The 107,664-nt window shown below is 43.4% G+C and overlaps 5 protein-coding genes across 10 annotated transcripts; 3 read left to right on the top strand and 2 right to left on the bottom strand.

Annotated features, from left to right (window-relative positions):
• Window positions 1-2,440: 2,440 nt before the first annotated feature.
• LOC311131755 (histone-lysine N-methyltransferase EHMT2-like) lies at window positions 2,441-22,070 on the top strand. Of its 5 annotated transcripts, none has more exons than XM_084164886.1 (27): window positions 2,441-2,522; window positions 3,141-3,207; window positions 3,352-3,539; window positions 3,704-3,930; window positions 4,131-4,209; window positions 4,509-4,588; window positions 4,721-4,861; window positions 5,934-6,005; window positions 6,162-6,282; window positions 6,398-6,505; window positions 6,760-6,896; window positions 7,742-7,885; window positions 8,143-8,453; window positions 8,710-8,934; window positions 9,255-9,337; window positions 9,549-9,655; window positions 9,885-10,007; window positions 10,399-10,500; window positions 11,113-11,217; window positions 13,136-13,290; window positions 13,513-13,825; window positions 13,928-14,005; window positions 16,650-16,765; window positions 20,043-20,129; window positions 20,734-20,812; window positions 21,021-21,196; window positions 21,469-22,070. In XM_084164886.1, the coding sequence occupies exons 3-27, from the start codon at window positions 3,404-3,406 to the stop codon at window positions 21,647-21,649; spliced, it is 3,486 nt and encodes a 1,161-aa protein (XP_084021012.1). In that variant the 5' UTR covers window positions 2,441-2,522; window positions 3,141-3,207; window positions 3,352-3,403; the 3' UTR covers window positions 21,650-22,070. The 5 variants fall into 5 exon arrangements, with proteins under 5 accessions (XP_084021012.1, XP_084021009.1, XP_084021008.1 ...); XM_084164883.1 differs by having other exon boundaries at window positions 2,447-2,522; window positions 3,372-3,539; window positions 4,506-4,588; window positions 6,401-6,505; window positions 10,399-10,560; XM_084164882.1 differs by having other exon boundaries at window positions 2,447-2,522; window positions 3,372-3,539; window positions 4,506-4,588; window positions 10,399-10,560.
• Window positions 22,071-24,862: 2,792 nt separating this feature from the next.
• On the top strand, window positions 24,863-53,269 carry LOC311132674 (choline transporter-like protein 4). The gene is made up of 22 exons (XM_084165941.1): window positions 24,863-25,117; window positions 34,725-34,773; window positions 35,003-35,076; window positions 36,250-36,328; window positions 36,643-36,742; window positions 37,061-37,192; window positions 37,393-37,453; window positions 37,555-37,675; window positions 38,520-38,603; window positions 38,963-39,075; window positions 39,241-39,363; window positions 39,515-39,614; window positions 39,736-39,828; window positions 39,987-40,089; window positions 40,292-40,554; window positions 47,809-47,903; window positions 49,055-49,158; window positions 49,301-49,374; window positions 49,537-49,607; window positions 49,766-49,860; window positions 51,537-51,621; window positions 51,774-53,269. The coding sequence occupies exons 1-22, from the start codon at window positions 25,063-25,065 to the stop codon at window positions 51,881-51,883; spliced, it is 2,184 nt and encodes a 727-aa protein (XP_084022067.1). The 5' UTR covers window positions 24,863-25,062; the 3' UTR covers window positions 51,884-53,269.
• A 1,479-nt stretch (window positions 53,270-54,748) lies between these two features.
• LOC311132713 (E3 ubiquitin-protein ligase RNF5-like) lies at window positions 54,749-63,119 on the bottom strand. Its single transcript, XM_084165990.1, has 6 exons — window positions 62,824-63,119; window positions 58,484-58,502; window positions 57,668-57,780; window positions 57,522-57,576; window positions 57,285-57,396; window positions 54,749-57,180 (listed from the first exon to the last, which is right to left on the bottom strand). Exons 1-6 carry the CDS (start codon window positions 63,030-63,032, stop codon window positions 57,065-57,067), a joined length of 624 nt encoding a protein of 207 aa, XP_084022116.1. The 5' UTR covers window positions 63,033-63,119; the 3' UTR covers window positions 54,749-57,064.
• A 10,127-nt stretch (window positions 63,120-73,246) lies between these two features.
• On the top strand, window positions 73,247-75,698 carry LOC311132650 (rRNA-processing protein UTP23 homolog). The gene is made up of 3 exons (XM_084165913.1): window positions 73,247-73,718; window positions 73,805-73,976; window positions 74,474-75,698. Exons 1-3 carry the CDS (start codon window positions 73,531-73,533, stop codon window positions 74,867-74,869), a joined length of 756 nt encoding a protein of 251 aa, XP_084022039.1. The 5' UTR covers window positions 73,247-73,530; the 3' UTR covers window positions 74,870-75,698.
• On the bottom strand, window positions 75,624-101,651 carry LOC311132646 (double-strand-break repair protein rad21 homolog A-like). Of its 2 annotated transcripts, none has more exons than XM_084165908.1 (14): window positions 101,135-101,651; window positions 99,924-100,118; window positions 99,483-99,612; window positions 99,078-99,177; window positions 94,938-95,044; window positions 92,787-92,999; window positions 90,889-91,008; window positions 87,568-87,696; window positions 85,459-85,682; window positions 84,992-85,139; window positions 84,510-84,655; window positions 84,117-84,284; window positions 78,718-78,801; window positions 75,624-78,579 (listed from the first exon to the last, which is right to left on the bottom strand). In XM_084165908.1, the coding sequence occupies exons 2-14, from the start codon at window positions 100,065-100,067 to the stop codon at window positions 78,385-78,387; spliced, it is 1,908 nt and encodes a 635-aa protein (XP_084022034.1). In that variant the 5' UTR covers window positions 100,068-100,118; window positions 101,135-101,651; the 3' UTR covers window positions 75,624-78,384. The 2 variants fall into 2 exon arrangements, with proteins under 2 accessions (XP_084022034.1, XP_084022035.1); XM_084165909.1 differs by having other exon boundaries at window positions 99,924-100,080.
• Between the last annotated feature and the right edge of the window lie 6,013 nt (window positions 101,652-107,664).

Genomic DNA, 107,664 nt, shown 5'->3' with positions numbered 1-107,664 from the left:
GAGCCTAATGTTACATGTCAGATTATGTTAATAAATTCCGAGCGTTTCGGCTCTCGCAGCGTAAACTGGACGCTCTGGCCGAGGAGTAAGGTTGATCCAAGCGTTCTGACCAAACAACGGCAGTCAAGCACCCAAGCCAACTTGTAAAAGTTGGCTAGCTTACTAGTTACTTCCAGACACATGAGAGAACACCTCACTCTGACCATGTTACTCGCCCAGCAGAACTGGTTAGGTCGTTTTCATGTTATCTAGAGCGTTAGTGACCAACTGTGCTGCTGGCAACAATTAAATTACTTTTTTTTGCCGACGTTTACTGACACCAGTCATATTCAGCGGGTGTTGCGGGAGTGCTCTCAAATCGGAGTAAATTGCCTGGATTTTTTTTTTTAAATATCTACATCTCCTACGTCTGCAAAGCTAGCTAACTAAATATTATATCAACAAAAAAAAAGAGCTTGCCTAAGAGCTTGCTAAGACTATTTATATAACGTATATACAATCTAACAAATGTTATGTCAAAACAACCATAATGCTTCATCTATAATATAGCTAACGTTACCTAGTAAGAAGCTGATCTCTGCTGGATGCTTTCATGTTTAGCTCGTCTGGGTTTGTTGCTTTTAACTAGCACATGGACAAGCCGTAGCCTACTGCAGTAGACAGACATGACACGAGTACCAACATAGTTGGATCCTTCATTTATTTTACACTAACATTACACAAATGTTTAAGAACAGTCGGCCCTCGAATGCTAACTAGCTAACGTTAACTTGCGAAATCAGTTGAAACAAGCTAGCTAAAGTTACCTACTAGCAAGGATTGAAAGCTAACTAGTTAGCATATCAAACCTGTCGTCTGGTTAGGTTGTAGCCAATGCCAGGGCAAGGTTAGGAATCAAGCTAGTTAGCTTTCGAAAAGCCTTCTTCGATGAGGTTTAACTGCGGTTGGCATCCAATATGTTGCATTACCGCCATCTACTAGACTGGAGTACAACTCCCTTATATTTTGCTCGAAAATTAAAAAATACCCCACCATCTAACAGTACTCACAAAAAATAAAATTAAAATAAATACATTATATATATACACAATGAACACCACCCTACTCCACTATTTAAATATATGTATTCCTACCTCATGCCCTCAACCTGAAAGGATGGGACATCACCACTTAACACACCCTGTAACTCCTCTGATGTCAAGTCTCGCACACACAAATACCTATCTGCAGCTGCCACCACAACCTCAATTTTCTTCGACTTACGTTCCATCCCTGCAGTACAATTAATAACCATTGCTATAAATCCAATCGTTCTGAAACATATCACTTGTTGGCCCATCCCTCTGTACTGTTACATATCTACTACTCTCACCACTCCTCCCCCTTGACCCATATTCCTCTACTTTCTTCACTGCCTCAGCATATGACAACTACTCTTACCCTGGAAACCTCAACCTGCCTCTCTCGCACGGGACATTTCTGATCCCCAGCCCCATGACATGGGCACCCCTACAATTAACACATACCACTCATTTCCCCAATGCTACACATTCCTTTGTCTCATGCCCTTCTGCCAAACGACGAGCATGACAAACACTGGGAATCTTCCCCTTCAGTTGTTCAACTTTTACATTTACTGCTATCCCAGTAATCACTCCTTTCAATGGCGCCCTTATCTTGAGAGTAAAACAATTCACATTTCTTGCCCCCATTTGTTTAACTCCGAGCGCCTTCTCCCTCTGACTAGCAGAAACACAAATTATCACTAGACCAATTCTGGTTATCCTCACCGATTCCACTATACCCAATTTTTTTTTTTACCCACCCTGAAACCACAAATGGATCAGCCAAAAGGCAAGGGACCACTTTTTCCAAAAACTTCACTCCTACTGTCAGACTCATCTTTATCCTGACCGTCGGGCTCCGAATACTTCACCACACCTGCTTACATTTTCTACCATTCTTCTTTAACAAACCTTCTCCCTTTTCCCGCCATTTTTACCGACTCAAGTTCACAATCTTGCTCCCTCTCTCAGACCTCACCTGCCTCTATTTTTCCCTCCATTCCTCCTCCGTATTCCAAGTATACGTCTCCTTATGATAATACTGCACTTCTCCTGACATACATCTTGTTCTTGCTTTCTCAAGGGACGCCATTTACGAGGCTCTCCAACCGAATCTTTGTCTAAAGTTACTTCCACCGTACTCCTGGTTCGCACTAGGGGACTAGCATTGCTGCCTATCTCTCAATTTTCTTATCTTGTTCTTGGCTAACCCGTCCGAAAAGTTCAGCGCTCTCTCGCTTCGCCACCACGAACGTACAGTACACACTCCGTCTTTTCGAATCCCCCACCGGCTCTTGCGGAAAAACCTATCCGCCTTAGACCGGATATTGAATTGCCCAACCCGGAAACGAGAGAATGGCCAACGAACAAAGGGGCGGAGAATGCACGTTTACGCGCACCACGTCAAATATGTCTAATTTCATTGGAAACATGTCGGCATCTGAGAAAATAACCAAGGTAAAGAAATGGTAGCTTTATTTTTCTAGCTAGCTAATTTACAACGGCTATGTTCATTGCAAATTAGCCAGTTATTCAATACATCGAAGATCCATACCCGAAATGCAATATTTACAAGCAAGTTGTTTTGCTTGCAAAGTCTTGTTTCTGGCATTCTGCTAGCATGAAGGCAGCCCCCATGAACAATTAGCTAACTAGCTAGCCAGACACAGGTAGAAAATGGCTCTGGAAGATTTAGGTAAAGGTTCACAATGAAACATTTAAAGCAAATATTCCTACGTTCTGCAATGCATTTTGTGGAGATTGAGTGTCTGACATTTTCCAACTTCAACTTCAGTAGCTAGCTATCTAGTTGGGTCGTGCATACAATAGGAAAAGTTCAATTTCTACACGTGCGTGTATTTCAGTGTCACTCATTACAATTGCAACATTACCTCTGGAGTTTGTGCAGCAGATGGATAACACTTCTAGCTATTATGGATGTTAAAATCTCTCTTGTTACGGTTGTATTCATTAATTCAGTATATGATTTGGAATGTGATCTGCATCTGTTGCACATCAAATAAGTTCCAATGAGTGCTACTTCATATGCTGCTCTGGTATTTTCCCAATGTTTAGGAGTTGTCTGAGAGTGATGCATTGGAAACTGATCCTAAAGTGAGACTCTCAAGCCAGTCGGATGAAGGTATGGATGTAAATTGAGAATGTATGGATGTAAATTGAGAATGTATATATTTAGACAAATATTTGTATACTGTAGATTCTCAAATATATATATACACAGCTTTTATTGAAACCCATTTGGGTTGTGCTGTGCATGTTGATGCAGAGGCGTTGAATGTTTCCTAGGTGATACAAGTACTGCCACAGCAGTTATTACCATGGAGACCGAGCCCATGGGTGGAATGCTGTCACAGTCACTGTTCCAGGAGATTCAGGGGGATGGTTCGAAAAACGGGGAGGAGAGCGAACAACTATCAACAACATCCTCTTCCGTGTCAGGCAGAAACCTCGCAGGTAAAAGATTGATCTATATAGTATCCATGGTTACAAGACTGCATTAACATTGATTTAATGTTTACATCTTTCTTATTGTCAGTTCTCTCTGTTTTCTCTCTCTCTTCCTTAGTTTTCATAATCTGTTTTAATCGATGATTCCTTCGTTTATTGCCCCCTCACAGGACATGCAGCAAAGACCCTTCCATCCACGTCCTCTTCACTCTCCTCCACTTCCTCTCCTTCTGGCAGAGCAAAGATGAGTGTTTTTGGTCCTGGAAGTAAAGCACTCCCGCCCCACCCCTCATCCTCCTCTCCCCATCCCTCATCCTCCTCTCCCCCTCCTGTCACTGGCCAGACAGCAAAGATACACCGTGCTCGCAAGACCATGAACAGACCTCCCCCAACACAGGTGAGTCTCCTAAGACGATGGCTGGTAGTAGCACTATATTCTTTAGTATAGCCATTTTATACTGTGATATCAATCAAAAAGGCCATATCTTATGTTCGAGTTAGTATGTTGACAAATTAGTATTTTACCACTGAAGTTTTCTATTCCTGTCACATTAACCACTTCCTGACCATCTGATCCATTGAGTCTTTGCCTTTCAGGTGAGGTGTATTGAGTCGCCAATCGTGCCAGTCAACCCCACAGACCCCACGACTAGCTTCACGACAGAGAGTGATACTGGTCAGTGTTGAAATATTGCATACATTTTGAATGTTATATCGTATTTGTGCATCTCTGAGTGATGTTCTATCGATTCCCAGGGTCATTTCATGTCTATCTGAGCCATTCTCCATTCAAGCAGGCTGAAATATAGCCGGAACGATGTGTTTTTCTCCGGGAACCCTATAGAACGTCGCTCATAGATGCACAAATACAATATAAAATTCAAAATGGGTAAATCTTTCCTTTTAATGTTTGTGTGTAAGATTACTTACTGTTTAGTTTGCATTCTGTCAAGTTAATTGTCTTTTACTCAGCAGCAGCAAAAAGGAGAAGGTTGGGCCAAGGTTATGATGGTACACCTGAGAAGGCAGAGAGCTCAATAGGCACAGAGCAGAAGGTAAGGACGGGGCAGGGGTGTGTCAGTGCTTTATTATAGCATGGAGATAATAGTTGCTTATAATAGGTCTCATGTTGAGATATTAAGTAGTGACCCTGACCTAACGTTTTGTTTTTGTTACTTGAATTTCAGGCAGATCGTGTACTCCGCGAGGCGGCGAGACGGCGTGACAGTTGGCTGGAGGACTTGGAGGAGGATGCAGATGAGGACGAGTTTCTTCTCTATAACCCCTATGCAAGAGACGACACGGACGCAGCCTACTCCGACAGCAAGGTCAGAGGCTAATATCAATGTGACTGACACGCTCTCCACAGAATAAATATGATTATTGTGGCCACAACCCATTTGTATTAACCCTTTAACAGACAGCTCATATGAATTTTGACAACAATTAAACATGAATTTTGTTTGGCATATTTGATCATCTCGATCAATGCCATTTAGTAAAATGGTAATGTCGTTTTCATTATCAGACTCCCATCTTTTTTGAAACGAGCATTCAAAGATGGTTGAAAACCAGGAAGTGAACATGAGCAAAATTGAACCGCATTTATCACACATTTTTCTTTACTAATTGTGTATAAATAGAAAATTACAACATTGTAAAATGTTGTTGACATCTAAAACATGATTGAATTACTGTTGTTTTACAATTGTAGGAACTCTTGAAAAATATGCTCTACCAGGTGGTTGAATTGCCCATTTAAAGGAATGCTATGAAGTCAAAGCTAGTGATAATGGAGAAATATTGTTATGGGATTTTTTTTGTCTGTGCGAATACAACAATTATTTCAAATCCATATCATTATTCACGGTCTGCCTGTTATCTTCGGTATGTTTCACAATATCATTCAGTACATGCCATGTTACTGATATTTGAAGCATTTGAACTGTAAATGCATTAATTTACATTCATTCTAATGTTCATATTTTGACACACAAATGTATGGTATTTATTAATATTTGATATCAGTCCTCATTTCACTGGGCCTATCTTCCATTAAAAGTAAAAGAGGCAGACATAATGTAAATTCATGTATCATTTTTGACATTATTTAAAAAGTCTTTGCACATTCCTATACAAAATTAGTTTACGCTAATTGGGCAACTCAACCGGTTTGCGACGCGTTATCTATCAAAGTGTAAGTTGTGCAAACACATTTTTTTCATTTATTAGCCTATACTGAGGCTAAATACATATTTTGTAGGGAAAAAAATGTCCTGATATTTTTTCCTTGTGTAGCAGTTGAAGGGTTAATGCTGAATTGCCACGATTTTGAATTGATACAAGGAAACTATTGCTGCTCTCTTTCGATATGTATACCTTCCATTTATCCTTTTGCAGTCTGAAGATGGTGGAATAGAGGGAAGGCTACATGAAAGAGATGCAGAGGAGTCTGGTAACATGTCAGATCATGTGAGTAGTTTAACCCGTCCTGTGTTGGTAGCTACAATCATTTACCGGGCAGTTTTATGCTACATGTGTTTCGTAAGATTCCCTTGCTGGAACATAATATCTATTTGGGCAAAGCAATGTTTCTCTGCCGGTCAACCAAACCCTCTTTGTCCACAGAGCTCTGAGTCGGGCCCACAGAGGCTGGGCCAGAGGAACAAAGTGAGCAGCGATTCGCCATGGACTCGCCCAGGGCGGGGAAAAGGGAGAGAGAGAGCCGAAGGAGTAGAGGCAGGAAGAGGTGAGTGACGGGGAGATCTTTATTAGTTTGTATAAATAGTCTTATCACCGGCACTATCATTATCACCACAGTGCCCTATTGCTGGTCAATTATTATTTTCTGTTGTAACTCCCAGCAGTGTCGGCAGCATCTGCTCTAGGTGGGTCCTGCGAGTACACAGAGGTTGCCTTGGGCTCCCTGGACATCGCGGCAGCAGACAGCCTAACACTCTCACCTCACCACGGTAGGTCGATTGTGTTCACACACAATACACAATCTGCATGTCTTTATCTGTGGTCTCTCAGGGTCAAATCCTAGCTTGACGTATGCTTCCTGAAACTTTGACACAAATCTCCCATTGATGTCTTGTGAACACATGATTTGCGTACATAACTAAAGCCACGATATGGTTCTCAGTGAATAGCACTGATTATATGCTACAGTGAATAGTACTATTTAACACCGATGTGGGAATGTCTTATCTGCATGTCTGTGTAGAAGGCAGTGATGCTGGAGAGACGGAGCGTCTGGAGGAGCTGCCTCTGTGTAGCTGCAGGATGGAGGCACCACGCGTAGACAGCGCCAGCAGACGGCCCAACAGACTCTGCATGGCCACAGAGAGCGTCAATGGAGAGGTGTGTGTGGCTGTGCACATGTAGCCTAGGATTCTTTTCAACAGCGGTGGCAAAGTTAGTGTCGGGTGGCTTGGTTGTGGGCGTGGCCAATGGTGCAGTCTCTGACTGAACATTTTAGAGGCCCTCTTGGCCACACGGACAAAAATAGCAGTTTTAAAACAAATAGCCTGCAATTCTACACATTTTGCCATGGGGCGGAGAGAATTTGCAGATTTAGAGCAAATTTCTAACAATTCTGCACATTTTACCATGGCTTATGCCGTGTTCTTATGCTATCGAAGTATGAAAATGTATGCACTCACTAACTGTAAGTCGCTCTGGATAAGAGCGTCTGCTAAATGACTAAAATGTAAATGTAAGTGACTCAAACATTATAACAAAATCAATAGGGGTCCCATGCCATTACATTTTTGGAATTTTAGATTCTCCCGGTTGGTCTAGTTTTTATTCTGGTGGTTGTTAGTTCTCAAAGATGATCTTATTAAAAAATATGTAGCTCCATTATCTTTTCTACTTATTTTGTATATATTTTTTACATCATATTTTAGGGAGCGGTGGCCATTTTTGGGAGTCGCTGCTAAATGGAAATAGGCAATTCCATCTCACAAATCTAATTTAGAATTTTTATTTATTTATTTATTTGTCATTTAGCAGACGCTCTTATCCAGAGCGACTTACAGGAGCAATTAGGGTTAAGTGCCTTGCTCAAGGGCACATCGACAGATTTTTCACCTAGTCGGCTCGGGGGTTAGAACCAGCGACCTTTCGGTTACTGGCACAACGCTCTTAACCACTAAGCTACCTGCCGCCCCAGCAATTTTTCACTTTCCCTCTGTCTTTCGCAGCTGGTGGGCTGTACCAATATCATTCTGAAGGGGGAGACCATGCGGCCGTCCAGTCGGGTTTCCCTCATGGTGTTGTGCGAGAGCCATCGGTCACATATGGTCAAACATCACTGCTGCCCTGGATGTGGATACTTCTGTATCGCGGTAAGGTTTTGTGCCACCCCCACAATCACACATACTATCTGATGTCAAAGAACTGGATAGGTGAAAGCAAATTCCAAGTAGACATCCTCCATATTGCTTTCACCTTAGACCTAGCTTGTGTTTTCAGATCTGTAAAGATGGAGAGGAGACACAGAGAGGCCACTGCAGACACTTGAAATGCATTATAAGTCTGCATGTACAGCATATGTTTGACCTGGTCTTAACCCTCACACCCCTCCCTATCTCTGATCTCCCAGGGCACCTTCCTAGAGTGCTGTCCGGACCAGCGCATCGCCCACCGCTTCCACCGGGGTTGTGTGACAGTGCTCGGGGCTGGGAGGGGCAGGGGCATGGGCACAGGCATGCTCTTCTGCCCCCACTGTGGTGAGGATGCCTCGGAGGCCCAAGAGGTCACCATCCCCCCCACAGCATCTGCGGTCACAGTGGTCACCACCTCAGCCTCCTCCACCACCACACCGTCCCTCCCACACCCCATCCCCTCGGCCCTCTCCCTGGCGGCCTCCACAGGGGCGCTGAAGAACGGGAAGAGGCCGGAGGGCCCTATCAGGTGAGGATGGAGGGAAATGAAGATGTGTGAAATGACTACGTGTAGGATGCCGTATGATATTTTCTACACTGCACTTCAATCTGCAATCATTGGATGCTTTTGCTCTGCTTGTTGTGTATTTCTGGATAATTGATTTGAGCTTGTGTCTGTGTCATTATTATTTGATAACTATTCATGTGGAAATTATGGATATTCGCACCACCCTAATTGTCCCAGCCTTTTTTTACTCACTCTCTTTCTCCTCTCTATTTGTCAGTGCGAGGATGCGTGGGGTGATAAAGAAGGACCCGGAGCAGCAGCCCCCCCAAGCCGCTGTGGCAGCAGGGCCTGTCAACGCAGCCCCCCCAGGGGAGGGGGGAGTGGACAGTGTGGGACCCTCCCTCTGTCTGCCCAATGGGAAGCCAGTCTGTCCCAGTGCACTTCCCGCAGGGCCCAGTAGGGCGGCACTGCAGAATGCCATTCTCACCCAGGACACTGAGAAGTGAGACAAAATAATAAAATAGACTAATAATGGTCTGTCTTATAGAATATCATTATTTATTGCAAATCAATGATTGATGGGAATTGTTTACAGCTAGATTTGGGCCCTGTTTAGATGCTTTGAAAATACATCCATCTTTCCTCCCTTTGTTGAAATTCAAAATTTTCTGAACTGATTGAATTGGGGAAATGTATTTAATGGTGTTGGATCAGTGGTTAGTCCAAGGAAAAGATGTGGGAGCGATGCATTTTACACAGAGTCCTGACAACCATAACATAGGAGCTGTTCTCACGTGATGATTATTGGTTGTGATTGGTCAGGAGGAAGAAGCTGAGGTTTCACCCCCGCCAGCTCTATCCAGCCGCCAAGCAGGGCGAGGTGCAGCGAGTTCTGCTCATGCTCAGTAAGTGTCATAAGGAGTCTGTTTTGTATTTTACTGTTAGATAAAATACATTCCTGATCTGATTGCATGTTTTGTCCTCTCTTTCATCAGCTCTGGAAACTCGTGTTACCACTGTTCTTTCACATAAGTGCAAGTGAATGAATGAGTTGATATTGACTCCTACTGCTGCTAATAACCCATCCACTCCACTTACTCTCTCTGTTTGGTTCAGTGGAGGGCATAGACCCAGCCTACCAGGCTGACTCCCAGAACAGACGCTGTGCTCTCCACGTTGCCGCCCAGAGAGGCCTGCTGGAGGTCTGCTACATGCTGGTGCAGGTGAACAACCTTTTCATTTCAATTACAACTGGGTGATATTCATTAGGCAGTTTTCTGTTGCAAATGTTTTACTACGGTGTCCCCAAATGAATACGACCCTGCTCTTTATCGTTATGGTCAATGATAAAAGTGACTCCTTTACACTTATTCACCCAAATATGGATCAGAGTGTCACTCAGACAGTTATTATTCACCAGAGTGCTCAAATAAATGTATTGTCTATTTACAGGCAGGTGCTAAACTAGACGTCCAAGACAAATCCATGAGGACCCCTCTCCTGGAGGCAATCGTCAACAACCATGTAGAGGTGACCAGGTACCTGGTCCAGAGTGGAGCCTGCGTCTATCACACTGTGAGTGTCTGGTAAACAGCCCCTATACCAAAGCCAACCCGCTAACACTAGTAGAGGCTCTAATAACATGAGCCGTAAAGGATTTAAACCTGAAAGAATTTGATAATCACCTTGAGTCACCCCAGAAGTCAACAGGATAATATATTATAGACTAACTGTAGCTAGGACCTGTAGGTGGTATGTTAATACAATCTTGATTGCGATCAAATTATCCACTTCTGACAATATTAAAATATGAGATTTTTTCTGTCCACCTCTCCTATTGTCTTTTCTCCTTCTCCTCTTCCCCTCAACTATTCTATTTTTTTCCATTCTCTTTCCATCTCCCTTTTCCCTTATTTTCCTCTCTTCTCCCCTCCTCCCTCTCTTCTCCCCCTCCTCTGCTCTCCAGGAAGAAGATGGCTACACTGGTCTCCACCACGCAGCCAAACTGGGCAGTCTGGACATTGTCACCCTTTTGTTGGAGACGGGACAGGTGGACATCAACGCACAGGTGGGGAAGAGCGAGAGAGGAACACTCTTGGGCTCTAGACAGGGTGGCAACAACCAACAAGTCAGTGTGTGTGTGTTTTATCAGTCTGTCACTCTTTGTCGACTGTGTACTTTGCACTGCATCATGTCCAATGACCACGTTGTCTGGGTTCTGAGAATAATTGTTTATAATTTATCTTGATTCAGACTATGCATGCACAGTTGAAGATAATGATTCTCTTTATTTGATGTAAAGTTGTAATTTTTTTTTTTTACTTCGGCTAACCAGAGTTTGTCTAATTTCAAACTGAATCCCTCTGTATGTTATGTTTGTCTATGCAGTGTAATACTCCTTTACTTAGCGTAGCACTAACACCTTCCTTTGTAGGGATAGTAATCATTCAATGTACTCAATAACAGATACTGTATCATGTGTCACTTGGTAGTGTTAGTTACCTGTAGTTCTTAATTAGTCAATAGACTGAGTTAACTATTACCACCAGAATAAACCTGTATGTTTAATCTATCTACCAGTTCCATGTAATGTACTTGTGTTTGGCTGTATTGGCTTGAGTACCATTGTATAGTCCAGTCCCCTTATCCTCTGAGTCAATGTGCTGTATCCCGCTTTCAGGATAGTGGAGGCTGGACTCCTATCATCTGGGCTGCAGAGCACAAGCACATCAAGGTCATCAGAGCACTTCTTAACAGGGGGGCTGATGTCACCCTCAAGGACAAGGTTAGTCTTTGTCCTGGTATAACAACATATGGGAATACAATGGCCAAACTGATTTTGAAGGAAGATGTGTAGGATTTATAGGCACAAATCCTTGAAACGACAGCATTTGCTTCTTTATACTTCATTTATTGAAGGTCAGTGTCATTTTGGTTGTAGGACTCCAATTCTTTATAAATATATATATATACAGTAGTCAGCCACCAATTGTGCAAGTTCTCCCACTTAAAAAGATGAGAGGCCTGTAATTTTCATCATAGGTACACGTCAACTATGACAGACAAATTGAGAAAAAAAAATCCAGAAAATCACATTGTAGGATTTTTAATGAATTTATTTGCATATTATGGTGGAAAATAAGTATTTGGTCAATAACAAAAGTTTCTCAATACTTTGTTATATACCCTTTGTTGGCAATGACACAGGTCAAACGTTTTCTGTAAGTCTTCACAAGGTTTTCACACACTGTTGCTGGTATTTTGGCCCATTCCTCCATGCAGATCTCCTCTAGAGCAGTGATGTTTTGGGGCTGTCGCTGGGCAACACGGACTTTCAACTCCCTCCAAAGATTTTCTATGGGGTTGAGATCTGGAGACTGGCTAGGCCACTCCAGGACCTTGAAATGCTTCTCTCGAAGCCACTCCTTCGTTGCCCGGGCGGTGTGTTTGGGATCATTGTCATGCTGAAAGACCCAGCCACGTTTCATCTTCAATGCCCTTGCTGATGGAAGGAGGTTTTCACTCAAAATCTCACGATACATGGCCCCATTCATTCTTTCCTTTACACGGATCAGTCGTCCTGGTCCCTTTGCAGAAAAACAGCCCCAAAGCATGATGTTTCCACCCCCATGCTTCACAGTAGGTATGGTGTTCTTTGGATGCAACTCAGCATTCTTTGTTCTCCAAACACGACGAGTTGAGTTTTTACCAAAAAGTTATATTTTGGTTTCATCTGACCATATGACATTCTCCCAATCCTCTTCTGGATCATCCAAATGCACTCTAGCAAACTTCAGACGGGCCTGGACATGTACTGGCTTAAGCAGGGGGACACGTCTGACACTGCAGGATTTGAGTCCCTGGCGGCGTAGTGTGTTACTGATGGTAGGCTTTGTTACTTTGGTCCCAGCTCTCTGCAGGTCATTCACTAGGTCCCCCCGTGTGGTTCTGGGATTTTTGCTCACTGTTCTTGTGATCATTTTGACCCCACGGGATGAGATCTTGCGTGGAGCCCCAGATCGAGGGAGATTATCAGTGGTCTTGTATGTCTTCCATTTCCTAATAATTGCTCCCACAGTTGATTTCTTCAAACCAAGCTGCTTACCTATTGCAGATTCAGTCTTCCCAGCCTGGTGCAGGTCTACAATTTTGTTTCTGGTGTCCTTTGACAGCTCTTTGGTCTTGGCCATAGTGGAGTTTGGAGTGTGACTGTTTGAGGTTGTGGACAGGTGTCTTTTATACTGATAACAAGTTCAAACAGGTGCCATTAATACAGGTAACGAGTGGAGGACAGAGGAGCCTCTTAAAGAAGAAGTTACAGGTCTGTGAGAGCCAGAAATCATGCTTGTTTGTAGGTGACCAAATACTTATTTTCCACCATAATTTGCAAATAAATTCATTAAAAATCCTACAATGTGGTTTTCTGGATTTTTTTTCTTCTAAATTTGTCTGTCATAGTTGACGTGTACCTATGATGAAAATTACAGGCCTCTCTCATCTTTTTAAGTGGGAGAACTTGCACAATTGGTGGATGACTAAATACTTTTTTTCCCCCACTGTGTATATATATATATATATATATATATATATATATATATATATATATATATATATATATATATATATATATTTACATTAATTGATTGTGATCAAAGTCCCTCTGGGATGATACAAATCTCTCCTCCTCTCTCTCTCTCTATTAGGAGATGAATGTGTGTCTCCACTGGGCATCCTTCGCAGGCTGTGTGGAGATAGCAGAGATGGTCCTGAACGCCGGCTGCCAGCTGTCCTCTGTCAACATGCACGGGGACACTCCCCTACACATCGCTTCCAGGGAGGGCTTCCTCGAGTGTGTCACGTGAGTAGCCCAATACCCTGTCAATCGCATCCAGCGGTTACTCTTGTAGTCTATTAGTTTGGAATAGAAGGAATTTGTCCGTAGATACTTATCTGAAGTCATTTGAGCATTTTACGCCCCTAATGGTTGCGGTTATCATATGGGGTGGGTAATCTGATCCTAGATCTGTGCCTAAGGGCAACTTTAGCACCTTGTTTGATTGCTTATCTCCTCTCTCTACAGGCTTTTCCTCTCTAGGGGGGCAGACATTGACATCATGAACAGGGAAGGGGACACACCTCTTTCTCTGGCGCGTTCCGATTCGCCCGTCTGGGTGTCACTCCAGATAAACAGAAAGCTGCGCAGGGGGATAGCCAATCGCATGCTTCGTACAGAGAAGATCATCAGCAGTGACGTAGCCCAGGGGTATGAGAATGTGCCTATCCCCTGTGTGAACGCAGTGGATGATGAGGGATGTCCCTCAGACTACAAGTACGTCTCTGAGAACTGTGAGACTTCAGCCATGAACATTGACCGCAACATCACGCACTTACAGGTACATACATACGGTAACAACACACACTTATAGATGATACATACATATGATACTTGTTATCATTGATCATGCATGCATCCTGTGTCTGTATCTGTCCCTCAGCACTGCAGCTGCACAGATGACTGCTCCTCCAGCAACTGTCTGTGTGGACAGCTCAGTATCCGCTGCTGGTACGACAAGGTTAGTGACACATGATTTATTTTACAGCCCACTTTATTTGGATATAAAAGTATGTAAATGTTGGGGTTGTAGTTTATATTTGATTAAGGAAATTGACAAACTGGAACCTTGTAAATATCCTGGGTTTTCAGAGATCTTGCTCTCATTCTTCAAATTGTACATATTATATCTTATTAAACTGTGGATAGTTTGTTGAACACATTATTTGTGATGGACTTTCCAAATAAAGTGTAACAAACTGTATTTCCATTTTTTGTCCCCCATTATGAAATTGGGGAGGGGACTGTGGATCTGTCTCCGTCCATCCGGTTGTACGTTCGTACGTTAGTCACACACGATATCTCAGACAGCACTGGCCCTATTTTGACAAAACTTGGGTGAATGATGTGTCTTGCCATATAGATCCAGCATTTACAAAATTACACTGATTGGCCAGATGGTGGCGCAATAACAATAAATTGAAAATTCAAACTTTGAAAGGGTCACGCCCTCACCCAGTTTTAACTAAAGTCATGAAATTCGGTACATATGTCCCTCTCCTCACAAGGAAAAAATGTGTCTCTGGATCCATAAGGTCCGTCATGATGGATTTCCCTCCGAAAAACACTTACTCTTCTGGCACCGACTGACTGATCTGCACAAAACTTGATATGTGGCCTCTATGGACAAAGGTCTCTCAGTGCAATATTTTCCAGACTAGTACCTAAAACAACATGGCCGATATTGACCAATAAACATTCACGTGGATATTCATATTGTAACAATTTGGTACACGTGTTGCAAACACTGTCAATACTCAACATATGCAAGAACATTAATATCGACCACATAGGGGCGCTATAACGGGCACATGTTTATCTCATGATCTGTTTGAATCAGAGTGCTGAAATTTGCCACACATGCTCAGGGATATGAGTCTAGCTAACCCACGTGATACCTCAGACTTCACTGGCCCAATTTTTATGAAATTTGGGTGAATGATGCGTCTGAAAAGATGTAGCATAAAGCTTACTTAATTATTAGATACAAAAAAAAAGGATTTTCACTGCATCCGGGATAACGTATACAGATGATTCGGCTTTACAACCTCTCCCCCTAAAAATAGGTTTACCAGTAAGCCAACTTCATAGACTGCGTCGCATCTGCGACACAGGAAGAATATGATAGACAATTAAATGATCTCCTTGAGTGTTTTCGCTTTAGAGGATACCTTGATACCTGGCTTGATAAAGCTTAAAAACAAGTTAAAAGCTTGAACAGAAGCCAGTTACTTAATAAATCCCAACAAAAACAGAATAAACAGTTTTCTGTAAACTATATACTTACTTTCAATGATAGCCATAATGACATCAAGTCTATTGTCAATAAACATTGGCATAGATTATCATCAGACTCCTCTTGAAATTCTGACTTCCAGAATCCACCTTTATTCACCTATAAACGATCAAGAAATCTATCAAACATATTGGTTAAATCAGATGTAGTCGGAGAGAGAAGAGGCATTCATGAAAGGATGCTTCCCCTGTAGATCATGTACCTCTTGTAGCACCATAAGGAAACAAAGTCATGTATAACTTGCACTACTAAAGGAGTTATTTATTTGTTAGTGTTCTTGCAATAAGATTTATATTGGAAAAACATCCCGTTTTGGAGAACATAAATCCACTATTAGACGTCAAGATATCACCTCGCCAGTTGCGAGATACTTTATAGAACAAAATCATTCTAATAATGAATTGCGTTGCATCGGGATCGAAAAAGTTCATCCACCACGTAGAGGTGATTACGACAACAAATTACTCCAAAGAGAAACCATGTGGATATATAAATGAAATTCTGTATCTCCACACTGTTTAAACAAATCATTAGATTTCACCTCCTTCCTATAAGCTACATTTAGACAAATGGACAGTGTTCTTTTATATCAGATTTTACGTATCGTTTATGAGTTGGCCCCACATATTTATGAACGGCTGTGCCTGATGTCCTTTGTGTTGGGCTGTCTCATGAATTTATATGATGTATTCAGGTGAGCGGACACCTGGGGCGGTTGATTCGTGAGTTGCACTTCGTGCCCGCTCCTATACCCATTGTGACTAATTTGTATACAGGTAGAAAAGCCACATCTCTGATTGGCAGATGAGTGGCAATCCTGATTAGAAGCACCTGCTGCCCATCGGTTGTTCTTTACAAATACTGTTTTGAATTGAAACCTACACACTGAAGAAGGCTGTAAAGCCGAAACGTTTGTGAACGCTTTCCCTGATGCAGTGAAAATAATGTAAAAAAAATGGAATAAGGAAGTAAGCTTTATGCTACATTTAAGTGCGAACACCATTTTGTTTGTCTGAATTTGCGGGTTTTACGTGATGTTCTCTTTTGATGAATGATGCGTCTGGCCATAAGAGATCCGGCATTTACAAAATTGCACTGATTGACCACTGTGCTCTTGGAAACTGTCAAGACTCTAGAAATTGTTTTATACCCGTCCACAGATATATGCCTCATCACAATTATATCTCAAAGATCTACGGACAGTTCCTTGGACTTCGTAGTATAGTTTCTGCTCTGACATGCACTGTCAATTGTGGAACCTTTTATATCTAATTTGTGGGGGACTACATGTGTTTTCTGTGTTTACCAGGACCACCGGTTACTCCAGGAGTTCAATAAGATCGAACCACCTCTCATATTCGAATGTAACCTGGCGTGCTCCTGCTACCGCACCTGCAAGAACAGAGTGGTGCAGGCGGGCATCAAGTAAGAGCTGTGTTACCACACCACTGTACACATTTAAATCGAATTAGAACACTATTGTATACAGTGCCTTCAGAAAGTATTCATACCCCATGACTTATTCCACATTTTGTTGTTACAGCCTGAATTCGAAATGGATTAAATATTAATTTTTTTTCTAGAAAGTTTTGCACATTTATTAAAAATGAAATACAGAAATCTCATTTACTTAAGTATTCACACCCCTGAGTCAACACTTTGTAAAAGCACCTTTGGCGGTGATTACAGTTTTAAGTCGTCTTGGATATGTCTGTATCAGCATTACACATCTGGATTTGGGGATTTTCTCCCATTCTTCCTTGCAGATTGTCTCAAGCTCTGTTAAGATAGATGGGGAGTGGTGGTGAAGACCAATCTTCAAGTCTTTCCACTGATTTTTAATGGGATTCAAGTCTGGTCTTTGGCTGGGCCACTCAAGGACTTTCACATTCTTGTTCTGAAGCCATTCCAGCGTTGCTTTGGCTGTATGCTTGGGGTCATTGTCCTATTGTAACGTAAATCCTCATCCCAGTCTAAGGTCGTTTGCACTCTGAAGCAGATTCTCAATAAGGATTTGCCTGTATTTGGCTCCATTCATTGTTCCCTCCATCCTTACCAGTCTCCCATTCCCTGCTGCTGAAAAGCATTCCCATAGCATGATGCTGCCACCACCATGCTTCACGGTAGGGATGGTGTTAGACAGGTGATGAGCTGTGCCTTGTTTTCTCCACACATAACGCTTTGCATTCAGGCCAAATAGTTAATTTGTCTCATCAGACCACAGACTCCTTTGCCTAATGATCTCAGTCTTTCACGTGCCTTTTTTCAAACTCCAGGTGTGATGTCATGTGCCTTTTTTCTCAGAAGTGGCTTCCGTCTGGCCACTCTCCCATAAAGGCCAGATTGGTGAAGTGCTGTAGAGACCGTTGTCCTTCTGGCAGGTTCTCCCATCTCAGCCAAGGAACTATGTAGTTCTGTCAGAGTGGTCATTGGGATCTTGGTCACCTCCCTAACCAAGGTCATTCTTGCCTGGTTGCTCAGTTTGGTCAGACGGCCATCTCTAGGCAGAGTCTGTGTTGTTCCGTATTTTTTCAATTTCCCAATGATGGAGACCACTGTGCTCTTGGAAACTATCAAGACTCTAGAAATTGTTTTATACCCTTCCGCAGATACAGTTGAAGTTGGAAGTTTACATACACTTAGGTTTGAGTAATTAAAACTCGTTTTTCAACCACTCCATAAATGTATTGTTAACAAACTATAGTTTTGGCAAGTCGGTTAGGACATCTACGTTGTGCATGACACAAGTAATTTTTCCAACAATTGTTTACAGACAGATTATTTCACTTATTATTCACTATATCACAATTCCAGTGGGTCAGAAGTTTACATACACCAAGTTGACTGTGCCTTTAAACAGCTTGGAAAATTCCAGAAAATGATGTCAAAACTTCTGATAGGCTAATTGACATCATTTGAGTCAATTTGAGGTGTACCTGTGGATTTATTTCAAGGCCTACCTTCAAACTCAGTGCCTCTTTGCTTGACATCATGGGAAAATCAAAAGAAATCAGCCAAGACCTCAGACCTCCACAAGTCTGGTTCATCCTTGGGAGCAATTTCCAAACGGCTGAAGGTACCACGTTCATCTGTACAAACAATAGTACACAAGGATAAACACCACGGGACCACGCAGGACCTTGTGAAGATGCTGGAGGAAACAGGTAGAAAAGTATCTATATCCACAGTAAAACGAGTCCTATATCGACATAACCTGAAAGGCCGCTCAGCAAGGAAGAAGCCAATGCTCCAAAACTACCATAAAAAAGCCAGACTACGATTTGCAACTGCACATGGGGACAAAGATCGTACTTTTTGGAGAAATGTCCTCTGGTCTGATGAAACAACAATACAACGGTTTGGCCATAATGACCATTGTTATGTTTGGAGGAAAAAGGGGGTAGCTTGCAAGCCGAAGAACACCATCCCAACTGTGAAGCATGGGGGTGGCAGCATCATGCTGTGGGGGTGCTTTGCTGCAGGAGGGACTGGTGCGCTTCACAAAATAGATGGCATCATGAGGAAGAAAAATTATGTGGATATATTAAAGAAACATCTCAAGACATCAATCTTGCTTGGTCGCAAATGGGTCTTCCAAATGGACAATGACCCCAAGCATACTTCCAAAGTTGTGGCAAAATGGCTTAAGGACAACAAAGTCAAGGTATTGGAGTGGCCATCACAAAACCCTAACCTCAATCCTATAGAAAATGTGTGGGCAGAACTGAAACAGTGTGTGCGAGCAAGGAGGCCTACAAACCTGACTCAGTTACACCAGCTCTGTCAGGAGGAATGGGCCAACATTCACCCAACTTATTGTGGGAAGCTTGTGGAAGGCTACCCAAAACGTTTGACCCAAGTGAAACAATATAAAGGCAATGCTACCAAATACTAATTGAGTGTATGTAAACTTCTGACCCACTGGGAATGTGATGAAAGAAATAAAAGCTGAAATAAATCATTCTCTCTACTATAATTCTGACATTTCACATTCTTAAAATAAAGTGGTGATCCTAACTGACCTAAGACAGGGAATTTTTACTAGGATTAAATGTCAGGAATTTTGAAAACTGAGTTTAGAAGTATTTGGCTACGTTGTATGTAAACTTCCGACTTCATCTGTATATGCCCCATCACAATTCTATCTCAAAGATCTACGGACAGTTCCTTGGACTGTCAATTGTAGAACATTTATATAGACAGGTGTGTTTCTTTCTAAATCATGTCCAAACAATTGAATTGGCCACAAGTGGGCTCCAATCAAGTTGTATTGACATCTCAACAACGTTCAAAGGAAATTGGATAAACCTGATCTCAATTTGGATTGTCATAGCAAAGGGGTGTGAATACTTATTTAAATGAGATATTTCTGTATTTCATTTTCAATGAATTTGCTACAATTTCTAAAAACATGTTTTCACTTTGTCATTATAGGGTATTGTGTGTAGATGGGTGAGAAATCAATTGAATCCATTTTGAATTCAGGCTGTAAGACAACAAAATGTGGAATAAGTCATGGAGTATGAATACTTTCTGAAGGCACTATCTGTCCCACTGGGGACCAGTACAAAAAATGTATGCACTCTCTACTGTAAGTCACTCTGGATAAGAGCGTCTGCTAAATGACTAAAATGCTAATCTTACTGTCTGGTCTGTGTCCTGGTACAATCTCACTGGTATACTTTCTCTCTCTCTCTCTTAGGGTACGTCTCCAGTTGTACCGGACAGAGAAGATGGGATGGGGAGTTCGGGCTCTACAGGACATTCCCCAAGGCAGCTTCATCTGCGAGTAAGTGTGTGTGTGCGTGCGTATGGTTATTTTAAAGGAAATTAGTGTGTATAAAGGCAATTCGTAACCCAATTCCAAACATGCCTTGAGGCCACAGGTATGCTCCGATAGTGTAAAAACAAGCATACATTTATTTTCCAAACAAAGGTAATTTCATAGGCTATATTCCATCGATGATCAGACTTAAACGGCAAACAAAAAGTATAGACTAATAGCAGCTTTCTTAGTTCCAAGTATTAGCTTAGTGGTAAAAAAAAAAAAAACTGTGCGGTACCGCCATACCTGAGGCCTAGTTGACCCATACTGCCAAAAACCTAAATAGAAAAGGGAAGGAGAACATGGGCGGGCGGGCGGGGGCGGGGGGGGGGGGGTTCCCAGGAAAGGCTCCATAATGCTTTTAAATACCGATGATCACCATAATGGAAAACCAAAAATCAACCATACTCAATAATTCATAATGCAATATGTATACTTATATTCAATATAGCACACAAAAAAAAGAAGGGAATTTGGCTCCAACAGTAGCCAATCTAATGTTTTGCCAGTTCTATCAAATAGTTAATTGGCTTGTTGATGAATGTAAGTAACATTTCTCTCCACACAGATATGTAGGAGAACTGATCTCTGACGCAGAGGCAGATGTGAGAGAAGATGACTCTTACCTCTTTGACCTGGACAACAAGGTACCTCATCTGTTTTTCCTCTCATAGGGATTACACATAAAAACGATAAAATACATCAAATCAAATTTGATTTGTCACATGCGCCAAATACAACTGGTGTAGACTTTACCGTCATTTAGACACAGAGATACGTTTTTAAAAACATACCGCTGATATACCAATGCACCTTAGTACATCTCTCTCTCTCTCGCTCTCCTTCCCTCTAAAGGACGGGGAGGTGTACTGCATTGATGCCCGTTACTACGGTAACATCAGCCGCTTCATCAACCACCTGTGTGACCCCAACATCATCCCTGTGCGGGTGTTCATGCTGCACCAGGACCTGCGCTTCCCCCGCATCGCCTTCTTCAGTTCCAGAGATATCCTCACAGGACAGGAGCTAGGGTGAGAGGCTGCACCGCACGCACACTGTGGATCTGAGCGCCAGACACAAAATGGAAGCCCAGTGGAGTGGCTTTGATACTGCCTTAGGAAAGTTGAAACATGATTTGGCACCACTTTTTCAGTAAGAGTAGCATCTATTCCATATATCGCTTCTCTTGCACCAGAAATAAAATGGCCTGAGAGTATATTGTTTATTCCACTATGAATATGATATTAACGTACATTGTAATTCCAGGCTGATACAATTCTCAATGTTCTTTCTGTGTGCACAGGTTTGATTATGGAGACCGTTTCTGGGACATCAAGAGTAAATACTTCACCTGCCAGTGTGGATCAGAGAAATGCAAACACTCAGCGGAGGCCATCGCCTTGGAGCAGAGCAGGCTCGCTCGACTGGAAGCCTGTCCAGAATCGGAGACTGACCCTGGGCTTGCCATGCTAGGAAACTCCTAGGCTTCCCCTGGGGCCTGTTGTGTGTATTTCTCCGTTTTTACACTGTCACTGTTAATTTCGTATGAATTTGTGCAGTTATTGTTTCAGTGTGGTAGACAAACTTTAACCTTTTCCATGTATGGGGTATAAATGACTGACAAAAAAGGTGTCTTCTGTGTAAGACCCTTTCATACAGTACAGTATTGCCATGAGAGATCAGTGGCACTACAGCATGCTATGAAATGCCAGTTATGCTCACCACTTGCTGTGCCAAATACATACTGAACAATTAATTTCACAGTACTCTACCATGAAACAGTCTACTGCTGTGAAGTAATTGAAGAAGTTACCAACAGCTGACTTGTGTAGTAATGAAGTCATATTGCATATGTCTGTTTTTGTTTTATGTTTTGTCATTTTAATAAATGTGATTAAAAATTGACTAATGGATCCACATTTGTTTCAGCAGTGTTGCATTTCATACAACTCACTGAATATCAAGCAGCCCAGACAATCCAGAGAATTGGTGGTTCTAATTTCTACATAGTTTGCTAAAAAGTTGAGAATGTAACATTCCATTTGTATCTTATTTTTTAAAGTTTAACCTTTGCTCTGAACAGCACCTTAATCTGGTCTTGGACAGAGTTGAATAGGTGCCACTATCTGCGAGTCAACTGAACCATGCTTTCCTTCCCCTGCCCCAGTTCATGGTTATTGCAAAGTCTACTACAACTCATGATGGGAAAGGGAATATGAACTCTTTGCTTTTACAACTTTTCCAGTAATATTGACAGCAAAGTCCATTTGACAGCCTTGTTCATGTTAAATCACTGAAGAACATGTGGAGACAGACTTAAACATTTCCAAAGCAATAAGGAAGGGCTTTTAATGTGATGGGTAGTAAAAGTCACTCCCTCAAACATCCTAAATACACTGAACAAAAATATAAAAGCAACATGTAAAGTGTTTGTCCCATGTTTCATGAGCTGAAATAAAAGATCCCAGAAATGTTCCATATGCACAAAAAGCTTATTTCTCTCATAATTGGTGCACAAATTTGTTTACATCCCTGTTAGTGAGCAATGCCAAGATAATCCATCCACCTGACAGGTGTGGCATATCAAGAAGCTGATTAAACAGCATGATCGTTACACAGGTGCACCTTGTGCTGGGGACAATAAAAGGCGACTCTAAAATGTCCAGTTTGGTCACACAACACAATGACACAGATGTATTAAGTTTTGAGGCAGCGTGCAATTGGCATGCTGACTGTAAGAATGTCCACCAGAGCTGTTGCCAGAGAATTGAATGTTAATTTCTCTACCATAAGCTGTTTTAGAGAATTTGGCTGTACATCCAACCGGGCTCACAACCGCAGACCATGTGTAACCACGCCAGCCCAGGACCTCCACATCAAGCTTCTTCAGCTGCGGGATCGTCTGAGACCAGCCACCTGGACAGCTGATGAAACTGTGGGTTTGCACAACCAAAGAATTTCTATAAAAACGGTCAAAAAACGTTTCAGGGAAGCTCATCTGCGTGCTCGTCGTCCTCACCAGGGTCTTGACCTGACTGCAGTTCAGTGTTGTAACCAACTTCACTGGGCAAATGCTCACCTTCGATGGCCACTGGCACGCTGGAGAAGTGTGCCCTTCACGGATTCATCCTGGTTTTAACTGTACAGGGCAGATGACAGACAGTGTGTATAGTGTCGTGTGGGCGAGCGGTGTGAACAGAGTGCCCCATGGTGGCAGCGGTATGGGCAGGCATAAGCTACTGACAACGAACACAATTGCATTTTGTCAATGGCAATTTGAATGCACAGATATACTGTGACGAGATCCTGAGGCCGATTGTCGTGCCATTCATCCGCCACCATCACCTCATGTTTCAGCATGATAATGCATGGCCACATGTAGCAAGGATCTTCTGTACACAAGTCCTGGAAGCTGAAAATGTCCCAGTTCTTCCATGGCCTGCATACTCACCAGACATGTCACCCATTGAGCATGTTTGGGATGCTCTGGAATGACGTGTACTACAGAGTGTTCCAGTTCCCACCCATATCCAGCAACTTCGCACAGCCATTGAAGAGGAGTGGGACAACATTCCACAGGCCACAATCAACAGCCTGATCAACTCTATGCGAAGGAGATGTGTCACACTGCGTGAAGCAAATGGTGGTCACACCAAATACTGACTGGTTTTCTGATGCACGCCCATAACTCTATTCCCAGTCATGTGAAATCCATAGATTAGGGCCTAATGAATTTATTTCAATTGACTGATTTCAATATATGAACTGTGTACAGATTTTGTTTTTTCCATTTATGTTTTGAGGTTGGACTTTTAGCACGTATAGCACGCTAGCACGTAGGGTGCACCGATTGGTGTCACTTCGTTAATCAGTATGTGTTACACCTGTGCAGGCTTGTCCATCTCATTGGTCAGAAGGCGTTTCCCCTGTGTTGGCCAAGGTAATATTTAAGTGGCTGGCCCAGTGCTCTAGTTGTTTTGAGAGATGTGGCGGGTCTACAAAAAAAAACATGTTTTGTAACTGCAGTCGACTGTGGTATTTTGGACGCAGTTATTGCAGAATAACTGCAGTTATACTGCACTCTGACTGCAATCTGTTTTCGTAAGGGATGGACTTTAAGTTGGAAGCATTTGTGGAAAACCCTACATGGGAGATGCTAGATAAATGTATGAAAACGAATTTTCTGGTCATTACAAAGCATTATGACATCAAAGTTGCACATGCCTATTCAAAAGCAGTAGTCACATAGTTAAAGGCACCTCATGGTCAATCCGACATCTGTATTGGCTGTGCATCATTTACGGTGATATGGCCTCTGCAGAAGTCAGGGCATTCATACTTCTTGCGCTTCGCCGAGCAGCGCTGTTGTCAAGGAAGTGAGTTTGTGTTTATACAGGACCTCCCGCCCTCACCTACCATCAACCAATCATGTCAATGCGGAGTTATACGGAGCCCTCCACATTGTTAGCTACAAAATTTGAGTCATACAGCGATGCGGTACAGAGCTCAAATTGGCCTCTGCGTGCTTCCAAAGGCGCCGCTATTGCGTCACACCATCCATACGGGGCCTCCGACCACATTTTCGGATCAAGCATAAATTGGCTCTTACTCTTTACTGCTTTGTTGGAGAAGTGAAATCCTTCCTGACATTATGTGGTTTTCTTGCTGAGTGCGCATCCCACAGGTGCGTTCGTGATGTCACAACCCTAGTTACTGGAGCGCGAGGGAGTAAGATTTTATTCAAAGCAAGTTTGTTTTTTATTGTGCACACAGGTGTAGTAACACCTTTAAAACGTAGTTTTATACTTTTTGATTATTTAACTTCGACTTGATTTACCTGGCAATTGGAACGTTTTAGACCAATATAAACTAGTAGAGGTGGAGGAAAGGATAGGAAATGGGTAAAAAAGTGAAGGAAGAGAGCTTGGATTCCGTAGATTCGTCGGAATATGGTGAGTTCATTTCACATCGCAGGTTACGTTACCTGGGCTAGTATTTGTCGAACTTCACATAATAGTGTCATATTTTCTGTCATATTTCTACAATGAAAATGTTTATTTTTATTTATTTGTCTCTAGTCTAGCCTGTTTGCCTTTTTTCAGTGATGAAAACACAGACCCTATTAGGCTACTTCTTTACTAGATGTGTCACATTTGGGCCTATAGCCGATGACAGCATATTTGAGTAGCCGATTAACAATTTGTGACATTGTCAATTGCTTATTATTCAAGATGTACATACAATGTAGTTATAGGCAAAGTTGATATTAATTGTTTTCATGATGCAAATACAATATTGATGATGTATTTGACCAAAATACTACATCAATAATATATTTGGTTATTGCATCTTTCAAACTGTAAAGATATTATTGATATATAAATGCAATCTGTGATATAAAATCAATATTCAATAAACATTACAGTTGGCTACATAACATCAACTTTCTAACTCCGCTGAATAAAACGGAAGTGCGCCTGTAGCTGATATTCTATGGCAGGGATGGGCAACTTTGATTGGGGTGGGGGCCACAAAAAATCTGAACTCATCATGAGGGGCCGCAGTTGCTCGCGGGTCTATGTACCCACATCCATATGATATCTGAGTGAGACTGACTAACAAAATCAATGGGGGCCCCCTGGCCGGTAATTCAACCATGATGACAAGTTTAGATAGCTGGCTGCTAAACTAGTTTAGCAATCTAATTGTTAGCTGATATGGGCTAATTGACTGACTATCCGTGACTGACATAACATGAGAAAAACTGGTGATGCACAACCAAATTTCGAGATTGCACCTTATGTGTTCTACTATTCTAACTCTCAACAGTAAATTGAGACCCCAAGTCCCCCAAGCCCCCCAAGCCCCCCCCCCCCTAAGGCATTCATTCTCTGTCAGTCTTCTGTGAGTTGTGGTGGTGTTCTTATGGAGCCATGTTTTGCATATGTCCATCTCTGAGTGTGCCTATGTGTGTGTATAAAGGCTCACTGCCTTAGTGGTCCTCTGTAGCTCAGCTGGTAGAGCATGGCGCTTGTAACGCCAAGGTAGTGGGTTCGATCCCCGGGACCACCCATACACAAAAATAAAATGTATGCAGGCATGACTGTAAGTCGCTTTGGATAAAAGCGTCTGCTAAATGGCATATTATTATATTACTTGTCCACCTTACTCAAGGGCTGTGTCCCAAATTGCACCCTATTCCCTACAGTGAGGGGAAAAAAGTATTTGATCCCCTGCTGATTTTGTACGTTTGCCCACTGACAAATAAATGATCCGTCTATAATTTTAATGGTAGGTTTATTTGAAGAGTGAGAGACAGAATAAACAACAACAAAATCCAGAAAAACACATTTCAAAAATTTTATAAATTGATTTGCATTTTAATGAGGGAAATAAGTATTTGACCCCCTCTCAATCAGAAAGATTTCTGGCTCCCAGGTGTCTTTTATACAGGTAATGAGCTGAGATTAGGAGCACACTCTTAAAGGGAGTCTCAGCTTGTTACCTGTATAAAAGACACCTGTCCACAGAAGCAATCAATCAATCAGATTCCAAACTCTCCACCATGGCCAAGACCAAAGAGCTCTCCAAGGATGTCAGGGACAAGATTGTAGACCTACACAAGGCTGGAATGGGCTACAAGACCATCACCAAGCAGCTTGGTGAGAAGGTGACAACAATTGGTGCGATTATTCGCAAATGGAAGAAACACAAAATAACTGTCAATCTCCCTCGGCCTGGGGCTCCATGCAAGATCTCACCACGTGGAGTTGCAATGATCATGAGAACGGTGAGGAATCAGCCCAGAACTACACAAGAGGATCTTGTCAATGATCTCAAGGCAGCTGGGACCATAGTCACCAAGAAACAATTGGTAACACACTACACTGTGAAAGACTGAAATCTTGCAGCACCCGCTAGGTCCCCCTACTCAAGAAAGCACATATACAGGGCCGTCTGAAGTTTGCCAATGAACATTTGAATGATTCAGAGGAGAACTGGGTGAAAGTGTTGTGGTCAGATGAGACCAAAATCGAGCTCTTTGGCATCAACTCAACTCGCCGTGTTTGGAGGAGGAGGAATGCTGCCTATGACCCCAAGAACACCATCCCCACCGTCAAACATGGAGGTGGAAACATGCTTTGGGGGTGTTTTTCTGCTAAGGGGACAGGACAACTTCACCGCATCAAAGGGACGATGGACAGGGCCATGTACCGTCAAATCTTGGGTGAGAACCTCCTTCCCTCAGCCAGGGCATTGAAAATGGGTCGTGGATGGGTATTCCAGCATGACAATGACCCAAAACACACGGCCAAGGCAATAAAGGAGTGGCTCAAGAAGAAGCATATTAAGGTCCTGGAGTGGCCTAGCCAGTCTCCAGACCTTAATCCCATAGAAAATCTGTGGCGGGAGCTGAAGGTTCGAGTTGCCAAACGTCAGCCTCAAAACCTTAATGACTTGGAGAAGATCTGCAAAGAGGAGTGGAACAAAATCCCTCCTGAGATGTGTGCAAACCTGGTGGCCAACTACAAGAAACGTCTGACCTCTGTGATTGCCAACAAGGGTTTTGCCACCAAGTACTAAATCATGTTTTGCAGAGGGGTCAAATACTTATTTTCCTCATTAAAATGCAAATCAATTTATAACATTTTTGACATGTGTTTTTCTGGATTTTTGTTGTTGTTATTCTGTCTCTCACTGTTCAAATAAACCTACCATTAAAATTATAGACTGATCATGTCTTTGTCAGTAGGCAAATGTACAAAATCAGCAGGGGATCAAATACTTTTTCCCTCACTGTATATAGTGCACTACTTTTGAACAGGGCCCATAGGGCTCTCAAAAGTAGTGCACTATGTCGGGAATAGGGTGCCATTTGGGCCACAAGCCCAGTTGTTTGCATGAGATGAATAGTCTATTGACATTCTGGCGCTGCCATTCCATGTAAATTCAGCTGCCTCTTGGATAGGTAAAGGTGTCCATCCTGTTTCCTAAGAAGGAAGTGGATTCACAGGGGTTCTCCCTACCACTTAGACTAGGCAACTTTGTTCCTTTGCAATCTTATGAGGAGTTATTCCAGCCTCTGCTTCCTTAATTATGCTGCTTTTGGGGGGAAAGTTGCATTTGATTGAGAGGTCAAACTTTAAGTGTTTTTTCATCCTGGTCAAAAGCAGCGGTGTTTTGTGTTCTGATGTCAAGTTTACTATTTAGAAATAATTTTGGTGTGGTAAATACTGAAAAGTCTACAGTAATGGCCTGCTAATCATTGACCAGTTGTTTGTGTGAGGTGAGCTAGGCAAGCACCATAGAACATTGGAAAACCACGTTTGAAAGCCAATGATTAAACTAGACAGACACCAGACTAATTTTTCACCTCAGCTGCTTCTACTAATATTGATACAAATTTTGTCACTAATAATTGGTGCTTGTCCTGGCCTGGCTTATGTTAATTTGAGATGCTGTTAGAACAAAAAATGTCTTCTAGGTCACCTGCGCTCTCTCTGTTCTCTAGAGGCACCATAAGGTTATATATTAGCAAGCTCCACAAAATAGTGAACTTAGGCTGACTGAGGGAATGGGTGATTAGGCAAGCTAGTAGCTAAATCCTTTCCTTAAGCACTCCCTTTCTGCGTAAGAAGAGGGTGGGGTGTGTGTACCCATAGTCGCACAGTCAAAAGTTTATCACTTAATTAGTTGACTTATGCTGGCCTTGACAGGGGAGGACGACTGGCCCCTCTCATTGAAGCCACGGAAGTTGTACTGCAGGCATTGTTAGCGGAAAACAGGATATCCCCATTATAGTGAATGGAAAATTGCAATCTTCGTGGTCGATCTTTGTGTAAATAATTTTTAGTTGTTGAGGAAAATCATGGTACCAATAATTGCTTCTAATACACCAGATGTAGGTCCTTGAACCTATTTCTGTCTGTAATAAAGCCCTTTTGTGGGGAAAAACTCATTCTGATTGGCTGGGTCTGGCTCCCCAGTGGGTGGGCTTATGCCCTCCCAGGCCCAACCATGCCTGCTCCCCTGCCCAGTCATGTGAAATCCATAGATTAGGGCCTAATTAATTTATTTCAATTGACTGATTTCCTTATATGAACTGTAACTCAGTAAAATCTTTGAAATTGATTAAATGGTTTCCCCCCCCCCCCTCACCAATGTACACACAATACCCCATAATGACTAAGCAAAAACTGACAAAAATAATGGAATATGACATTTACATAAGTATTCAGACCCTTTACTCAGTACTTTGTTGAAGCACCTTTGGCAGCAATTACAGCCTTGAGTCTTCTTGGGTATGACGCTACAAGCTTGGCACACCTGTATTTGGGAAGTTTCTCCCATTCTTCTCTGCAGATCCTCTCAAGCGCTGTCAGGTTGGATGGGGTGAGTCGCTGCACAGCTATTTTCAGGTCTCTCCAGAGATGTTAGATCGGGTTCAAGTCCGGGCTCTGGCTGGGCCACTCAAGGACATTCAAGGACTTGTCCCGAAACCAATCCTGCATTGTCTTGGCTGTGTGCTTAGGGTCGTTGTCCTGTTGGAAGGTGAACCTTCGCCCCAGTCTAAGGTCCTGAGCAGGTTTTCATCAAGGATCTTTCTGTACTTTGCTCCGTTCATCTTTCCCTCGATCCTGACTAGTCTCCCAGTCCCTGCCACTGAAAAACATCCCACAGCATGATGCTGCCACCACCATGCTTCACCGTAGGGATGGTGCCAGGTTTCCTCCAGACGTGAAGCTTGGCATTCAAGCCAAATTGTTCAATCTTGTTTCTCATGGTTAGAGTCCATTAGGTGCCTTTTGGCAAACTCCAAGCGGGCTGTCATGTGTATTTTATTGAGGAGTGGCATCCGTCTGGCCACTCTACCATAAAGGTCTGATTGCTGGATTGCTGCAGAGATGGTTGCCCTTCTGGAAGGTTCTCCCATCTCCACAGAGGAACTCTGGCGCTCTGTCAGAGTGACCATTGGGTTCTTGGTCACCTCCCTTACCAAGGCCCTTCTCCTCCGATTGCTCAGTTTGGCTGGGTGGTCAGCTCTAGGAAGAGTATTGGTGGTTCCAAACGTCTTCCATTTAAGAATGATGGAGGCCACTGTTCTTGGGGACCATCAATGCTGCAGACATTTTTTGGTACCCTTCCCGAGATCTGTGCCTCGACACAATCCTGTCTCGGAGCTCTACGGACAATTCCTTTGACCTCATGGCTTGGTTTTTGCTCTGACATGCACTGTCAACTGTGGGACCTTTTATATAGACAGGTGTATGCCTTTCCAAATGGAGTGTTTATGGACATATTCAATCTCTCCCTATCCCAGTCTGCTGTCCCCACTTGCTTCAAGAAACTGTCTGCTGTCCCCACTGTACCCAAGAAAGCAAAGGTAACTGAACTAAATGACTATCGCCCCGCCCCGTAGCACTCACTTCTGTCATCATGAAGTGCTTTGATAGGCTAGTTAAGGATCATATCACCTCTACCTTACCTGACACCCTAGACCCACTTACATTTGTTTACCGCCCCAATAGATCCACAGACGATGCAATCGCCATCGCACTGCACACTGCCCTATCCCATTTGGACAAGAGGAATACCTATGTAAGAATGCTGTTCATTGACTATAGCTCAGCATTCAACACCATAGTATCCTCCAAGCTTATCATTAAGGTCGGGGCCCTGGGTCTGAACCCCGCCCTGTGCAACTGGGTCCTGGACTTCCTGACGGGCAGCCCCCAGGTGGTGAAGGTAGGCATCAACACCTCCACTTCACTGATCCTCAACACAGGGGCCCCACAAGGGTGCGTGCTCAGCCCCCTCCTGTACTCCCTGTTCACCCATGACTGCATGGCCATGCACGCCTCCAGTTTACAGACGACACAACAGTAGTAGGCCTGATTACCAACAATGACGAGACAGCCTACAGGGAGGAGGTGAGCGCCCTGGGAGTGTGGTGCCAGAAAAATAATCTCTCACTCAACGTCAACAAAACAAAGGAGCTGATCGTGGATTTCAGGAAACAGCAGAGGGAGCACGCCCCTATCAACATCGACGTGTCCGCAGTGGAGAAGGTGGAAAGCTTCAAGTTCCTCGGCGTACACATCACTGACGATCTGAAATGGTCCACCCACACAGACAGTGTGGTGAAGAAGGTGCAACAGCACCTCTTCAACCTCAGGAGGCTGAAGAAATTTGGCTTGGCACCTAAAACACTCACAAACTTTTACAGATGCACAATTGAGAGCATTCTGTCGGGCTGTATCACCGCCTGGTATGGCAACTGCACCGCCCGCAACCGCAGGGATCTCCAGAGGGTGGTGCGGTCTGCATAAACGCATCACGGGGGCAAGCTACCTGTCACAGGAAGGTCAAAAAGATCATCAAGGACAACAACCACCCGAGCCACTGCCTGTTCACCCCACTATCACCCAGAAGGCGAGGTCAGTACAGGTGCATCAAAGCCGGGACCGAGAGACTGAAAAACAGCTTCTATCACAAGGCCATCAGAATGTTGAATAGCCATCACTAGGCAGCTTCCACCCGGTTATGTAACCCTGCACCTTAGAGGCTGAAATCACTGGCCACTTTAATAATGGAACACTAGTCACTTGAATAATGTTTACATATTCTTGCTTTACTCATCTCATATGTATATACTGTATTCTATTCTACTGTATTTTAGTCTATGCCACTCCGACATTGCTCATCCTAATATTTATATATTTCTTTAACTTTTAGATTGTGTGTATTGTTGAATTGTTAGATATTACTGCACTGTTGGAGATAGAAATGCAAGCATTTCGCTACACCCGCAATAACATCTGCTAAACATGTGTATGTGACCAATCAAATTTGATTTGATTTGAAACCATGTCCAATCAATTGAATTTACCACAGGTGGACTCCAATCAAGTTGTAGAAACATCTCAAGGATGATCAATGCAAACAGGATGCACCTGAGCTCAATTTTGAGTCTCATAGCAAAGGGTTTATAAATTTGCTAAACAAAATTAAAAACCATGTTTTGACTTTGTCATTATGGGGTATTGTGTGTTGATTGATGAGGAAAAAAATGTCTTTAACCCATTTTAACGTAACAAAATGTGGGGAAAAGGAAGAGTCTGAATACTTTCTGAATGCAGTGCAGTTGCTAATGGCAGCCGGCAGTACCCCTGTCGGCCTTCAACTTGAGTTACTCGATGAGAGGGGGCAGCACTGAATTAGCCTGCAATGCCACTTCCTGGAGTAGCTCAAACTGTGCAGGTTATGTCTCCCAAGAGACACCATCTTAACCGACTCCATTTGGCTTCAATGCACTATTGCGTCTTCACATACGAATTAAGGGTGTCACGTGATCGATGGCTTTGTCCATTCATATATACAGTCATAGAGCCTACCTCACTGTGTGCACAATAATTAACATACCCTCCCAAAAAGTAATCACAGCACCACATCATAACCCATACAGCAATACCTCCACGTGTATACCTCTAATTGAACAAAAAATGGTTGATCCTTTTACGTCACCACTCTATCCAAGGTCAAGCCAAATGACTTGAACTCACATACAGAGATATTCATTGTTTGGGGCAAAATACTGTAGTAAAAATGTCCTGACGTCTGTGGTCCAAGTTTTGTAGAATCCAAAATGCTTTATGCCATATTATTTAGTGGAGCAGACAGTGGTAAAAACCAGGGAGAATAAACACTACATCAGGAAAGGGTCACTGCCAGTCAGTTTCCAGGTAGGGATTTGCCCCAAAAAGACAGCTTTGTATTCTGCTGTAATCTGATATTCATTTACAGCCGGCAATGAAAGCAGAGGAACAGGTTTCTTTGTTCAGGATATCCACATTCCTTCTCCCTGACTTTCACTAAGGTTATGTGTATTCTGTCAGTTGGAAGCCAACAGCGTGCCTCATTTTAAATCTTTCATACAGTAGGCTTTGTAGTTAGTAGTCGCAAAACAAACAGTATGATTGTCAACATCCTATACATTTATTGTGTACTCACTACAAAGCTATTTAGAGCTTCTTAAAGTATAACTCTGAGTGAGACATTGTAGGCCATGGACCTAATGAACAGGCCTACATTGTAAATGTAAATTCACTAACTCAAAGCCATAGTTGCTGACTTCATTGTAGACATGAGGGCTTTGCGTGCTTACAATCAGTGATTGGTGTAATGGCTAGACTTGAAAATGAACAAAGTAAATCTCATGCTCAACTGCAAATTCCTCGGACAGAAGTGCAATGTTCAACAGGTGCTGTATCTTTAATTTGTCATTTTATAAAGGCATTTTATTCTGGGATTTCGATTGGTTTATTGTGAGGAGATAAGGAACCAATACCAACCTCTCTTAGAAATGTTTGGCTTGCCAAGCAGGATATAGACCAAACTAAGGTAATTGCTTATTGTGATAAGGGGAATGAGAGTGAGTAGGGCTGTGACGTAACAGTATCGCAATATCTTTTCCATGGCAAAAATGAAAACACGAAGCAAACCAAACTCTGTGGTCCATTAACCTGCTGTATGTAATATATTGTGTGCTATAGCTTGGAAAATAAAATAAATGTGATCTTTGTTTCCAACATTAGGGCTGTTTTCCTAAATAAGTTAAATCCGCTTTGTGTTTTGGTTCCTTGCCATGATACTAACGAGTAACGTGATGCTGGTATCATCCCGGCCCTAGTTGTGAGTGACTATGACACGCAGGTTTTCAGTGGAAAATGTCGGATGGAATATTTTATTTATGCATCTAAGCATCCCTTTTAAAAATTCACTGCTCTGCTTTGAGCATGCTTCCTCCATCTTTGAATTCAAATTCAATTAAAATCTCCCCCATCACATACTGCCCCTTCTCTTTCGTTTTAGGCTACCTTTTCTTTTAAGGGTGCATAAACCATCAAATCTGTCATAAATACATTGACTTATGCAATGTAGAGATAAGAAGGGAGAGATGATGAAAAATATATCTTAATAGATCTCTTTCACCATCTCTTGCTCTCTGTTTGTCTTCATTGGCCAACTGTTAAGAGTTGCTCTAGTGTTCCAGGAAGTGACTCTAAGCAATGTAATTCCCGTAACCCAGTCATCATCATAACCCCGTCGTCACCACCACAACTCTCCAGTGTACTGTACAGATTGTACCACTTGCTAATTTATATAAAGGAGTGTCAAGGTCTTATTCTTTTTGCTCCATTTCCTCCTCCTCAAGCTGTCACTCATTAACGCAATGAGGTGCATACTAACAAAGGCCACTCTCGTTGCTTAGCAACAATAAACCCTCAAACTCACAGGCATGCAATTCTCTCCGTAGAATCTCACACACAGTGGAGCTCTTTTGAATATCAATGCAAAATGCCATTACCGAGAGATGTTTTCCCTATGTGTTCTATCTAATCTGACTCCTATCAGCATTTTGATAAAGGTTTTTGTGTGTTCATGTGCAGTCACTGAATGTGCATAAATAGCTTGACATTTATTTTGAAGAAAATACCTTCAGAAAAGACAGTTAAATTCTGTTATTGACCCATTATCTCTCTGCGTTTTTCTTTTCAGGGCAACCTGCTCAGTATGACCCCACCTTCAATGGACCCATTCGGAAAAGGTAGCCTCTTCCACTAAGTATCTCTCACTCATTTTGTCTCTTGCTCTCTACAAAGACTACAGAGCCTAGCCCTAACTACCAATCTATCTCTGTATGAAAATTGTCCATTGTATGTCTAAAGTGCCTTTGGTAGGCATACTTTCTGTCACATATTTCTGCCTTGGGGCATCTATGCCACAGTAATGCTCAAAATCACTTTGTGTATTATTGTCTCTCCATTCTCCCTCAGAGGCTGCACTGATATCATCTGCTGTGTTCTCTTCATGGTCGTGATCCTTGGCTACATGGTGGTGGGGATTTTGGGTAAGATGGGCCCTCTATGCACCTCCCACCTCTCTCAGACCCTCTCTCTCTTTCTCTCACACACACTCATACACACATACTTATTCTGTATGATAATTATTTTCTTTCTTTCTTTCTTTCTCTCTCTCTCTCTCGCCATTACATGACATCTGATTCCTGGCGTTATCTCTCTCTGGCTGTCAACCTCTCTTTATCACTCTTATGTCCCTTTTGAAACTCTCTCCATAATGCCCTATGTAAATGTAGTATTAGCAGGCTGAACGCACAGTCCGGCCATACTCGCTAAACAAAACAACAGTGACATAATAATAAATAATAATAATATGCCATTTAGCAGACGCTTTTATCCAAAGCGACTTACAGTCATGCGTGCATACATTTTTGTGTATGGGTGGTCCCGGGGATCGAACCCACTACCTCCCGGGGATCGAACCCACTACCTTGGCGTTACAAGCGCCGTGCTCTACCAGCTGAGCTACAGCGGACCACCACCTTGGTCCCTTACTCAATTCCAACAGCTCGTCAAAACGCCAATCACAAGTGAGAACATCAACTCCATTATTGAGAGTGCACTGAAAACATAAGCTTGTCATTGATTCTATGATTTCCTGACTTTTCCCCTCTTCAAAGTCTATACCCTCACCCTTATCTAGTATTATAAGGTATCTCTATGGCCTTGATATTCTCCTCCTTTTTCTGTCTTTCGGTCGAAAGGCCTCCCTCTCCCCTGACTCCCACCCATAGTGGTTCCAAAGACCCGTTCCAAAGCAGAGCTCACCCTCACCCACGACATCCATGACCTGTCATCAAACACATTCCAGTAGCCACACACTCTGCCTTATCTAGAATCAATAGAGAGGCCTGATAGGAAAGGAGGTCATATGAATATATGGCCAATATAAATAGCTTAGTATGTGATTAATGTGATAGGATATTGTGCATTGACCGGATATACAGTTGGCCTTTTATTGAAAAGAGGTGGGTGGGGGTTTAGTATATAAAACGACCAAAGCCAAGTAGTTGATGTAAATGAGGTTTGAATGTTCATTTGGTTGCCTTTATGACACATTTATGAGTAATTGGCTCATGTGTTCTTTGACTGTGGTAAATGTATTGGTGTCCCCACCTCTCTATTAGATGTTGATGTGTTTTTTGTTTTTATATTTCTACCAGCCTGGCTTTATGGTGATCCCCGGCACGTCCTCTACCCACGGAACTCTACCGGAATGTTCTGTGGCATCGGTCTCAATGAGTAAGGACCTCTCTGGTGTTTGATGTGTTTGAACTTGAAATCCTTTATGAACCATCAAGTATTATTTTATTCAGAAGTTCAAAACACTTGAGGTTATGTAATGTGAATTTACTAATCATGCATTTTTGCCATAAATGCAACAGATAAAAGCAGAATATTTGGCCAATCAAGTCAGACATTTAATCTGGGTTAATAATTCAATTTTGGCATGCCTCACTACATACTGAACTGTCATATTATATATTTCATTCAGAATGCATAGTTTGCATTGTACTCACAGACTCCTTCCTCACTGGTAACTTTTCCTTTCGCAGAGCTAAACCCAGTGTGTTCTACTTTGACATACTGAAATGTGCCACATCACTCAACATCATGGCCGCCGTCCTTAATGGGTTACAGTGCCCCACCACACAGGTACAGTAACATCACACTATAATATCCTAGTTTCTCTAAAGGCTGATGTCAGGTGTAATAAGGAACTCTGTGCACATCTCCAATTTCCCATTGTGTGTTTATACACTAGTAAGTACCTGGGTCAAATGGTATGTATATGTAATGTCTTCACCAAGCAGCTGGGCACATCATACAAGTGGTCTTCTATTTCATTTTCATTTGTGTGAGGTCTTTCTTTCCTGGTCTCTACGTCCCAAAATGTCATGTGTATCTGCATATCTGGGACAGGCATCACGTTTACGTCACAAAGTGAAGAAATCTTCTTTCCTCACCCTGCAGGTGTGTGTGGAAAAGTGCCCAGATGTGTTCTGGGCTCTGAATCCTGTTGCCTACTCAACGGATGCGAAGCCACAAGAATACTTCAACCAATCACTCTGCGTGCCATCCTTTGACCTAGCAACAACTACACTGGTAAGTCCCATCCTATTCTTACGGAGGTTTGTAAATTCACATCTTTAGATAGGCTTTCATTGATCATTGTTTTTCACTGACTTCCTCAAAGCCTTTGGACTATCTTCTGGAAATAGATTTAACAGGAGGGTTTTCCTAGTTGTTTTTTACTCAGTGTAGCTAAAGATGCTAGGTTATCCTTTTTTTTCTTTGCCTCTCAGAAAGTAAAAGAAATTGTGGATCAAGAGCTGTGCCCGTTCTTCTACACTCCTACAATCTCTGGTGAGTGTGCCTTTCTTTTTTAATATTTACTTTCATCATTACAGATCTAGATGCTTTTAAGTCGTTAAATGTAAACATTTCAAATGTTTTCCTCTGTCTAGTGCTGGGAAGATGCATACCTGATGTTGGCGCACTGAAAAATATTCCTAATGACTTTGCCAATACGCCAGGCTTGCCATCAAGCATCAATGATACAGTCAATGGCATCAGGAACGCCACAGGGTAGGGGGTGTTACAAACACACACACACACACACACACACACTGTAAATACCCATTAATAACCCATTATCTCTCTCTCACTGCCAGTGAAAGGTCCCTGATTGAGTGAGTTATATTGATCTCACATCAATATAGTAGACTAGTTCCTGTGTGTAGACGTAGACCTGTGTTAGCATGTTTGTGAGTCGGTGTCTTGCTTTATGATAGTGGTAGCCCTTAGCCATACCCTCCTAGTCATTTAGCTCCAGTAGTACCCTTGCACATAGCTAGAACATTGCTTTTAGTACTAGCTTTTAGTACAGAATCAACCCACATAAACCCTTGGGTTGATTCTGAGGATAATATGAACACTGAGTCTGACCATGATGTCCAGACCTGAGTGGTCATTTTAAAATGTGATAAACTAAAAATAAGACTAAATATAAGTAGGCTATTAGACTTGTAAAACACATGAGCAGGTGTAATAGTGGGTGCTTGTTAGTATTTGATACAGAAACAACCCAAGGAACTGTCAGTGGGCTGTAGTTGTACAACCTCCCAAATTACCCCTCAATGTGCTGTAGTAATCAATACACTGACTGGTACTGAATACCAGCAGTCAAAGAAAGCTTTTAATGTTACCCTCTCTTTGTATTGAGCTCTATAAATGCCATCAATGCATGAATGTACTATTACAAAGAAACCTCTTCATACTTATTTCTTTGTTCCTCTCATCTCCTCCTGTACTTATAAATCTTCTCTGCTTTTATCTTTATTTATCGTGTAATACTCTGCATCATGCTGTTTTGTGTCAGAGACATTGTCAGTAATTACTAGCATTAACATGTCTTTTCCCTGTCTTGTAGTGACATAGTAAACGGCTTCAATGCCAAGGAGGTCGGAGTGAGAATCTTTGAGGACTTTGCATCATCATGGCAGTGGATCATCGCGTGAGTCTCTCTCTTGGGCTCATTTTCAACTCCCATCAAACTACACCCTACTGCCAGTTACTTGTCAATTTACCATTTCCATTGTGCTGTACTGTTGTATTAGAACAGCAGAAACCGGAAAAGTTTGCATTGTCGCTCATCTTCTCGGCCAATCTTTCACTTTACACAAATTCAACTCATTAAATATTAGACTGCTTCAAAAGAACCTAACATTTATTAGAGATGGCATGCTTACCAATGATACCAATGACCTGAAATGTATCTCCTTTCTCTTTATTTCTCTTATTTTTTTACCCTCTCTCCGCTCTTCCAATCCTCTCTCTTACTCTGCTGTGTACATCTCTCCTCTCCTTCCTCAGTGCTCTAGTCATAGCCATGGTGGTCAGTTTTCTGTTCCTCCTTCTGTTGCGGTTCATCGCCCCTGTTATGGTCTGGGTCCTTATATTTGGAGTGTTGGCAGTAGGTGCCTATGGTAAGTCATTGATAATATCAGTGTGGTAATAATATGTCTACTAACATGTTTGTAGTGTACTCTCTCTAGTAGGTCTATATGTAGGTCACAGTGGTTTAAGAACATGGACTTTTCAGGGTGGTTAAAGCATCTTATTTCTCTGTCTGTCTGTCTGTCTGTCTGTAGGTATATATCACTGCTGGTGGGAATACGACAACTACAGCAAGTCGACCGTCTCCATCACTGACATAGGCTTCACCACCGACTTCAAGGTCTACCTTCAGGTCAAGGAGACCTGGCTGGCCTTCTGTGAGTCTGATATTACACGTGTTCTTTTTATGTCTCTGTTTTCCTCTGTACACAGACTGACAGACATGCCTTTCTGTTGACAACATTGTACCGTTTTGTTGACCTATCTACTTACTCCTTCTCTCTCTCTTATTATTTCTCTCTCTCTCAGTGATAATCCTGTCTGTGGTAGAGGGCATTCTTCTCCTGACCTTGATCTTTCTGCGGACCAGAATCCTCATCGCCATCGCTCTCATTCAGGAGTCCAGCAAGTGAGTCAAGTTAGATATATGAGCCAGGATTACACGTACTGGCCCTGTGACAAATATTCGACCAATATTGCGTTACAACCTAACTTTTCAGCACACGTACTGTAACTGTAATGTTTCACAGGGCTGTCAGTCACATGATGTCTACGCTGTTCTACCCTCTCGTCACCTTTGTTCTCCTGGTGGTGTGTGTGACCTACTGGGGCATCACTGCTCTGTATCCTCTCACAGTCGTGTAAATACTTTTGGGTATTTTACAATGCCTATTATAATTTTATGACAAATAATCATAAGGTCTGTTTTGTATCTGTGTTCCACTGAGCACTGTCTACAAACTCCACGGTATCGTTAACCCACTTAACAGAAGATGTTTAGGTATCTGGCCACTTCAGGCATTCCAGTGTACAAAGTCGTGGCTCTCAACTCTACTCAGGATAACTGTGGCCAAATCAGCGGCAATGTGACCTGTGACCCACAGGTAAGTGTCCCTGACTAACTTTGACCCTATAGAGATAGATGCAGAAAAGCCCAACTCAGAAATCAGAAACGCACACAAAATGTGTATACTTGCTTCAGCCGTCTACGTATTTTAAAAAATATCTGTTTGACCCCTCTCCGTCTCTCCATTCATATCTCATCCCTTCCTCTTTCATCTCTCCCACCTCCTGTCTTTCCCTCAGACATTCTACAACTCTACAGACTACTCATGGTGCCCGTCGGCGCGCTGCATCTTCATCAAGTACAACAACGAGGGCCTGCTGCAGAGAAACCTGTTCAACCTGCAGATCTACAACGTGGTGGCCTTCCTGTGGTGCATCAACTTTGTCATCGCCCTCGGCCAGTGCACCCTGGCCGGGGCCTTCGCCTCCTACTACTGGGCCTTCAGCAAGCCCTCGGACATCCCCACCTTCCCCCTGTCCCAGGCCTTCATCCGCACGCTACGGTAAGGGAGTAGACACATGTATCAGCAGTAGGGCTGTGGTGGTGCCTTTCCTTGCCTGAGGGTCCACAGACCATATACAGTTGAAGTCGGAAGTTTACATACACTTCGGTTGGAGTCATTAAAATTCGTTTTTCAACCACTCCACAAATTTCTTGTTAACAAACTATAGTTTTGGCAAGTCGGTTAGGACATCTACTTTGTGCATGACACAAGTCATTTTTCAAACAATTGTTTACAGACAGATTATTTCACTGTATCACAATTCCAGTGGGTCAGAAGTTCACATACACTAAGTTGACCGCTCAGCCTAGTCAAAGCTATTTGCTGCTCTGGCACCCCAATGGTGGTACAAGCTCCCCCACGACGCCAGGACAGCGGAGTCACTGACCACCTTCCGGAGACACTTGAAACCCTACCTCTTTAAGGAATACCTGGAATAGTCTAACAGTAATCCTTCTACACCCCCCCCCCCCCCCCACCCCCCCCTCCAGTGGTGGTTGTCCCACTGGCTATCCTAAGTTGAATGCACCAATTTGTAAGTCGCTCTGGATAAGAGCGTCTGCTAAATGACTTAAATGTAAATGTAAATGTTGACTGTGCCTTTAAACAGCTTGGAAAATTCCTGTCACGGTTTCGGCCGAGGCGGCTCCTCCTCCTTGTTCGGGCAGGTTTCGCCGGTCGTCGTCTCCGGAGTTCTAGCTGCCACCGCTCGATGTTTCGTGTTTGTTTGGTTTTGTCTGTTAGTCACACCTGTTTTGTGTTAGGTCTCATTTAGCACCCTATTTAGTTTCCTTGTTGTTAGGTTTGTGTTGTGTGTGATTGTTCGTGTCGTGGTTGCGCTACCCGTGTCGGTACGCTATTTTCCTGAGCTTCCTCCTTGTGTTGTGAGGAGAGATTTACGCACCTGTGTGTGCGCTAGTATTTACGCCTGTGTGCGTCTTTTGCCTCCGGGCTGTTTTGGATTACTTTTCGTGCACAGTAAAGTCTTGTTGGACTTACCCTCTGCTGCCTGCGCCTGATTCCACACCACACCCATACACAGCACCGTGACAGAATCACACACCACCAGATGGAATCAGCAGGAGCACCCGTCGACCCCATGGAGGAGCGTCTCCTTGGACACGAGCACCGGATCAACCGTATCGGGCACGCCTTGGAGGGCGTCATGGACACCCTTCGTCGATGGGAGACCAGCGGGGTTCCCATAGCCCCACCTATCGCACCATCACCTTCACCACCGGACAACCAGCCCGTCCATCGACCGGAACCCAGTGGGATTCGGCTCTCGCTCCCGAGGGCGTACGACGGCACCGCTGCCGGGTGTCAGGGGTTCCTCCTACAAGTGGAGCTCTACATTGCCACCATACACCCGGCGCCCTCGGGATACGAGAGCGTTTCCGCCCTCATCTCCTGTCTCACCGGCAAGGCGTTGGAGTGGGCCAACGCCGAGTGGAGGGGAATAGACGCCGCCACCGTCACCTATGCGGAGTTCTCCCGTCGCTTCCGTGCGGTCTTCGACCATCCACCAGAGGGGAGAGCGGCGGGGGAACGTCTATTCCACCTCCGACAGGGGATGAGGAGCGCTCAGGCGTTCGCGCTGGAGTTCCGGACTCTAGCGGCTGATGCGGGGTGGAATGAGAGGGCCCTCATAGACCACTTCCGATGTAGCCTTCGGGAGGACGTCCGCAGGGAGTTAGCCTGCAGGGACAGTACACTAACATTTGACCAGCTGGTGGACATGGCCATCCGACTGGACAACCTGCTGGCGACCCGCGGACGTCCCAGGTGGGGGTCCCCCATTCCACCCTCCAGCGCCTCCGAGCAGTGTCCGATGGAGCTTGGAGGTGCTGGCGCTAGAGGGAGAGGAGGTAGGAGCCCGAGGGGGGCAGTCTCCTGCACCAAGTGTGGGCGCGGAGGGCACACCGCGGCTAGGTGCTGGGGAGGGTCCCCTGGTGAGGGAGAGAGCAGGTCGTACAGTGGGGAGTCCACCCAGGTGAGTAGGCGCCCTACTTACCCAGAGCTTTCTGTCGTTCACATTACCTTACCTGTTTGTTTCCCACAGGTTGCACCTCGGTCCCAGCATAAGGCGCTAGTCGATTCAGGCGCAGCTGGGAATTTTGTAGACCGGAGATTCTGTGTTAAGTTAGGGATTCCCCTCCTTCCAGTCGACAAACCCTTTCCTGTACATGCCCTAGATAGTCGTCCGTTAGGATCTGGGTTGATTGGGGAGGTCACAGCGCCACTTCGGATGATGACGCAGGGGGGTCATGAGGAGACGATTCAACTCTATCTTATCGACTCTCCTGCGTATCCGGTGGTACTGGGGCTTCCCTGGTTGATGACCCATGATCCTACTATTTCGTGGCGAGAGAAAGCTCTTAAAGGGTGGTCTGCTCAGTGTGAGGGGTTATGTCTGGGTGTTTCCGTAGGGGCGACCTCGGTGGAGAGTCCGAACCAGATGCCAGCACTGCCCATTCCTCCTGAGTATGAGGATTTGGCGCTCGTGTTCAGTAAGACCAGAGCGGCACAGTTGCCACCTCATAGACAAGGGGATTGTGCGATAGACCTCCAGACAGGAGCAGCGCTTCCGCGGAGCCATGTGTATCCTTTGTCACAGGAGGAGAAAAGGGCAATGGAGACTTACATTGCCGAGTCTCTGAGACAGGGATACATACGGGCCTCCACTTCTCCCGCGTCCTCGAGCTTCTTTTTTGTGAAGAAGAAGGATGGAGGTTTGCGTCCGTGTATTGATTACCGCGGTCTCAATCAGGTGACGGTGAAGTACAGCTATCTACTTCCTCTGATTGGGACCATGACGGAGTCCTTACACGGGGCAAGGTTCTTCACAAAATTGGATCTCAGGAGCGCATATAACTTGGTGCGCATTAGGGAGGGCGATGAGTGGAAGACAGCATTTAGTACTACATCCGGCCATTACGAGTATCTCGTCATGCCATATGGGTTAATGAATGCTCCATCAGTCTTCCAATCGTTTGTAGACGAACTTTTCCGGGACATGCAGGCGCAGGGAGTAGTGGTGTACATAGATGATATTCTTGTGTACAGTGCTACTCGGGCCGAGCATGTAGCCCTGGTGCGCAGGGTATTGAGGAGACTGTTGGAGCATGACCTGTATGTCAAAGCTGAGAAATGTCTGTTCTTCCAGGAGTCAGTTTCCTTTTTGGGTTACCAGTTGTCTGCGTCAGGGGTGAGAATGGAGGTGGACCGAGTGTCCGCCGTGCGTAATTGGCAAACCCCAACTACGGTTAAAGAGGTGCAGCGGTTCTTGGGTTTTGCGAATTACTACCGGAGGTTTATCCGGGGTTTTGGACAGGTGGCAGCTCCCATAACGTCTCTTCTGAAGGGGGGTCCGGTGCGCTTGCAGTGGTCAGCTGAGGCGGACAGGGCCTTTGGGAGACTGAAGGACCTGTTTACCTCGGCCCCGGTGTTGGCGCACCCGGATCCCACTTTACCCTTCCAAGTTGAGGTGGACGCGTCTGAGGCCGGTATCGGGGCAGTTCTTTCTCAACGATCCGGTACACCATCTAAGCTCCGCCCCTGTGCTTTTTATTCTAAGAAGCTCAGTCCGGCGGAGCGGAATTATGACGTAGGGGACAGGGAGCTGTTAGCCGTAGTACAGGCCCTAAAGGTGTGGAGGCATTGGCTTGAGGGGGCTCAGCACCCTTTCCTCATTCTGACCGACCATCGTAACCTGGAGTACATTCGGGCAGCTAGGAGACTGAATCCTCGCCAGGCTCGATGGACTATGTTTCTCGCCCGGTTTGTGTTCAAGATCACTTACATCCCTGGGTCCCAGAACGGGAAGGCAGATGCTCTGTCCCGTCGGTATGACACGGAGGAGAGGTGCGTGGAGTCCATTCCCATACTACCGGAGTCTTGTCTGGTGGCACCGGTGGTGTGGGAGGTCGATGCGGAGATCGAGCGGGCGTTACGCACCGAGCCTAGTCCTCCACAGTGTCCGGTGGGTCGGGTGTACGTCCCGCTCGAGGTCCGGGATCGGCTGATTTATTGGGCTCACACGTCCCCCTCCTCTGGACATCCGGGTATTGGCCGGACGGTGCACTGCCTTAGTACGAAGTACTGGTGGCCAACGTTAGCCAGGGATGTGAGGGTTTATGTCTCCTCCTGCTCAGTATGTGCCCAGTGTAAGGCGCCCAGACACTTGCCCAGGGGTAAATTACAGCCCCTGCCCGTTCCACAACGACCCTGGTCTCACCTCTCGGTGGATTTTGTTACCGATCTTCCCTCCTCCCAGGGGAATACCACCATCCTGGTCGTTGTGGATCGGTTCTCGAAGGCCTGTCGTCTCCTTCCTATGCCGGGTCTTCCTACGGCCCTACAGACCGCTGAGGCTCTATTTACTCACGTCTTCCGGCATTACGGGGTGCCCGAGGATATAGTGTCCGATCGAGGCCCCCAGTTTACCTCCAGAGTCTGGAGAGCATTTATGGAACGTTTGGGGGTCTCGGTGAGCCTTACCTCGGGTTACCACCCGGAGAGTAATGGGCAGGTTGAACGAGTCAACCAGGATGTGGGTAGGTTTCTGAGGTCATATTGTCAGGGCCGGCCGGAGGAGTGGGCGAGATATGTGCCCTGGGCCGAGATGGCACAGAACTCTCTCCGCCACTCCTCCACCCAACTAACCCCTTTTCAGTGTGTATTAGGGTACCAGCCGGTTCTGGCACCATGGCATGAGAGCCAGATCGAGGCCCCCGCTGTGGATGAGTGGGTGCGGCGCTCGGAGGAGACGTGGGACGCTGCACACGTCCATCTGCAGCGTGCCATACGTCGACAGAAGACGAGCGCCGACCTACACCGCAGTGAGGGGCCAGTGTACGCACCTGGAGATCGAGTCTGGCTCTCAACCAGAAACCTGCCCCTCCGCCTGCCCTGCCGGAAGCTGGGTCGGCGGTTTGTGGGGCCTTTTAAAGTCCTGAGGAGATTGAACGAGGTGAGTTACAGGTTAGAACTACCTATTGATTACAAGAATATTAACCCCTCGTTCCATGTGTCTCTCCTCAGGCCGGTGGTAGCTGGTCCACTCCAGGAATTTGAGATTGAGGAGACTCCTCCGCCCGTTGGACATCGAGGGGGCTCCGGCGTACACGGTTCGGACCATCCTGGATTCGAGACGCCGGATGGGGGGTCTCCAATATCTCGTGGAGTGGGAGGGGTACGGTCCGGAGGAGCGGTGCTGGGTGCCAAGGAGGGACATTCTGGATCCGTCCCTGATGACCGAATTCCATCGTGGTCATCCTACGCGCCCTGCTCCGCGTCCCCCTGGTCGTCCCCGAGGCCGGAGGCGGCGTGCGGCTGGAGCCGCGCGTCAAGGGGGGGGTACTGTCACGGTTTCGGCCGAGGCGGCTCCTCCTCCTTGTTCGGGCAGGTTTCGCCGGTCGTCGTCTCCGGAGTTCTAGCTGCCACCACTCGATGTTTCGTGTTTGTTTGGTTTTGTCTGTTAGTCACACCTGTTTTGTGTTAGGTCTCATTTAGCACCCTATTTAGTTTCCTTGTTGTTAGGTTTGTGTTGTGTGTGATTGTTCGTGTCGTGGTTGCGCTACCCGTGTCGGTACGCTATTTTCCTGAGCTTCCTCCTTGTGTTGTGAGGAGAGATTTACGCACCTGTGTGTGCGCTAGTATTTACGCCTGTGTGCGTCTTTTGCCTCCGGGCTGTTTTGGATTACTTTTCGTGCACAGTAAAGTCTTGTTGGACTTACCCTCTGCTGCCTGCGCCTGATTCCACACCACACCCATACACAGCACCGTGACAATTCCAGAAAATTATGTCATGGCTTTAGAAGCTTCTGATAGGCTAATTGACATAATTTGAGTCAGTTGAAGGTGTACCTGTGGATGTATTTCAAGGCCTACCTTCAAACTCAGTGCCTCTTTGCTTGACATCATGGGAAAATCAAAAGAAATCAGCCAAGACCTCAGAAAAACAATTGTAGACCTCCACAAGTCTGGTTCATCCTTGGGAGCAATTTCCAAACGCCTGAAGGTACCGCGCTCATCTGTACAAACAATAGTACGCAAGTATAACCACCATGGGACCACGCAGCCGTCATACCGCTCAGGAAGGAGACGCGTTCTGTCTCCTAGAGATGAACGTACTTTGGTGCGGAAAGTGCAAATCAATCCCAGAACAACAGCAAAGGACCTTGTGAATATGCTGGAGGAAACAGGTACAAAATTATCTATATCCACAGTAAACGAGTCCTATATCGACATAACCTGAAAGGCCACTCAGCAAGGAAGAAGCCACTGCTCCAAAACCGCCATAAAAAAGCCAGACTACGGTTTGCAACTGCACATGGGCACAAAGATCGTACTTTTTGGAGAAATGTCCTCTGGTCTGATGAAACAAAAATATAACTGTTTGGCCATAATGACCTTTGTTATATTTGGAGGAAAAAGGGGGTGCTTGCAAGCCGAAGAACACCATCCTAACCGTGAAGCACAGGGGTGGCAGCATCATGCTATGGGGGTGCTTTGCTACAGGAGGGACTGGTGCACTTCACAAAATAGATGGCATCATGAGGAAGGGAAATTATGTGGATATATTGAAGCAACATCTCAAGACATCAGTCAGGAAGTTAAAGCTTGGTCGCAAATGGGTCTTCCAAATGGACAATGACCCCAAGAGTACTTCCAAAGTTGTGGCAAAATGGCTTAAGGACAACAAAGTCAAGGTATTGGAGTGGCCATCACAAAGACCTGACCTCAATCCTATAGAAAATGTGTGGGCAGAACAGAAAAAGCGTGTGCGAGCAAGGAGGCCTACAAACCTGACTCAGTTACACCAGCTCTGTCAGGAGGAATGGGCCAAAATTTACCCAACTTATTGTGGGAAGCTTGTGGAAGGCTACCCGAAACGTTAAACAATTTTTAAAGGCAATGCTACCAAATACTAATTGATTGTATGTAAACTTCTGACCCACTGGGAATGTGATGAAATAAATAAATAATTCTCTCTACTATTATTCTGACATTTCACATTCTTAAAATAAAGTGGTGATCCTAACTGACCTAAGACAGGGCATTTGTACTAGGATTAAATGTCAGTAATTGTGAAAAACTGAGTTTAAATGTATTTGGCTAAGGTGTATGTAAACTTCCGACTTCAACTGTACTTGTACAGTTACATTTTGAGCCAGAATCCAATTTGTATTTTGTTAGCTATCCATTCAACTAACTCCCTCTCTCCCCCTATGTCTATGTTTCTTCTCTTAGATACCACGTTGGCTCCCTGGCGTTTGGTGCTCTGATCCTCACCCTCATCCAGATAGTTCGGATCATCCTGGAGTACCTGGACCACAAGACCAGAGGTGAGGCTATTGTTATCCGATTAACCCCTTAGAGTCTATGTCCGCGCCCCTGCGGAAATCTAATAATTAAAAAAATCCCCATCAATGTGTCTGTTTAAGCTAGAGATATATCTGTTTTATAAAATAATTGAAATTATCATTCTTATATCTCTCAGATATAGGACAGACACTTTAAAACAAACTTCCTTTTGATACAAAAATTGACTGTTTTTCCATGTATGAATCTAATAGCAAATTCAATGTTTCATCAAATATTACATATATTTATACCTAAAGGGGTCCTAAAATTCCAAATCAAATAGCTAAATGATCCTTGGTATGACCATCTTAGTAGACCCCCCCCACTAGTCAAATGTGCCAAGCTCTCGCATAATGCATGTAGTAATGTAAGGATAATGGAGCTACACAGCTTGTAGTCCTAAAACCCGGAAATGAGTTACCTCTGGTTTGTTCAGCCATCCTTATGGGAAACATGAATGGGGAAAGAATAGGGTTTTTGAATAAACACTGAGGTTAACATAGGCTTAGGACATCTTATACTTTTTTCTATGAGATAATAGAAGCCTTTATGTGGGTTTTTTTATTTACATTTCATTCATTTAGCAGACGCTCTTATCCAGAGCGACTTACAGTTAGTGAGTGCATACATTATTTGTTTATACTGGCCCCCTGTGGGAATCGAACCCACAACCCTGGCGTTGCAAACGCCATGCTCTACCAACTGAGCTACATCCCTGCCGGCCATTCCCTCCCCTACCCTGGACGACTTGTGCGCCGCCCCATGGGTCTCCCGGTCGCGGCCGGCTACGACAGAGCCGGGATTTGAACCAGGGTCTCTAGTGGCACAGCTGCACTGTAATGCAGCTAGCACTGTAATGCAGTGCCTTAGACCACTGCGCCACTCGGGAGACATAACATAAATTATTCTAAATTCACAAAAAGTGACGTTAGCTGATGCCGATTATCACATAGAACAAAACTTATGAGATCTCCTAAGCCTGTGTATACCACAGACCTTTTTTTTGGCGTTTATCCAAAAACCCTACAAAAAACGGCATTCATTTCCCCATAGGCTTTTCCAACGAACCATGGCGGAGTTAGTGCCTACAAAAAGACGCCGTTACTATTTCTCTCTGTCTCTTTCTCTCTAGCGGCTCAAAACCCCTGTGCTCGGTTCCTCATGTGCTGTCTGAAGTGTTGCTTCTGGTGTTTGGAGAAGTTCATCAAGTTCCTCAATAGAAACGCCTACATCATGGTCAGTCTCCACTACATCATCACATGTACCTGTTAACTACAACTACCTGTCTGTCAATCTCTCTCCCTCAGTTCCCCCAGTGTAGAGTATTTCTGGTAGGCTAAGGCTATGTATCTAATACACATTCCTCTTTTTCCCACAGATTGCCGTATATGGAAAAAACTTCTGTGTCTCCGCGAAAAACGCATTCATGCTTCTAATGAGGAACATTGTCAGGTGTGTGTTCTAGTAATGGTTGGTATGCCGGTGGGAATGTGTAGACTTGTTTTTTCCCTCTTACATAAGAACATTTGCATGGATTTGATTGACTGCTGTGAAACCATAGCTGAGTGCTGGTGACGTGTTTCCCTGACGCACTGACTATGCCTCTCTCCTCAGGGTGGTGGTGCTAGATAAAGTGACAGACCTGCTGCTGTTCTTTGGGAAGCTGCTAGTGGTGGGAGGAGTAGGTAAGATGACATAAATGGCAACATAATTATTATGGCGTTATCATTGGTCGTAGTTCTGAATAGGAGCTCCTTTGGTGCATTTTACAGACCAGAAGTGTGATTGGATAACCTGTCTAAATTAATCAAATCTTGAACCAATCCTCCTCTTCTCTTCTCAGGTGTCCTGGCTTTCTTTTTCTTCTCTGGCAGAATAAGAGTACCAGGCAGCAATTTCCGTACTGAAATGCTCAACTATTACTGGATGCCCATTATTGTAAGTGACAGTAATACAGTGCATTCGAAAGTATTCAGATCCCTTCACTTTTTCCACATTTTGTTACGAACCAGCCTTATTCTAAAATGGGTTCAATTAAAAGTGTTCCTCATCAATCTACACACAATACCCCATAATGACAAACAGGTTTTTATAAATTCTTGCAAATTTACTAAAAATAAAAAACAGAAATACCTTTATTTACATAAGTATTCAGACCCTTTGCTATGAGACTCGAAATTGAGCTCAGGTGCATCCTGTTTCCATTGATCATCCTTGAGATGTTTCTACAACTTGATTGGAGTCCACCTGTGGTAAATTCAATTGATTGGACATGATTTGGAAAGGCACACGCCTGTCTATATAAGGTCCCACAGTTGACAGTGCATGTCAGAGCAAAAACCAAGCCATGAGGTCAAAGGAATTGTCTGTAGAGCTCCGAGACAGGATTGTGTCAAGGCACAGATCTGGGGAAGGGTACCAAAAAATGTCTGCAGCATTGAAGGTACCCAAGAACACAGTGGCCTCCATCATTCTTAAATGGAAGAAGTTTGGAACCACCAAGACTCTTCCTAGAGCTGGCCGCCCGGCCAAACTGAGCAATCGGGGAAGAAGGGCCTTGGTCAGGGATGTGACCAAGAACCCGATGGTCACTCTGACAGAGCTCTAGAGTTTATCTGTGGAGATGGGAGAACCTTCCAAAAGGACAACCATCTCTGCAGTACTCCACCAATCAGACCTTTATGGTAGAGTGGCCAGACGGAAGCCACTCCTCAGTAAAAGGCACATGACAGCCCACTTGGACTTTGCCAAAAGGCACCTAAATACTCTCAGACCATGAGAAACAAGATTCTCTGGTCTGACGAAACAAAGATTGAACTTGGCCTGAATGCCAAGCTTCATGTCTGGAGGAAACCTGGCACCATCCCTACGTTGAAGCATGGTGGTGGCAGCATCATGCTGTGGGGATGTTTTTCAGTGGCAGGGACTGGGAGACTAGTCAGGATCGAGGGAAAGATGAACGGAGCAAAGTACAGAGAGATCCTTGATGAAAACCTGATCTAGAGCACTCAGGACCTTAGACTGGGGCGAAGGTTCACCTTCCAATAGGACAACGACCCTAAGCACACAGCCAAGAGAATGCAGGAGTGGTTTCGGGACAAGTCTCTGAATTTCCTTGAGTGGCCCAGCCAGAGCCCGGACTTGAACCCGATCTAACATCTCTGGAGAGACCTGAAAATAGCTGTGCAGCGACACTCCCCATCCAACCTGACAGAGCTTGAGAGGATCTGCAGAGAAGAATGGGAGAAACTCCCCAAATACAGGTGTGCAAAGCTTGTAGCGTGATACCCAAGAAGACTTGAGGCTGTAATCGCTGCCAAAGGTGCTTCAACAAAGTTCTGAGTAAAGGGTATGAATACTTATGTAAATGAGATATTTCCGTTTTTGCTTAGTCATTATGGGGTATTGTGTGTAGATTGATGAGGGGAGAAAAAAAACGATTTAATCAATTTTAGAATAAGGCTGTAATGTAACAAAATGTGGAAAAAGTAAAGGGGTCTGAATACTTTCCGAAGGCACTCCATAGTGGAAGTGAACGAGAAGCAGTTAACAATCAATTAAATGTGTGTTAGAGAAAGTAATTGACAGTGGTGTGTATGTCTTTGTGGTAACAGGTGGTTGTCGTGGGAGCGTACCTCATTGCTCATGGATTCTTCAGTGTGTACAACATGTGTGTGGACACACTCTTCCTCTGCTTCTGTGAGTAGAGCACCTCCAGCAACACATCACTGTATCATATACTGAGCAGTCACACATTACATTGCTACATTTCTTGCTTCATTGCACAAAAAAACCTTTCAACATGCCTGTCTATTGATTTTCTCTCTTCTTTCTTGCTCCCTTTCTCACAGTGGAGGACTTGGAGCGACATGACGGAACGATGCAGAAGCCATACTACATGTCCAAGAACCTGATGAAAATCCTCAATAAAAAGAACAAGGGACCTAAAAAGGGCAAATGAAAGGATTGATGAAATAGTGCCTTGAGATTAATCACTGTATAGCACAGTCACTTTCAACAACCAAGAAATATCCTAGAAACATCACATCCTAGAAATATAATTTTTGTTTTTTAAATATTTCAGCCTTATAACACCTTCAGTTTACACAAAGTTGATCACTTTTCTGCACTTTCAATTTGAGATTACGTGTGTGTCCACACGAGTGTGATAGATATGAGAGATATTTTCTTACATTCCAGCTATTCCTTCTAACAATTTGAAGTGACCAAAGCTAGAGCTGTTTATTAGTCTCTGACCAAAACCAAATGTTTATTCTCTTGCAGTGCTTATTCTTTTTCAGAAAAGAGACCGTTTTCTCAAGTCAACTAATTATTTATCAGATAGAACAAAAACCTTTGAGACAGAGATAATCGCCATAACTGTTTTAAATACTTTTTTATGATCCTCAGTACTCTGTATATGATTTCAGTTTAAGGTCTCAGTTTTTTATTTGTTAAAGTAACACTAACAATTTTATTATGATTCAATTTTTTTGATTGAATATAATATTGTAGATATTTATTAATCATTTTGACAATTTATTAAAGATTTTTATAACGGTATTACAATTTTTTGATCCATGCTGACATCACATGTATATTGCCTTGCGTAATGATGGATTCCTCTATAGGAAAATAGCTCTGGTTTAATTCACACATCTGCTTGAAGCAGTGGTGCATGTGATCTTCTGAAATGCTCTGTTGAGAATCATGACACTTGCAGGCTGCAGGCGCTTGTACATGGGTGCTGAAGACAAAGCTCTCTTTAGCAGAACTTATCGCAAGTCAGAGGTATGAGGTGTCTGGACTGGGCCCATATGTCTATTCTTATTAAGTACTGGACCCTGAAACAAATCAAATTCTGTCTAGAGTGAGCGTGTCCATCCATTTGGCTGCACTAAACACAACAAATTTCAGTTGTCAAGGATCAATGTTAATTTACCTCACATACTACTACACAATATCTCATGTCAAAATCTCACTACATTCCTCAACCTCTTGTCTCCTGAGACCCAGAGAGAAAATGCACGTGGGAGTCTGCAGTCATGTATTGTATCATGTGATCTACTTCAGGAGAGACTCATCACGTGATCGGTCAATGTTCCAGTACATGAGAGCGTGTGCCTTTACTGTTAAACCATTTGTAATAATTAGGCCCTGTGTTTTGGTTGATCATGTCACATGACCTGGATTTTAAGCTTTATTTTTAAAACTTCTTCATTAAACTTTCCCCTTTTTCTTTTTATGTCAGATGGTCCAGCACCATCCTCAGACAATTGCTTACATTTTTGTTGTAATTCTATTTTCTGGAAAATGATTAAAATAAAGGTTAATATCCAGGTCAACCAAAACAAAGGGCCCAACTGATAGTATTACATTGCAATATGCGGGTATACAATAACCTGTGCAACCGGTCGTGAGTTTCTGACTTTTGTTCTCTTAGTCATATGATCAGCTCAACTATAATCATATTACAAGCATAGCAATAGATGGCATACACCTGATCCAGCTATTTTAGTTTACTGTGAAGCTGAGCATAAGCTGCTTGAACATACACTGAACAAAAATAGAAACGCAACATGTAAAGTGTTGGTCCCATGTTTCATGAGCTGAAATAAAAGATCTCTGAATTTTTCCATACACACAAAAAGCTTATTTCTCTAAAATGTTGCACACATTTGTTTACATCCCTGTTAGTGAGTATTTATCCTTTGCCAAAAGAATCCATCCACCTGACAGGTGTGGCATATCAAGAAGCTGATTATTACACAGGTCTACCTTGTGCTGGCGACAATAAAAGGCCACTCTAAAATGTGCAGTTTTATCACAATGCCACAGATGTCTCAAGTTTTGAGGGAGCGTGCAATTGGCATGCTGACTGCAGGAATGTCCACCAGAGCTGTTGCCAGAGAATTGAATGTTCATTTCTCTACCATAAGCCGCCTCCAATGTCGTTTTAAGGAATTTGGCAGTATGTCCAACCGGCCTCACAATCGCAGACCTGATGTCAACGTTGTGAACAGAGTGCCCCATGGTGGCGGTGGGGTTATGGTATGGGCAGGCATAAACTATAGACAACGAACACAATTGCATTTTATCGATGGCAATTTTAATGCACAGAGATACCGTGACGAGATCCTGAGGCCCATTGTCGAGCCATTCATCTGCCGCCATCACCTCATGTTTCAGCATGATAATGCATGGCCCCATGTCGCAAGGATCTGTACACAATTCCTGGAAGCTGAAAATGTCTCAGTTCTTCCATGGCCTGCATACTCACCAAACATGTCACCCATTGAACATGTTTAGGATGCTCTGGATCGACAGCGTGTTCCAGTTCCCGACAATATCCAGCAACTACGCACAGCCATTGAAGAGGAGTGGGACAACATCTACATGCCACAATCAACAGCCTGATCAAGTCTATGTGAAGGAGATGTCGCGCTGCATGAGGGAAATGGTGGTCACACCAGATACTGACTGGTTTACCCTTTTTTAAAGGTATCTGTGACCAACAGATTCATATCTGTATTCCCAGTCATGTGAAATCCATAGATTAGGGCCTAATGAATTTATTTCAATTGACTGATTTCCTTATATGAACTGTAACTCAGTAAAATCTTAGAAATTGTTGCATGTTGCATTTCAATTTTTGTTCAGTATAATTATTTTATGCTTGACATGGATCTAGTGTGTTCTTTGTGGTTGAATTAATCCCATCAATGCCTCGCCGATTTGCCTTTCACAATTCAGCATATTTGGACAGTTAATACACATTTCAACTTCATAATAGTGTGCACAAAGAACTTAGACAACACAGGCTACATTAAATGTATTAAACAACTATTTATTCAGAGTGCAGGAAAACATTTCCACAGCTCCGTGACCATTTGGTTTTGCACAATGTGTCACTGTTTCGTCTAGCAAAAGACTTGCAATACAAATGTCATTTCCATCATTTGTTTAGTGTCACAAAATATTCAGAATACAAATGCCTAGCTTGATCAGACAGTGATATGCAAGAAATGACTTCACCTGTACATCACAAAAAAGACCTCCCTCCTCCATCACTTCGTGCCCCCCACAGCCCTTCCTTTTCTCAACCTCTTGCATGGATGTTATTGGGCTGGTGTTGTTTAGTAAGGTGCTACAGAGTTCCTGGACACTCTTGATCTTCAACCCATTTCATTTACTTCACAGGAGTTGTATCAAAATGAAATGGGTAGGGTGAAATGGGAGTTACTGTTTCCTTTTCATACACTGCTCACTCGCCTCTGGTTGGCTCATATGTGCATCATATATTGGTCAGATAGGTTAGAGTGCATTGTACGAGTACAGAAGTGTAACTTGTCTTTCACTGAGTGGAAGAGGGGGACTCCGCTACATCATGACATATGCTTTCCAGGTTGCCTGGTTAAACTCGAGCCATCTCACATCTTGTCTCATTCCCATGGCTGGTCATTCGGAAATACGTAAAAACAGCATTTACAATATTCATATATACAAATGTATATACAGACCCACAGACAGACACACAAACACTTACAATCAGGAGAAACACATTGCAATAGAAATCATACAATTATAATAGTCCATGTCATCACATTGGGCACAGTTCATGTTGCTCATCGCATGTTATTTTCTTAGCTGCAGATAATGACATCAAATACTCATTCTGACTTAAGTCAAAAAGGATCTGCCAAACACTGCATTGACTTCTGCACCTGGGTCGTGTTCAGTAGGCACAAAACGGAAGAAAACTGTGAAACAGAGGTACAATCTCAATTTGTCCAATAAACACTTGTTTTATTTTTCTGTTGCAAAAGTTTTGCTATGTTGTGCCTTAATGAACGTGACTCTGCTGTCATATTTTCCTTTGTAGCACTGTGCCCAGCTACAAGCCCCCAGGGACAGGTTTTCAGAACATTTAATACAGATCAAAAGGATCCTGTGTTGTGTTCCAGATCATTTTGAGTTGTAGATTTAAATAACTGTCCCCAGAGAATACTGTGACGTCATACAGTATTTACTCATATGTGGCGAATTCTCCAGAGCACAACTGTACACAATACTGCCCACTCCAGCCTTCCCATACACTATCCCCATAGCTCTTTACAATACAGCGTTTGTCATATAGATTAACAGACTAAGAACTCTTAAATCGTGTGGTTATATCCACTATAGCTCCAATCCACATTATTAGGTCTGTCTTCTCTATATGACTTCACAGTGCAATGGCAGTTTGTAAAGAGAATATGCAACGTTGTTATTGTACCTGTCTGTACACCATCCTACAGAATATTCATTAATTATGCTCGTAAATCTACAGACTAAAATGATTTCATCAGTTAAATTGTAAACAGGAGTATTCAAATACATTTTCCCAAAATCGTACTTGACAGTGATACATTACTCTTTGGCCTGGGAAAAGTGTCTGTATCAGATTATAATCCCATTGTCATCCTCCCTTAAAACTCAAACAAGTTCTAATATATTTGGGGAATAGCCTAAACCTGAAATTGCTTCACAGGGCAATTTTTTGATTCCATTTTGTAGCTCTATGTTAACCACATATTACATAGGTCTTGCGGTACAGTAAAGTTACTTAAAGTGATCATTGTCAAACTCCCCTCATTTACAATTAACTCAATCCAATCATTTCATATTGGCTATTATCTCTCAACACTGATTCCAGTCTATATACCAGTCCCATCCCTAAAAGCCAGCCCCCACCCCTCAACCCAGGTATCCACTGTGTGTGTGTGTGAGTATTTATGTACAAATGCACAGAGAAAGATCAATAGATTGACTTCTCTTTCCTCACCCTCACGTTTGGGTATCATCCACCACCACAGAGTGGTGTCTCAGTGTACTCTCTCTATCCGAATGAATCTCGTAAATCATTTGGGGGGATACACAAATCTTTTTCACTTGTTTGTGTTTGCTGCATTAGATATCACTTTCTAAGAGTGAACTGCCAGTCATCCCACCAACACCCATCTATAGTCTAAAGTCTCCCAGTCAGTTGGTCGTTCCTGGTGTTTTGATATGTGTGTGTGTGTGTGTATGCGTGTGTATATGCTTATGAGCTTTTTTTATATCCCTACAGTTCTCCTTTTCCACCTTCCATCCATCTTCTCCCTCACACAGTCAGCAGCCAGAAGAAGAAGAAGATGGCCACGAACAGGAAGAGAGAGTCCTGCCAGTTGTTGCCGTTGTTAGGGTTGACGTTGCCTTGGTGATCAGCTGCGTATGGGTCTGGGGGAACAGTGATAACATTGCAATGATCAGCCAATAGCTATCGCGTCAAGGAATAAATGATGGTTGTGTGGGTGTCTGTATGTGTTTCTATGTGCGTGTACCTGCTCTGTGGAAGGGGTCATTGGTGTTGAAGACTGTGGTGAAGAAGCCGAAAGGGAAGGCACCGATCCCAAAGGACATGTGGAAGCCAGTGTCCCCAAACCCCTGGAAGGGCTGCAAGAGGAGGAAAGAAAGAAATAGTGGTTCACTCAAATAGAGCGAACACACAAATAACCATGTAATAAATGTCATATTAAACTAATTAAAATGTAAGCGATGAAGAGGAGAGAAAGCCTCACCCCTCTGCTCTCTGGCTCCGTTCTCTGTCCCTGAGGTCGAGGCGGGGCTTTCAACCTGGAGGACGAAACACCAGTTAACCAATGCAGTTTCTCAGTGTCATATGTGTACAACTATGCACGCTCACACTCACACACACACAGTGTACCTGGGGTCCTCTTGGCTGGAGCTCCCTCTGCCATAGAGGGGGATGACTTTCTCTCTGCTAATGCCTGCTTTACACACAGGACACTGCTGTTGGCTGGGCCGTGTCTCCAACCACTGACAGACAGAGAAGGGGAGAGAAAGAGAGATCATATGACTGAGACGGAAGCCACTTTACTGTCTGTTCAATACTGTCAGTCTATTGGCATGCACTGACTTACTACAATGTGCAACACACAGGGTAGATCTATGTGATGTAGTGTGTTATGTAAAAGGATGAATCAATACACTGTAGTAGAATGATTTATTCAAAGAAGAAAAAAGGGGCAAAATAATTCCTAATTATACCATGCACTTTGTGTGTCAGCAATATAAGAGAGTTTTGTGTAATAGAGCACAAAACAGTGTCAAATACGAACAGATGGGTACACAAGGCACTGAAGACAGTAGTGTTGACATTATTCTATCAACAGAGTTAGCTCAGTAACTAATGAAAGAAAAACATTGACTTATTCTCAGACAATAAATGAGAAGGATATGCAATACTAATCATGTTGCAATGTATGTACAGCTAGTGCTATAATCTAAAGCCCCTTGAGGACAAAAGGGGGTTCACAGTAAACACTAGTGTAATGAATGGGACCTTAAGAAAATTATCAACTTTAAGCTGCACTAAGTAAACTGACTGACCAAGGTTGGTCTCAGGTCATGTCATGGGACAAGGACTGAGGGCTGGTTTCAACCAGTAGGAAAAGTGTAGCCTAATATTTACCAGTACTGTGAAACTAAAGATAACAACACCTTTAAATTGCATACTTACTTGATGAAGGCAGGGCCAGCTGTGAAAGAGAGAAGGAGAAAGAGATTAATGTGGGTATTATGAATGGTGTCACTAAGAAACATTGTGACATTTGGAGTCTGAATTGACACAGGGGGATTCTCAATTGCATACTCCTCGCTTCCTCTCTCCTCGTCTTCTTTTCAAAACCCAATGGATGAGAAAGCCAGAGGTCCCTCCCATCTGACCTTCTCCTCCAATTGGCTTTGAGGAGGAGAGAAGAGGGGACACGAGGAGTATGCAATTGAGATTCTCCCATAGGCCTAGTTAGTGGGCTAGATTTTGGAATCCATATTCGCTTTGTTTTCCAGTAGGCCCCCACTTACAGGGCGCATCTGGTTCCTCTGTTCTGATCTTAACGATCCGAGTGACTAAAATCATCCCGGCTCCCCATCGTTAGTTTTAATTAGCTCCATCTGTCATCACTCGTTAGCACCATCGCGCCTCGCTGCTGCAGATTGCTGCACTGTGGGACAGCAGGGTGATACATGTAACGTAGCACGGCATTGGTGGTTCCAAAAACCATGGTTACAAAGAGGACTATCGGGAATGTGACAACCATAGAAATAGAAGGACAAGAACATTCAAAGCCCCTAAGACAATGGTGAAATGGGGCTGCCCGTTCTAGTTTTCTACGGTGACAACACATGGGCTGCTAGCCTGCCATAGATTTGCATTCTGTAACCTGTTTGTGGCCTTGATGGAGCATAAACAGCATTTGTAGAGCTGGGCAGTTGACCATGGTTCTGGGAGGGCTTTAAGAGTTTTGCCAGGTGAAGAGCTTACATTTAGGCAACAGTGGAAAGAAAGCAGAAGTAGTGACAGCACATTAGACTGTGGGAGACAGGTGAATTGTGTACTCTAGTCTAGCTACCTGTGCTAAGTAGGCTAAATTAGATGGAAATGAGACATTCGTCAGGGAAATCTAGCCTAATGCAGTCTCAGATACAAACTGATGTTTTCCATTAAATGATTAGCCACCGACAGTCCACTGCAATATTTTAGTGCATGGAGAAGACTGGAGGGTTGACAATGAAATGAGCCCTCCTCTATTGAGTAGTGTCAGACATCAAGAAAGCCCATATCTTATCACTTCACTTAGGCTATCTTATCCTTAAGTAATGTTATGTTGCAGTATTTTATCTGATGCCCTTCAGAAAATAGGCTAACCAAAGTCAATTACACAAGTTACATTACTTTGGAGGACAACAAAACATAAAATGAGACCAAATTTAGAGCAATGAGTCACCCCTACATTAATTACCTAGGTGTTATAGGCTAACTTATACCACTCAAATCAAAATGTTGAATTCAGCTATAGTAGTTTTTCCAAGTGTGACCTTGCCTATTTTTAGATGAGAAAACATTTATATGACCTAGACTTCAACTTAAAGGAGAATCCTTAATGTTAACTAACAGGAATTGATTGAGGTCAAGTTGAGGAGACGGTTTTCAGTTCTTGAAATGGTAAAGCATTCCATGCGCTGCAAAGTTTTTAATATAAAAGCAAATGGTAGCCTACATATTGTGAGGATCAATAGATATGCATTACACTGTAACAAAAGAATGGTAAGCCTCTCTACAGCTCAGTTGGTAGAGCATGGCGTTTGCAACGCCAGGGTTGTGGGATCATTTCCCACGGGGAGCCAGTATGAAAATGTATGCACTCACTAACTGTAAGTCGCTCTGGATAAGAGCATCTGCTAAATGACTAAAAATTTAAAAAATGTAAATGTATCAGTATATAGATTACACTACAAAAACATGTTTTGGGTGGTTGGCAACATTCCTCCCACTGTATCAGGGTCTGACCTCATAACCACCCTATGGAAAGAAGAAGGCATGAAACGCTGTCCAGGTCAAAGTCTGAATATTGACCCAGAGTCTATGGGAGCTTAGTATTAACCAACAGACAATGTTTCCATCAGGAAGAGAGGACATGCCTTCCCATAATAAGGGCCAATACAGAAGAAATCTCAAGATTAGTGGTATTCCCATCTCCTACCTTTCATTTGAAATTAGGTGGATATGGTCAGTGAAAAACGAATTTCTTTAAGCATCCACCATACATGCTTATTTCCAACTAGAATGGGTTTTCAGGCCAACGCCTATGAAGAGGAAAGGAGCCTCTTCAGACTACTGAGACGCTCCTGTAGTCAAATTAGTGTCTGCTCTGCAGAAAATGTGACCACTCTTACTCTCCACAGGTCTCTCCAGCTATGTTGTTACATTCAAATATAGGCTGTGGCTCTGGCGAAGGAGACTTCCTCCTGCTGCCTCCCTATCTCCCTCGTAGACTATCAATATCAGCTACTGGAAGCTTAGGCCTACATCCTCAACAGGGATAGGGGTACTCAAGTGGACTTACTCTAGTATAAGTGAGACACGCATCTCCAAATAATTTCTCACTAGCTGATACCATTTTCTAAAGGAAATCGAGATTAACACTATTCCTCTTTGCATGAATAATGTACATAAAATATCTAGTTCTATTTTTTTATTCAAAAATATCTAGTTCTATTTTTCATTTTCATTGAGAACAGTTTAGGAATGTGTGTTCCATCAAGTCTCATTGCTCATCAACTGTACTGGAGAGTATTTGCTGTCGTGGACACTGTGGGTCTATTCTTACTCCTTCATAGTGATAGTACCTCTGACCCCAATCCCACTCTTGCCCCTAATCTGACATTAACCCCATAGACGTGACTGAACTCGACATGAATGAGTCAGTGAGACAAACTACATGCATGTTTACAATACAAACAATGCAACTGGCGCCAACAACTTTGCAGAAACTTGAAGGTCAATGCCTGCTGTGTGTAATACATGATTTAGGTGTCAATATTGGCTAGTATCTAAACTGGTGACAATATGTGCTTGGTAGAATCAATGATTGTTTAGTGAATGAGTGAGGGTCACCAAAGTTATCCATTGCCTATAGCAGAGTGTGTCATAGTTATTAACACACCCAATGCAGAGACTCAACCTCAACCACTGACTGAGCTCCAAGCAGCAAGCAGGTGTGTGCAAGTGAGGCATTCACTGTCACATTGCAAACGTCAGATCGATACATTGTTGCTGTAGCTTGCACACAGGTGCAGCTGAAAAGGGACATGAATCAAGTTCCAAAATAATGATTTTGGCAAGATGCTGATAGCTAGCCAACTAGGTTACGTCCATAATAGCCAAATAATGGACTAAAAGAGTCTAACATTACTCCTTAGTCCAAGGACCTTACATGTTCTGTTTAAAGGCGAATTGGTAGCCTGGGTCCCAGTCTCTTTAGCTAATCCACTCCCTGTACTCCATATCATGTGCCAATGACAAGGAGTGGCACGTTTGCTAAATATATTGGTATTCAGACTAGCGAATTGGCTCTGGAAGCCTTAACAGCCAAATACTCTATCGATTCTCACAATCGATTCTAAATTGCGGTATGGTTCTAGAAACATAAATCCCTTTACTTTCATGACATCAAAATAATGTCACAAATGCAAAATACACAGTTGCAGCTGACAGTATTTTCAGTAACAACATGTTTGTAGCTTCCATCTTTCGCTAACACGGTGTTCGGAGACGCAGATCGCTAATTAGCACAGATAGTCCACTCCGTCTTCCGTCTGTTTTCAATAAACAAGCGATGTAACATGGTAATATGGTCGTGTGGGAACCCTATAAATTGTGTATCAATTTAACCTTTTTATTATTTGTCGCTTCCAAAACCGTAAGGAAAGCGATTCGTGTTAATGTTCAGACCGAGCGTCTGGGCTCTTAGCGAAACTCCCCCATACATAAGAAGCCTTCGTCCAATGACTTATGTGTAATGGAACTCAGAGTAATGATCAAGGGCTACGACCAACTAAAGCCAGGTAGCGATATTGTACAACCATCTAATTTACCTAGCTAAATTGAATAAAATGTTAATAAAATGTGAGAATCAAGTTATGAGGTGAGGAGCATATATCAGTCAAATACACTTTATTTCGATGGGTTGGGTTAGCTAATGTTTGAAACTCAGCCAACCAACAACACTCATTCATGATTAATGTTATCTACTAGCTAGAGTGACTTCAAGTTAGACATCTTGCTTGCTAGCCAGCTAGTTAATATTTAACTACATAAAAATAAACCTTGTCATCGACGTATGGGTGTGATCCGACAAACAACCCGCTTGTTATTGAACAGAAGCTAGCAAACTGACATTTGTTAGAAAAGGTAAACATGGCAATGCCCGCTGGCTATGTATGTAAGTAAGTAAGCTGTTAGCAGGCTAAAACATTCCTAGTACTCGCGATTGACCTAAAGTATCCCCCGGCTCGTACCAGAACAAGTGCCCGCACAAGCTGATGACAGCGTCCCTTGCTGTGTCCAAACAAATGTTGCATTCGAATGTGGCCCGATCTGGCTCGCGTTCTCCTTCTCCGCCGCTTCCTCCCGGGCCATCGCGCTCGTTGCTGCTCTCACCAGCCGGGAACTCTCCTCTGTTTGCGGGCCCGCCGTCACTCAAGGACCGGGGATCCGCGGCCGCCATAATTATTTACTGAAAAAGTAATAACTCGGGCAGACGAGAGCTAGCTTCGAGATTTCACTTTACATGTGCACCACCCCTTCCGTTTCCGTAAAAAAAATGGGAGGAGTTTGAAGCACAGCGTTTCTAAACAGCGAGACTTCCGGGAACGCTTGCGAAACAGACTAAGCAGACCAGTCCCGGGTTTGAGAAGTCAATGAGAGAAGTCAAAAATTATTCGTTAGTTGTTAATTTTCTCGAAATCTAAAGGCATAGCCTAGATTCGAGCCAATATCTTAAGAAGTGTAACTATTATTACTCAGGTAGGAAGCTCAAGCTCTATACTAATATTCTACAAGATGAACAGGAAATCAAGCAGTAGAAATGTGAGGTGCTGGTACTCAGCTCCGGTGAGCTCCTGCCCAAGTCAAACACTGGTCCAAGGAATGAATATCCTGATGATCAATAAAATATATCTATAAAGCCCTTTTTACATCAGCAGTTGTCACAAAGTGCTTACAGGCCTACAGAAACCCAGCCTAAACCCCCAATGGAAATTACCCTTACAAAAATGTACCATGGTACAACTTTGGTACTTTAATTCATACTTCATGGTACTTTCACTTATACCATGGTATAGTCTGAATCATGGAAATGTACCATGGTTTTAGCCTTGAGGTATGATGGTACTACCATGGTGCTGCCATTGTACCAAAATATTACCATGGTATTGCATCATTTATACCATGGCATAGATATGAATCATGGAAATGTACCATGGTTTTAGCTTTGAAGTATGATTGTACTGCCATGCACCTAAATAATACAATGGTATTGCCTCATTTTTACCTTTGGTTTTAACCTGCATTATACATTCTACCACGGTAACGCACAATTATGCTAAATGGTACCAAAAATGATTATATGGTACCATCTTTATTAATTGTGCGTTACCCTAGTACAATGGCAGTATAATGCATTAAATAAGGTCAAAAAAGGTTGGTTGGTATTATATTGATGAATTTATATACCAGTATGGGCAAGTTTCTGATAAAGTCATAGGCAGGCTACTATTGTTTCTTCTAGTTTGTCTGTAACAGCAAAGAAAAAGGGAAATAGTTGCTGTGAAAAAGGGGTAATACTTTCTGTATTAATAGTACCGTTTTTTGCTCATGTTTGGGTTCCCTGTGTTGCCAACCTGAAATGTGGGAGAATGTGAGATACAGTGCATTCGGAAAGTATTCAGACCCCTTCACTTTTTCCACATTTTGTTATTTTACAGACTAATTCTAAAATTGATTACATTGTTTTTTTCCCTCATCAATCTACACACAATACCCCATAATGACCAACAAAAACAGGTTTTTATACATTTTTGCAAATGTATAAAAAGTGAAATATCACATATACATAAGTATTCAGACCCTTTACTCAGTACTTTGTTGAAGCACCTTTGGCAGCAATTACAGCCTTGAGTCTTCTTGGGTATGACGCTACAAGCTTTACAAGCTTGGCACACCTGTATTTGGGGAGTTTCTCCCATTCTTCTCTGCAGATTCTCTCAACCTCTGTCAGGTTGGATGGGGAGCGTCGCTGCACAGCTATTTTCAGGTCTCTCCAGAGATGTTCGATTGGGTTCAAGTCCGGGCTCTGGCTGGGCCACTCAAGGACATTAGAGACTTGTCCCGAAGCCACTCGTGCGTTGTCTTGGCTGTGTGCTTAGGGTCGTTGTCCTGTTGGAAAGTGGAAGGGAAAGGGAAAGGGGGATACCTAGTCAGTTGTACAACTGAATGCATTCAACTGAAATGTGTCTTCCGCATTTAACCCAACCCCTCTGAATCAGAGAGGTGCGGGGGCTGCCTTAAATCGACATCCACGTCATCGGCACCCGGAGAACAGTGGGTTAACTGCCTTGCTCAGGGGCAGAACGACAGATTTTGACCTTGTCAGCTCGGGGAACCTTCACCCCAGGTCCTGAGCGCTCTGGAGCAGGTTTTTAAATCAAGGATCTCTCTGTACTTTGCTCCATTCATCTTTCCCTCGATCCTGACTAGTCTCCCAGTCCCTGCCGCTGAAAAACATGCCCACAGCATGATGCTGCCACCACCATGCTTCACCGTAGGGATAGTATTGGCCAGGTGATGAGTGGTGCCAAAGAGTTCAATCTTGGTTTCATCACACCAGAGAATCTTGTTTCTCATGGTCTGAGAGTCCTTTAGATGCCTTTTGGCAAACTCCAAGCGGGCTGTCATGTGCCTTTTACTGAGGAGTGGCTTCCGTCTGGCCACTATACCATAAAGGCCTGACTGGTGGAGTGCTGCAGAGATGGTTGTCCTTCTGGAAGGTTCTCCCATCTCCACAGAGGAACTCTGGAGCTCTGTCAGAGTGACCATCGGTTTCTTGGGCACCTCCCTGACCAAGGCCCTTCTCCCCCGATTGCTCAGTTTGGCTGGGCGGCCAGCTCTAGGAAGAGTCTTGGTGGTTCCAAACTTCTTCCATTTAAGAATGATGGAGGCCAATGTGTTCTTCGGGACCTTCAATGCTGCAGACACTTTTTGGTACCCTTCCCCAGATCTGTGCTCTACGGACAATTCCTTCGACCTCATGGCTTGGTTTTTGCTCTGACATGCACTGTCAACTGTGGGACCTTATATAGACAGGTGTGTGCCTTTCCAAATCATGTCCAATCAATTGTATTTACCACAGGTGGACTCCAATCAAGTTGTAGAAACATCTTAAGGATGATCAATGGAAACAGGATGCACCTGAGCTCAATTTCAAGTCTCATTGCAAAGGGTCTGAATACTTATGTAAATAAGGCATTTCTGCTTTTTATTTCGAATACATTTCCAAAATATTCTAAAGAACCTGTTTTCGCTTTGTCATTATGGGTTATTGTGTGTAGATTGATGAGGATTTGTATTTATTTAATCAATTTTAGAATAATGCTGTAACGTAACAAAATGTGGAAAAAGTGAAGGGGTCTGAATACTTTCCTAATGCACTCTAAATAAATTATACTGTAGATAAAATGTTTTTTGTTTTGTTTTATTGATCATGGATGCCAACCTCATATGCTTCAGAGTAGATTGGATTTATCTGAGGGCCAACCTCTATGCATGGATAGATTGATGAGGTAAATTATGACTGGATTCTTGTATCTGATATTTGTTTTTGCATGTGCTTTTGCTCTCTTTTGTCAGGATACGAGGATGGAAGATATGTTGGCAACTCAACTCAATAAAGGTAAGCTGTCACCCAGCATATACAAGTGTCACCCAGCAAATACAAGTGAGAACACTGCATTGCAAAAAGGAACATGACACATGCAATGTTAATTTCTTCCTTTGAGAACAGACAAAGTGCTTAACGGATTCAATCTATTTTCATACTGGACATACAATAAAGCTGGGGTCCTATCTGGTGTCAAACATTAAGCCCTCATGGACGATAGGGATTTCTGCTTCAGGTGAGCTATTCATTATTAAAGTCCAAGAAAATAGCAGTGTTAACAAGACAGAGCTGCTCTTCCTCCTGGGGAAGGCCTGCCCGCTCCAAGACCTCTGCAGCACGTTTGACAACTCCAAGGTGTTCCCCTCCCAGATTTCAAAGAACCTTGTCGCTCTCTGCAAACATCAAAGCAGTGACTCACTCTTGCATGTTCATGCTCTGTCTACAGCATTTGGAGAGTACGACCCTACCTCACACAGGAAGCGGCGCAGGTCCTAATCCAGGCACTTGTCATCTCCCGTCTGGACTACTGCAACTCGCTGTTGGCTCGGTTCCTCGCTTGTGCCATCAAACCCCTGAAACTTATCCAGAATGCTGCAGCCTGCCTCGTGTTCAACCTTCCAAAGTTTTCCCATGTCACCCCGCTCCTCCGCACACTCCACTGGCGCACACTCCACTGGCTTCCAGTCGAAGCTCACATCCACTACAAGACCATGGTACTTGCCTACGGAGCAGCAAGAGGAACTGCACCTTCGTAGCACCTTCAGGCTATGCTCAAACCCTACAGCCCAACCCGAGCACTCCGTTCTGCCACCCCTGGTCTCTTGGCCCTTCCCCACCCTACCGGAGGGCAGCTCCTGCTCAGCCCAGTCCAAGCTCTTTGTCCTGGCACCCGAATGGTGGAACCAGCTTCCCCCTGAAGCTAGGACAGCAGAGTCCCTGCCCATCTTCCAAAAACATCTGAAACCCTACTTCTTCAAAGAATACCTTAAATAATTTCCCCTTTACTAGCTCTGACTTTGCTGATAGCTACTTTGAGGAAAAATGTACTTACTATGACTGATATGTGCTTATCCCACCTGTTATCTATGTTAGAAATGTCGATCAAATGTAGGCCTATGTAATTAGATTGTAAGGATAAAGATGTATTTAGGCTCTAAATAGTCATACACCCAAAACAGTACACATAATAACCAATGATAGGTGGCGACATCAACCATTTTATGAGCATGTAGTGCCTTTTGCTTCCAAAAATACAGGAGGTTGTCTCTCCCACAAGCTTCGGTTCAGGCTTCAAGTTGCAGTTGGTGAGCAATGTTCAGTCGACTGCAGTCGAAGTTCATGACCTTTGATTTGTTGTAAAGGTCATGCATATTTTGGTCAGGCAAATGTTATACCCATAATGCAACACACTTTGAAATGCAACTTCTTGACAAAAGTGATCCGCTGGAATGCACCCACTGTGTCCCGGTGTTGTTGCAATTCATGCTTGTATCAAGGTGACATCTAGTTGGTTATCAGAAGCTAGGTTTCCATCCAATTGGCGACAGATTTCATGCGAATATTCTAAAATCTGCATAAAGAAAATATGCGAATTTTCCCACCAGTGGTGTGTTTCCACCAAACTGACTTGATGCTGATAAAAGTCAGTGCGTGATGACACAGTGCACAGAATGTACTTTTCAGTTTTCATGTACCTAATAAAAATCGAAAGTTCAATGTGTTTCCATCGCATTTTCCACTTTACCGATAGTTTTGTGAGCTCTAGCCAACAGTTTCCAGATACAGTGTGGGTAGGCTATTGTACTGATGAGATTATAACGGCAGTCAAGCATCGATCATCATGTCACCAGAATAAATGTATACAGTGGCTTGCGAAAGTATTCACCCCCCTTGGCATTTTTCCTATTTTGTTGCCTTACAACCTGGAATTAAAATGGATTTTTTGGGGTTTGTATCATTTGATTTACACAACATGCCTACCACTTTGAAGATGCAAAATAATTTGTATTGTGTTACAATAAGACAAAAACAGAAACCTTGAGCGTGCATAACTATTCACCCCCACATAGTCAATACTTTGTAGAGCCACCTTTTGCTGTAATTACAGCTGCAAGTCTCTTGGGGTATGTCTCATCTAGCCACTGGTATTTTTGCCCATTCTTCAAGGCAAAACTGCTCCAGCTCCTTCAAGTTGGATGGGTTCCGCTGGTGTACAGCAATTTTTAAGTCATACCACAGATTCTCAATTGGATTGAGGTCTGGGCTTTGACTAGGCCATTCCAAGACATTTAAATGTTTCCCCTTAAACCACTCGAGTGCTGCTTTAGCAGTATGCTTAGGGTCATTGTCCTGCTGGAAGGTGAACCTCCGTCCCAGTCTCAAATCTCAAACAGGTTTCCCTCAAGAATTTCCCTGTATTTAGCGCCATCTATCATTCCTTCAATTCTGACCAGTTTCCCAGTCCCTGCCGATGAAAAACATTGTGTTCTCGGGGTGATGAGAGGTGTTGGGTTTGCGCCAGACATAGCATTTTACAGGTTGTAATGCAACAAAATAGGAAAATGCCAAGGGGGATGAATACTTTTGCAAGGCACTGTATGCATAAAAGGAATGGATGTATGGAGCCATATCCAGCTCTGACGAAGTCACTGATAGCCCACTCCCACATGACTGCCAGGCTGCCATCCACCTTTGCACATAACTTTCTGACACAAGGGTTGAATGGTTAGACATTATTAGGATGATTACAAAGGGCTGAAGTATTTTTATACAGCATTTTTTATTATTTTTTATTTACAAAGTTGGATGAAGGGACATTTCACAGCCATGCAGCACAGTGAGGTAAACTGTATTCATTGTGTAAAATATGTGACTCTTCACATGATTCGATTTTTTTAAAAGTCAAGTTTCACAAAATAATGTTTTTCATCTTTGGTATTATGGCGGTCCACAAACAAAATGTTGTCATAGGTGCACCTACTGTATTGGCTGTGTATCAGCCTACTATTCTGTAGTTTGAATTCATTACACTTTGTGAAAAGATTGCCCTACCAACTAACCCTGCACCGATTAAAACCTCACCACTATTCCACTACTTTGGCCCTATCTGATCCTACTCGAGGCCAGCAGCCTGGGAGAACGGGACACTGTCATTCAAAACATCTTGTAACTCTTCTGCAGTATAATCTTGTACACCCAAGTATTCCTCTGCAGCTGCCACCACAACATCTATCCTCTGTGATTTACGTTCCATTCCTGCGTTCCAATTGACAACCATGGCCATGAACGCCACAAACACAACCTTAGTGAAGCACGTTATTCCTATCACTCTCTAATGGCCTCGGCCTACTCACAGGGATCGTCTTAGGATCCCTCACCCTGGACCCATCTTCCTCTACTACTCTCTTCACTGCCTCAGCATACGACACCTTCTGCACTGCCTCTGAAGCTAAGCAGGGTTGGTCCTGGTCGGTCCCTGGATGGGAGACCAGATGATGCTGGAAGTGGTGTTGGAAAGCCAGTAGGGGTCATGTTTCATGCTGGTCTAAGGAGATCCCAATGCCCCAGGGTGCTTGTAACGCCAAGGTAGTGGGTTCGATCCCCGGGACCACCCATACACAAAAATGTATGCACGCATGACTGTAAGTCGCTTTGGATAAAAGCGTCTGCTAAATGGCATATTATTATTATTATTATTATATTATTAGGGTGCAGTCTTTCGGATGGGATGTTAAAAGGGTGTCCTGACTGCCTGTGGTCATTAAAGATCCCATAGCACTAATTGTAAGAGTAGGGGTGTTAACCCCGGTGTCCTGGTTAAATGTCCAGTATGGCCCTCATGCCACCTAATCATCCCCAGCATCCAATTGGCTCATTCATCCCTGTCCTAACTACTCCCCAAGTTGTTGCTGTAAATGAGAATGTGTTCTCAGTCCACTTACCTAGTAAAATAAGGGTTACATTATTTATTTTTTTACTCAACATGCCTTTCTCTCACTGGACACCTATGATCTCCAGCACCATGGGTACCCCTACAGTTTACACACACAACTTTTTCCACTGATACTACACATTATTTTGTCTCATGTCCTCCAGCACACTTCTGCTGCCACATGACCATAAGCTTGACACCTAAAACACTGTAATGGATTCGGGACAAAAGCTCTCACGGGATAACTGACACATCCTAACTTGACTTTATCTGGTAAAGACTGCATCAAAACTCAATAGTACAGACAGTGTCTTCTCTGTTCCACCACACTCTCCATCGGGTCTGTGTTGCACCAAACGGCGGGCATCACAGACACCGGAAATCTTCAGCTTCAGTTGATCCTCCACAACACTTAACGGCACTCCAATTATCACTCCTTTCAACGGTGCCTTGCTCCCTAGAGGAAAGCAAGTCAAAGTTCTTGTCCCCAGACACGTGGTGTGGAGCGCACGCTCCCTCTGGACGGCAGAAACGCAAAAAATCTACACGATTCCACTTCGAGTAACTTTCACCGACCCAACATTCTCCAACCTCTTCTCCACCCTACCTTACACCACATATGGATCTGCCAGAAAGCAAGGATCAATTCTATCCAAATATCTCACTTCCACTGGGCCGGAATAATCTTTGTCATCATCAGGACGAGGCTCAAACTCAGCGGTCTTCACCGCACCTGCCACCACAGTTAATTCATCCTCACTCTCGTCATCTTCAATTTCCTTCTGTAGCTCTTCCAAAGGTTTTGTGTGATCCACACATATTCACTCAAAACATGTTCCACTTTTCTCCTTTCTTTCCTGTCTGCCATCTTCTCTTTCATCAAATCTTTGAGAAGGCTTGTGCATTCCCCCATTCTATATTTACTTATAACAAATAACATTGTATTTGTCACATGCACCGAATACAACAGGTGTAGATCTTACTTACAAGCCCTTAACCAACAATGCAGTTCAAGAAATAGAGTTAAGAAAATATTTACTAAATAAACTAAAGTAACAAAAAAAATAATGTAATAACAATACCAAGGCTATATACAGGGGATACCGGTACCGAGTCAATGTGTGGGGGTAAAGGTTAGTCAAGGTAATTTGTACATGTAGGTAGGGGTAAAGTGACTATGCATAGATAATAAACAGCGAGTAGCAGCAGTGTAAAAACAAAAGGGGAGGGGATGTCAATGTAAATAGTCCGGGTGGCCATATCATTAATTGTTCAGCAGTCTTATGGCTTGGGGGTAGAAGCTGTTAAGGAGCCTTTTGGACCTAGACTTGGCGCTCCGGTATCGCTTGCCGTGCGGTAGCAGAGAGAACAGTCTATGACTTGGGTGACTGGAGTCTTTGACAATTTTTTGGGCCTTCCTCTGACACCGCCTAGTATATAGGTCCTGGATGGCAGGAAGCTTGGCCCTAGTGATGTACTGGGCCGTACGCACTACCCTCTGTAGCACCTTACGGTTGGATGCCGAGCAGTTGCCATACCAGGCGGTGATGCAACCGGTCAGGATGTTTTCGATGGTGCAGCTGTATACATTTTTGAGGATCTGGGGACCTATGCCAAATCTTTTCAGTCTCCTAAGGGGGAAAAGGTGCTGTCGTGCCCTCTTCACGACTGTCTTGGTGTGTCTGGACCATGATAGTTTGTTGGTGATGTGGACACCAAGGAACTTGAAACTCTTGACCCGCTCCACTACAGCCCCGTTGATGTGAATGTGGGTGTGTTCGGCCCTCCATTTCCTGTAGTCCATGATCAACTCCTTTGTCTTGCTCACGTTGAGGGAGAGGTTGTTGTCCTGGCACCACACTGCCAGGTCTCTGACCTCCTCCCTATAGGCTGTCTCATCGCTGTCTGTGATCAGGCCTACCACTGTTGTGTCATCAGCAAACTTAATGATGGTGCTGGAGTCGTGCTTGGCCACGCAGTCATGGATGAACAGGGAGTACAGGAGGGGACTAAGCACGATGAAAACTCTCTTGGTAGATAGTGTGGTCTACAGCTTATCATGAGATACTCTACCTCAGGCGAGCAATACCTCAAGACTTCTTTAATATTAGACATCGGGCACCAGCTGTTATTGACAAATAGACACACACCATCACCCCTCGTCTTACCGGACGTAGCTGTTCTGTCCTGCCGATGCACGGAAAATCCAGCCAACTGTATATTATCCGTGTCGTCCTTCAGCCACGATTCGGTGAAACATAAGATATTACAGTTTTTAATGTCCCGTTTGTAGGATAGTCTCGAGCGGAGATCATCCAGTTTATTTTCCAGTGATTGCACGTTGGCCAATAGAACGGATGGTAGAGGCGGGTTATCCACTCGCCGACGAATTCTCACAAGGCACCCAGATCTCCGCCCCCTGTATTTCCGTCTTTTCTTCACACGAATGACGGGATTTGGGCCTGGTCTCGGAAAAGCAGTATATCCTTCGCGTCGGACTCATTAAATAAAAAAGAAGTTACAAACAATGCAAAAAAACACACAAAATAGGTTAAAAGAGACGGACACCAGATGTGCAGGGCAGAACACAGGTTTATTCCTAAACTGGACTATTGTTCAGGCCACAGCCTACACCACTAAATTCCAAACGTACACAAATACACAATGTAAAGTTAAGTGGCAGACTCATAGGAGCAGATCAAGAGCCCGAATCGAAAAAGAGAGAGATGAGACAGTAATCCCTATTTATGCATTTCAAAACCCCGCGGGATTACCCATCATTCCCCCCCAACCCCCCAAACTTTCCATCTGTCCTGGCATATTTAACCCCTGCTAGCACCCATGAGAACAATAACACACCCACGAACACAATACCGGGTCGTTACAATAGGTTAGGAGCCTGTTCCACTTTTCAAATGTTTTCCTGTCCACCATCTTACCCCCATCTCATGGCCACACATTTTTTTTAGTTTTTACTTCATATACGCATATTTAAAATCAGCAGTACTTCACAGCACATAACGGAACTGACTTGAGACAGGAACAAAAGTCTTGATTCTGACGTTCTGTTTCCAGACGGACATATTCAGCTGTTACTCAACCAAGCAAACGTGTTTTTATATTTTCCATGCTGCTTGATATGATTTATTTGCTCGTAATGTGATTTGTTATGAATCCGCGAATAGTGTGTACTAGTAAATCGATACTGACTCAGATTTACAGAATATAGGTAATGCTCTACGATATGCAATTGCGTTCATTTGAGTGATATTTGTGTGGGATTTTTCAAGAAGTAATCCTGTCGGACAATCTCGCAAACTCCTTTTAGTACATTATTGGGCTAGCAAGCTAGTCACAATGACGATCAAACGACAAAAGCAAGCCAAGAAAACCATCAATTTCTACAAACACAACTTCAGTTTTAGAGAGCCCTTTCAAATTCTAATCGACGGGACGTTTTGCCAGGCAGCGCTGAAGAATAAGATTCAAATCAAAGAGCAGATGCCGAAATACCTCATGGGGGAGGTGCAACTTTGTACTACAAAGTGAGTGGGGTTTGCTATTGTAGTAAATGTCACACTGTCATGAGTTTTACCCAACGACAGTTTTTTTTAAACCTTATGTCCTACAGTTGTGCGCTGAAGGAACTTGAATCGCTGAAGGACCTCTATGGTGCCAAACTCATCCTGCAGCGGTATCAGGTTAGGAACTGCAAGCATTTCAAGAACCCTGTATCTGCGTCAGAGTGTCTGCTGTCCATGCTGGAAGGGACCAATCCTCACCACTACTTTGTTGCCACACAGGTACGTGTTAGGTCGTACCTTTACTTACCTGGGTCAATCAATGGTCGTGTTTCCCTGCTCAGACCTTGCATGAGTCAACCAATGGTTGCATGCCGCGTCATCAACTGCCAAATTGCTATAACATGGGGTCATGTTCCTCTGCTCAGACGTTGCTGATGCATGCCAGATCTTACAACGCCTGGATAGGTATCAGCTATCCAGATCATATGTTATAGCAATCTGGTGCCCTCGATGGCGTGGCACGCAACCATTGGTTGATGCATGCAACTTCTGAGCAGGGGAACACGACCATGTGGTTAGCTGATAGGTATTTTACGTATCTAGGCGTGGTAGTTTTGGCATGCGTCAGCAACGCTTGAGCAGAGGAACACGGCCAATGTGCTAGACACTCGTCTCCTCAGGATCAACAACCAATAGTGCCACCTACCTAGCTGCATACATCCAGTCTAGACCAAATGCATTGATTCACCTCTTCCTGTCTGATGTTTAATTTCCAGGACCAAGAGGTGACAGCAGGCCTAAAGAAGATCCCAGGCGTGCCTCTTCTGTATATCATCTTCAACACCATAGTGTTGGACAAGCCCAGCCCGTGCTCGGTGAACCATGTGCAGGCTGTGGCTCTGGGAGAGATGGTCACACCAGCCCAGCAGCAGAGCATCAACAGCCTGAAGGAGGTGCAGGGGATCGGGCAGGATGGAGAGCGCCGGGGCAAGAAGCGTAAGAGGAAAATCTCCAATCCTAACCCACTCAGCTGCCTGAAGAAGAAGAAAAAACAGCCACCGACGCAACCGCTTAAGACTGAGGGCGAGAAGAAGAAACGGAACCGGCAAAGGAAACGCAGCAAGCCAGAGGGTGGGGAGGGTCCATCCCTCAAACCACCCCCAAACCCCTAGTGTGGTGGGAAGAGACTTGTTTATGAGGGAAGTAATAAGAGCTGATTCCCAAAGGCTGAATATAAAATGTATACATATTTTTTATAGATAAATGACCGTTTAGATCTTTAGTAAACACATTTGCTCTGTATTTGCCAGATCAATGGCATTTTCATTGGAATTCAAGAGTTCCAACTTCAAATGTTTGGAGAACATCAACACAATGAATTCAGTCTTTTATTTTATTTTTATGTTTCCTTTATTTTGGCAGTTACCTACAGCATCTTTGCAATAATTCTAAATAATAATGATGTTTTCATGCGAACCTTAGGCAATGCAAAATACAACGAAGTTACTTTATTTATAGTAACAAATGTGGTGAACAACTTTGAATATTTATTAGACAGTTAATAATGCAAAGTTGAAAGGCATGATCAATCATCTTATTTAATGATAACATAATATTTTATGGCATGATGATGGTATTGACTTTATGAAAGATAAGCAGCATGATATGTCATATTAGCCACACAGGACACCTGCTATGGTATTTGTGAGATTCCTTAGGACCTCAGTTTTTCCTAGATAAAACACAATGTGAAGATTTTTTGTTGTTGCTGTGGCTTGAACTGTCAATAATTTCCCTCTCCCTTTGTTTTTACTTATTGCTGAGTGAGTGAGTGGGTATCCATGGAGTCTTTAATTTATTATCTTGTAATTACCCAGTATGGAAAAGGGGGCACTTGCAGTTGCTTTTGGGGTTTTTTTTGGGGGGGGGGGGGGGGATGAATTCAGTCTTTGTATTGTCACTTTTCATGATGTCATGTTTCTAAAGATGTATCCACAAACAGTTCACAATCTTGTTTTTGAATACCATAAGGTATTGATATTCTAAGTCATTATTATTATAGTAAGGCCATTATATCCAATTTGTAAGTCGCTCTGGATAAGAGCGTCTGCTAAATGACGAAAATGTAAATGTAATACCCAATTCGCTGGCTCAATGAACCAACTATGAAAAGGATCGTCATTGACATGAACTGTTAACACAGTATTCATTTTATTAGAAAAGTTACATCAGTTGCTGGGGCTCAGGACTACAGGCATGGCATCATAAAACAGTCTCAATGTGTAAGAATACACTTTAGCAACAGTATCTACAAGATGTAGTTTTGGGTTTTATACAAAAAGGAAAAAGCAAGTTTACCAGCACATAGTTCAAAAGAAAGGATGCACCGAAATATTACATGACATACAATTTCAGAGGGAGTCGATGGATATCAAAACAATGCATTCATTGTAAAGGACAGTCAGAATTATTATAAATCTGCTTCTTGTGCTCTGCAGCTATGAACCATAAGACGAGCAATATCGTGTTCAAGCTATCGAAGAATGACTTGCAACGAGTTGAGTCCAAACACCTATGCACATAAGTGAATTGTGGTGATGTTTCCCACTATAATAATAATAAGCCATTTAGCAGACGCTTTTATCCAAAGCGACTTACAGTCATGCGTGCATACATTTTTGTGTATGGGTGGTCCCGGGGATCGAACCCACTACCTTGGCGTTACAAGCGCCGTGCTCTACCAGCTGAGCTACAGAGGACCACTAATTGTTATCATTGCATCAAAACTGTTTTAGATTATTAATAAATACCAAATGAAAGTTCTCTATATACCAGAGATTGCTTGACATTCAGCTGCATCAAAGTTAAATGAAATGTAGTTTCCTGACACCCACTGGGCTGAGTGACAGTCGTCTTAATATTTAGAGATTGTGATGAAAATGATAGCTTAGAATATCTGATGTGAAAGATGCAGCCTTAACTAAGTCTAATTCTGACCAAACCATTAACATCTGCAATAGATAGTTGATACGAGTATTTTCATTGTCACAGTATGTGACTTAAACAAAGGTAATTATTAAAGAAATACCATAAAAAATGACTTTGAATAAAATATATTTCAAAATGGAACATGTAATAATAGTTTCTATTTTTAAAATCTACATGATCCTCAAATCACCTCAACAATGGAGACATATTTTAAATGTCTGCAGATATTTGAAAAGAGAGTACAGTCAGAGACTCAAGCACTTATAAACACAGAATTATAAGAACTAACCCATTGGAATGCTTGAAGCTACTAAGCTACTGTTGGTCTTCAAGATGAAGATTAGATAGACCACTGCGCCACTCGGGAGACTAAGGCACTGCATCGCAGTGCTAGCTGTGCCACTAGAGATCCTGGTTCGAATTCAGTCGTAGCCGGCCGCGACTGGGAGACCCATGGCCCAGCGTCTTCCAGGTTAGTGTAGTAGAGCATGGCGTTTGCAACGCCAGGGTTGTGGGTTCGATTCCCACGGGGGGGCCAGTAATAAAAAAAGTATGTATGCACTCACTAACTGTAAGTCACTCTGGATAAGAGCATCTGCTAAAAAAAGATTGCTGGTGTATGCAATTCAGTTGCATTTCAGAAACTTGCCCAGTACTACATGCTCCTTTTGGCTAAAGGGTATAGAACATGAGAACTTAATTTTTTTTATGGGAGGGAAAAGAAACCTCTGAATGCAACATCTGATTGGATTATCACTCGCATTCTATCAAAACAAAGAGCTTTCACTGGATAACAAAAGCCAAAGATAGAAGGCATACAATACTCCCACCAATCATAACATTCAGTTACTTCACCCCCCCCAACCACCACTTGACCTTTAAAAAAAATAATATAGAAAATCACATATACTGAACAGAAATATAAATGCAACATGTAAAGTGTTGGTTTCATGAGCTGAAATAAAAAAGATCCCACACATTTACCATATGCACAAAATGCTTTTTTCTCTCCAATTTTGTGTACAAATTTGTTTATATCCCTGTTAGTGAGCATTTCTCCATTGCCAAGATAATCCATCCACCTGACAGCATGATCATTACACAGGTGCTCCTTGTGCTGGGGACAATAAAAGGCCACTCTAAAATGTGCAGTTTTGTCACACAACACAATGCCACAGATGTCTCAAGTTTTGAGGGAGCGTGCAATTGGCATGCTGACTGCAGGAATGTCCACCAGCGCTGTTGCCAGAGAATTCAATATACATTTTTCTACCATAAGTCGCCTCCAACGTCGTTTTAGAGAATTTGGAAGTATATCCAACCGGCCTCGACCGCAGACCACGTGTAGCCACGCCAGCCCAGGCTTCTTCACCTGCAGGTGGAGGGTGTGCTGAAGAGTATTTCGGTCTGTAATAAAGCCCTTTTGTAGGGAAAAACTCATTCTGATTGGCTGGGCCAGGATCCCCAGTGGGTGGGCCTGGCTACCAAGTGGGTAGGCCTATGCCCTCCCAGGCCCACCCATGGTTGTGCCCCTGCCCAGTCATGTGAAATCCATAGATTTGAAAATGTTGCCTGTTGCGTTTACATTTTTGTCCAGTGTAGGTAAAAAAAAAAAAGCACAGGGTCAGAACTAAATAACTTCCTATACAAACAAACAAAAAACAACAGTTTTAGAGTAAAAGCAGCCAGTGTCATGTCTCTAGATGAGGTGGAAGCGGGCTCCAGGGGTGGCGATGATGTCGCTGTAGGGCTCAGTCTGGTTGAGCTCCACCGCCTGCTGTTTCTTCAGAACCAGGAAGCTGTAGAACTTGGCTGCAGCCTGCTTCTTGTTGTTGTTGTTTCTGCACAGATCCAGCAGGCTAATTTGCTGGGCCCCCGTCTTGGCCATCACCCTCTGTTGAAGGGATGGAGAGAACAGGTACGTCACGGTTAAGACCCGATTCTGGTTAGAAATGTTGGGGTTGTTCACTTGGTGGGTCACAACAATTAGTCGAGTTCTCAGTGCTCTCGTAGAACCTCTCCTATGACATACCTGCAGGCCGTGGAGCATCTGCTGAGTTCTCTTGTTCCATCTCCTCTCCTCTCGGTCCTGGTCCCCGGCCTGACCTTCCTCATCCTTTCATGGAACACACATAACATTAACTCTACATAAATAATACACTTAAGACAATATACAAGCAACGCAAGACAGTAAAGTAAGAGACATTCTTCTGCGTACTCCTAGGCCTACAGTGCCTTCAGAAAGTATTAATACACCATTACTTATTCCACATTCTGTTGTTACAGCCTGAATTCAAAATTGATTAAATATATTTTTTTCCCCCTCACCCATCTACAGACAATTTTATTGAAAATGAAATACAGAAATACACATCGTCAATGTTGGGCGATTAGGCCTGGCTCGCAGTCTGACTTCCAATTCATCCCAAAGGTGTTCGATGAGGTTGAGGTCAGGGCTCTGTGCAGGCCAGTCAAGTTCTTCCACACCGATCTCGACAAAGCATTTCTGTATGGACCTCGCTTTGTGCACGGGGGCATTGTCACGCTGAAACAGGAAAGGGCCTTCCCAAAACTGTTGCCACAAAGCTGGAATCACAGAATCGTCTAGAATGTCATGTATGCTGTAGCGTTGAGATTTCCCTTCACTGGAACTAAGGGGCCTAGCCCGAACAATGAAAAACAGTCCCAAATCACTCTTCCTCCTCCACCAAACTTTACAGTTGGCACTATGCATTGGGGCAGGTAGCGTTCTCCTGGCGTCCGGCAAACCCAGATGCGTCCGTCGGACTGCCAAATGGTGAAGCGTGATTCATCACTCCAGAGAGTGAGTCCAATGGCGGCGAGCTTTACACCACTCAAGCCAACACTTGGCATTGTGCAGTGATCTTAGGCTTGTGTGCGGCTGCTCGGCCATGGAAACCCATTTCATGATGCTCCCGATGAACAGTTCTTGTGCTGATGTTGCTTCCCGAGGCAGTTTGGAAGTCGGTAGTGAGTGTTGCAACCAAGGACAGACGGTTTTTTAAGCACTATGCGCTTCAGCACTTGCCGGTCCCGTTCTGTGAGCTTGTGTGGCCTACCACTTCGCGGCTGAGCCGTTGTTGCTCCTAGATGTTTCCACTTCACAATAACAGCACTTACAGTTGACCGGGGTAACTCTAGCAGGGCAGAAATGTAACTAATTTACTTGTTGGAAAGTCACTGAGCTCTTCGGTACAGGCCATTCTACTGCCAATGTTTGTCTATGGAGATTGCATGGCTGTGTGCATGTTTTTATACAAGCTCTGTCAAATTGGTTGTTGATCATTGCTAGACAACCATTTTCAGATCTTGCCATAGATTTTCAAGCAGAATTAAGTCAAAACTGTAACTCGGCCACTCAGGAACATTCACGGTCTTCTTGGTGAGCAACTCCAGTGCAGATCTGGCCTTGTGTTTTAGGTTATTGTCCTGCTGAAAGGTGAATTCATCTCCCAGTGTCTGGTGGAAAGCAGATAACCAGGTTTTCCTCTAGGATTTTGCCTGTGCTTAGCTCCATTCTGTTCCTTTTTTATCCTGAAAAACTCCCCAGTCCTTAACAATTACAAGAATACCCATAACATGATGCAGCCACCACTATGCTTGCATTGGATTTGCCCCAAACAACACTTTGTATTCAGGACAAAAAGTTAAATGCTTTGCCACATTTTTTGCAGTATTACTTTAGTTCCTTGTTGCAAACAGGAATATTTTTTATTCTGTACAGGCTTCTGTGGGGATTTATTATTCTCATAAATGGATGGGATGACTAACTTAGAAAGAATGCATTAATGATTAAAGCATAAAAAAGGTCTGTACTGTACTGATATAAATTGTTTCACCTAACATGCTGTGATTAATGTGAGGAGCTGTTTTAGGGAGTAGGGGAAGATAAGAATTTGTGTCTCCAAATACTAGACTACACTGCTTCTTTGTGATCTGTGAACCGTCCTTGGACGTAGGAATGGTGTCTATGGGAGCTGGCTCTACAGGTTGTTATGATAAGAACTTATGCCTGGCAACAGTGTGCAACGGTGGAGCGCCAAGAGGGGGGGACCAGCCGGTGCGCCAACGGATTGGCTGAGTAAGTCTAAACCACGCTCAGTCTCTACTCTGATTGGCCAGCAGGGAGTGGGAAATATCTCTGTCAGAGTATTTGAAGAAGAACCTGTAACAATGGATTAGTTCTCGGAGTGCCCTGCGTGGTATTTCAGTGGACCCGTATATACGAACATCATATTTACCATTGAAGGTTTTGCATTAATTAAAATACTAGTCTATTTAGAAGACGTGTATTGACCTCTTTTGTTCCTAATACCAGATTTGAATTGACGCAACTTGACACTTCCTTCTTTTGACTGTCAATTAGGTTAATATAGTCGAGTAACTACAATCCTCGTTTTCTCCTATCACAGCCATTAAACTCTAACTGTTTTAAAGTCACCATTGGCCTCATGGTGAAATCCCTGAGCGGTTTCCTTCCTCTCCGGAAACAGTTAGGAAAGACGCCTGTAGCTTTGTAGTGACTGGGTGTATTGATACACCATCCAAAGTGTAATTAATAACTTCACAATGCTCAATGGGATATTCAATGTCTGGTTTATTTTACTTTTACTCATCTACCAATAGGTGCCCTTTTTTGCGAGCCATTGGAAAACCTCCCTGGTTGAATCTGTGTTTGAAATGTACTGCTCGACTGAGGGACCTTACAGATCATTTTATGTGTGGGGTACAGAAATAAGGCAGTCATTTAAAAATCATGATAAACACTATTATTGCACACAGAGTGAGTCCATGCAACTTATTATGTGACTTGTTAAGCAAATGTTTACTCCTGAACTTATTTAGGCTTGCCATAACAAAGGGATTAAATACTTATTGACTCAAGACTTTACAGCTTTTACTTTTCAAGTAACTTGTAAAATAAATACAAAAACATAATTCCACTTTGACATTATGGGGTATTGTGTGTAGGCCAGTGATAATATTTGTAAAAAATGTTTATCTACTGGCCTCCCGAGTGGCGCAGCGGTCTAAGGCGTCACTACAGACCCGGGTTCGATCCCAGGTTGTCACAACCGGCCGGGACCGGGAGTCACAATTGGCCCAGCGTCGTCCGGGTTAGGGGAGGGTTTGGCCGTGGGGGCTTTACTTTGCTCATCGTGCTCTAGCGACTCCTTGTGGTGGGCCGGGTGCCTGCAGGCTGACTTTGGTCGTCAGTTGAACAGTGTTTCCTCCAACACATTGGTGCTTCTGGGTTAAGCAGGCAGGTGTTAACGAGCGTGGTTTGGCGGGTCATGTTTCGGAGGACGCATGACTCGACCTTCGCCTCTCCCGAGCCCGTTGGGGAGTTGCAGCGATGAGACAAGATCGTAATTGGATATCATGAAATTGGGGAGAAAAAGGGGGTAAAATACAACAACAAAAAAATACACTACCAGTCAAAGGTTTGGACACCTATTCATTCAAGGGTTTTTCTTAATTTTTACATTGTAGAATAATAGTGAAGATACCAAAACTATGAAATAACACATATGGAACCATGTAGTAACCAAAAAAGTGTTAAACAAATATATTTTTGATTCTTCAAAATAGCCACCCTTTGCCTTGATGACAGCTTTGCACACTCTTGGCATTCTCTCAACCAGCTTCATGAGTTAGTCACCTGGAATGCATTTCAATTAACAGGTGTGCCTTCTTAAAAGTTAATTTGTGGAATTCCTTTCCTTCTTAATGCGTTTGAGCCAATCAGTTGTGTTGTGACAAGGTAGGGGGGGGGGGGGGGGGGGTATACAGAAGATAGCCCTATTTGATAAAAGACCAAGTCCATATTATGGCAAGAACAGCTCAAATAAGCAAAGACAAACGAAAGTCCATCGTTACTTTAAGACATGAAGGTCAGTCAATACGGAACATTTCAAGAACTTTGAACGTTTCTTTAAGTGCAGTCGCAAAAACCATCAAGCGCTATGATGAAACCGCCACTGGAATGGAAGACCCAGAGTTACCTCTGCTGCAGAGGATAAGTTCATTAGAGTTACCAGCCTCAGAAATTGCAGCCCAAATAAATGCTTCACAGAGTTTAAGTCACAGACACATCTCAACATCAACTGTTCAGAGGGGACTGTGTGAATCAGGCCTTCATGGTCGAATTGCTGCAAAGAAACCGCTACTAAAGGACACCAATAAGAAGAAGAGACTTGCTTGGGCCAAGAAACACGAGCAATGGACTTTAGACCAGTGGAAATCTGTCCTTTGGTCTGATGAGTCCAAATTTGTGATTTTTGGTTCCAACCGCCGTGTCTTTGTGAGACGCAGAGTAGGTCAACGGATGATCTCCGCATGTTTGGTTCCCACTGTGAAGCATGGAGGAGGAGGTGTTATGGTGTGGGGGTGCTTTGCTGGTGACACTGTCTGGGATTTATTTAGAATTCAAGGCACACTTAACCAGCATGGCTACCATAGTATTGTGCAGCGATTCGCCTTCCCATCTGGTTTGGGCTTAGTGGGACTATCTTTTGTTTTTCAACAGGACAATAACCCAACACACCTCCAGGCTGTGTAAGGGCTATTTTACCAAGAAGGAGAGTAATGGAGTGCTGCATCAGATGACCTGGCCTCCACAATCCCCCGACCTCAACCCAATTGAGATGGTTTGGGATGAGTTGGACAGCAGAGTGAAAGAAAAGCAGCCAACAAGTGCTCAGCATATGTGGGAACTCTTTCAAGACTATTGTTAAAGCATTCCTGGTGAAGCTGGTTGAGAGAATGCCAAGAGTGTGCAAAGCTGTCATCAAGGCAAAGGGTGGCTATTTGAAGAATCTCAAATATAAAATATATTTTGATTTGTTTAACACTTTTTTGTTTACTACATGATTCCATATGTGTTATTTCATAGTTTTGATGTCTTCACTATTATTCTAAAATGTAGAAAATAGTAAAAATAAAGATAAACCCTTGAATGAGTAGGTGTGTCCAAACTTTTGACTGGTACTATATATATATATATATATATATATATATATATATATATATATATATATATATATATATATATATATATATATATATATATATATATATATATATATAATACAAATATTTTTTTTTTCTTTCTATTTTAAATTCAGGCTGTAACGCAACAAAATGTGGAAAAGGTCAAGGGGTGTGACTACTTTCTGAAGCCACTGTACATATTTAGCTTCCAAAGGAACATAAACAGAATAGATCAGTGGTCACCAGTCATGGTCAAAGAGAGCCACATTGTCTGCAGGATTTTCTTCCAGCCCTACACTAACACACACAATTCCATCAGCTGTTTAGTGCTTACTTGGAACACAAGTCTGCACACCCTGTAGCTCTCCAGGACCAGGGTTGGAGGTGACCTCTGGCCCATCTTTGTCTCCATCTCACCTCCTCATCTGAGTCGTCCTCTCCATCCTTCTTGTCCGTCTTCTCCCCTATCAGGTCCAGCTCGGGGAACTGGCTGAGGTTGGTGCTGTCCTCAGGGGGCAGCTCCACCGTCATGTCCAATTGCTGGGACACACCTGAATGGTTGGCTGCCTGTTCCAGAGTACCCATCTGGATGGAGAGAGAAGAAGAATGTTTGAGTGAGTAGGGGGTTGAGTATGGGCAAAAGGTAGAAGCAGGTCAAACTTCTGCTATGAAAAAGCACTAATGAGATCTCCCAGTGGATACAATATCAAACCCCCAAAAGCCTTGTATGCTTGACAAACTGCCTTTGAAAGTTTCCCTAGCCATAGTTAAACAGGGCTTGAGCGAAGAGAGGAGGAAAGAGGCACTCACGGGCAAGGCTGGCTCTGTGTCCTGGGCCTTGCGTTGCTGGCCATGTATGGAGGAGGGTGGGGGCATGACTGATTCGTCCAGGGTGGTCCTGCTTCCCTCCATGGCCAATGCCTGCAGCACACTGGGCTCCTCCAGGATGGTCTGGTCTGGAGCACATACAATTACACATAGAAAGAACATTAAACTGCAGTAATCAAATAAATGTATTGAGTACAAGGACATTAGTATTATGGATGAGGATCGGATGAAGTGCTTATGTCAGATTGGGAGTCTGTCTGCTCCACTGGTGTTGAAGAAATTCAAATTGTACTACTTTAAATGTGTACTACTTTGAATGTATCCACGTGTCTACTTTGAATACTAGCCTATGTCTTGATATAATATCCATGCTGAGAGTTGGCCCTCTAGCCTATAATGGCATCTACTGTAGAGGAATATACTGTTGCCATTCGGTTGTGTTTTAACTGAGTGGAGTATCTCACCAATGATGTCCCTCTGCATAGCCTCCTCTCTGGGCACCTCAGGGTTTTCCAGGTCCTTCAGGAACTCATTCAGGCTGTCTGCCTCACCTCCCTTCCTCCTCTTCCTCATCTCGTCTGGCACCAGGGGGGTTAGGGTGCGGGTGAACGTCTACAGAAAGAGAAAGAGGGGGAGAGAGAGAGGAGGGGGGGGGGGAAGAGAGAGAGGATAGTCTGTTGAAAAAATAAAGAGGCTAGGTAGAAACAACAATGCACAAAACCCCTAAAAGTAGTGGCTACATTAGGCCCTTACAAACTGATTGTTGAGAATATAAACTTATATAGAAACGCTCTAATGAAAGAGGTTCAGGAACTAACATGCACACATCTGGGGGGGGAGACAGAAAAGCCATTGCCAGGTGCTGGATTGAGCACAATAATACAGTACACAGCCCTTGTTTGTCTAACTACCAGACCAGTTACTGGGTTACCTTGAGAAGCCTGCTGTTCCAGAGAGGCTGTGCTGGCAGGGTGAAGAGCTTCTCCACACCTCCAGTCTCTTTCCACATCATCAGCTTCTTGGTGGGCGGCGCAAGGTCCAGCGTGGTGACGATGTCAGAGTAGTCGCTGAGCTGGGCACGGATGGTCTTGCTATCCAGCTCCTTCAGGTTGTCCACAATCAGCTTCCTCTTCCTCTTGGCTTTGGTTTCCTTCACTGTGAGGAGTAAAGAGAAAATAACTTGTAAGTGAATAGTGACATTTTGTGGCAGCAGTGGGATCCAGGGTGGAAGGGATGCCTTGAAGGACAAGCAAGTGTTGAAGATCTTTTGAGTGCTACTAAACTCCAAGAAGAGAGCAGTGGTGCTCCTAAGTGAATACGTTACGGCATACAGTGAGGGAAAAAAGTATTTGATCCCCTGCTGATTTTGTACGTTTGCACACTGACAAAGAAATTATCAGTCTATAATTATAATGGTAGGTTTATTTGAACAGTGAGAGACAGAATAACAACAACAAAATCCAGAAAAACGCATGTCAAAAATGTTATAAATTGATTTGCATTTTAATGAGGGAAATAAGTATTTGACCCCTCTGCAAAACATGATTAAGTACTTGGTGGCAAAACCCTTGTTGGCAATCACAGAGGTCAGACGTTTCTTGTAGTTGGCCACCAGGTACTTAATCATGCACACATCTCAGGAGGGATTTTGTTCCACTCCTCTTTGCAGATCTTCTCCAAGTCATTAAGGTTTCGAGGCTGACGTTTGGCAACTCGAACCTTCAGCTCCCTACACAGATTTTCTATGGGATTAAGGTCTGGAGACTGGCTAGGCCACTCCAGGACCTTAATGTGCTTCTTCTTGAGCCACTCCTTTGTTGCCTTGGCCGTGTGTTTTGGGTCATTGTCATGCTGGAATACCCATCCACGACCCATTTTCAATGCCCTGGCTGAGGGAAGGAGGTTCTCACCCAAGATTTGACGGTACATGGCCCCGTCCATCGTCCCTTTGATGCGGTGAAGTTGTCCTGTCCCCTTAGCAGAAAAACACCCCCAAAGCATAATGTTTCCACCTCCATGTTTGACGGTGGGGATGTTGTTCTTGGGGTCATAGGCAGCATTCCTCCTCCTCCAAACACGGCGAGTTGAGTTGATGCCAAAGAGCTCGATTTTGGTCTCATCTGACCACAACACTTTCACCCAGTTCTCCTCTGAATCATTCAGATGTTCATTGGCAAACTTCAGACGGCCCTGTACATGTGCTTTCTTGAGCAGGGGGACCTTGCGGGCACTGCATGATTTCAGTCCTTCACTGCGTAGTGTGTTACCAATTGTTTTCTTGGTGACTATGGTCCCAGCTGCCTTGAGATCATTGACAAGATCCTCCCGTGTAGTTCTGGGCTGATTCCTCACCGTTCTCATGATCATTGCAACTCCACGTGGTGAGATCTTGCATGGAGCCCCAGGCTGAGGGAGATTGACAGTTCTTTTGTGTTTCTTCCATTTGCGAATAATCGCACCAACTGTTGTCACCTTCTCACCAAGCTGCTTGGCGATGGTCTTGTATCCCATTCCAGCCTTGTGTAGGTCTACAATTTTGTCCTTGACATCCTTGGATAGCTCTTTGGTCTTGGCCATGGTGGAGAGTTTGGCATCTGATTGATTGATTGCTTCTGTGGACAGGTGTCTTTTATACAGGTAACAAGCTGAGATTAGGAGCACTCCCTTTAAGAGTGTGCTCCTAATCTCAGCTCGTTACCTGTATAAAAGACACCTGGGAGCCAGAAATCTTTCTGATTGAGAGGGAGTCAAATACTTATTTCCCTCATTAAAATGCAAATCAATTTATAACATTTTTTTTTTTTTTTTTTTTTTTGTTATTCTGTCTCTCACTGTTCAAATAAACCTAACATTCAAATTATAGACTGATCATTTCTTTGTCAGTGGGCAAACGTACAAAATCAGCAGGGGATCAAATACTTTTTCCCCCTCACTGTAGGTCTATGTGATGTAGTGACAGACATAACAGTACGGGTTTGTTATAATATCATAACATGACTATCAGAATTTGTTGAGGGTTTGTGAGAGGTTGTGGGCTGACCTGTGATGTCGATGGGCTCCAGGGCGAAGGCCTCCTCCTCGTTGTGTACCAGCGTGGTCTGCTCTGTCTGGTCCTGCATGGCGGGCTGGGGCTCTGCTGGGCCTGAGTCTGGGCTGTCTGGACCTCCCGCTACACACACACACCATATAGACATAAACGCAGCAAAAAAAGAAACCTTTTTTCAGGACCATGTCTTTCAAAGATAATTTGTAAAAATCCAAATAACTTCACATATCTTCATTGTAAAGGGTTTAAACACGGTTTCCCATGCTTGTTCAATGAACCATAAACAATTAATGAACATGCACCTGTGGAACGGTCGTTAAGACACTAACAGCTTACAGACGGTAGGCAATTAAGGTCACAGTTATGAAAACCTAGGACACTAAAGATGCCTTTCTACTGACTCTGAAAAACGCCAAAAGAAAGATGCCCAGGGTCCCTGCTCATCTGTATGAACGTGCCTTAGGCATGCTGCAAGGAGGCATGAGGACTGCAGATGTGGCCAGGGCAATAAATTGCAATGTCCGTACTGTGAGACGCCTAAGACAGCGCTACAGGGAGACAGGACAGACAGCTGATCGTCCTCGCAGTGGCAGACCACGTGTAACAACACCTGCACAGGATTGGTACATCCGAACATCACACCTGCGGGACAGGTACAGGATGGCAACAACAACTGCCCGAGTTACACCAGGAACGCACAATCCCTCCATCAGTACTCAGACTGTCCGCAATAGGCTGAGAGAGGCTGGACTGAGGGCTTGTAGGCCTGTTGTAAGGCAGGTGCTCACCAGACATCACCGGCAACAACGTTGCCTATGGGCACAAACCCACCGTCGCTGGACCAGACACGACTGGCAAAAAGTGCTCTTCACTGACGCGGTTTTGTCTCACCAGGGGTGATGGTCGGATTCGCGTTTATCGTCGAAGGAATGAGCGTTACACCGAGGCCTGTACTCTGGAGTGGGATCGATTTGGAGGTGGAGGGTCCGTCATGGTCTGGGGCGGTGTGTCACAGCATCATCGGACTGAGCTTGTTGTCATTGCAGGCAATCTCAATGCTGTGCGTTACAGGGAAGACATCCTCCTCCCTCATGTGGTACCCTTCCTGCAGGCTCATCCTGACATAACCCTCCAGCATGACAATGCCACCAGCCATTCTGCTCGTTCTCTGCGTGATTTCCTGCAAGACAGGAATGTCAGTGTTCTGCCATGGCCAGGGAAGAGCCTGGATCTCAATCCCATTGAGCACGTCTGGGACCTGTTGAATCGGAGGGTGAGGGCTAGAAATGTCCGGGAACTTGCAGGTGCCTTGGTGGAAGAGTAGGGTAACATCTCACAGCAAGAACTGGCAAATCTGGTGCAGTCCATGAGGAGAAGATGCACTGCAGTACTTAATGCAGCTGGTGGCCACACCAGATACTGACTGTTACTTTTGATTTTTAACCCCCCCCTTTGTTCAGGGACACATTATTCAATTTCTGTTAGTCACACGTCTGTGGAACTTGTTCAGTTTATGTCTCAGTTGTTGAATCTTGTTATGTTCATACAAATATTTACACATGTTCAGTTTGCTAAAAATAAACGCAGTTGACAGTGAGAGGACATTTCTTTTTTTGCTGAGTTTATATAAAAACATACAATAACTAATACAAAAGAGTTGGCTAAGACCATGTTGGTCGAAACATTGTTATGGGAACAGCATACAGTGGGGAAAAAAAGTATTTAGTCAGCCACCAATTGTGCAAGTTCTCCCACTTAAAAAGATGAGAGGCCTGTAATTTTCATCATAGGTACACGTCAACTATGACAGACAAAATGAGAATTTTTCTCTCCAGAAAATCACATTGTAGGATTTTTTATGAATTTATTTGCAAATTATGGTGGAAAATAAGTATTTGGTCAATAACAAAAGTTTCTCAATACTTTGTTATATACCCTTTGTTGACAATGACACAGGTCAAACGTTTTCTGTAAGTCTTCACAAGGTTTTCACACACTGTTGCTGGTATTTTGACCCATTCCTCCATGCAGATCTCCTCTAGAGCAGTGATGTTTTGGGGCTGTCGCTGGGCAACACGGACTTTCAACTCCCTCCAAAGATTTTCTATGGGATTGAGATCTGGAGACTGGCTAGGCCACTCCAGGACCTTGAAATGCTTCTTACGAAGCCACTCCTTCATTGCCCGGGCGGTGTGTTTGGGATCATTGTCATGCTGAAAGACCCAGCCACGTTTCATCTTCAATGCCCTTGCTGATGGAAGGAGGTTTTCACTCAAAATCTCACGATACATGGCCCCATTCATTCTTTCCTTTACACGGATCAGTCGTCCTGGTCCCTTTGCAGAAAAACAGCCCCAAAGCATGATGTTTCCACCCCCATGCTTCACAGTAGGTATGGTGTTCTTTGGATGCAACTCAGCATTCTTTGTCCTCCAAATACAACGAGTTGAGTTTTTACCAAAAAGTTATATTTTGGTTTCATCTGACCATATGACATTCTCCCAATCCTCTTCTGGATCATCCAAATGCACTCTAGCAAACTTCAGACGGGCCTGGACATGTACTGGCTTAAGCAGGGGACACGTCTGGCACTGCAGGATTTGAGTCCCTGGCGGCGTAGTGTGTTACTGATGGTAGGCTTTGTTACTTTGGTCCCAGCTCTCTGCAGGTCATTCCCCCCGTGTGGTTCTGGGATTTTTGCTCACCGTTCTTGTGATCATTTTGACCCCACGGGGTGAGATCTTGCGTGGAGCCCCAGATCGAGGGAGATTATCAGTGGTCTTGTATGTCTTCCATTTCCTAATAATTGCTCCCACAGTTGATTTCTTCAAACCAAGCTCCTTACCTATTGCAGATTCAGTCTTCCCAGCCTGGTGCAGGTCTACAATTTTGTTTCTGGTGTCCTTTGACAGCTCTTTGGTCTTGGCCATAGTGGAGTTTGGAGTGTGACTGTTTGAGGTTGTGGACAGGTGTCTTTTATACTGATAACAAGTTCAAACAGGTGCCATTAATACAGGTAACGAGTGGAGGACAGAGGAGCCTCTTAAATAAGAAGTTACAGGTCTGTGAGAGCCAGAAATCTTGCTTGTTTGTAGGTGACCAAATACTTATTTTCCACCATAATTTGCAAATAAATTCATTAAAAATCCCACAATGTGATTTTCAGGAATTTTTTTTCCTCAATTTGTCTGTCATAGTTGACGTGTACCTATGATGAAAATTACAGGCCTCATCTTTTTAAGTGGGAGAACTTGCACAATTGGTGGCTGACTAAATACTGTTTTCCCCCACTGTATGGTAAGTGTTGCAACTTACGTGAGAGGGCATCAAATTCATCTTCGTCATCGTGTTCCTGCAGCCTCAGCACGCTCTCGGTGATGGCGGGAGGGTCATCAAAAATGCCACCCCCATCCTCGTTACTGAGGAGCTTGTCAACTAGAAACAGGCAGGAGAGTGGCAATGCTCAGCAGGAGTTAAAGTTGCAATAATTCACTTTTTGGGAGAACTAACAAAATTCACATAGAAATTTTAGTTAAAGATCTATCATTAATTGAAAGCAAGTCTAAAAAACAGTATCTGTTCTATGTGCGCTATTTGTATGCTTCCCGTCCTTAAGTTTAGTTTTTGCGTCTTTTACTTTCAGTTTTGTACACCAGCTTCAACAGCTGAAAATACAATATTTTTGGTTATGGAAAATATATTTCACAGCGGGTTAGATGGTACAATGATTCTCTACACTATACTTGCATGTTTTGTCACATAAACTGAAATTTGGCGAACTATTTGAATTTTAGCAACCAGGAAATGGCGGAGCGATTCTGCATAGAGCGTCTTTAAAACCTTAGCAAACGGGCCTCCCGAGCGGCGCAGCGTTCTAAGACACTGCATCACAGTGTTGCAGCATCACTACAGCCTGGGGTTCGATGTGTCATAACTGGCTGTGACCGGGAGTCCCATAGGGCAGCGCACAATTGGCCCAGCGTCGTCCGGGTTAGGGGAGGGTTTGGCCGGTGGGGTTTTACTTGGCTCATCGCGCTCTAGCTACTCCTTGTGGCGGGCCGGGCGCCTGCAGGCTGACTTCGATCGTCAGTTGAACGGTGTTTCATCCGACACATTAAGTTAAGCGAGCAGGTGTTAAGAAGCACGGCTTGGCGGGTCATGTTTCGGAGGACGCGACCTTCGCCTCTCCCGTTGGAGAGTTGCAGCGATGAGACAAGATCGTAATCACGAAATTGGGGGAAAAAAGGGAGTAAAATTTGTAAAAAAATGTTTTACAATATAAATGTTTTTTTTCTCTCCAGGGTTTTGATTAAATCTGTATCGCTTAAGTTATTGCGCAATTGAAATTGTAAATAGTTTGGAACAGTTTGTGCATATATTCTGACAACATTTTGTGACGTTTTTGTTCTTTCTGGTCTTCAGCAAGGGTTTTTTCGGCTGTTCGTGCACACACAAAAACTTCTTGAGGCAAGTTGAAGTCTGTAGCCGAAGTCTACACCTTTTCGTCGGTCACTGGTCAACAGTAGGGACTCTTCAATTAAGTGTTTGTTGTCATTCAACAAGAGACTAAATCGGTTTCATGCAAATTTTTTCACTTCAGAAATACTGCATCTTAGTTAGATGTAACATTGCGCGACTAAGATCTCCTCGGCACCAACGTAAAAATGAATGACATATTTCTCGAGTTATCTTAGATTAGATCTGGCTACGGCGTCTCAAGATGGATGAACAGTACTATTGACACTAAGGTCTATTAACTAAGGTTTATTAAGGGAGTATGCAATCACACTCGTTCCGTTCATCTAGCCGAATTCAGCTAGGCGCCAGCCGAACTGAAGCATGCGGAAGGCTTTACCATAACTGCAGTCTCCACTGATGCGGGAACATTGCCTTTAAATTTCTATCGCGCTGTATGTAGCGCAGCTCTTCAGTGCTACAGATTGAATGAAGCCCCAGGGCTACCTTAGCAAACAGGGTTTTTAGACCGGATACATTTATTATGTAAACAATCGATTGGCCACATTAGTCATGGAGAAGGCAAGGACTATGTCCCAATTATATCTCCTCCCTCCCACACCTGTGCACACTTCAGGAGGAAGGAGATATAATTGGGACATAGTCCTTGCCTTCTCCATGACTAATGTGGCCAATAACAGAATTTGGTCATAGCCCAACTCAGGTTATGCTTCCTTCCTTCCTTCCTTCCTTCTTACCCAGCATGCCTCCTTCGCTGTCAGCCATGGGGTCCTCTCCGAAGTCGTCTTTGTACTGGTCGTCGTACTCCAGGTGGTTGGACTTGTCTGGGATCTGGGCCTCCGAGGTCTCTGGGTCTAGGAGCAGGTTGGAGGCTGATGCATCGTGGATGATGTCCACCTCGAAGGCACTCTCTTCCCGCATCATCTCCCGGTCGTCCATCCCAAAGTCAGCTGGAGGGGAAAAAACACTGAATATGTTAGAATGAGTTTTCGCAAGTACAGTGAGGGAAAAAAGTATTTGATCCCCTGCTGATTTTGTACGTTTGCCCACTGACAAAGAAATGATCAGTCTATAATTTTAATGGTAGGTTTATTTGAACAGTGAGAGACAGAATAACAACAACAAAATCCAGAAAAACGCATGTCAATAATGTTATAAATTGATTTGCATTTTAATGAGAGAAATAAGTATTTGACCCCCTCTCAATCAGAAAGATTTCTGGCTCCCAGGTGTCTTTTATACAGGTAACGAGCTGAGATTAGGAGCACACTCTTAAAGGGAGTGCTCCTAATCTCAGTTTGTTACCTGTATAAAAGACACCTGTCCACAGAAGCAATCAATCAATCAGATTCCAAACTCTCCACCAAGGCCAAGACCAAAGAGCTCTCCAAGGATGTCAGGGACAAGATTGTAGACCTACACAAGGCTGGAATGGGCTACCAGACCATCGCCAAGTAGCTTGGTGAGAAGGTGACAACAGTTGGTGCGATTATTTGCAAATGGAAGAAACACAAAAGAACTGTCAATCTCCCTCGGCCTGGGGCTCCATGCAAGATCTCACCTCGTGGAGTTGCAATGATCATGAGAACGGTGAGGAATCAGCCCAGAACTACACGGGAGGATCTTGTCAATGATCTCAAGGCAGCTGGGACCATAGTCACCAAGAAAACAATTGGTAACACACTACGCCGTGAAGGACTGAAATCCTGCAGCGCCCGCAAGGTCCCCCTGCTCAAGAAAGCACATACACATGCCCGTCTGAAGTTTGCCAATGAACATCTGAATGATTCAGAGGAGAACTGGGTGAAAGTGTTGTGGTCAGATGAGACCAAAATGGAGTTCTTTGGCATCAACTCAACTTGCCGTGTTTGGAGGAGGAGGAGGAATGCTGCCTATGACCCCAAGAACACCATCCCCACCGTCAAACATGGAGGTGGAAACATTATGCTTTGGGGGTATTTTTCTGCTAAGGGGACATGACAACTTCACAGCATCAAAGGGACGATGGACGGGGCCATGTACTGTCAAATCTTGGGTGAGAACCTCCTTCCCTCAGCCAGGGCATTGAAAATGGGTCGTGGATGGGTATTCCAGCATGACAATGACCCAAAACACACAGCCAAGGCAACAAAGGAGTGGCTCAAGAAGAAGCACATTAAGGTCCTGGAGTGGCCTAGCCAGTCTCCAGACCTTAATCCCATAGAAAATCTGTGGCGGGAGCTGAAGGTTCAAGTTGCCAAACGTCAGCCTCGAAACATTAATGACTTGGAGAAGATCTGCAAAGAGGAGTGGGACAAAATCCCTCCTGAGATGTGTGCAAACCTGGTGGCGAACTACAAAAGAACGTCTGACCTCTGTGATTGCCAACAAGGGTTTTGCCACCAAGTACTAAGTCATGTTTTGCAGAGGGGTCAAATACTTATTTCCCTCATTAAAATGCAAATCAATTTATAACATTTTTGACATGCGTTTTTCTGGATTTTTTTGTTGATATTCTGTCTCTCACTGTTCAAATAAACCTACCATTAAAATTATAGACTGATAATTTCTTTGTCAGTGGGCAAACGTACAAAATCAGCAGGGGATCAAATACTTTTCCCTCACTGTATATGTACAGCAGTAATGAGTGGCGGGCTTTGTCACACTAGGAAGGGAGGAGTTTGGAATGGGATGGAATAGGCTGGAGTATGGGTGCATTTCAATATATATGAAACCATGGTAAAAACATGGTAGACCACTACCAAGCATTTGCTATTGCCTATCCATATCAGTGCAGATGAGGTAAGGAGATGAAGAAAGGAGCCACTACAGACTATTGAGATGCAGCCAAGGTTTAGTTTGAGGAGTGAGATGGTGAAAGGATTGGAATGGGAGGCCTGGCTACGTACCAAAGTCATTCTCCTGCAGCAGGCTCAGGTTGCCCACCTCCTCCCTCATGGTGATCTCTTCCACTCGACTCTGGTTCAGTGTGAACTGCTTGGTTACGTCGATGTCGCTGCAAAGACAACATAAATCACTACCACTATGCAATATCAGTAAGAGCATACAGAACAATGCCTATTCCCCTGCAGGAGACTGAAAATATTTGGCATGGGTCCTCAGATCCTCAACAAGTTATACTGCTGCACCATCGAAAGCATCCTGACTGGTTGCATCACCGCCTGGTATGGCAACTGCTCTGCATCCGACCGCAAGGCGCTACAGAGGGTAGTGCGTACGGCCCAGTACCTCACTGGGGCCAAGCTTCCTGCCATCCAGGGACCTCTGTACCAGGCGGTGTCAGAGGAAGGCCCTAAAAATTGTCATAGACTGTTCTTTCTGCTACCGCACGGCAAGCGGTACCGGAGCGCCAAGTCTGGGTCCAAAAGGCTCCTTAACAGCTTCTACCCCCAAGCCATAAGACTGCTGAACAGTTAATCAAAGGGCTACGCAGACTATTTGCATTGACCCCCCCTTTTTTTTTTTTTACACTGCTGCTACTCACTGTTTATTATTATCAATGCATAATCACTTTACCCCTATCTACAGTACCAGTCAAAAGTTTGGACTACTCATTCAAGGGTTTTTCTTTATTTTTTTTACTATTTTCAACATTGTAGAATAATAGTGAAGACAGCAAAACTCAATAACACATATGGAATCATGTAGTAACCAAAAAAAAAGTGTTAAACAAATCAAAATACATTTTTGATTCTTCAAAGCAGCCACCCTTTGCCTTGATGACAGCTTTGCACACTCTTGGCATTCTCTCAACCAGCTTCATGAGGAATGCTTTTCCAACAGTCTTGAAGGAGTTCCCACATATGCTGAGCACTTGTTGACTGCTTTTCGTTCACTTTGCGGTCCAACTCATCCCAAACGGGTTGAGGTCGGGTGATTGTGGATGCCAGGTCATCTGATGCAGCACTCCATCACTCTCCTTGGTCATATTGCCCTTACACAGCCTGGAGGTGTGTTTTGGGTCATTGTCCTGTTGAAAAACAAATGATAGCGCAAGCCAGATGGGATGGCATATCGCTGCAGAATGCTGTGGTAGCCATGCTGGTTAAGTGTGCCTTGAATTCTAAATAAATCCCAGACAGTGTCACCAGCAAAGCACCCTGACACCATAACCACCTCCTCCATGCTTCACGGTGGGAACCTAACATGCGGAGATCATCCGTTCACCTACTCTGCGTCTCACAAAGACACGGCGGTTGGAACCAAAAATCTCAAATTTGGACTCATCAGACCAAAGGACAGATTTCCACTGGTCTAAAGTCCATTCCTCGTGTTTCTTGGCCCAAGCAAGTCTCTTCTTCTTATTGGTGTCATTTAGTAGTGGTTTCTTTGCAGCAATTCAACCATGAAGGCCTGATTCATGCAGTCTCCTCTGAACAGTTGATGTTGAGATGTGTCTGTTACTTGAACTCTGTGAAGCATTTATTTGGGCTGCAATCTGAGGTGCAGTTAACTGTGATTGACTTAACCTCTGCAGCAGAAGTAACTCTGGGTCTTCCTTTCCTGTGGCGGTCCTCATGAGAGCCAGTTTCATCATAGCGCTTGATGGTTTTTGCGACTGCACTTGAAGAAATGTTCAAAGGTCTTGAAATGAACCAGATTGACTGACCTTCATGTCTTAAAGTAATGATGGACTGTTGTTTCTCTTTGCTTATTTGAGCTGTTCTTGCCATAATATGGACTTGGTCTTTTACCAAATAGGGCCATCTTCTGTATACCACCCCTACCTTGTCACAACACAACTGATTGTCTCAAACGCATTAAGAAGGAAATACATTCCACAAATTAACAAGGCACACCTGTTAATTTAAATGCATTCCAGGTGACTATAATATGCCATTTAGCAGACGCTTTTATCCAAAGCGACTTACAGTCATGCGTGCATACATTTTTTGTGTATGGGTGGTCCCGGGGATCGAACCCACTACCTTGGCGTTACAAGCGCCGTGCTCTACCAGCTGAGCTACAGAGGACCACATGACTACCTCATGAAGCTGGTTGAGAGAATGCTAAGCGTGTGCAAAGCTGTCATCAAGGCAAAGGGTGGCTTCTTTGAAGAATCAAAAATATACACTACCTGTCAAAAGTTTTAGAACATCTACTCATTCAAGGGTTTTTCTTTATTTTTACTATTTTCTACATTGTAGAATAATAGTGAAGACATCAAAACTATGAAATAACATATATGGAATCATGTAGTAACCAAAAAAAGTGTTAAACAAATCAAAATATATTTTTGATTCTTCAAAGTAGCTACCTTTTGCCTTGATGACAGCTTTGCACACTCTTGGCATTCTCTCAACCAGCTTCATGAGGTAGTCACCTGGAATGCCTTTCAATTAACAGGTGTGCCTTGTTAATTTGTGGAATCTATTTCCTTCTTAATGCATTTGAGACAATCAGTTGTGTTGTGACAAGGTAGGGGTGGTATACAGAATATGTCCCTATTTGGTAAAAGACCAAGTCCATATTATGGCAAGAACAGCTCAAATAAGCAAAGAGAAACAACAGTCCATCATTACTTTAAGACATGAAGGTCAGTCAATCTGGTTCATTTCAAGACCTTTGAACATTTCTTCAAGTGCAGTCGCAAAAATCATCAAGCGCTATGATGAAACTGGCTCTCATGAGGACCGCCACAGGAATGGAAGGCCCAGAGTTACCTCTGCTGCAGAGGATAAATTCATTAGAGTTACCAGCCTCAGAAATTGCAGCCCAAATAAATGCGTCACAGAGTTCAAGTAACAGACATCTCAACATCAACTGCTCAGAGGAGACTGCATGAATCAGGCCTTCATGGTCGAATTGCTGCAAAGAAACCACTACTAAAGGACACCAATAAGAAGAAGAGACTTGCTTGGGCCAAGAAACACGAGCAATGGACTTTAGACCGGTGGAAATCTGTCCTTTGGTCTGGAGTCCAAATTGGAGATTTTTGGTTCCAACCGCCGTGTCTTTGTGAGAAGCGGTGTGGGTGAACGGATGATCTCCGCATGTGTAGTTCCCACCGTAAAGCATGGAGGAGGAGGTGTTATGGTGCTTTGCTGGTGACACTGTCTGTGATTTATTAAGAAATCAAGGCACACTTATCCAGCATGGCTACCACAGCATTCTGCAGCGATACGCCATCCCATATGGTTTGGGCTTAGTGGGACTATTATTTGTTTTTCAATAGGACAATGACCCAACACACCTTAAGGCTGTGTAAGGGCTATTTTACCAAAGAGACTGATGGAGTGCTTCACCAGTTGACCTGGCCTCCACAATCCCCCGACCTCAACCAAATTGAGATGGTTTGGGATGAGTCGGTCCACAGAGTGAAGGAAAAGCAGCCAAAATGTGCTCAGCATATGTGGGAACTCCTTCAAGACTATTGGAAAAGCCTTTACATTTTAGTCATTTTGCGACTTACAGTTAGTGAGTGCATACATTTTCATACTGCCCCCCCGTGGGAATCGAACCCACAACCCTGTGCAAAGCTGTCATCAAGGCAAAGGGTGGCTATTTGAAGAATCTCAAATATAAAATATATTTTGATTTGTTTAACACTTTTTTGGTTACTACATGATTCAATATGTGTTATTTCATAGTTTTGATATCTTCACTATTATTCTACAATGTAGAAAATAGTAAAAATAAAGAAAACCCTGGAATGAATAGGTGTGTCCTAACTTTTGACTGGTACTGTATATATGACCTCAATTTCCTTGACTAACCTGTACCCTTGCACATTGACTCATTACCGGTACCCCCTGTATATAGCCTCGTTATTGTTATTTTATTGTGTAACTTTTTATTAAACTTTCGTTTATTTAACAAATATTTTCTCACTCTGCACTGTTCGTTAAGGGTTGTAAGTACGCATTTCACGGTAAGGTCTACTACACCTGTAGTTTTCGGCTCATGTGACAAATCTAATTTAATGCGAACATATACATCAATGGAGACACAGCACTTATCAATGCTACATGACAAATCTCAAAAAACATATTTAAACTTGTTGGGCTCTGATGACATGCAGGACTCACTCTAGGTCTGGTAGTGGCTGGTCAAAGTCGTGGAACTCTTCTGGCATGGTGATGGCGTTGTAGGCAGCTTCTCTGTTCTCCTCTGGCAGATCCACCACACCTGAGAGAGGACAGGGATGGAGGCAGGGGTCAGGCCAGCTAAATCCCACATAGTACACAGCCATAACATCTACCAACAATGTTAATACTGTCTAGCAGCCCAGTGTGCCTCTCACAAGTTTCATATTGGGACCCTTTTCAGGAGCCCCAATTTTAGTACATTCAACGGTATATGCCAAGACCAACTAACAGTAAAATGAAGATTTAAAGGAGATGGCTGTTGAGCCAAACTGTAACTCCCGAGTTTTGAATGTAAACCAACAAAGAAGATGTTGGACCCGTCAAGCCCCCTAGCCAATACATTACCTGGTCTGAAGGCCATCTTGATCTTGATGAACGCCTCGTTACAGTCAGCCAACAAGTACTTGGCTTTCCTGTTGTAGATCCTCACCACCCCCAGGAGTAGATGACCTGACGTACGCAGGGCCATTTTCACCTGGACAAATAAAGAATAAGAAATAATGTAATATAATCTAACACTGTGTTCAGAAATACACTTACCCACTATGGCAAGATAATTCTCCTCAAATCAACATCTACAACTCTAGTACACTCATCCGCCAAGCCCTGACCCACAGCCACTGAGTTGAAAATTGACCCTCTTCTACTGGTTCACGCAACACTAGTCTGTCAAAGTACCCTTACAGCAGCATTACTCTAGTGGAGACTACTCTAGTGGAGACTAGAGAGTGAAGCACATGATAGAAACACATAATAGAAGCCCTGTATGGATGATAGCTTGTTTACCTTGGGGCAGATGATGCTCTCCACACTGCTCTCCAGGTTGCATTCAAACACATGAGCCTTGGTGAGCTTCTTATCCCAGTGGGCCGCTAGCCAGATCTTGGCCAGCGGCCCACGCTTGCTGAGGACAAAGTGGGCGTAAAACATTGTCCCTTCTCACCTAAGGGGAGGGGGGGATGGGGTACGGGACGACGACAACTTGCAGGGACAAAGGTTAGAAACTGCAGTTAGAAAAAACTTGCAGTCACAAGAAGTGATACACTTTCATGGTCATATTGAATAAGTTATGATTGGACTTTCAGAAATACATTTTTCAAAAGCCATGCATTAACCGTCATTTTTATACTACACTGCATTCCTCAATATCTGTCACAGTAACATTTGCCTGTGTCATCAGTCCTCGCTGCTGGCAGACCAACAACTCTCTCACACTTTATTCCATGACGAAAGTGCGTTGTGGATAAATGTTAATCAAATGAATTAATAACAATGATTGAATACTCAGAAATTAAAATAAGTAATTAAATAAATAAAAAATGGGGCAATTTTGTGATTTGTTTACCTGACCGAATAATTTACCGCTACATCTGTCAAGCTAACTAGCTACTAGTAGCAACTGAGGCTCAATCTGGGCGCTGTTCTGATCTTTTAGTACCGTCCATGTGGAGGGAGGCGGAGGTTTTGTTTTCGTCTCGAGACTGACAGAGTTTGTTTTCGTAAATTGAACAACATACGGTACTCATTAAACACATCATAACATTTATTAACAATGCACAACTAGCTCAGTTGTCAAAAAGTATGAATACAACTAAGTGAGTTAGGAAGCCAATCGTTTGGATTGTAAAAAAAAAGACTAAATACAAACGGGTCCTCGGCGCGAGCCCAACAGTCCTGATATCTAGCTTTGGAGGTTTTGCAGGAGACATGAGCGCCACAATGATCCGAATTTATTTGGATACATATTTGTACGTTTTGGTACAATATTGCGTTCCAGTTTAATAAACAAACGTGAAGCTAAATACTAAATTCTAGGCTAGCTAATGTTACCGACCAGTGTGTGCGACGTAATCAACAACCCCTGTCATTTCCAAAACAGAGCGCGTATTCTGATAAGATTTTTGGTTCGTGTATAATTTTTATTTTATTTATATAACATGCAAAACATTAGCTTCATTCCAGTAGTTCAAAGTATATTGAAAATGTAATCAACTCACCAATTACGCTCCAATTGTAGTAATGTTTTTGGCCGCAATACTGTAGTTTACTTTTTCCACCCCCTCCTCTTCCATGTTGCCAACTCCTCAGTAAGGAAAGTAGCTATTGGCTGTCCTAAAAGTCGCTAAATGACGCCATCACCTAATTTACATAATTGGCTATATGTATGTAATTTTGATGGACTCTGTGGGAGAGACAAAAAGTGAGTAAAAAACACCATACATTTACATCCCGCCCTGAATGTAAGCCAGGGCGGGATCAGCCAGCGGCCGCTTCCCGCATGCGCAGTCTGGACGCGGAGGGGTGAACATCTCCTCCTCTGACTGCAGCGCGAGGACTGGGCCGCCTGTGAGTGCTTTGGGACGGGGTAATAAAGCACCCGCTGCTCGTTGAGAAGAGTAAGAACGATACGTGCTTTCACGTCATTCTCCAAAAGTCTCCAATAACACCAGAAAAAGTCGCTAGTCGCTTTTTTGAAAATATGTCGCTAGGGGGGTCTGAAAACTCGTTAAATATAGCGACAAAGTCGCTAACTTAGCAACACTGCCTCTTCCTCCTCCCATTGAAAACACACAAGATGGCACCGAACTGTTTTGGTCTCTTCCACATGCAAGTATGTGTCAACAGAAGTGGGAGGATCAACAGTTGTTTTGCCGTTTCTTAATATATGCCATTTAGCAGACGCTTTTATCCAAAGTGACTTACAGTCATGCGTGCATAATTTTTTTTTGTGTATGGGTGGTCCCGGGGATCGAACCCACTACCTTGGCGTTACAAGCGCCGTGCTCTACCAGCTGAGCGTTTGTATTGGTCAGTTCCCGACCATGTGAAACAAGACTGGGAGAGCTAAAAGGCACAAAAGTATTGATAGAGAATCATACTGTGGCATTTGAATGTTAACAAAACACAACAAACTCCTCACTAAATATGAAAATAAAAGTAATTTTGAAGTCGGTTATTAGTCTACCAGTTTTTAATTTATCACCAATAAAACTTCGGCTATCATCTGATGATGACAAGTACATTGTTTTTTGTGAATAAGGCTCATTACAATTACTCATGTATAATTGGGCAGCAAACAGCCTACAGGTTTTTGAATTTACTAATAAATCTATGTTTGATTGTTATAACCAGGGGTGAAAGTAGATTTCTTCCCGGTACGGACCTCCTGTGTGTGCACGCGCGTGCGCCACAAAAAAATGTATGGGGTGGCAGAACCGCCCTGTTCGTTCTGCCGCCCTAAGAGAGACAAAAAATGGACACCCCTTCCTATCTGCCGCCCTAGCCGAGACAAAAAATTGCCGCCCCCTTCCTATCCCCGCTAAACTAGAATATTGTACAGCAGGGATCGGCAATATGTTTTTTCTCAGCTAATAGTCGGCAGAAAATAACATAATAGCAGCCCCATTCATAGGCCTAAACTACAAATTAATCCATTTGGAACACATCTGGTTAGTAGGCTATATAATCAGTTCAATGTCAATAACATATCCTAATATTTTCAATCTGATTACACTGATAAAATCACCAGTGTCTCTATAAATTAGTTTTTTATATTTATTTGTGCTTTGATTGGGGAAAAGGAGCTTGCAAACAAGAGAAAATGTCACTCTGAAAAAGTCTCAGAAGAAATGTGGATAATGAAAATAGAAGTTTCAGGGAAGAATGGACAAAGAAATGGGTATTCTTACCATATTTCTCTAATGTCAAACCAGAGCAACGAAATGATTGCTGTTTGCAAATAATGTACTCCTGAGTGGCGCAGTGGTCTAAGGCACTGCATCGCAGTGCTAACTGTGCCACTAGAGATCCTGGTTCGAATCCAGGCTCTGTCACAGCTGGCCGTGACCGGGAGACTCATGGGCTGCGCACAATTGGCCCAGGGTAGGGGAGGGAATGGCCGGCAGGGATGCAGTTGATAGAGCAATGGCGTTTGCAACGCCAGGGTTGTGGGTTCGATTCCCACGGGGGGCCAGTATCAAAAAATATGTATTCACTAACTGTAAGTCGCTCTGGATAAGAGCGTCTGCTAAATGACTTAAATGTAAATGTAATGAAATATTAAACATCCTTATGAAATTAAGCATGGCACTTTCAAAAGTTACCTTTCCACCAAGACAGACGCTCGACTGACACAATGTAAGCTTCAACTGCTGGCTTCTCGTCTGTTGCTTAACCTAACAACAGAAGTTAATTTTAAAGCTTGTTTCTAGCACAATGGATCACGGATTACGCATATATATAGAACGTTTTATATTATCTGGATACTTTTTATTTATTTATTTCAAAATATAAAGCTAACAATAGGTATCCTTTTTGCCCTTTTCTTTAAGAAAGGGTATGGCATACCCTCACTCAATTTGAGCCCTGGTTTTAACCAAACACACCAAGCCCTTGCCAGACACTAAGGTATTTAAGCAATCTGGTCTCAGAGCATTTCGTATTATTCTGTATGTAAATCTGTGACACTCCATTTACTATGATACACTGTATATATACAAAAGTATGTGGACAATTTCAGCCACACCTGTTGCTGACAGGTGTATAAAATCAAGCACACAGCCATGCAATCTCCATAGACAAACATTGACAGTAGAATGGCCTTACTGAAGAGCTCAGTGACTTTCAACGTGGCACCGTCATAGATTGCCACCTTTCCAACAAGTCAGTTTATACAATTTCTGCCCTGCTAGAACTGCCCTGGTCAACTGTAAGTGCTGTTATTGTGAGTGAAGTGGAAACGTCTAGGAACAACAACGGCTCAGCCACGAAGTGGTAGGCCACACAAGCTCACAGAACGGGACCGCTGAGTTCTGAAACGCATAGCACGTACAAATTCCCCCAACATCAGTGCCTGACCTCACTAATGCTCTTGTGGCTGAAGCCTTCCCAGAAGAGTGGAGGCTGATATAGCAGCAAAGGGGGGACCAACTCCATATGAATGCCCATGATTTTGGAATGAGATATTCGTTGAGCAGGTGTCCACATACATTTGGTAATGAAGTGTATATGTGTATATATACCTTTTACTTATTTTTTATTTATTTTTATCTCTGCCTCTCGGGTCCTCTACGGGCTTGGGCCCAGGGGCTTCCCTGTAAAGCCCCTGCGTTAATTCAGCCATGGTCAAAGCAATAGTGTGAAAAGTCTGGACAACACCTCCCTCTCTCTTTCCTTCTCTCTCTCTCTTGTGTCTCCAATTAATGTCACTCCCGGCTCTTACTGACACCTACCCATGAGCCCCCTCTCTTTCCATTTTACTGTAAGCAGCATCCTCACCCACTGAGCACCGACCGAAATTTGGTCAGTCTGTCCTGGCCTTGATTTCAACATCCACAGACATCGTTTTTTGATCCGGTCCAGACAAGCCTTGATTTCAACGTCCACAGACGTCTGGACCAGACTTAAATTGGCCCAAACATAGACGTCCATGATTGGTTCCTGACCGGACCAAATCTGCACCAATCATATATGTCTATGTTTCACAAGTTTGGACAGCACAGTACATTACAGTACAGTAGAGCACAGTAGAGTACCATACTGTAAAGAAAAGTAGAGTATAGTTCAGTACAGTACAATAGAGTGGAGTAGAGTTCAGTACAGTACACAGTGGGTCACACTAGAGTTGAGTACACTATAATGTACTGTACTGTACTGTACTGAACTATACTACCGTTCAAAAGTTTGGGGTCACTTAGAAATGTCCTTGTGCCATTTTTTTGTCCATTAAAATAACATCAAATTGATCAGAAATACAGTGTAGACATTGTTAATGTAGTAAATGGCTATTGTAGCTGGAAATGGCTGATTTTTTATGGAATATCTACATAGGCGTACAGAGGCCCATTATCAGCAACCATCAGTCCTGTGTTCCAATGGTACGTTGTGTTTGCTAATCCAAGTTTATCATTTTAAAAGGCTAATTGATCATTAGAAAACCCTTTTACAATTATGTTAGCACAGCTGAAAACTGTTGTGCTGATTAAAGAAGCAATAAAACTGGCCTTCTTGAGACTAGTTGAGTATCTGGAGCATCAGCAATTGTGGGTTCGATTACAGGCTCAAAATGGCCAGAAACAAATAACTTTCTTCTAAAACTCGCCGGTCTATTCTTGTTCTGAGAAATGAAGGCTATTCTATGTAAGAAATTGCCAGGAAACTGAAGACCTCGTACAACGCTGTGTACTACTCCCTTCACAGAACAGCGCAAACTGGCTCTAACCAGAATAGAAAGAGGAGTGGGAGGCCCCGGTGCACAATTGAGCAAGAGGACAAATACATTAGAGTGTCTAGTTTGAGAAACAGACGCCTCACAGGTCCTCAATTGGCAGCTTCATTAAATATTACCCGCAAAACACCAGTCTCAACGTCAACAGTAAAGAGGCGACTCCGGGATGCTGAGCTTCTAGGCAGAGTTGCAAAGAAAAAGCCATATCTCAGACTGGCCAATAAAAATAAAAGATTAAGATGGGCAGCTTGCCATAAGATCAAAAGTTTTGAGAATGAAACAAATGCTAATTTTCACAAAGTCTGCTGCCTCAGTTTTGATGATGGCAATTTGCATATACTCCAGAATGTCATGAAGTCCCTCTTTGCCATGAAAATGAACTTAATCCCCAAAAAACATTTCCACTGCATTTCAGCCCTGCCACAAAAGGACCAGCTGCCATCATGTCAGTGATTCTCTCGTTAACACATGTGAGAGTGTTGACGAGGACAAGGCTGGAGATCACTCTGTCATGCTGATTGAGTTAGAATAACAGACTGGAAGCTTTAAAATGAGGGTGGTCCTTGAAATCATTGTTCTTCCTCTGTTAACCATGGTTACCTGCAAGGAAACACGTGCCGTCATCATTGCTTTGCACAAAAAGGGCTTCACAGGCAAGGATATTGCTGCTAGTAAGATTGCACCTAAATCAACCATTTATCGGATCATCAAGAACTTCAAGGAGAGAGGTTCAATTGTTGTGAAGAAGGCGTCAGGGCGCCCAAGAAAGTTCAGCAAGCGCCAGGACCGTCTCGTAAAGTTGATTCAGCTGCGGGATCGGGGTACCACCAGTGCAGAGCTTGTTCACCAATGCCTTTTCCAGCATGATGGAGCACCTTGCCATAAGGCAAAAGTGATAACAAAGTGGCTCGGGAACAAAATATCGACATTTTGGGTCCATGGCCAGGAAACTCCCCAGACCTTAATCCCATTGACAACTGTGGTCGATCCTCAAGAGGTGGGTGGACAAACAAAAACCCACTACTTCTGACAAACTCCAAGTACTGATTATGTAAGAATTGGCTGGCACCAGACAGGATGTGGCCCAGAAGTAATTGACAGCATGCCAGGGTGGATTGCAGAGGTCTTGAAAAAGAAGGGTCAACACTGCAAATATTGACTCTTTGCATAAACTTAATGTAATTGTCAATAAAAGCCTTTGACACTTATGGAATGCTTGTAATTATACTTCAGTATACCATCTGACAAAAATATCTCATAACACTGAAGCAGCGAACTTTGTGAAGACCAATACTTGTGTCATTCTCAAAACTTTTGACCACGACTGTACTGTACTGTACTGAACTCTACTTTATTGTGCTGTACTGTATTCTGCTCTACTGAGTTCTACTGTGCTGTACTTTGATGTCCAAATTTTGTTGACTGTGATAGGTTCAGAAGTGTGCATACACTTCACTTACTGTAGTTCAATAAACAAAATATATTTGTTTTTATCAAAGTCAAGGTGTCATGTCATAGCTGACACCCCATTCTTTCTGCAGACATCTTTGAATCTTTTTAACATTTATTATATTTTTAGGGGGTAGATCAGCTTTAATATTGCAGATAGATTGTAACTTCCATCAATGTAAGAGTTCTGTATACCCCCCCTACCTTGTCACAACACAACTGATTGGCTCAAACGCATTAAGAAGGAAAGAAATTCCACAAATTAATTTTTAACAAGGCACACCTGTTAATTGAAATGCATTCCAGGTGACTACCTCGTGAAGCTGGTTGAGAGAATGCCAAGAGTGTGCAAAGCTGTCATCATGGCAAAGGGTGGTTATTTGAAGAATCTCAAATTCAATATTTTGATTTGTTTAACACATTTTTGGTTACTACATGATTCTATATGTGTTATTTCATAGTTTTGATGTCTTCACTATTATTCTACAATGTAGAAAATAGTAAAAATAAAGAAAAACCCTTGAATGAGTAGGTGTTCTAAAACTTTTGACCGGTAGTGTATTTTCAAAGAAGCGTGGATCGTCATTATTTGGATAGTAAAGGTTAGTGAGCCATATCTGTTTATGGTCCAATAACATATTTAAAATCATCCATCTACCTTGCGGATCTGTTTGGACAATTTGCATATTTGGATCAAAATTACTGTTAATTCATATCATCACCCCTTTTGTTTCTTTGCCCATGGATGAAGTATATTTCGCCCCCCCAGTCCTTTTTCCACACAACTTCATCTAACATTGTTGAAGGAGTTTCCTGTAAACAATAGATATTATATTCCTTCTCTTTGAGCCA

Source organism: Coregonus lavaretus (assembly GCF_964263955.1).
Source record: "Coregonus lavaretus genome assembly, chromosome: 7".
Lineage (NCBI taxonomy): Eukaryota > Metazoa > Chordata > Actinopteri > Salmoniformes > Salmonidae > Coregonus > Coregonus lavaretus.
Note: the sequence above shows the minus strand (reverse complement) of the source record. Positions and strands in the feature narration are given on the sequence as shown.

Excerpts from the sequence above, each read along its gene's own strand:
- LOC311131755 (XM_084164882.1), top strand. The coding sequence starts at position 2,475 with ATGTCTAATTTCATTGGAAACATGTCGGCATCTGAGAAAATAACCAAG. Across the intron at positions 8,935-9,254 it reads CTCACCCAGGACACTGAGAA|GAGGAAGAAGCTGAGGTTTC; the intron begins GTGAGACAAAAT and ends GTGATTGGTCAG. Across the intron at positions 13,826-13,927 it reads GCAACATCACGCACTTACAG|CACTGCAGCTGCACAGATGA; the intron begins GTACATACATAC and ends TCTGTCCCTCAG.
- LOC311132674 (XM_084165941.1), top strand. The coding sequence starts at position 25,063 with ATGGGTAAAAAAGTGAAGGAAGAGAGCTTGGATTCCGTAGATTCGTCG. Across the intron at positions 36,329-36,642 it reads TGTGGCATCGGTCTCAATGA|AGCTAAACCCAGTGTGTTCT; the intron begins GTAAGGACCTCT and ends TTCCTTTCGCAG. Across the intron at positions 36,743-37,060 it reads TACAGTGCCCCACCACACAG|GTGTGTGTGGAAAAGTGCCC; the intron begins GTACAGTAACAT and ends CTCACCCTGCAG.
- LOC311132713 (XM_084165990.1), bottom strand. The coding sequence starts at position 63,032 with ATGGCGGCCGCGGATCCCCGGTCCTTGAGTGACGGCGGGCCCGCAAAC. Across the intron at positions 57,577-57,667 it reads TCCAGCCAAGAGGACCCCAG|GTTGAAAGCCCCGCCTCGAC; the intron begins GTACACTGTGTG and ends TTCGTCCTCCAG. Across the intron at positions 57,181-57,284 it reads TGACCCCTTCCACAGAGCAG|ACCCATACGCAGCTGATCAC; the intron begins GTACACGCACAT and ends CTGTTCCCCCAG.
- LOC311132650 (XM_084165913.1), top strand. The coding sequence starts at position 73,531 with ATGACGATCAAACGACAAAAGCAAGCCAAGAAAACCATCAATTTCTAC. Across the intron at positions 73,719-73,804 it reads GTGCAACTTTGTACTACAAA|TTGTGCGCTGAAGGAACTTG; the intron begins GTGAGTGGGGTT and ends TATGTCCTACAG. Across the intron at positions 73,977-74,473 it reads ACTACTTTGTTGCCACACAG|GACCAAGAGGTGACAGCAGG; the intron begins GTACGTGTTAGG and ends TTTAATTTCCAG.
- LOC311132646 (XM_084165908.1), bottom strand. The coding sequence starts at position 100,067 with ATGTTTTACGCCCACTTTGTCCTCAGCAAGCGTGGGCCGCTGGCCAAG. Across the intron at positions 99,613-99,923 it reads AGAGCATCATCTGCCCCAAG|GTGAAAATGGCCCTGCGTAC; the intron begins GTAAACAAGCTA and ends TTATTTGTCCAG. Across the intron at positions 87,697-90,888 it reads TGAATTTGATGCCCTCTCAC|CGGGAGGTCCAGACAGCCCA; the intron begins GTAAGTTGCAAC and ends GTGTGTGTGTAG.